Genomic DNA, 138,109 nt, shown 5'->3' with positions numbered 1-138,109 from the left:
GCGAGTTTTATGGCACTGAAAAATATGTTGTTCTATCTTTTGTTCAGCTCAATGATATGTCCAATTTTTGGACTTTTATTTTTCGTTAACCATGAATAATATTGTAGGATTTCTGTCACCATTACTACTACTACTACTACTACTACTACTACTACTACTACTACTACTACTACTACTACTACTTCCAATATACAATCCAACCCGGAGTTTGAGATAGAACTTTTGACTCTGAAGCGATACACAAACAATGATTATACCCAGAGCTGTAGTCCTAAAATTTTCAGAGGGTATACGCTGTTTGTGATCATTAGACTTCGGATCGATATGCACTAAAAAACGGCAAAATATGCATGCAAATATGCGCTAAAATCACGAAAATATGCACTGAAAATATGCAGATATGCACTAAAAATTGTAAATATGCACCAATCAAAAGCTAAAGTTAAATGAGGAATTTTATTATTTTTAGAGAAAAAGTTGTATTACTTGAAATACATATACTTGGTGTACAACTATGATGCATTCATGCTACAATACACAACTGTGTAGTTTCCGGTGTTTTCTTTCAAAAACCTGCATTTGTCGGTTAAAACATAACTGTACATCGAAAAGTTCCTTCCGTGTCACGGGTCGTTAAGGGACAGTATTTCAAAAAAGCAATCTTACTTGCCGGTAATATGGAATTCGTGTGATGTTGTTCCCAGGAACACTTTATTTGCATTAAACAAGAATTTTATGCCTAGATTTTTCGTCTATTGAATGTGAGTTTCGAAGAACTGCTTGTCCGATTGGTCTTGGTGGCGTCTGTTTCATTATTGAATCAAACATCTATCCTAATTATCGCTCTTCTAATCTCGTTATGATCTTTGAAATTAAACTGAAATGAGTATTGATAAACGCAAGGTCGCTTTTAATGCTTTGAGCTCTGTGTATAAAAGTAATATACTCAGAGAAATAAATAAACATTTCTGGCTTAAAAGCATACAATAAAATCTGCCTACCAAAATTGAACAGGACTCGCAAAAATTTCCGTTAAATGTTCTAGAGTTAACAAAGATAGATCTATGCTTAGGAAATAAACAACGCACATGCATACAGTACAATGGACATATTGAGATAAAATGTTGCACATAGGCCTACCGTATTCAATTACAGCGTTTATTTCTGCTACGAATTAATACACATAAAACTTACAGTAAAAAAAAAAAAAAAAAAAAAAAAAAAAAAAAAAAAAAAAAAAAAAAAACCTGCATACGGTTTCAAAGGCCAAGACAAAAAGTAGATGCTATTTGCCCTTTTCAGCGCTCATCTCTCTACTATTGGTTCCCTTTTTATCTATTGTGTATATTACGCTAATTGTTCCATGTCTCTAGACCAGCTAGAGAACGAGTTATTGGTATTTGGAAATAACTATGTAAATTGCACTTCGTTCAAAAACTCGTACTGATGTAGGGTCTTACATGGCGGTGGACTAAGGTTAAATGTGTAGGGTAACAAGTAAACGAAGACATTTACAGACAACGTAGTTCTTACACCTAACCTATCACAGAATGTCTAAAATTTTTCTAAATGCTGCGTTCCGGAACTTGAAAATTTCCGTTAAAAAGTATATTTTAACATTCATTGTTCGCAACACAGGTTCCGCCTAATCAAGAGAATTTAACACTTTTTTTAGCTTTAAATTGATGGGACTGTGAAATATCTCAATTTAAAATAAATTTCCGTTTAATAACGGGTCTGTTGAAGGCAGCTTTAAATTGATGGGACTGTGAAATATCTCCATTTAAAATAAATTTCCGTTTAATAAGGGGTCTGTTGAAGGCAGTTGTTATTGTATTAAAAGCCTGTATTCAGAAACCTTATGTGCTTGTTTAAAAGAAAATAAATTGACCTGAAATTACTTTCTGTATCCAATTATATGTAAATTCTAGAATATTTTATTCTAGCATAACATTGTCCGTTTCAAACAGCAATAATTTACGGTGTATAATATTGATAGCTTAAATGGAATAAATTGATTTAAACGAGACACGGAGCATGAATGTAAAGAAGGTAAAGTCATCGAAAATATAACAGAATACTTACAAGTAACACTTCCGAAGTGTAACACTCCGATTTTGATAAAATTTGGCAGGTAGATACTACACATGAAACAAACGAATACATAATTTTTTTTTAATTTTCTGCGGAAAAAAACTGATTTAGGGGGCAAAAGCACCCACCCGAAATTTTGAGATTTGACGCCCGAAAGGCAAAAAAGAAGGGAACCGAAGTCAACGAAATTGTACACACATATTGCAGACATAAAATAAGGGAATACGGGTTTCGTATTTTCCCGGAAGAAACGGTTAGGTGGTGCACCAACCCCTCCAAAATTTTCATCACGAAATATCAAAAGTGCTAGTAACAGTGTGTCAGATGCGTGTAAAGGACATGAAGAATTGCAATGAAACTTCGTGTATGAACAATAGGCAAAAAATGAACGAATACAGATTTTTATTTTCTGCAGTAAAACAGTTTTAGGGGGAAAAAGTCCCCATCAAAAATTTTGAAATTTGAGGCCCAAAGGCCAGAGGAAGTCAACCGAAGTGAATGAAATTTTGCACAGATATTGTAGACATAAAATGAGGGAATATGTGTTTCTCATTTTCCTGAAAAAAAAAAAAAAAGGAGAGAGAACCGTTTAGGTGGGACACAGACACCTCCAAAATTTGATCATGAAATATCAAAAGTGCTAATAACAGCATGTCAGAAGTGTAACATGAAGAATTTTAACGACACATGGGACAATACGCAAAAAATAAACGAATACGGATTCTTTTATTATCTGCAGAAAACGGTTTTAGGGGGCAAAAGCCCCCACCCAAAATTTTGAAAGTTGACGTCCGAAAGGCAAAAAACAAGTGAACGAAAGTCAACGAAATTCTACATACATATTGTAGACATAAAATGAGGGAATACGTATTTCGTATTTTCCTGAAAATAAAAAGATGGGTGGAGCACGGACTCCTACGAAGCTTTGATCACGAAATATCAAAAGTGCTTGTAACGGTATGTCAGATGTGTGTAAAATGCATAAAGAATTGCAACAAAATTTTGTGTATGAACAATACGCAAAAAATAAACAAATGCGGGTTTTTATTTGCTTCGAAAAAACGGTTTTAGGAGGCAAAGTGAATGAAGTTGTGCACAGATATAGTAGACTTAAAATGAAATAATTGGTTTTCGTAGTTTCCTGGAAAAAAGCGGCTGAGTGAAGCACAGACCTTCTAAACCGTTGATTACGAAATATCAAAAGTGCAAATAAGCGTACGTCAGCAGTTCCTAGAGAATATGGAGAATTGCAACAACACTTCGTATAGGGACAATTTGCAAAACAATAAATGAAACGTGTTTTAATTTGTGCAGAAAAACTGTTGGGGCCTAGGCCCCATCCGAGAAAAGTAAATATTATCGTAATAGCGCAGGAAGGAATGGACCGAAGTAAATGAGATTTACGTAGATATTATACAGACCCTATGTAAAATAAGACCTTTCGTGTTTCTCAAGTGCCCCTATCCCTTTTGCTTCAAATTTGGCACATCAGCAGAAAACTGGAAATAAACCGACATCTGTTTTTGTTTATGCGGAAAAAAACATTGTAAGGCTTAAAGGTGCCTCCTGAAATACTATAAAATACGCTATTGTTTGTGCTTATAGTTGATCTGCCAAATTTTAAAAAATCGGATTAGGGATGCGCACGAGACAAGATTTGTGGCTGTCTCCTTTAGAAAATGTACTGTAAAAGTGATGTCTCGATTCGAAAAATGTATATTTCACTATTGGATGAGCCGTCTCGACTCAAATTTTGTCAGGAAACTCCCGTCTCGACTCGTCTCGTGCGCATCCCTAAATCGGAGTAAGGCAGTTGTGAAACACGAAAGGTCACATTTTACATATCCAATATCTACATACAATTTAATTCGCTTCGTTCCACTCCTTCCGCCACTCAACGCCTCAGTCCACTCAACAGTTTTTTTTTTTTTTTTTTTTTTTTCAGGAAAATGCAAAACTCGTATTCTCACCTTTTATGGCTACAATATATATGTGTACAATTTCGTTGACTTCGGGTTCACTTGTTTTTGACTTTCGGACGTAAACTTTCAAAATTTGGGGTAGGTGCTTTTTCCCCCTAAAACCGTTTTTCTGCAGAAAATTAAAGAAAAACGTATTCGTTTATTTTTTGCCTATTGTTCATACACAAAGTTTCCTTGCAATTCTTCATGTCCTTTACACATATCTGACATACTCCTACTAGCACTTTTGATAATTCGTGATCAAAGGTTTGGAGGGGTCCATGTCCCACCCAACCGTTTTCTCCGTTAAAATACGAAACCCGTATTCCCTCATTTTACGTCTGCAACATCTGTGCACAATTTCATTCACTTTGGTTAATTTCTTGTTTTTCTAGAATTGAATTTCAAAATTTCGGGTGGGGGCTCTTGCCCCCTAAAACCGTTTTTCCGCAGAAAGTAAAAAACACGTATTCGATTATTTTATGTGCAGTATCTTCCTGCCAAATTTTCTCTAATCGGAGTGTTACACTTCGGAAGTGTTACTTGTTAATAGGAAAGTTACCTTTCGAGTAATCGACGTACGTATCAAAGCAACACAAGCTTATACTTAAATACTCTCATAAACTCCTTAAAGAAAAAACTTAAGAACTTATCTCAGAAAGTAACTGCTGTGACAAGTTTTAGATTGTGTAAAGGAAATATTTTAATCTATTTAGAGCTAATTTTAAAAAAAAGGGTTCTTCATTTCTTCCCGAAATAAATTTTTCAACGGATTCTTTTGAATGAACTCTGTCGAACATAAAAACACACACACATCTGGTTTGTTTCATAGTTGTATAAACTCTTTACCAGACTTGACACTGCTGCGAAAACATAAGAAGGCAAAAAAAAAAAAAAAAAAAAAAGTGTGTTGCTGAAGTTTGAGATTTCGCTGTCGAACAAAATAGAAATGTTCTCTTCTGAAAACGAACTTACTTACTTTGAAAATATTATTTGTTTAGCATACACTTTGCAAAATATATTTTCTTCTTGAAAGTTAACGTCTCTCAACTTCAATCGATTGTTTCAAAAGATAACTTCTAGAATATTTTTCTGGCTCATTTAGTTGTAATGCGACATCTTTGCCCAATTTTTGTTCATTCTTGTCCACATAACAAAAAAATGTGCTATTGAAGTTAACAAAAGGTAGCCAGATTCAAAATTTTGGCCACTTCGATCACCAGCAGTGTGACTCTTTAAATCTGAATTCTAACTATATTAGAATTTTCCCTATTTTTGTAGATTTTTGTACCACCAACATTATTGAAATTCAAATTTGAAAATGCGTCAGTACAGATGATCCAAGTGGCCAAATTTTTAAATGACCGTCCCTGGTTTATTTCAATGATACAGCATTTATTCTTCGTGGTACAAAAATGTTCAAAACTTCGACATAATTCTGAACTAATTAAAATTTGAATTGAAAGATCTCGCACTACAGGTGATCGAAGTGGCCGAAATTTTGAAATGGCCATCCCTCGTTTATTAGAATGGTAGAATTTTTTTCTTGGGTGGACACAAATTCGAGAGTGTCGCACTACAAGTGATCGATGTCATCGAAATTTTGAAATGGTCCTCCCTCGTTTATTTCAATGGTTTCAATGGTGGCAAGGATGCATCATTACTGGGAGGATGAATCACTCACCCCTTTTTATTCTCCTTTCACATGACGTTTGAAGATATTCTAAACCAACAACTACGAACCATTTCAAGGTCTTGAGTCTATATTAGAAACTTGAAATTCCATTTATGAGGAAAGTTGTTGGACGTTAAAAATTTTCAATTTGGTTGTTTCTTTAAATATGCATTTATATGCATTAATGACATAAACATGCGCTAACCTCCAAAATATGCACATATATGCACTATAAAACTCTGCTATTTTGCCCCAAAACATCTGAAACGAATTTCTGTTTAAAGAGCATATCAATATCACATCAGGAATAAAACATGCAAATATGCCAAAATCCGAAGTCTAGTGATCATCTATGATTATCATAAAAGACATGGAAGGTATTTTTTAATCAACAATGTAAAACGCATGTATTAATTAATTCAATTAAAATATAAAGGGTACATTAACGTTTTATAGTCTAAAAGCATTTTATCATTTTTTCCTTCATGATATTCCTTACTTAAATCACACCACTAATAACATAAATGGATATAGGTATAGAGAAGGAACCAACTCACTCCAAGAAGGAAAATTAAAAATTGCACTCGATGTGCCAGAAGAAAAAAATGTGCTTTTTAACTCTATAAAATCATTAGGATATATATATATTTTTTTTTTCAATTTATAGGTTCTGTATTGCTCAAAGTTACGTATCAGCATTGACGTGATATTGAAAATATTCATATCTTAGTTTTAAAATATTGAACAAGTTTTTTTTTCTCTCTCTCTCTCTCTCTCTCTTCAGCAAAGAACAAAGTTTTAAGCAATTGAACTATGACAGCCATCGATCGTCAAGACACTTGGATATCCTCTCAGAACATAATGCACTATGTTTCATCGATCTATCTTCTCATTCTAAAATTAACAATTTTGTTTTTTGGTACCTTCTTGTATAATAGCATTCAAATAATAGTATCTAGTTACAACAGTAACAATGAAAACTTTCGGTATAATTTAAGACGTAACATCAACCTTGATAAAGTCTTCTCTGAAAGTTACTTGCGTCCGTTTATTCAATCAAACTTTTAATTGACCTCACACTTGTCACTAGAACACCTTAAATATAAGCCTGCCACGCGTCTCGTAAAAAACGAGACAGTACCAATTTTGGGCCCGAGTGTCCCGCGTCCCGGTAAATTTAGTTGGTAGAGGCAAATGTCCCGTCCCATTACTTCTATCAATATCAGCTTATTCGAAGAGTGAAAAATCAATAATTCTGACATTATCTTGGAATCCTGTAAGTAGTGAACGAACAACAAGTTGTAACATGTAGCTGCTTCGAACAAGTTGTTACACCACCCTCTCCAATTTGATAGCGAACAACCCAATAGTATCGCAGCGCAGTTGCAGTTGTCCTTTCGCAGTCAAGGGGATCTGTAATCTTTGATAAAGTGCACGAGCTGAGATGCCGTTGGTATTACATTACAAGTGAAGTGTTCAAATTTTGTACCAACAAGAATGCCTAAAGTAAAGTACACGTTTTCTTCCAATTTGGAAGAGAAGTACCCGTTTTTGAAGACAACGAAGACATCATATATCCCGCAGAATATAGAGTCTCCACTAGGGTGCAGCGTTTTACCACTTTTTTCTCGGAACGAAATGTAATACCTGGCAAAAGTGGCCCACCCACATGGACATTACAGGTATAGATTTTTTTTCAAATCGGATAATATCTTCTGTGAGAACTATTGCCTCAAAGTTTCAAAATTTTACTGAAAATTAGAAAAAATACCAAAGTTCTTCATGAATTTTAGTTATGTTAAAGTAAACATTTTTTGGTTAAATACATGTCAGTTGCTTAGAAAACTGACATTCAAGTATAAAAATGCCAGTTATGTGCCCTTGGGGGGGATAGGGATGCCTTCTCTGGGGCCAGAAAAGGGGGCAAGTTCAGTACATTTAAGCGGTTGTGCAGGTCCTCGCTCACCTGGTCATATAGCCTGTCCAAGCGTCCCAGAGTCTACCACGTGGAGGTGGCTGCACCTAGGGCTCCTGCGCCAGTCCTATTCAACCAACTAACCATACATAGGGACGAATGAACTAATGCAATTCGTCACTGTCAGGAAAAAGTGTCACAAATTGGGACTTTGATTGAAATTTAGACACAGCTTGCCTAGAAAGTAAGGTTGACCTGATGATCCCGTCCCTAGCATCACTACCACATACTCGAGAGGCTGCTTCAGTGACTAATTTAACTATCCGTTCTACTGCCACCGTGTGCCATGGATAGAAGGTGGAGGACTATTCTGGCACAGTGTTGTCAGAAAGTGAAAGTTTGTCCATGAGCTATTTGTTTCATACCGTCCTTAGAACTGGTGGTACAGTTATTGAAACATCAGTGCTTTTCCAAAAGATCATTTCCGTGTAATCTTTCGCCTCAAAATTCAGTCTGGGAATGATGTTATATCTAATAGTGTTATGAAGATTCTCTGCCTCGTGTTTTCGAGCACTAAGAATCTCATGTAAATCATCTTGTCGGACAGCAAATAAACCATCAGTCATCATGGCGAAAAGAACATTCTCTGGGAGTGCCAGAAATATATTGGTCTGAATGGATGAACGGATTACAGCCTGGTATTTATTTGGTAAGTATCTAGACCTAAGAATGGTCTCAAAGACGTCACGAGGACCATTAGCAATGGAAAACTTGAGATAAGTATCTCAGGTCTCTACTGAGTTTTCTGAGCTCTTCTGACTATGATGAGGTAAGTCACATTGTATTGGTTTGAATGATACCACTGGAAGCTTTTCACAGTCAGATAGTTTTGAACCTATGGGACCTGTGTAAGAAGCTTCCAGTGGTTGGCTGGAAAAGCTGGAAAGGCAGTTCATTAAAATGCAAGAGACAAATAGCCTGTTAGTTCGTTTAATTTTCGACGTATACCTCCCTTCCAACCAGTGTTAGTGTTTGTTCCATCACACTCAAGAACCTCTACTTCATCAAATTCACCTTCGATTTGGTTCATGATGTACTCGAAAATAGCCGTGGTCTTGTCATGGCCAGAGCCAGAGGATGGTGTCACGTCAGCAACGTATTGAGAGTTAGGTTCAGCCACAAGTGATAAGTGCTCTTCCCTAACGATACCTGCGTGTGTTTTAGTGTCTTCCCTTTAACCATCAAAGTATAGGATTTTAATGGGATCATCATTTCTAGAAGTTTCTTTTAAAATCCGAGCAATTTTAATTTTCGCACGCCTTATTTTGCTCCTGCCCACAATTATTGCAGAGTTATGTTGCTAGATTGTTGAGATATTATAATTCCAGCCTTTAAAGGTGCCTGAAGCACAGTTGATGTTATATGTGCCGCAGCACTTTCGCTTACATTGTATCTCTGAGCAATCATAGCAGTTTCAGTCAAATCTAGCTTCGGTTTAGATGTTCTGTCTCTGGGTTTGGTCTCTTCCTTAGAAGAGCTTTCCTCTGCTTTCTCTTCAAGGTCTGCTTCAATTGTCACTGAAGTCATTTTTGTGATACAATAAATAATATTGACTTTTTTAAAAAATAAATACAGAATTTTCTATGAAAATAGTGTTTAGCAAACTATTATTTGTAACGGCCAATTCATATAAGCTGAAGGCAACAGTAACCAGATATAGCGCTTGAGAAATGGCTACCAATTTGAAGCGTATCCGACTCGTTCCTGATACTGACGCTGAGTTACGCAGATCGGGACAGGAGAAGGGCGTTGTAGTATTGTGAGGTGGAGGGGTGGGAGTGTCATGGTGAAAAATAATGCTCTGCTACCACTATGAACCACCAGTAGAAGGAAAAGGCAAGGACGAAAATAGCTGAAAAACGTTTAATTGTACTGAATTTGCCCCCTTTGCCGGCCCCAGAGGAGGCACCCCTATCCCACCGCAGGGGCATATAACTGGCATTTTGAGACTTGAATGTCAGTTTTCATTGCATCTGGCATGTATAAATCCAAAAATATGTTTACTTTAACATAACTAAAAATAATGAACAATTTTGGTATTTTTTGTAATTTTCAGTGAAATTTTAACTTTGAGGCAATAGTTCTCACAGAAGATATTATTTGATTTGAAAAAAAATCTATACCTGTAATGCCCGTGTGGGTGGGCCACTTTTGCCAGGTATTACATTTCGTTCCGAAAAAAAAGTGGCAAAACGACCCACCCTAGTCTCCACCCCCCAAAAAAGATGCCTTATAACAACTTCTGGTAGAGGAACTATGAAGTTAACTGCAAAATTTGCAATGGTACTTTTTCCATTGTACCTGGTGGAAGGATCGGTGAAATTGCAGATGAGAGCCTTAGTTTTTGCAAATTGTATCTACGAAACAAAGTTATTTGAAATGTGTTTTTATAAGAGATAAATGTCTCTGTAATGGGATAAAGTAGGTAAAATTCTTGTTAAATGGTATCTTCCATTTTGATTGCAGGCAATGTTTTGATGCAAAAATGAATAAACTGAAATGCGAAACAAATTTGTCGAACAATGCAATTTAAGAACAATGTTTACAAACGTTGGTTTTGTTCAACAGTCGTCTGCATGATATTGGTTCGCTTCTTTTCCTTCTATGTCTTCTTGCATGTGATAGAATATGAGTTTCACTGAGATGTCCACAGTTACATTCCGAATAACTTTCAACGGTAATTTCAGTTGTGATCATTTGTAACGAAATGGTACATACTGATGCAGATATGTCCCAAAAATCGTTGCACGCATTGTGTTAAATTATCAGGGGTGGACAAAATGTTGTTAAACTTGAATTTTATCTTAATTTTATTCACCTTATTTCACTTTATTTTTATTCATTATAGTACCAGTCATTTGTACACATAAGTGTTTCAGACAAACCATATCTATTGCAAATAAAAGTGAGGTTCTCATTTGAGATTTTACCATTCATTCCCGCTTCACCTACTTACGGACAGAGATCGGAAAGATAATTTTCTATCATTTCCTCCTTTTCATCATGTCAATTACACTTTAATAATCTCTTTCTCCGTTGCATTATACTCCAGCCGTGAAATGATAAATACCCTCTGTGCTTTTCCTATACGAGTTTTATTCTGTTCATTTATCTCCAACTATTTTCATATTAGGAGTCTAGTGGTACTGGACGTTATATCTGATACAGGCACCATGTCTTGGCGGTCATTTTGAATACGGTGACCGATATGAAAAATCTTTTGCCACAACGCTTTTTACTTTTTAAAAATCTATGGAACGAAGTATTACTCGTCCCATGTTTCCATTTAAAATTTTAAAGTTTGGCCCTGGGACCCCATGAAGGGCGGCCCGGAGAAGCGCCGCGACAACACCATTCGGTGTGCCCCATGGCATTTATGTTCAACCGTTTACGAGATATCTCCGTGGAAAGATTAAAATGGGCCATCCTGTATATATATATTAGAAATGCTGAAATTTTGTACCAAGTTGGGAAATTCTTCTAAATACTCTGCAATATTAGATAAACATACAATGTTGCTAAAGCAAAATAAAGTTGTATTTTCTCAAATTGCGCTACGTAAAGTATTACATATTTCTAATTTAGTTACTTAACAAAACCACAATAGCCCATACATTATTTAGTGTAACAAAGGACAACACAGTATCACTAACATCAACATTTTGGAGATCTCTAATAACTCAAATGGTATGGCCGGTGCAATGCGCATCAACTGTATCTTAGCGTTAAATACTATGATCATGGAATAATACATTTCGAATGAATGAAGAAACAAAATTTCAAGAAACGGAAAATTTAAATGTTTCTAAAGACTTCACTTCCGAAAACGCACTGACATATCACGTCTCATCATGTAGATGCTTCCAAAAGACTTAAATGCTTATAACGCCATTTACAACAATTATTTCAAATCGTTTCAGAGATACCAAACACATTGGTAGTGATTGTTATACTGCTTAAAATGACGTACAGTAGAGCGTCGATTATCCAAACGTCGGTCAACCGAATGACCGCTTAACCGAACTGTGTACTCGCTCGCACCTGTTATGGGGCGTTTACACTTAGTCGATTTGCCTTTGATTCAGTTGAATTGACGTCACTTTCAACTTAATCGACCGTGTAAACGGGACTTCAACTTAATCGCTTGTTGATCGAAGGCGACTAATCGACTGGCAACTGAATTAAAAGACGTTCTATTTTCTGTGGTTGAAATAATTGAACACATCCATCAATCTGATTCAGCCTAGTTGCTTCGATTTAGTGGCAAATGCAGCGAGTCCATTTAGTCGTGCGACTAAATCGACTAAGTGTAAACGCCCCATTATGGGGAGTTTACACTTAGTCGATTTGCGTTCGATTCAGTTGAATTGACGTCACTTTCAACTTAATCGACCGTGTAAACAGGACTTCAACTTAATCGTTTGTTGATCGAAAGCGACTAATCGACTAGCAACTGAATTGAAAGACGTTCTATTTTCTGTGGTCGATTCTATTTTCTTCTGCTATAACACCGCAAATTGTACCAATTACTTTTTGCTTGGACATCTTTAAAATTGCCAGTCGATTTCGAATCGACCAGAGGAGAGCGAGTCGACAAGCAGCATTCAATTTCGGTTGAAACAATTGAACACATCCATCGATCTCATTCGGCCTAGTTGCTTCGAGTTAGTCGCAAATGCAGCGAGTCGATTTAGCCGTGCGACTAAATCGACCAAGTGTAAACGCCCCATTACTCTCCCACCCTACCGTCCATCATTCCCCTCACTCCCAAACCAAGTTTCCCACAGTAGTCGCCGCACTGAGCCACCGCTGGCGGAACATTGCTTCTAATGGGGCCTTCATAAGGCGCTGCTGACCGGCCAAGCCGCCAGCAAAATGCGTATGTAATATGTACATATTTTTGTTTAATAAACTGTACCACATACTATATATTCCTACTAAAGTTGCCTTTGTACGTTACTTTGTAATACTTAAAGAGATGCCTGTTTTTATGGATAAATTACTGTACAGTACTTCTTTTTGGCAAATAAACATGTACAGTTCGATTATCCGAACAAACCAGTTTTCCGAACACCCATGTCCCCCAATTACTTCGGATAATCGACGCTCTATTGTATTTGTATTAAATTTTTATAATGATTATTGCTTTCCTTAGCTTCTATAACATTACAACAATAGTTTTTGGTGGTTTTAATTACAACAAGTTGCAGTTACATTATTTTAAGCAGTGTTGCCCACTTGAATAAATTGCTAAATATTATTCTAAATATGTGCAAATAACGTAGATAAACTGCAAAATATTTTAGAATTACTCGTAATTTGTTTTATGATGCAAGAATACTTTCAAGAGACGACGTTTTTCATAGTGTTTGGGCTACTTATAATGTTAATGTTTAAGTCTTCGTTCCAGCAATACATGTAAATGCAAATTGTAACTGAAATTAAATGTAACTGATACATTTTCAGTAACACTAGTTGTTCCCCCTAAGCCTTAGGCCTGGTGTACATTTTATATTAAGACCGTGCTTAATTAAAGATTCTAATTACACCCTAATTATATTTCACTTGTTTTAGTTTGACCACCGACCTCAAACTCGATCCATACCATATAGCTATATGCAATTATCCAAAGACTTACAGTTAGTAATACACAGTGTTCATTCTTGTTTTGTTTTGTTTTAGTTTAACGTCCCAAAGTTATGCTAGGGCGGCTAAAGGAGACGTGGAGCGAATGATTATAGTGGAATCCGAACCACTTCGGTCGTTCAACTTTACCCCTACCGCAAATCGAACTTGGGACCACGCGAACCGAAATCAAGCGTGCTAGCCGCTAGACCAAATGGGGGTCCTCACATTGTGTTGATTTAAATCATTCAGTCAGTGTTGCCAGATCCGAAGATTAAAAAGTAGCGTGTCTGTACTCCGAAAGTAGCGAATTCGAACTATTTGTAGCCCAAATATATAGAAATGAATACTGATAGTGCTAATGAAATAATTTAATATGAGCTGGAAGATGTGCTGGACGTATTGCAAGAATAAATTATGATCGTCGGACGAAAACAATTCTAGACTGGATACCACGAGACAAAAAGTCTAGGAAACCTCCGCATACAAGAAGGTGTGACGAAATCAAGCACCACTGAGGAGTAACCTGAAAAAGAATTGCCCAAGTTAGATAGTTGTTGGAGAAGACTTGGAAAGACCTTCATCCAGCAATGGATTAATAATGGTTTATTATGATGATGGTGATGATTTTATTATATCTGGACCTCGGAGGTAACCTAAACCAAGTCATAATTTCGTAATTTTAGAGAGGCGAAAAACCGGTTTCTCAACTGAGACCTATAGTACTGTTTTTGAAACTTACTAAGTAGTTACAAAGTAGTAAGATGCTTTCGAACTTATATTATTACACCATTAGAAAGAACAGTCTATTAAAAAAGTATTGTTAACTCAATTTCAACCAAAAAGTGACAGCATAGTCTACCTCGAAATCTCATATATATATATATAAGTTTTACTAGGTAAGGTAGGGTAAAAATGGATCCAAAATTTAATGAAAGTCGTAGAGCGAAAAAAATATATTTGACTATTCAATCCATCATGTTGCAGCAAAACTACGAAAATTAATATAAAAGAAAACTAGAAAGTTAAGAATCACTTGTTCTGGCGAGTGAGAAAAAGTAGATACAGATAACTCTAATTACCTATATACTTATATAATATGTATGTTCAAGTTTCGCAAGTAATTTTCAATCAATATAAAATTTCAACGTAATGAACGCACGATTAGTTTTCTCGAATAAAGATTACATGCACCGTTGAGAGCTCAGGAATAAGCTTAATCTATGTTACGGCACTGGATATGTGCTTACGTAATGCATTACGATCTTATGAACTTGTATAAGAAACAGAATGCACTTAAAATGAGACGCGAACTATGTGAAACATCGGACTTTGAATCTAACTTGTTTTGTGATCCAACTCGAGACCTCACATAGCAAAGATGAGTGTAGTAGCTCCCAGCACAAAGTTCAGGACGTTCGTGTTATAAAGTGTCAATTAAACACGGAGATGTGAAATGGTAATAAAACTTTCATCAATTTGAAACAAAATACGTATTTTGTAGTAATAATTTACCCTACTTGTTAAGATAATGAACGTTATATTCTGTTTTTAAAATGACAGTCAAAGCAGAATGTGTTAAATAATAAATGAGAAATTGTAATTTTTCAATTTTGGTACGATATTCGTGCTGCTATGTGTTGTGTTATCCGTTAGGAAGTATTGAACAATTCTGATTCAAAGGAAGGAAATAAACTACTGTATAGTACTGGAGTTAATTTAATAGAGTTTAATTGTATAGGCAGTTCTGAGGCTATATAAGACAAAGTCTATTGCTGAAAGTGAAATATGGGTTACTATTAGGGTTTTAGGGTGATATACCAACTGATCATTGAACCTGGAATACACACATGGAAAGCATTAGCACTAGCAAATTAGCTATGAAGAGGTACACCATACCATAATTCTAAGTCAAAATGAAAGGAAAAATGAGCGGAAACGACAGACTATACGAGAATAATACTTTCACTATTTTAATGTCACACTATTTATTTCGAGACTTTCGAGACGAGACCGAGATCGAGACAAGCATCTGTCGATCGAGACAAGACCGAGACGGTGATTTTTTACTCGAGACGAGACCGAGACCGAGACCGTTATTTATCAACCGAGACGAGACCGAGACTGTACAAAGTCTCGTCTCGTCTCGTCTCGGTGCCATCCCTAATTTTTTGGTATTGACCCAGTATCATGAAGAATTGTAGGACTGCCTGAATTAAAAGGTAGCAAACTCCAATCAGAAAACCAGATAGTGTCTAAGAAGCAATGCACTGGCCAAGCATTAAATTAGTTTTTGATGAAAATTGTATCGGATGCACTATATAAGTAGGATATTAAAAATGAATCAATCTAGTTGAGTTCATTGTAAGCAGTGGGTGCGATAGCGGTCCGGCAGACTCCACAGTGCAGGGTGCCTCCGACTTTAAGGGGCCTCCTCAAATTATTGGTTTCATACTATGTTTATAATAGGAATTAATTCAAACGTATGACAATTTCTGCTGATGCTTTAATTTTAAATGTAGAAAATATTCTGCATATTGCTTTTCTGAATGCAAATAAAAAAGAAAGAAAATGAAATAAGGTCAGATATGCAATCAGGTTTAAAATTAGGAATATACTTCCTATCAGACATGTAAACAATCAGCATATGTCAAACGATCCTCGGAACATTTCATTTTATTTCAAGGTTTTGCTGCCAGATTTTATGAAACTTAGCTATTGACATTTCACACATTATTCGGAGTAACAAGAAATGAATCCAAATCATTGTTTATGAATTTATTGCCTACGTCATCATCATTTGCAGATATATTTTTCTCTTTCTTCGAAGAAGGAAATTGTTTGAAATCTGCTATGTGTGCTATTAAAGAAAGAAAAGAGAAGAATGTACTACATAAGTTTAAATCTTGAAAATGAAAGATAAGTAATACTTATGCTTCACACCAGAATTTAAAGAATGTCTCTAAAAGTTTTTTAAAAAATACAGGATGCCCCAAAGTCAGAAGGAGGGAGGGTATATTCTGCTGGAGGGCCCAAAGCCGGTTTCTCCGCCATTAATTTGCAAATACAGTATTCTCCGTGGTCATAGTAAGAGTTCTTCTAATGTGAATGGGACAGACAGATCCCGAAGATAATAAAAGAGGAAAAATTAAAATGTAATTTATAGTTTAACGTCCGACCGACGCTATGCCCTTTAGGCTAATGGAGACAAATGATTAATGAAAGTGAATGATTGTCAAATAATTTGTGAAATGAAAATGTGGAAGGAAACGGGAAAACCTTGGGAAAACCCATGGATACGATGTTCACGAACGGTGTTGTCACCTCTCCAAACCCAAATCCCAAATGTAAGGACACTTAATGCAGTTATTGAGGGGAGAAGAAATTTGCGAGACTTGAACATTACGGAAGTTAGAGAAGAAATATTTAGAGAGCTTCGAAATGTAGTGTTGGAGGAAGACGGAGAAGATAAAATGGATAGTGAGAATAACAAACGAAGATATTTTGAAACGGATAGGAGGGAAGATGACACTTTTAGCCATCATCTTTCGTAGGAAGGCCAATTGGATGGGACACATCTTGTTAAGAAATTGTCTTTTTCATACCGCCATGGAAGGAAAGATGGAAGGAAAACCGAGGAATAGTTAGAAGAAGAACGCAACTGATCGATGATTTGAAAAATAGAAGAAAATATTGGGTGTTGAAAGAGGAAACTGATCGAGAAACGGGGAAGAAACATTTCCAATGCCAAGCTTAAAATAAATAAATAAATAAAAATATAAAACCTCATTAGTCCCTGGAGGTGTCAAAAGGCAGAATATTTAATAATAATAATAATAATAATAATAATAATAATAATAATAATAATAATAATAATAATAATAATAATAATAATAATAATTATTATTATTATTATTATTATTATTATTATTATTATTATTATTATTATTATTATTATTATTATTATTATTATTATAATCTAGATAGAAGAAAAGTGAGACTACTAAAATCATATAATTAAAAAATATGGCCAATTTAAATATTCGTAGTATGTAGCGTACATACAAACTCTCGGGCACGTTGCCATCTCCCTGCCGCTGTTATGTGCTCACTCTTATCTTGAAGGTTCTGTGTAATAATGTGCAAAATAAAATCCATTGTAATAATAATAGTAAGGAATTTAATAAATTAACATGAAAAGATTTCTTTTCCGAAATCGTGATTGTTCCGACAAAAGCGGAATGGATGGTAATTTTAGTTGTCACTTGATCTGAGATTGAACCAGAGAGCCCTCGCACTACATGTAAATGTTCTATCACTGAGTCACTATGGCGCCAGAAATGAAATAGATTTGTATGTATTGGTTATCAACGAATGGATGTAGTGATACATAGTTACAGTATTTTACTTGTGTACTTAACTGTTAAAGCTGATATTATTATCTTCTAGTATCAGGCGATTTTAAAACACATAATCACATGAAGCTTATCAGGAACTCACAAGAAGATCGTGGAAATGGTCTTAAATCTTTTACAAATTATCCTTTCATAGTCAAGGACGACGCTAGAAGGAGACAGTCGCCCCCTTGGCAGCATTTTCGTTCCTTCCGGGACTGCTCGCCGATATGTATTGTAATGTAGTTCAAACAATATAAAAATGTGATTTTCGATATATTAAAAATGTCTGATTCCACAAAAATGTCTTTACCCCTTCACTTGCTCACTAAGAAATAACGCTGGCGTCGTCACTGATCCAGTAGACCAGCGGTTCCCAACCGGTGTGCCGCGAGGAAATCTATAGCAACCAAATTGCAAGACATAGGAATATATATATATATATATATATTTGTATTTCTCATTACTATGACTCTCTACCATGGAAAAAAATTACTGGAATTGTAATATATTATTCTACATCTATTACTGAGTAGCAGACAGTATTTCGGTTCTTACACATTTCCATGGTTAGCTGCTATGTTACGCTTCAATTGAGAGTCATACTAACACCGAGAAATGGAAGCACTTGTACGGTACGCGTCAAGTGAACGTTTGTAGAACACTCATTCGCAAGTCAATGACAGAACAACACTTTGTTCAACAGGTGTGTTTTGACTTCGACGCATCGCAAGCTGTGTGATTGCAATAATATGCACCGGTTTTCGTTAAAACAGCAAAGTTAAAAGTACAAGACATTTGTTTGTTCGTTCGTTATTTAGTGATCTTCGTTCTCAGTGAAAGTTTGGATGCAGTTTTCGAAAAAGAAAGCGTACTTTATAAATCTGAGTCCTAAATTTCATTCCAATTGTTTTCTATTTTAAAACTAGAATAGAAAATAAGCCCAATGAATTAACATAGAGGAAAACCAGTGATCGAGCTTTCATCTCTGTGAGAAGAAGATCAGTAATCACAGAAAATAAAATACCATGGTATTTTATATTTGCAAATAATAATAATAATAATAATACCTATGAGTGTGCCGCAAGTTGAAAAAGGTTGAGAAACGCTGCTGTAGACGACAACTTTACCAGCATTATTGGACAAGATTTAATTTTTGAGCGACTAAACTACGCATAAAGTTGCCTAGAATGTGTCAAGGACAATTATACACACAAGGCGTAACTAGTTGCTTACAAATTCACAGTAATACCTGCCAAAGACAGTAGATAGTCTTGTAGAGTAGCCAGATCAGTTACCAAAATAGTTACGAAGTCAATGTGACAATACTCATAAAATTAGGTCTGAGCAGTTTTTCCAGTTTGAAAGTGCTCGACGTGGATGGATGAACGGCAAAGAAACAGGAAAATCGGGTCAGTGTCAGAATAATAAGAAGGAAAAAAAATATACGGTGAAGAAAATAAATTTAAGAAAAAAATAAATGTGAGGAATTGCGAGAAGTGAGGTTTTTCAACCCTTTCTTCTCCTCTTCTTTTTCTTCTTTTTAACTTTTGCTTCTATCACTTTCACCAATGAGGAGAAAGGAACGTCATCTGCAGATGTTGCATTTATCACAATAAATATATATGGTGTATTGTATTGTTTTATCTTTCTATCTTCAATTAACTAGAATTTTCCATGGAAATTTCGAATGCACGTTTCTGTACAAAATGACAAGCTTTTCTTACAATACTGCTAGATTTATCGTTATCGGAACTTGAGAAAAGTTAGACAGTTACAACGTTTAATTTTTTTTCTTTCATTGCTCTTTCATTTCTGTTCATCTTAAGCCTATATTCGGCTAGAAGTAACTACAATAGAGCAGGCACGTATCCAGGATTTCGTAATAGGGGGGGGGGGTCCATGACGAAATTCTGTGGTTCTCACACCAGGGGCTCAGTATTTCGTAATGGGGAGGGAGTACGTGACACGAAATACTGTGGTTACATACCAGACACTCTATCAATCTAAACTATTTTACTGGCAACATACCCATATTGGTTTGTTAGGACAGTAAAATGAGTATATGTTAATAAGTATTTTAATAACAAACTATGAAGAAATCTCGACTAAAGAATATTTAAAAAAAAAAAAGTATAGTCTTCCGAGGTCATTCGAACTCGATTCTTTTGTCTTCTGTTTCTTATCTTCGTGTAATGCCGTCAAGGATAGCAACGAGATCTCTTTTGGCAGTAGAGACATCCTATAAAATGTATTAGTGTTGCCGCGAAATTGAAAATTTCTTTAACAAATGTAACTGGAATCTATGTTGCCAGGCTCATATTATTGGTGATTATGGACATTTCTTAAGTTCTACCTGAGAGTCTATCCTGATCGAACCGGTTTATCGATCGTCATTTGTAGTCCATAGAATTAGCATGTTTTAAATGACATTCAGAATGATAGAAAAACGAAAAGAAATACAAAGAGGGGAAATTTCTTTCTCTTCTTGCTACACGTTTTTGCCACCAGGAGTCAAACGCATGTCCGCATACACCAAACACGCATGCTAACCTCTAGTCCAGTGATGTGCGATTTTGATGAATTTTTTAAGTAATGCAAGTGCTTTTACGCATACTATGTGTAAAAATTATTCAATCTGTTCGCGCAAGTCGGATTTTAATTTTGTGTCACGATATCAATATACCTGTAAATATATACTTACACTCAAGAATTTATTTGAAGGGGAAGTCCAAAGATATTAGGAAGAACCAAATTCAGTAAGAGCATAAATTATATTAAAATTTGAAAAATAAGCCCGAAAAGCAGTCTATCATGAAAAAATGCTTATGAATGACAGTGAATTACTGATAACGTGTAATAATTGTAATATCATTACGAAATCTTGGCAAGAATGTTGGAATTATAATATCACGAATCATTGACAAAAATGTTGACATAATATTTAATAGGGCATATCTTGAACGCTGGAACAGCACAAAACTTTCGCGTACACAAAACTATCAATTTGTAAAGGGAGGGGGGCTGGGGGGATGGACTCCACCGTATCTTCAAAACGAGTGCAGCACAAGATTTAGGATTTGCGGCACAATACGGCACAAAACTTTGGCATGGAAAATACTTTCAGTTTCTAAAGTCGGGGGTTGGGGACATGGGCTCTATCACATTTGAATATAATGCTATTATATTCTGAAAGAAGGCTTTTGGTTTGCTGTTCTTTATAGTATACTAAAGCCTTGCTACCTATAGAAGTCATGCCTCCCTTCCTTCCCCGAGAACAACTTGCTGGCTACACTGCTGATAAGCTTGGATAATGAAGTAATAGTTATATTTTAAGGATAATTTTGTTAACTGAATATTTTTTTTAGACGTCCCGACTTTTTTTCGGATATTGAATCACTATTCCTTAATTATAATAAACAAAGACCTACAAAGTGTTTTGTGTTTATACCGTAAAGAAAGAAAAGGAGTCTATATCTACATTTGGTCTGAAGGTCCATAACCGTATTTATCCTGACACTGGCAATGGCAAAATATCTTGTTCGGTTGAGCTGAGATTTACTAACGTGTGAAGTTGTGCTGCCATCTGGTGGCATAAGTAAGTACTACGTTAACAAGACAATACACAAGTCAAGAATATTTTGATCCTAAAATGAGTATTCATGAGGGAAAAAAAAATAGAATTTATGACCTAACGTACTAAACATTTTCGTCCCCATTCCTTAAATCGAGTCAGGTCCGTATCCACAGGGGGGCACGGGGGACCGGCCCCCTTGATTTTTTACTGTCCTCCCTAAAATTTTCACGGTAGGCTTGCAAATGAACTATAATGTGGTTGGATCGGCCCCCCTAACTTCTACCGGGCTCCCCTACATTTTTGAGCTGGCTACGGGCCTGAATTGAATCATGTCGTGTTGCAGCTATTATCGAAACATTTAACTTGGAAATATGATGAAAATGTACGGGTTTTCTGTAAGCTTTTTCTGAATAAAACTTACCCCGAAGAGCAAACTATCCATTGAGGATTTTTTTTTTTTTCATGAGAAATGACTAATGCTATAGGCCTACATTGTAGGATTGCTGGAAAAATATTTATGAAATATGAACAAAAGCCACTAAATAGTTTTTGAATAACTGCTCGAAATAACTTACACCTATAAAGTAAATTACTCCCTGTGAACTTCGCCTCGAAAAATTACGGTATTTATTTCACATGAGAGTCCACCGGGTCCGGACATTCAAAAAACCTCCTACCTCAACATATATTTGTAGATTTTCTCAACAAAAGAGAGAAATGATTGATGTAGTAATAATGTAGTAAGAATATTTGATCTTACACTTTATCTGTACTATTTCTCTTATATATCTGTATCTATATCTATATCTATATCTATATCTATTTATCTATCTATCTATCTATCTATCTATCTATATATATATATATATATATATATATATATATATATATATATATATATATATATATATATATATATATATATATATACAAGGGCGGATCTAAGGGGGGGCTACGGGGCTATAGCCCCCCCGTTGACGCTCAGGTTTACACTGGATAAAATGGGCTTCAATTCTGCTTTACACTGGATAAAACGGCAAATTATGGTTTAGCCCCTCCCTTGATCATATCCTGGATCCGCCACTGTATATATATATATATATAAAGAACAATCTAGTTCTATCATTTTTTTCTGAAAATATAGGTGGAAGTATTTTACAATTACTTGTGGTCTTTTTAGGTGCAGAATAATACCCGTTGAATAGTGGAAGTTCGGGTATTATGGAATACAATTTTTGTTTCGCTTGTTACTCAGTTAATAATTGCACATTGAGACAAAGAGGTAAACAAGTATATGTCTTACATATTTGGTTTTATTTATGCACACCTTGATGAAGAAATATCGTTACAGAGGTGGGAAAAAATGTTAATTTTTAAAGATAATCACTTTGAAGGGTAATATGGAATACAAATGTTATACAAAGAAAAAAGAAAAAGAAAAGAAAAAAGAAAAAGAAAAGAAAAAAGAAAAAGAAAAGAAAAAAGAAATGAGTTTTCTGTTAAAAATACAATGAATACAGCGACAATATACGAAACTTGTGAATGCCAAGCCATAACTGAACTTGATTACTTGCAAAAGTCACAAATATAATATTCTGCTTCAGAACCTGCACAGTCATTGTGTGCCCACATTAAACATGATGAACACTGGATCCAAAGCTCATCCCTTGTACCATCAGAAAATTTGCTGTAACAAAAAATACACTTAGCATCGTTGTCATCAATCACTGTGCCAGGTAGATAGTCAGGTTCTGACGAAGTGTCAGATTTGAAAGATACATCATCACTGCTTTACTCTTCTCCGAAAACTGTAACTTTCAGCACTTTTCTTCGACTTCTTCTGATATGGCACATGAGCACTACGTTGAGAAATCCTCTTTTTCAAACATTCATCACTTCTTTGTTTGTCTTTTGCTTAACATCTAATAAGTTTCGTTTCTAGTTATGTTTTGTAAGGAGATCCGGTAGTACTCGAGGCTGTTCCTCGTTTTGGTCCTACTATTCATCTTCAAAGGCAGTTATATAAATGTGTGTTTAATTGCTCAATCTTCGTAGATATTTTTGTCGGCCAACACTCAATACCATACTTTTCTTGCGGGTATGAAATATTACTATTCCATATTACTTTCCACGCCATCTTGAAAACGAAAGCGTTGTTAAACGAATTGGAGGGCGTATAGAATAATGGCGCTTATCAAAACTATGCAACCTCGTAGTAAACAATTTTGCTTTATTACATTTCAATAGGAAAATACAGATTTAAAACACTTACCTTCAAAAGTTTCCACGAATACGAAATCAGATTTTCACGTCTACCAACAGAATGAAATTCGCAATCACAGGGAGATTGACTGTAGAACATCATGAGAACGTGAGGTAGTAGTTGCACTCCGCTTGGAAGCAGCACATCACAGGCGAGATAATGAGGTATTCCATATTGTCCGACTATTCCATAATACCCGAACTTCCTCTACTACATAGACGTAGTGGCTTGTAGTATTGGATACCCCAAAGCTTGGAGACCCCCTACAAAAATTTCTGGGTACTCCCCTGTGTCACATTGTAAGGGTGTTAATAAAACATTTATTTATGAAATATCAAGGTAATCAAATTAGCTGCTTTCAAGCAAATCCTCTGACAAGAACTCATCCCTAAGAGTAAACTGTCCTTTAGCACTCTTTTTCTAAATAAGAAATGGCTTACCTTATCTTAGGGTTGCTTATGAAATATTTATTCATGAAATTGAGGAAAATTGAATGAATCGCTGTAAGGATAATCTTACCTTTTATGTATTTTCTTTTTTTTTTTTATGGGAATTAACTTATATTCAGGTTGTGTAAAACGTATTGAGCCTTTGTAGGTCAAAAATTGATAAAGACCTTTATTTTTATTTGAAAACTAGCAGCGTTCACCCCGCTTCGCTGCGGTCACCCCGGAACGCAATAAACTTTGTTACTTAGATAATTTTTACTTTTTCGCTTTCAAGTGATATGATAAAAACCATAGAAGATTGCAGTAAATCTTAACATTATATCGCCTGTCATTTATGTTAACCCGCCCCGCTTCGCTGCGGTCATCCCGGTGCTGGCATATTGTAAAAGTGTCTGTAAAAATAAGCAAATCAATTAAAAAATTTTAAACAGAAGATTCAAGCTATTTTCCGCTGTATATCGCCTGTCATTTATGTTAACCCGCCGAGTGACACGGTCATGCGGGTTGCATATAAATACGTTTATTTTTACCTATGATGAACTAATAACAAAGGATTTGTACGTTATGGACACTTGAATGGTCAATTATCTCAAGACACTGGTAATTAAAAATTAAAGTGATATGATAAAAACCATCTAGGGTCCAAATCCTAATAACCCCCCAAAAATGAAAGAAATTGGTTCAGCCGTATTAGCGTGATGAGCGGACAAAGGATTTTGTACGTTCTCTTTTATATATATAGATAACATTCTGATACTAACTACATATACTACACCGTTTTATTCGATGACTTTCTGACACTGTACTCCCGTCGTTATAGAACTTAGGTAGTCTCTGGTCAAATAAAATGTGACACATGTAGTGCGGAGGATAACGGAAAAATCATGCATTTTGGTATACCAACATGAAATTTGGTACAAACGTTCTTTGTGGTCACTTGGTTATTTTAAGATATGGAGGCATTTTCAAAATTACATTTATTCAAAATGGCGGTCAATTTTCAAAATGGCTGAACGTAATTACCATGAAAGAACACGAAAGTCATGGTTTTTAAATACTAATACAGTGAAATTTATTATATGTGTTCTTTGTGTTCCACTTGTAATTTCAAAGCTCCGTATAAAAATGGAGTTCGATTTTCAAAACGGTGGATAGTAATTACTGGAAATAGAGGAGAAAATTGAAAACTTCAAATTTAGATTAAGTATTCTGTGAATGCTGGTGGTCAGTTTTAAAAATAAACTATTTTCAAACACAGCTATCTAAAATGGCGGCCAATTTTCAAAATGGTGGATTATAATTTGAAGAAAGTAACGAAAATATTGCTCTTTTTGTTTCGAAACATGTTCTACACTTTTCATTTGCAATTTCCTAATATGAAGATATTTGGAAACAACTCCTATGTCATCTCAATATCACCATTAGTACTTTCAAGATATTTTTCTATAATAATTTAATCTGCTAATCTTGTATACGTATTAATGTCAAGCTTTCTGTTAATATAACTCATAGACTAACTCTATTTTTCTTATCGTTGCAGAAAATGTGTTACTTCTTGAAAATAGTTTTCTAGAGAAGTCATTGTTGTGCTTGTATGTGTGAACTTACGTTGTGCGTGACTGAAATAAATATCTATGTATTGGTAGTGTGTGAATCTTTTACAATGAAAAGAACATTCCAGTTAATAGATACATCATACAGTGAACCAAGTACCGTAAGATTTCTTTGCACTTCAGGAGTAACTTTGTACAAAATATGAAAAGAGTTGTAGAGTCCTCTGTCGGTAAAACCATAAACTCTAAAGAGAAAGTTTCAACTGCCACCGTAAGATAGAACATGTAACTTATTTTGACTGTAATAAAACTTGGAGAAGGCGGTTTGAGCCTCTAATCGGGGTTAGTTTGCACCGGTCCAAAGTGACCCCTTAGATAGGAAATTACTACTGCTAGTACCTCCTGCTTTCTAATTTCAAGTAAATTTCCTATTTAGGTACATGCCGGAATGAATTTATTGTTGGAAAATAAACTACGAACAGTTCCAGATCCAGGAAGCTTCATTCAGAAAAGCGTACATAGTGTAGACCTATATATTACTATATATTATATATATAAATCTTTAGACTTTTTAGGGTGAGGCTTGAGGCTTATACGCATAGGAATGATTAACCTTAAAATTTTTAAAAAAGAAATCATGCAATGTGGGTGGGTTTCAGCTTGAAAGTCCCAAACCCGGTAAATATTGCACTGATTACGTTTGGGATGATATTCTTGGACATAAAGAGCAACCAAGGAAAATCAGTTCAGGAGGATTTTTTTTTTCTGTTCCTGAGTTGACATTCTTGTGGGCTGTATGCTAAACCATCAGAATGTGGTTCCTGTGCTGGTACCAGAAAATACCGTACATAATTTTCTTTACAAATAACGATAATTTATACCAAGTAAAGGTGCTGGTACCGTTATTCTAACATCAATATTTGTAGACTGTATGCAGTTTTGTGTAGGGAATGAAGTGTATAAACACTTAGGGGAAAACATTGCACAGAAACATTATGTTCATATGTTGAACATACTTTTTTGTATATTGCGCAAAGTATCCCCACCTATGGGGTAACTTTCCACCAAAGTTTATATTTCAATAACTATGGTCATATTGAATGTTTACTAATGCACTTGCACGAATGTTTTCCCTATATATATGTAGCTAGTATATGTTTAAAATACAGTGTTCTAAATCATTACGTTTGTATGTTACATGTGATTTTCTTTAAAATTAATTTAATCTTGTGTAAAGTAAGCCCGTCTTACGGTAGTGATACTGATTGGGGCAAGTGCTTATTTTGCCAGAAGGAGTCCATCAAACATTTAGTATGTCCTAGTAATTCCTTAATACGGGAAAACTTTGCGTAACTGCTTACGATATGCGTAACTGCTTACGATACTATTATTGCAAATCTAAAATTTCACAAAATTAAGTGCCTGCCAGATAACGTAAAATTAACTCGTCTCGTTGATGGTGACGGAATTAGAATGATTTTTCAGCGAAGAAGTGCGAAATATCATAAAAGTTGTAGCCTACAGTACAACAAAACTGAACTTCTACATGCTACTAAACGAGTACTGAACGAACAACAATCCACTAGTAAGGAACATTCCTCCTCTTCACAAGACGCAATGCATTTACAAAAGACAAATCAAAATATTTCTTCGGTATCCACTTACCAAGCTTGGAGGTAGATCCTCAAATGCGTTTGTGCAAAGGGATGTGGGGCCCTTCGCAAATATGTAAAACCTGATTTAGCCTGCACAGCACTCTGCTACTGCGGAGGTTGTTCTACAGGTGACTAAAATGAAAACGGATCACCATGAACTTTTATTATAAATTTTAAGTAGTAACTGTGATGGACATATTTTCAACAGATGCATTTTCTCAAACTGCACTGTTTAAATGAAATATAGAATCCACGTGAATTTCTCTTTCCTAAACGTTTATGTACTTTTAGTTTTATTTATGTTAGAAATTTGTATTGCTTTGGAAGTTGAAATCTTCAGAATATTCAAACATGTTTAATTAATTATGTGCTAACCATTTTATGAAATAAACAAATGAATAGATAAAGAAAATGTATATATTTTATTTCTGTGATAGTTTGTTTACGTTTTATGTTTATTAAAATATTTAAGAGGCATTTACTTTCTAACAACCAAATTCCAGATAATCCTTATATGAAAATGAAAACTTTCTTGAAATAGATGTCCGCCATTTTGAAAATTAGCAGTCATTTTCGATGTAGGGTATTCCTAGAAGGTCCTATATACACATATAAATGACAAGAAGTATACAAAACTATTCTGTATCAAATTCCAGGCAGTTACCTCGAATATTACAATTTCCACTTAGTTCCCCTGAATTTACTTTGGACCATTTTGAAATTTGGTCCGCGTCTTGAATATAGCGATTTTTGAAATGCCTCGATATCTTAAAATGAACATATTGACACACATAATTTGTGTGCCAAGTTTCATGTTGGTATACCAAAGTGCACAATTATCTTGAAATCATGCATTTACGCTCCGGAATAATGGTTTTCACAAACCTTTCTTGAAACTATTTATAGCTGAACACTATTCAGAGAGTTCTGCAGAAACAGAAACAAATAATAGCTTTCACGATATCAAGTCCAGGCTATACGGTGCATATATTAAAACTTTGCAGTCAAGTTCTCCCAATTTCTGACGGGACGTTAAAGAGGTATTCGGTCTGGCGTTTTCTGTGTGATATACGACACTTTTTCTGTCGAGCAATTCCCATCCTTTCCTTTAAATTGCTATAGTGCGTCCAGTAAGAGAACGTCTCTGACAGCTCGCAATGACATTGCCACTACTCGCGTGTCATGCTTTTTTTCGGTGCAACTGTAGTGGCAATTTAATTAATGGTATAAGACAGAGTGATCGTGGTTGGTAACACTGGTATCAAAGTAGGGGCTGCAATGTCCCACCGCATCTGGTAAGAAACGTCAGAGACCATCTCTTGTTGGCCGTGCTATAGTTGCTCTTCCGCAATTTTCGACAGTAGAGGTCTGAATGTATTGTTCTGCTCAGTGCCAGCAGCTCATGATGCATGTTACCCTTCCAATCTCATCAACCTTTCTACGCGTCAGTGTGTACTTTGCCACAGACCTGGTAGTTTCTCCTCGCTTCGACAACGACCTTCTTTGCATATTGTTGTCTTACATCGCCCACTTTTCCCCACTCGGATCAAACTATTTCAGAAATGGCAGCAGTTCGTTACGTTAGTAAATAGTAATTTAAACGAGTAATATTTATGAGTGAGATAATGTGGCACCATAACGTCGTGTTTAAAAAAATTGTGATCGATTATTAAATCATTGAAGATGTCATGAGTGATCGCATACAGGTGTTCCGACTTTTTGCAGAAAATCATCCACTTTTTCTGTGACTGATTGCTCACTATGTAAAGCATCTTGAGCGTCGAAATTTCCAGAAAAAAGATAAACGAGTAAACCATCTTTTGAATGTTCCTTGCCCATAAACAACAAAAGTTTCTTCACGGGCCTGTACAGAATTTGCTCCATTATCGACATAAAATTGTAAAATGATGTTCAGTTTTGCGGAACGTTCACTTATATTTACGAGGCAATACCTTAATGTCTAATTAAAAGAATTTAAACGCTTTTCGCAGGTCTATTAAGTCGTACTGTCAAAGGACGTTAGACCCAACCCGCTGCGATATATATATATATATATATATATATATATATATATATATATATATATATATATATATATATATATATATATATATATATATATATATATATATATATATATCCTGATTTGGAATACTGATGCCATCTTCTACGCATAACGCTCAATGTTCTTAACGAGACGACCAGAAATTTTATAGTTGTTATTGAAATTATTATTTTGAAGTGTGCAGGGCACCGCCGGGCCGATCGTATCGATTGCTTCGAATCGTGCCCCTCGCCTAAGTATGCGGCGCACTATAGCGGTGTAATTTATTCTCAATTGCCAATAATTTTGTGATGGTGGACAAACACCGTGTGCATGGGTTTCCTTGGGGTTCTCCTGTTTCCTCCTACTTTCTTCATTCCACCATTTCACGCATTTCTCATCATCACTGTCTCCTTTAGCCTCGCCGGCATACTCGTGAGACATAAAACTCAAAGATTTCGTTTCAATTGCCAATACACACAAGAACACATTGTTATATAGTCTTATATTGACAATCCCAGTGACTGTGGCTTCTGGAGGAAAGATTTTTCCTAGTTAAAATGGTCAGAACTTGGTTGAGATCACCAACCAGCAAATAACAGTTTGGTAATTTTGTCCATTCAATTTGAATTTATCATGAGCTTGAACTTAGTCAAAATTCTAACAGACTGTGCAGAGAAAAAGGCAACAAAAATAACTTTAATAAAAAGAATAATAATATTAATCATTTATACCTTATGAGTGTTAATTAATGTTTACAAGTTCAAAAAATATAATTTGTTCTCAATAGTGCACTTAAAGTCTACTTATATATATATATATATACCCTCCATTCCAAAAGAAACCGAACTTTTGAAAACAAATAGTACCACTAGTGCTATCTGTTGTAATATTTTACCGGTAGATGGCGTAGTCCCCCATTGGCAACTGGTATAAATGTCATGATATTTGGATGCACGGCAACAAAGTTATTGCGTTTCAACTGTCAGTATGTTGTGTACATCGGTCGGAAAATGAGTTTCAAACAACGAGCTGCAATTGAGTTTTGTGTTAAACTGGGTAAAACTTTTAGTGAAACGCACCAAATGCTACAAAATGCATATGGTGATGAGTGTCTATCCCGTACGCAAGTTTACGAGTGGTTCAGGCGATTCAAATCGGGTAGAGAGACGCTGGATGATGACGAAAGATCAGGCCGTCCCAGAACCGGATTATCGGAAGAAAACATCGAAAAACTGCGTGAATTCATCAAACGTAACAAAAAATCGTCGGTGAAAGTTATTGAAATGGAATTAGGCATTCCTCAAACAACCGCATACCGCATTTTGACCGAAGTTTTGGGCCTTAAGAAGGTTAATTCGCGGTTTGTACCACACAAACTCACCGAAGACCAAAAAGTTGATCGAATTGCGCATTGCAAAGACATCGTTAAAAGTGCTCGGCAGGATCGAAACTTCTTGAAATCGATTGTAACTGGTGACAAGACGTGGTGTTTTGAATATGAGCCCGAAACAAAGCGGCAAAGTGCTGAATGGAGAGCGCCGGATGAAGGAACACCCAAAAAAAGTCGCTTGGTGAAGTCAAAAGTTAAGGTGATGCTGATTTGTTTTTACGGTTCAAAAGGAATTATCCACAAAGAATTTGTTCAGCCCGGCCAGACAGTCACTGGAGAGTTTTACTTGGGCGTCATGAAGCGTTTGCTGGCAAGAATTCGTCGTATTCGGCCCGAATATCGCGAAATCGGCAGTTGGACTCTTTTGGACGATAATGCACCATCACATCGATCGCGACTTGTAACTGAATTTTTGGTCAAAAATCACATTATTCGGTTGCATTATCCGCCCTATTCACCAGATCTTGCTCCGTGTGATTTCTATCTGTTCCCGAAACTGCATTTGGCGATGAAAGGAAAGTGGCACGCATCGATTGATGCCATTGAGAAGGCGACGACCGCCGTCCTAAAAACCATTCTAATAAAGGACATGTTGAAGTCGTTTGACAACTTGTTGGAGCGTGCAAATATGTGTATCGATGCAGAAGGGGAATACATTGATTAATAAAAATGATTTGTTCCAAAATGTACATTGCTTTTTTGTTTTTTTTTAAACGTTCGGTTTCTTTTGGAATGGAGGGTATATATATATATATATTGGCACACTGTATCAATTAAACATTTCACAGTCACAGTGATATTGTGACTATATTCTTCTCAGAGATAATATAAGGCGTTCAGTGCACAACAAAATCAAGTCACTTTTGATCATATTTTGGACATATTTTGTATTTAACGTATCTATTTGAAGCTTCATTCAGTGCTTAAAAGATTCATGTCCACGTATTGTAAATAAATTTGTAATGTGAAAAACAGCGTTCAATTTTCCTTGCATTTAAAAGGAGCGTACAAACTTTATGTCTTTTTCTCTCTCAACCCTGGTAATTAGACTTGAATCCCTTGTGCTCCGAACGCTATATGTGCGAATACTAGCGTTCGGGTAGCTCGGGATTTCACCTCTACATTTGCTTGGAACTAAGACACTCGTATTTCTCATATCCCTAAGCTATCTCTAATCTTAAGGGATTTCGAGATATGGCCAAGTTATTTTAACAATTACAACCTCTACCCTTTTTTCTTGCCGCCTTTTACTTCCCTTCTGAGGAAAATACCAAAAAAAAAAAAAAAAAAAAAAAAACACTGAAAAACGTAGGTCCTATTTAATTATTTTAAATAAAATATCTAAATACCAAATTTCATGTTTCTAACCTTACCGAATTTCGAGATATGGGTATCCGATTATAACAATTGTAACCTCACTCGCTTTTCTTCCCGCCTTTTTTCTTTCCTTCTAGGACAAATTTAAAAGAAAAAACTGTGAAACACATGTTTAATTATTTTAAATGAGAAGTCCAAATACCGAATTTCATGTCTAACTTTAAGAGATTCGAGATAAGGGCAACTTATTATAATAATTGTAATTCGCATTTCTTTTTATTTTCCAATTTAATTTCTTCCCTTCTACGTCAAATCGCAACAAGCCTTAAAATCTATCTAATTGCTTTAAATAAGAAGTTCATATACCCATTCTAGGATTCTGAGATTTTGAGATATGAATAGTTTAAAATAATAATTACCACCAACCACTCTTTCACCTTTTCCGTCAAATTTCCAAAAACTCCTTCCTTAGTGGGACTTCACATCACAAATCCTATACATTGCCCAAATTTCAAGTTTCTAGATTAAGCAGTTTGGACTGAGAATTGATCAGTCACTCAGTCAGATAGGACTACCCACTGGCGGATCTAGAAGTTAAGAACTGGGGGGCCAGCCAGACCCCAGACTGATAGGTACATCATGAGTTTACCATAAACTTTCAAAACTGTATAAGTAAAACTTAAATTATTTTTGTCATTTAAAAAACTGCGAGGTCAAGGCTAGATCTACCACTGGGACTTCCTCCATTATGTTTAGAGGTTGTTAGTTATTTGTAGATGTATATGTATGCAATTTTATATTAGAATGTAGCTTAATCTGTTTGATCTCTTAATGCTCATGCATTTTTCACATTTTTAAAGCGTATATTTTGATTCATTTCTCTTCTACCACAAAGCAATAGTTTGCAATACAGACAATCCACCAATCTCTCTCTCTCTCTCTCTCTCTCTCTCTCTCTACTTTCAGTTATGTAGCGCGAATGAATGTTTCAAATGTTTCCGCTCCCCTTTCGTATTCATTTTTTACTTTTGAGCGGCGATTGAATTCGAGATTTTAACGGATTTACATGTTTCATGGCCTGTACATATCCCATACACCCATACCCTATACATACCTACATACCCCACAGAGAGAGATAGTTGTTTAACGGACTGACAGATATTAATAATCATGTATGGGGTATTGGCCATGAAACATGTAAATTCGTTAAAATCCCGAATCTAATCGCCCATCCAAAGCTCATGTGGGCCCCCTATTGTATTTACGAATATACAATTTTTGGCATAATTTGAATGCAATTTGTCTTAAAATCCTCATATATATACCTTCTGCATCTGAATGCCCCCCCCCCCCAATTTACAGAGAAATCGCCGCCCTTGGCGTGTAGCACCAAATACCCACTTCTTCCACCTTTCCCGCCGTAGATTGTCGATTATTCAAAGGTCCTTCTTTCACAAAGCACAAATTTATGTAATCAGGTAACAACTAACGTGGACATTTTTTAAGCTATTCAGCTTTTGACAGAATAATTACATAAATTCAAAATAACTAAAAATGAATTAAGAAACTTGATCTTTCCTTCGTCTTTTTTTATTATTTTTATTTTTTCTATTGTTAATACATGTTTGTTATGTTTCCCTGTATAAATAAATGGTATTCGTTATGCCAGGGGTGCAAATAACAACTCGCCCACTCGCCCGGGACGAGTGGTTCATCGGTGCGGGCGAGTATTTAATATCATACCGAAGGTAAGTAAATGATTTCTATTGTGGGATGTGGTCTAGTAGCTTTTTTTCTTGGGCTAACAGACCAAAGTAGATCATTGATTCTAAACAATATTTCTGGTCAACTTTCACCGAGTGGACCATAACAATTCCCTTATAATATTCCGAGTATTTAAAATCATACCGAAGGTAAGTAAATGATTTCTATTGTGGGATGTGGTCTAGTAGCTTTTTTTCTTGGGCTAACAGACCAAAGTAGATCATTGATTCTAAACAATATTTCTGGTCAACTTTCACCGAGTGGACCATAACAATTCCCTCATAATATTTCGAGTATTTAAAATCATACCGAAGGTAATTAAATGATTTTTATTGTGAGATGTGGGCTAGTAGCTTTTCTCTGGGGCGATTAAATTTTTGTTGCTTATTTGCATCCCTGCATTATGCGATATCTGAGTATCTATTGAATTAAATAAATGAAATAAAAAAAAATAGACCCGACGATCCTAGTGAAAGAGTTTGCAAGTATGAAAAAGCAAGGAAAGTACCGTTAAGGTTATAAAAGCTGTTGCTCAATTTATCTCAAAAAGTGAGTGAGAGACATGGGAATATGTAAATGTACTATCCCAACATCACGAACTACTATTTTTTACACTGGTGCAAACAGAACTGATTTTTCTGTGATATTTGTTGAATGTAGATAAAGCTACTCCAATCAAAAATTATATGTAAGTATAAACTTTCTATTACTAGTTTAGACTAATTATTAACGTGTAAATTGTCCAAAACCCAAAGCTGTTTATAGTATACCTCTTAACTTTTAATTTCCTTCAACAGGCAAGTTAAAAATTTGGACACATTTTAGTCACTAATCACGTTTTCTATGGAATCTTTTTAGAAAGAACTACAACCATCTTTTGTTTTATATTTTCAATGGATATCAACATGGTTTAGATTACAATAAAGCTTTAAATTTCTGTTGCCCTGTGGTTATATTAGTAAAATTTCAATCCAAATGCCACAAAAATAAAAAAAAAAATATTCTTAAAAATAACTGGCTTATAGATTACTTATTAATACCATAGAGAGAGGTATTGGGAGTAAATTTTATTTTACTTAATGCTTAAACAAATGGTAACAATGTGATATGAAAATGTCACGGGTGACAAGGCTTTTGGGGGGAGAAGGAGATTATAGTGGCGCAGACTTGCTTTTCGCCTAGAATATAAAATATCTTAGAGCCGCCCCTAATTATGTTAATCTTCAGAATACCAGATATTCGTCGCAGAATAAGCTACCTACTTCTGTTGTGTATCAAGAGTTAAAGAACCTGAGTTCGACTCCAATGCACTCCGTCATGGTTATTATATTTTTATAAAGGAAACTTTTTTTTTTTTTAATTTATCAAATGTAGTCTAAAGCTTCTTTGGAAGCATAATGTGTTATTTATCGATCCATTAAACTTGTGTATGTAGCTGAAAACTCATACATTAACCTTTCTCCCTTTCCTTAATTTTTAATTTTGTTTACCAGTTTCCTTATGGACTGAGCCAATTTCACAATTACTTTAGTGTCAGTTCTACTTTTCTCAAACAATCAAGCACAGCGTAATCATATTTGTTCCTTCCGTAATGTAAGAACTAGCTGGTGAATTTTAGAAAAGTCTGCAGCTCCGTAACTTAATTCTTTTTCTGGGGACAAACAATTAATATGCGTATTTGGGCCCCCTAGAAAAAGTTGTTTTTCTAATTCTTGGGCTCCCTCTTTCCATCTTTCGCTTACTCTTTATGGGCCCTCCGGCACGTTCCTGCCCCTCCCCACAAGTTTCGGCCCTGAAAGTCTGTTAAAATTTTCTTGCGACTCCACATCTTCCGTGTCTTACCTGAAAATTACTTACCATGCTGATTTTGTATGACTTGTCAAATATACTCGGAAGTAATTCAGAATGAGTCACTGAGGGATTTGTTCCCACCTCAACACGTATGGAGAAGTGGGTAAATTTGATCACCACTCTGGTTTTCCTTTTATGGTAAATTAGCATTTCGTAGGAGTTGTCTGATAACACTCTCAGCGGCCATCTTCGAGGAGATCGAGAGATTTCAACGGCACCTCTACGAGAGAAAACATCGAAATACTGGAACTGAGATAGACGATCTCAAATGTTAGAATTATAAACTACTGCTTCTGTCTTAAGGTATTATGTTTTGAGCTGACACACAATAAGAACTTACACTCGATCTAGACATCCTTGACATTACCAAATTTCCTTTACCTTTCTGCTACACTTTCTTCTGAAGATTGCATGATGTTTTATTTATTCTAAAAGGTACTATTTGGAAACAGTACAGGTTGCGGAGCTCTTAGAACGAGAGAATATTCAGCGAATGGACTGCCCTGCCCGTTCCCCCGATTTGAATCCTATCGATGTGGTATGCTATGGGGAGACGTCTTGCAGCACGTCCAAATGCACCAAGGATCATACAGCAATTGTCAACAACGCTGTTGGAGAAATGAAACTCCTTACCACGGCAACTAATTACCAATCTTGTGAGTAGTACGGGAGCACGTAGCAGAACATGCATCTCTGTCTATGGTGATCTGTTCACACACCCTTTCCAGGACCATTTAACTCCTTCTAAAATATAATCCCAGGGGGCCATCATGAATCACGGTACCTTCAATGCAAGTTATTGTCTCTGTATAAAAGTGGCATATTTTACATTCTAATCATGTTTTTCTGTCCTTTTTTGTATCATACTGTAGCACTATTTTCTATGTATGGTTCAAATTTCACTTGGGAGTGACTGAGTGTGCGAAAGTTACTTTCGTCTTTAAGTCTTGCACACCAGTGTATAAATCAAATATCTTGTGACATGAGTTATTTTTTCATACGTAGTAAAATAAATTATTATAAGTGAAAATATAATGGAAATAAAGTGTTTGTTTGGGGAAGGAATTTTTGGATTTGATAGACAGAGTGCAATTTAGTGGATAGTATGATATTTCAAATTTTGACTTTCAAAAATGATATATTAACTTTAATTTATTGTTTCAAGAAATCCTCTCTCCCAAATAAACAGTTCCAATGGAGCACTAAAAATCCCAGCCGTAGTTCTAACATCATTATATTAACAAGGAACCAAGTAACCATGATTTAAGGTACTTTTGAACTAAATAAAATACAACTACACAACATTATCATCTACTGAAATTTTATTTTGCATCAGACTTACATAATTCTAAAAATATATATATATATATATTTATTCACATTTTATTTGTAAAAGTATTAAAATATTTCTTGTGTATTTTTCTAATTAAAAAATATTCTATATACAAGAACCTTTCAGAAACTTATTAGGATAATCTCTTTTGAACCTTTTTATATAGGCAGAAATTTTTGTAACAGTCTTTAACAGACTATCAAATATCTTATTTTTAACAAATAAAAATATATATATTGTAAATCAAAATAACGATATACTATACATACATAATATGAAGACAAACTTCGTGAGACGATCGTTAGTGAAATGAAATAGTTATTGGCCTACAATTCTGAACGAACATCTTTTTTATGGACTTTCACCCATTAAGAGGCCTAATCACTGCGAAATTAAAATACTGCTAATTTTACAGTAATTATGTGATATCTTCAAATAGATAAAAGATAATCGAAATGTGGAACAAGAGCGCGCTTGACAATATTGTTTTGCATAAGGTACCGTTATCACGAGCCACCTAGTAGCTTTCTGTTTGCAACCATTTAGAAACAGAAAGATAAATGCCGATTTTCTAAATGGCTAGAAATCTAAAGCAGATAAGTGAGTCGTGATAACGGTATCTCAGGTAAAATAATGTTTGTCTAGCGAGTTCTTGTTCCACTTTTCGATTAAGTTTCATCTATTTGAAGATGTCACATAATTACTTTAAAATTAGCTGTATTTTAATTTTCCCGTGATGGAACTTCAGATTTCTGTTTATTTTAAAAATGTAGTACCCATTTTTAAAAATTCGGAGAAAATTTATTCAAAAAGAAAAGAACCTAGAGTATCTCTTAGTAAGACTTGAAAATGACTTAAAGTTCTAGTTTATCAGCTATAAACTTGAGAATTTCGAAGAGGGGAGTTCAGACTTTTTTATTACCCCTAAGTGTGGCCTTCCATTTCAATCTTCTCGTAAAGTTTGTTATCATTGGAAACACATTTTATATTAAGATCTAACCAAATTAACAATCACAAACACTTTACAAACGTATCAACAATAACGCCGGATATTAATCAAATAACAAACTTTAATACACAGTAATATTTCTATACAAATTCAAACACAAACATTATCAATTCAATATTACAAGCTACTTCTACACATAATCACTATAAAATGACTAGATTTATAAACCATGTACAAAAATTGCTTTATAAAATAAAAGAAGAATATAACACAGCGACGAAATTAATTGGATAGCAACAAGACAGACTAGACCAGATAGCATTTTCAACGCCAAAGTAGACCAGACTCGTTTGTTTTACTACGGCATGTAAGAAAACAGGTAAATGAATATGGCAAACTATATTATATGTACCAGCTTCCGTATTATTCAACGTCTAACTAGTCTACGTTGCCAGGACAAACTTTAGCATATTGCACGTACTTTGGCATAGGTAACTCATTGTCGGTAAAAATAGTAGGTGGTCTAGTCTATCATGTTGCTATCCAATTATTAAAAGAACTTATTAGATTGATTTCCATTTTACAAATCAAATCATTACAGCAAATACACGTAATAACAACAGAGGTCATCACTATTATACCATTTATCTAATTGGATTGCAAATAAAATTATCTTTTAAGTCAGAAATTACCAGAAATTGTTTCTAACGAGAGCATTGCTAAAAATTTATTTTGAAAAATAAGAACAATGTTATTCAATGTTTTACATGGCACAAAATTATAATATTTCTGTAAATCAAAACTGGAACAATATATTTATGTTGCGTGCTTGAAGTAATTAAATCAACTTCATAAAATAATATTTATCAGTCAAACTGTTTCCGAAACGAAACCACAAAAGTTACAAGCCAAAATACATTTATCTTCTGCATATCGCAATTCATACTAAATATAGACTTCGTCTATTTATTTCAGGTGGATTACACTTTGTTAATTATGGAAGTTAAATTTCGTCCATGTATGTATCCGACTTTACCTTTCTTCTTTAACAATATAATATTCCTGTGAATACATGACCGATTCTTGTCAGTTATTTCGGGAATATGTACAACTTATTATCGTTGACGGCTGGGAAATACAAGGAGGGGGTAAGTCCTGGGAATTTTTCTGATTTTTCTGTAAATTTTGTCTAATTTTAGGGATGATTTTTCAAATTTTGATATATTTATCTTCATATTGAAGTTGGACCTTCCAACCGAAAGCTTTGAGCTCCTCCAAAAATAAAGTCCTGCGTGCGTACCTTTTTGATGGTACTGAACGACTTGCAAACCCAGGTTTTGATACCTTCTTTGACGAATATTACTAAAGATCTTAAATATGAGATCCAGGTATAAGTAAAAGCTTAACAATGAAGGCATACAAAAGCGTCTACTGTGTCTGATGACTTGCGACTTACACTGAATATATTATTTCACTTTTTTAAAAAATGTAAACGTTACGGAATGTTGATTCTTTCCGCAACCTATATTTCTTTTTCTTATTTATTAGAAAAATTAAAACTCTCTGAGGACTAACTTACAACGTGTTACGAGACCCTCACGCCTCAGTTCAAATGCGAGACTCTTGGTCAGCACATCAATTTCTAACATTACTTCTATCTTGCAATACCGGAGTTTCTATTTTTCAAGAGTAAATCTGAATTTTCCATTTTCGTTATTTTCGAATGAAATCTCTCTGCTTAACGTCCCACGTTATGCCCTTCAGGCTAAGGAAGACGACTTAATAACTTTTAAAATAACAAGAAACAAAGAATGGTGACAAAAACTGAGTTTTATAGCAATTTAGAACTTCGAAATAGTTACTAAATAAAGGGATAAAACTCCCTGAAATTGTGTGTTTCCCTAACAATTTAAACATCTGTAAATTATTGCCCCATACAAAGGGTAGTCAAAATACATGGAAATAAAAAAATAAATGTCTTAGAGAAACTGTTTACTTTGTTTCACTTTTTTTTTTTTTTTTTGACGTTATAATATTCATGAGGTGATGAAATTACGTGATAACAAACAATGTCCCAGAGGAACTGACCACTTAGTAACATCGTATTTTTCTAAGCACTAAATCTTAGTCCAAGTTATGTCATTTTTCTTTTCTATTATTTGTAAAACTAAAGTCAAATCTATAGAAACTTCCCCTAAATTTAAGAAACTTTCTAATTGCTTCGTAATGTTGGCTTAAAATCGAAATGTTAACAATCACACAGCAACTGTAAATAAATATTACAATTGAAAATTGCCAATACTACCTATCAATCATTAAACCAATGCGGCTAAGCAAGCAAAATTTTCCGCATGTAATAGAGTTTAAAGAAAATCTTAATACTTACTTATTTTGTAAACAACCAAAAGTATCTTACTAGTAAATAGTAAATAAATATGTTATTGCAGATCGTGTAAATAAATTTAATATTTTACAAAAACGCTTACTTGTAAACATGAAACAAAATTTTGTATTTACTTAAACGTTTTGAAATATTGAAGAACAAAAGATGATGTGGAAATGTGATATTGCACAAAATATATTGTAGTTGAACTTAATATGAAACGCATTATCTTACATACACTGTACATGTAGTTCAGTATTACATTCATATATTCTATACATATATTACATAGAGAAACATATTTAATCAAATTTATGGTTGAAATTTATATCTAAACATTACTTACAGTCATATACAGAGTAATGTTTGAAAAAAATATTGAAAACTTACTGTACATGAACTTTCTTTATTGAAAAAAAATCATACTTGTGGTATAAACATCCCTATTGGGCAACGCCATAGAACCGGGATCCTGAGGCATTGTGTATTACCAGACAATTTGAACAGTTGTAAATTATTGTGCTATACAAAGAATAGTCAAAATGCATGGAAATAAAAAAATGTCTCAGAGAAACTGACTACTTTGTTTCACAGTTGTTTTTTGATGTTATAATGCTTATGAGATGGTCAAATTATGTGACAACGAACAATGTCCCAGAGAAACTGACTACTTAGTTTCATTGTATTTTCCTAATTACTACAGAGTTTTACTGCATTTTGGCTCTAGAACCGAAACCGATTCCGGGCGCGATTTTCTGATCAAAATAGTCCGAAATCAGTTTTAAGAAAAAAAAAAATGGTTCCGAAACTTAAACCGCTTATAGTGAAGAGGAATCAAAATTACAAAGAAATGAGAAATAGATTTTATAACAAAGTCGCTGTAGATGGTTTTCTCGAGTTGTCATTTTACAGTTGAGCAACATTCTTTGCATTTCGTAATGATCTTGAGCTAATGTTGATTTGAAAAATGTAATTCGTTTCTCTTCCCGAAGCATAATGTATTACAGCTTTCGGTTCTGTGAATGGAGCTGATATGTTCGAAATATATCTTATTTTTCTTCCCTAAGCACACCGAATTACAATACCCGGTCCCGTGAACAGGTCCGTTATTTTCAAATGTATACTTAATTTTTAAAAAGTTTAATTAGGTCCCCGGACCGAAACTCAAAGCATTTTCGGTTTTGTTGCCCTTAACAACCCTAATTTTAATCAATTTCTCCAATATTGAAAACTTTACTGAAAAAAAGGAACATTTCAATCTTGTGTTGCTCTTTATTAATTTGTTCTATTTACTTTTTTGAATAAATGTAACTCAACAGAACACGAATCTATTGTTCACTAGCAGGAATTAATGAGTGACTTAGAGTCAAAGGTAAAATGGAGGTCTCTTGGCAAATCACCGAATCTTATGGTGACATGTAGGTGAACTTGCTAGTAATTCTACAAGACAGATGTGAAAGAAATAAGGATATATGTTATTGCCTTAATACTTTCGACGTGCATTAGATCTTCTGAAACAATACTTGGGAGTGTACAAGTTTCTCTGAACATGACTGTACACACAAATAGCTATAACAACTTCAACTTTGTGAGATCTATTCTCACATAGATAAGATTACCAATCAGATGAATGCAGTAAACAAATAATTTATGATCTTTTATGGGGTAAAGAACATGATTGCACATGCAAATAGATATAGCAACGTATATTTTACAAGTATATCCTTACATAGATACGATTGACTCTTTCAGGTGAATGCAGTAAACAAATAATTTATGATCTTTTATGCTGTAAAGCATTCTACTAAGCTTATGTTTTGATGTGCTCTTCATACATGGAAGTCTGATAAGATTATCTACCAGGTGAATACAGGAAACAAATAATTTATGATATTTTGCGCTGTAGAAAAAAATAACCACTTTTCGTTTTCGTGTGTTTCATATAAGATTATATGTCAGGTGAATGGAATGAACAAATAATTGACGATCTTTTATGCTGTAAAATATTTGTCTAAACTTCTTTTGTGTATACTTCATACAATAAAGTCTGATAAGAATGCAATAAATATAATTTATGCTCTTGTGCGCTAATTTATTTATACGTGTAAAGATCACACACAAACATTTAGACAAAAATAATGTCTGAATGAGAAACATAGCTTTAAATCTACTACATTGTTTAAAACTTTGTCTTAATCCATTTCATGAACAATTTTAGTTACAGAGAACATCTTATCATAAACACTGAGAAAAATTGTAGATGGCGTACTTAGAAAGATAGGTTGCATGCGTAATTCCTGTAGTTTTTGGACTGAACGCACACCATACGTATAACTGAAAACGCATGTTTTATAATACATTCTGTATAAGTGTTCCATCTATAAGTACTTTCCGTATGAAACAATGTAGGCGGTCAGGATCTCACATACAAATGGACGTATATAACATATAGCTGACGAAGGTAACATAAGTATATGCATGTGATATACGGAAAACTGTTAGATGTCAGGCATCCTGCAACGGCATGATGTAACACCTAAGGGCAGTGCCTATGTAGCATACGGATAACGTATGCTTCGCACTGATTTCTCTAGTAAGCAAGAGGATACCGTATATTTGTACAATATACCGCTTTCCGGAGAACGGATTTTTCTCTGTGTACGTTTGATTCTCGAAGTTGTGCCCAGGATATGGTTCTCTTATTACGAAATATAATGAGATGCTGTTATTGTCCATTTGTTAAACGAGCTATCTCAAGACAGATCGTTTCTCCATAATATATATATCTTGCACTTCATGCTGTAAATGATAAAGAAATTTTCATAAAAAGTCATAAATAAAAGTGAGTGAACATCATGTACGTATAATTGACTGTCTTACTGAGTTAAAATGAACTACTGATTTTTTTCTATCTGTTTAACAAGTAGTTCGTTACATTCTATTAAAACTACAGTTGAATTTGATGCCCCAGTATTTTCACAAAAATACCAAGAAATGTATAAAACTGTTGTTCATTGCTATTTATCTACCGTAAATTTACTAACTGAACTAATAGAAACAGTAAAAACTTAGTATAATTAGACCATAGACGTCTGACGTCATCAAGATACTAAATTAAACCTTATTTTTACAGTTTAAAAATTACAAACTTGTAGTTCTGTACATTCATCTAACAGAAAATTTATTTCTTTCTTACATAAAAAAAAATCAAAATTATAGTTTAGTCTTAGTAATAGTAAATACCACACACTATAATAATAGTTCACAGGAAATACAGCGCAACCTCACTTTAAGATTGTTCAGTGATTTTGTGTGTGTTGTCATACATGTGTATTTTAAGTTTAATCAAGCGTAAATTGAGAGATACAATTATTGGTATCGTATTAAAGGAGCGAAAGTATTGGTCGTCAGTTAAAAAATAATCATTCTTGTTTGCCTTGTTATGTTGAATTACAATTTAACAGCGCAATTATGGTATCATTATAAGATTCATAGTAACGTTACTGAAAAAAATAATATTGTATCCTGTCGTTTACACTGTCGTTCCTCTGCCATAAATTCTAAGCTTTTATTGTAAATTTCCAATGAATTGTTGTTGTTTTACATGGTGAAAACAGTAAAAACTTGGAGTTTACGTTAAATATCGGTAACAAAATTTGATTACAAAGACACTAACATAGTAGATACTCTTTTTTTCTAAGTAGAAGCGTGTACTAAATATTTGTAACTTAGTTCACCTAATATATGATCTTACTGAACTTCCTTGAGTGTGGCACATCAAAACGAAAACTCAGTCCAATATTTTACAGCATAAAAGATAATAAATTGTTTGTTTACTGCATTCACCTGATAATCTTGTTGGACTTTATTCTATGGACTGCATTAAAATAAAAGTTTAATCAAATATTTTACAGCAAAAAAGTCATAAATTATTTGTTCACTGAATTAATCTATTAAATAATCTTATCAAACTTTATGATATGAAGCATATGCCAGAACGAAAGTTTGGACAAATCTTTTACAGCATGAAAGATCATAAATTATTTGTTTACTGTATTCACCTGATCGATAATCTTGTCAGACTTTCTAAACCAGAACTTACTAATTACTACTTTGTTCTTCGGAAATATATTACAGGAAACCTACTTTTAAGGAACTAACAAAGTAAAGCATCTTGTTTCCTTTACAGGTAATTTCTATAAATAAGATTGACAATACATTATTAAAAAGTTCATAGCACTCCAATATTTTTACTTTAACCTCAAGCTCTCGTTGTCTACATATTACTTTAAAGGTATTATTTCATGGTGTTAATATTTGAAGCCGTTCTGCAAAGTAAGCTCTATAAACAGGTTTAAGAATCCAGATAAGAAGCATAACCTTAACGTTAACGTAGTAACGGCACATTGTTCCTTTGTTTCCATGGATTTATATGTGATTTATTTTCCATTGAAATGCATAAAAATATTGCTTTTCTTTCTTATAAAAATAGTTACTTATACATTTATGTTTACAATGTAAAAATATTAAGAAAAAATACCACAAAGAAGGAATCGTAAATACTATAAGCTTAAAATTTCCATTGTTTCAACGAGAACAAAATGTCAGAGAATACAGAAGTATACTTTTCCGCATAGAAGTTCAAAATATGGTTATTAATAGCTATCTCACAGCCTTAAGAATTGAACTTTTAACATATTAAAATGGTATTGTGTTGTGTTATAGTTGCTCAACTTAACAATCAGTATTAGGATATTAAATCACGCTGTACAGCCTTGTTAAAGAAAAAAACTGGCTAACCACCTTTCTTTGAGAAGTCTTGAACTCTTATCTACAATTAGAATTAAATCAGATAAATGTGGATTTCTGTTTGGCTAATTTAGATTCTTATTTAGAGCCAAAAATATTAGAATTTCCTATGTACGGTTGCCAGAATATGGGCTTCTGAAGCAATGTGGGTGGTTAAGATTTTTTTGGAAAAAGACTGTAAATAAACTTAAAGGTATTGGATACTTCCACCATCTTTATTTTTTTAGTTCATTGATTTATGCATAAAAGCGTTATTTTTCTGATTTCCTTTAAACGAATTGGATATTTTAGCGCTGTGATTTTACTTGGTTTCTTCTTCAAGTAATATTAATTATATCTAATTCAAATTTATTTTGAAAAGGCAAAAAAACATTTAACAAGACTTCGAGAAGAAATCAATAAAAACACATAGTTTAGATTTTAGTTCATTTCAAAGGAAACACAAAAAAAAAATCCTAATGTAAATCAATAAGACAGAAAATAAAGATGGCGTCAGTATTCGACATTGTTAAGCCTGACATACTTAAAATAATATAAAATTTACCATTTTTCTTTTGCTTGTTTTCCGTGAGTGAAAGGAGATAATGAAATGCAACTTAAGACTTTCATAGGTAATGTTATTCTACAATAGAAAATATGAACATGAAGAATTTTCAGCGTTGCCATCTATAGAAATTACAGTGTTACAGAATAACATTTTCCTAAAAATCTAAGTCAAGGCAGCGACGAGAGGAACGAACTCAACTGCATTTGCTTACGTATCGTGTTGTCTCGGAATCCTGTGAACTATTTTTTTAAAAATAATAGTTGTATTTAGTTTGTAATAAACAAAATAGTTTTGACATACAGTTATAAAAATTAAATAATAATGTTATTTAAAAAGTAGTTCACAGGATACATAAATAACATGATACGTAATCAAATGAAGTTGAGTTCGTTTCTCTAGTCCCTACCTTAACTTAGATTTTGGGGGTAATGTTATTCTGGCAACCCTATAATTTCTATGGATAGCAAGTCTGAAAATTCTTCAGGTTCATATTTTCTGTTGTAGAAGAACATTATCTATGATTATGGTAAGTTGTATTTCATTAACTCCTTTCATTTATGAAAAACAGGCAAAAGAAAAATTGTAAATTTTGTATTTTTTTTTTTTTTTTTAGTATGTCAGGCTCTTAAAAGTCTTCATCCCGGCGAAATTAAAATACCGCTAATTTTACAGTAATTATGTGATATCTTCAAATAGATAAAATATAATCGAAATGTGGAACAAGAGCGCCCTAGACAATATTATTTTACATAAGATACCGTTATCACGACTCACTTATCTGCTTTCGATTTCGAGCCATTTTGAAAATCGGCATTTATTTTCGCGTTTCTAAACAGCTGAAAACGGAAAGCCACTAGGTGACTTGTGATAACGGTACCTCACGCAAAATAATATTGTCTAGGGCGCTCTTGTTCCATAATTCAATTATATTTTATCCATTTGAAGATATCACATAATTACTGTAAAATTAGCGGTATTTTAATTTCGACGGGATGAAGACTCTTAAGCTTCTAACATACAGAAGTACTAACTTATCTGCATCTAATTACAAGTACTGCTCAAAATACTCTCTTTTTTTCCCCCTCCTGACTCTTGAAATAAACTTGAAGTCAGATGTTGATTATAGCTGTTAAGCTTAGGTCCTTTTATGTAATCATCAATGGAACTTGATTTTCTTCATAATCTTTGCCACCTGGAGTCCAGCAAATGGGCACGTCGGGTAAAAGTTATGACAGCCATTTCCATCCACTCCAGCTATCAACTGACCCATATGCGCTGCGAAATGGTATTTCGAGGTCACTTCTGCCGTTGTGCTTATGCTGGTGTCTCTGGGAATACAAAAAACACAAATTATAAAAGACAATAAAACAGTAAATGAAATAGAGTTTGAACACAAAACGAATCATTAAATAGAGTAATTTAGACAAAGTCAAAAGCATGCTTCACTAAAATGTTCCTTCTAAAGAGATTTCATATATACATTACACAATATTTGAAATAGTTTTGTTATTGTTACCCCAGTAAGATGTCAATTCGAGTGAAAAATTAAATATATACTTATCGCTCGATTTTACGGACCTCGATTTCACAGATTCCGGAAGCAACGGACAAATTCTGGGGCCACTGCAGACTTACTGTCGGAAATCACAAACAATTGCCAACATCGGACCGCTGTTACTCCTTTTAGTGACTTATATATATATATATATATATATATATATATATATATATATATATATATATATAAAGCACAATACCCGATCATAGGCTTCGAAGGGTTTTAGGGCATCTTTTTTTCGTCTCTGAATAAAAACTGATAGCTGTCTCTAAAGGAACTCCTTTAAAGACGGGCGTAGCATATAAACACACAACCGATCGTTCCGTTGAAAACAGGCATAGTATACAAACGCAAAATCTGGACAGAGAGGACATGTGTGGTTTACAAGCTTCGTTTGCGTTTTTCAAATAAGTCATTTATAAAGCACACTCGTCCTCTCCGTCCAGACGTTGTGTTTATATACCACATCATTTTACTCGGTTTGCGTTTATGTGGCACACCCGTCCTCTCCGTTCAGAAGTTATATTTATATACCACATCCTTCTTCTCGGTTTGCGTTTATGTGTCACACACGTCCTCTCCGCTATGAAGTTATATTTATATACCACATCCTTCTTCTCGGTTTGCGTTTATGTGCCACACACGTCCTCTCCGTTCTGAAGTTATATTTATATACCACATCCTTCTTCTCGGTTTGCGTTTATGTGCCACACACACCCTTTCCGTCCAGATGTTGTGTTTATATATATATATATATCACACCTCTCTTGTTGGTTGTGCGTTTATGTGCCACACTATCTTTAAAGGATTAACGAAAGTGTGAAGATTCTGAGACTCGCTCTATAAAGTGAATAGAATAATTGTTACTCTGATAATGTTCAACAATACGTTTTATTGTTGTGGCCGTTATTCACTTCTGGAGAACAGTGTATGTATGTACAGAATCAACTGGGTTACTGCAGTGCCAATAATACCTTTACTTTGGATTAGACATATTATTTATTACACACCAAAATAGCTAACATCAATATTTCAGTTATATCTTCATTTCTTTTCCATATTTGTGGATACATACTTTTTCGCTCCTAAGATTTTTTAAAACTATCTCAAAATACCTACCAGTCAAGAATGTGTCAAATTCTCAATACGATTTTCGTCTAACCATTACACTAATATTTATAACACAAACATATTTTTTCCAGTAAGCTTGATTTAAATGACTCAAAATCTTGGAAGCTTCATTGATTATCTTCTTTGGACTGATACACAAAAGCAATAAAAACTATACAATCCATCTATACAAGTGCAAAGATATAAATGTTCATTCCACATTCACAGTATAAGAGTGTACTGACTATAGAGCCAGGAGTTTTAGGTGCTACAGTTTAGTTTTTTTTTTTTTTTATTTAAATGATCAAATTACCTTGTCTTGCAAAGAAAACATTAAATAAACAATCCTGTGTTTTGGTTGCATCCTTCTGCACTTTTTTCAGTGTAAGCTTTTTTCTCAAAGTCATCCATCACCTTTTGGGGCTTTATAAAACTTTTTTTCTCTTTTTTCACATTTTGTTCTACAAAAGTCAAAAAAAGGAACATCAAGCATGTGCGACATTACATTAGTTTTGTTTCAGCATAGTCCCGTTAGGCAAAAGTTGTTGAATAAAAAATATAGGAGTTGTGGCAACATCAAACTGACCAATCATGGCTATCACTAATCGATATTTTTCAGTGTCTTTGTACATAGAAATATTAACTTCTCAGTAGAGACTTGTTCAATGTCCAATCCTGGATAATTTAACACGAACTTTCACATGATGTGCTTATTTGCCCCCGTTGGCATTTGAAACTTTTGAGTTGGACCCCGTCTGGGATCCTGCGGGTGACCCTGGGACATTTCTTTTTTACTTTGATACATTCTATTTTTTTCTTTTTGTTTTTACACCTGTCTCACTTTTCATCTTAATAGGAGTGGCCATAGATTTTTCAATGACGCTTGTGTTGACATTTTGACCCACCGCCATTTTGCACAGGCTTTTTGTAGAGAGTCGTAGACTGATTTATCTTCTTTCATTTAACACCACCTTTCATACGATGTGCAAGTTGATACCCCTTTCCATTTAAAAATTTTGAGTTGGACCCCGTCTGGGACCTTGCGGGAGACCCTGGAACTTTTTTAAAAAACTTTTTGAATCATTATACTTTTTAAATAATGACATACGTATCCGTGTTTTTGTTTTTACACCTATCCCATCGTTTCAGATTCATACGAGTGGCCGTAGACTTTACAATGAAGAGTTTGTTGATATTTTGACCCATCGCTATTTTTGCACAGGTTTATCGTAGAGAGTCGAGACTTGATTTATCTTCTTTCATTTAACACAACTTTCTACGATATGAAAGTTGACCCCCCTTTCCATTTAAAAATATTGAGTTAGACCCCGTCTGTAACCCTGCGGGGGACCCTGGGACAATTTATTTTACTTTGATACGTTGAACTTTTGAAATAATAGAAGACATGTATTTCTGTTTTGATATCTGTCTCACTGTTTCAGATTTTTCGGAGTTGCAACAGACTTTATGGACACACTTAAAGATTTTAATAACAATGAATAAAGTGCTGCCTCCAAGAGGAATGCATGAGACCTTCCCAATTTAAGGAACCGGTTTTGATCTTAGCTTGACCCAAGCTTTCAGGAAATATATACATCACCCCCATTTTATGGGTTCAGGTTCAAGTACGTCCCTAGTTAGTATGAAAGTAAGCTGCAAATAAATTTTTGTCATGAAAGAATATTATAGGTGAATCTTACTGTGAAAGAAAGATTATTTGCCCTTTCAGTAGAGAAAAGTATGATACACGCCTAGCGACAATTATTTGTTTTATCCATTATATATTATAAACAATACGTAGTGATTATAGTAGTTTCTATCCCCTATATATTACAAACAATACGTAGTGATTATAATAGTTTCCCGCTATATATTATAAGCAACACGTAGTGATTATAATAGTTTTTAAAGTAAATCTGCAACTATTACATCGTGTACACAAAGATGGTGATTTACCTTATAAGGGCTTAGATAAAATTTTGACGCTCCCACACGTATGAAGAGGTTGAGAAACATAGTATTTTCGCACATTATAATCTAATCCACAATTTTGTGTTTCAAAATGGTCCTAGGCGGGAACATAAAGCACATTCTTTGTAAATTAAAAATAATAGGAAGTCAGTGTGCGGTTGCTCTTGAAGAAGCAAGTGTGACCTTCAACACAAACACAGGGTAATTATGCCTTCAATTTAAACAAACTGCGAACATTACCAGTAGCTACTAGCGAATAAGATAGCCTTCGAGTGGCTTGCAAACATCAACCCCAATGAAGCAGGAATGATAAATGATAACACCTTGACAGCTGAATTGATAAACAAATGAATACGATTTTGTTTATATTAACACTTCACGGGTAATTTGTGAGGTTATTTAATAGTTTATAACGATCAGCAGGAATACGTCTATTACAGCACGACTAACTTAAATGGAACACAAAATACATTCGAGAACACTCTTACCAACCCCGTGGACGCACTTGTTTCACCTCACCCTATGTATTTTATAAGTGCATTTTGGGAATTAAATTATCATATCTTATTTGTACTATATTATGACCATACCAGTGAGTCAGATTTCATCTGATGTACTTTGTATTTTCCATGATCAAACACAAAACTTGAATTTTAAGAAAAATGAATAATAATATATGAAAAATAATTGATAACAATATAATGAACAGAGTGGTGACAAAGAGCGAGGAAAGTCGAAAATTAAAAAAAAAAATCAATCAATACAAACCCTCTTACATGACTTGAGATTGAATCCTCGAGCCAACAAAAGTAAGGGTTTTACTTCGCGCTTCTCAAAATACAACTAAATTGCACATTCACATGTGTATAACATGTGGCTCAGTGGTAGAGTGCTAACCTCTGGTGCGCGGGGTTCCTGGTTCAATCCCAACTTGCGCCAAGTGAGCTTTATGTCGGCAAAATCGTGCGCGTTTGTTTTCTCGGAGTTCTCCTGTTTCCTTCCACTGCTTTCATTACTCTATTTCGTTCATTATAATAATGTTCGTCTAGGCTCGATGCATAATCATGGATATTAAATAAAATACAATCAGAGCGATGAAAGACTGGCGGCTGATGTGTTAGCAGTAAAATAACGAGACTGTACGTTTAGGAGAAGCTGAGAAAATAACTTTATTTTAGTTAATTATCACGAACCATACAATACGTAAGAAGGTCGATGATATTAAGTCCCCAACTACGCTATAGATCCATATTTTGTAACCATCAGTGATAGCGTGGGTTCTACTTAAGAGACACTGTTAGTTTTAATGCTTATTCTAAATATTTAATGCTTATTCTTAAATCATTATTATATTATTTATATATACCGCGTTGTTCTGTTTACTCAGGGGATGTGGAGCCCCCATAGCTTCCATGAGCTATATGGCCCTGGTTACTATCAACTTTCAACGGGATTATTTCTGATTAATTCTTAATTCAAACAGCACCCCAATCTTTTGATCAAATTGGGTCACACACAAAATTATGTATTCCTACCAGGAATCGAATCAGAGGCTAATTACTAACTTTATGGCCTATGGAACCAAGAAGTTCAATGCAACATTAACAAAAACTCTTCATTGAGTTCAGGTCCTTAGCCAACTGGATCCAGTTTCTACTTTATATTCCTATTTCTGCAAGGTTCATGTTTAATATTGTCTTCCTATCTGCACCTAGGTCCTTCTAATGTTTTTTGTTTCTTTTTCTTTTCTTTTTTTTGTTGTATTTCCAGTTCTTTCATAGTGAGAAATTTGCAATGTTTTTCACAGAAATTAAGATTTACTTGCAATATTTTTTCATACTAAGATTTACGTGCAATATTCTCTCAGAGTAAAATTCACTTGTGGTATTCTTTCAAGTAAAATTTACTTGCAACATTCTCACATACTAAGATTTATTTGCAAAATTATTTTGTACTCAGATTCAATTACAATATTCTTCCATAGTAAGTTTTACATGCAATATTATTAGCCATAGTAAAATCTACTTACAATTATTTTGAAAGCCACACGCATTAACTATTCGGTACACTGGAGAGGATTATTACATTTAATACCATTCACACATTCAGATACATTTTATACTGACCGTATCAACGTGAGAAGTGATCTTTCAGATTCCGATAGCGTGTCCTTATTGGTTGTGGCGTGAAGTTCACAGATCAGTTTGGGCAGGCAGGCATTTTTAATTGTCATAATCAGCTTCGAGCGCATGACAGATTCTGCAAAACAAACATGAAGTTTATTAGAAGCGAAAACAAAATGATAGAAGAGTTAATAGCAAAGACCGAATAAATCCAAAAGTGACATTTTTTCTAACGTCTCTGTTTTACTGAAATGCCAACAATTTAAACACTAATTTCAATAGAACAGATTTTTTCTTTTTTTTAATTGTAAAATCTAAGGGGGAAAAGAAGGAAAAGAAAGTGGAAAGCAGTAATCTGTGAATGTGAATTTTAAAACAGGTTGACTTTTTGGTATCAGTCCTTTAACTTCATCTAACTGTTAGTTCAGAACAGTTTGGAGTATCTTTTGTTTAAAAATTCATTCGAGCATTTGCATTGCTGTAATATTTACACTTGGTTACGAAATGAGTGGTTGAGCCATAGAGTGGATAAATATACTGTCTTATTGTGATTGTATTTTGACATCAATTATCTTAAACAAAATGTAACGCATTGTTCATTAGAAACAAAAAATACCCTTAAATATAAGTAACCAGGCCAATACGTTAAATATCTAGATCTTACACTTGATCCAAATTTAATGGTCAATAATTACATCGAAAATATTACTCATGATGCTTTTTTAATTCTTAGGATTCATAATTAGAAATGGTAAGACCTTCAGAACTATTGCAACACTCATGAAAATGTATTACTTCTTTATACATTCCAAGTTGGAATATGTTGGTGTAATTTGCAAAACCTCGCAATAAAAGTATTGCCTAGAAATTGAAAAAAAGTTCAATCAAATTTTCTTATGTATTTGGTATACAAGGTAATTTTAATTAATCCATTACTTGAAAAACATTGCATTGATAGACAATTTTGATATTTACAAAATCATTAGAACAAAGGCGTAATACCGCCGATCTGGTATTCCTCCAAGAAAATTAATTCAAAATGAATTTGATTGCTGAAACTTGATAACAAAAAAAAAAAAAAAAATCACAGCAGAAAAATAAGGTAACAACACTTTTGGATGGTGTCTCCAAACTTTTTGAAAACAATATTTCTTCCATTAACCTCTTTTCATTTACGAACCAACAGTACACTATTAAATGACAACACTGACGTGAGATATGTCAGTGGAATCATTACACTGCAGGGCAAAAAATTGATATTTATTTACCTTTACAACTACCTGATTTTTTAAATCCAAGGTCATTTCGTTAATTCTACGTTTCACAGTATCGTCTGAGAGCGATATTTTGTGAGTATTTTTCTGGCTTTCTTCTCCAAGCACAATTTTGATTGCCTGAAGTATGCAAGATCTGATAAGAGTCTCACCAATAGTATTTTTCGTATTAGAAGAGAAAGTTCATATCGTCGCATGAAAACCAGAGGAAATTAACTCCATTTTCGTAGGTTTACAGACAAGAGGCCAAAAATTTTATTTTCTTACAAAGATGTGTTTTTAATAAGATGGTAATTGAGCTACATTATAACAGATGATTGACAAGGAGAACAGATGGCGTTACGTTCCATTTACACCAAGTGGGGCTTTCAAAATTATGTCCAAACATGAAGAAAACGAGAACTGCATTTTTGGAGTTACGTTTCTCTGGTTCTCATGCGACGATATGATGCTTCCTCCACCTTTCCATTTTGCTTGTGAAAGGTTCCAGAGGAGTCCAACTTCATACGTTTAAGCGAGTTTCTTCTCTCTCTCTCTCTCTCTCTCTTTCACACACACACACACACACACACACACACACACACACACACACACGCTTGTTTAGATTTGTCTTTGAGGGCTGGATGTACCGTTGACCGCTGCTGCCGTTTTGCGTCCCTTGGGATTTTGGTAGTGTACGAATTGATTCCCGTATTCGACAAGTTTGTCTAACGATACAAGTCGAGTTGATTCCCAACACTACGAACCCTCACTGTCCGTGTTGATTCCCGGGCTGCTTTCACACAGTTCCTGCAGGTGTCGCTACTCACTTGCGAGAAACCAGTTCATTGTGTGCCAGCGATGGAGTTTGAAGTGATGCCAAATGAAAAGGGCAAGCAACTTTTGGTATAGAGGGTTACAAATTTTGTTTCCATAAGTTCTCGTCGGTGGGGTTGAAAGATATAAATGTACAAGAAGAAAATGTGTTTTGTAGAAAATTTGTGTGAGCGCTCGTCGAAACTCATACGTATCGAGTTAGCTAATAGTGATATCGACACACTCAGAACATGTGATTTAGTTCGAATTAGGAAAAATATTAATGCTGCTCGCTCACGCAAGTTTCCGAAGTGACCTAATAACTTAAAAGAACTGCACGAAGCCCTAGAGAAAAGTGTTTTCAACAAAAACAAGGGCGAAAACTTCTTGTTTGTGAACGACTCAAAAAAGAATATTATTGGTTTCTCGTGTAAAAGTACATGGGACTTTCAAGAGCTGCCCTAAGCTGTTCCACTAAGTATTTATAATTCACGGTGTAAATCAGAAAAACTATTTCCTGTTGGTATTTTTTTGCTCCCAAAACAAAACCTCTGAGACATACCGCTTTGTGCTTAATTAAAAATATCACCAATCGAGACATTATGTACGTTGACTTTGAGATCGAAATCCACCAAGCAATTGCTTACGTTTGGCCCCAAACGACTATAAAGGGCTGCAGATTCCATCTCGGTCAGTCATGGTGGAGAAAAATTCAACTTTTGGGACTGTCAAATGATTTTAAATCAAAATATTCTGAACTAAAACTACTTCTCGAAACCTTGTTTGGACTCCCTCTTCTTCCACCAGATCAAATTGAAGACTGCTTCGTAGAAGATCTAATATCCCGCAAATCTACACATGAAAAACTGGATGATTTTTTGATGATTTACTTGAGACCTATATTCTCGCAAACAGCGACTTCCCACCCAAACTGTGGGCCAACTTTAATAGTAGTTCTGAACGTACTACTAACTGTTGCGAAGCATTCCACTCTAAACTGAACACTCAATTTTACTCTCCCCATCCAAAAATATTCCACCTGATAGAAACATTGAAGGGTGTTCAGATTGAAACTTATGTTAAAATGAGAAGCGAGAAGAAGACCACTCCCAAAAAATGCGGGATAAACAGAACTATATAGAAAAACAAATTATTAGACTAACAGAGTTTACCATTACCAGTTATGAATATCTTCGGAAAATCTGCTACAAGTTTCTCCCATGTACGTAATTCCATTACTTATACTTGACAGTTGCAACTTAGCACATAAATTACGAGAGTAATAATAAAAATGTGTAATGCATGTGAACTAGTACTTCTTAATAGGTGGTCCGCGACATCTTTGCTAGTAATTGTGTTTCCTGACTGTGTTTAGTGAAAAACTGAGTTCAGTGATTGAAAATATTTTACTGGTGTGAAAATATTTTAGTGATGCAAATGAAGTTGACATATTTAATCCAGCATCTTCCAAGTAGCGGAAATCGTGAGTCAAAAGTAATTTTCTTCTTTTTCTGTAGTTTGTTCACTGTATAAAATTTTTCAAATTTATATTGCAACTTGCATCTGTCAAGTGTTATTCAAAAGTTGAAAATTGGAATTATTTAGGATAGTTTGCTTAACTACAACTTCACAAGCAGCCAAGATGTGGTTGGCACACGTGAATCGGTACGGTATGCGAAATCGGAATCGCACGCTATGGGAATCAACTCGTACGCTAAGGGTAAATACGCACTCACCAGATGGGAATCAACTCGTACGCTAGGGGTAAATCCACTGTCAGCTAATGGGAATCAACTAGTCCGTTTCGGAATCAATTCGGTATCAGCCCCGTTGACAAATGTTTCGATTGGAGGAGCGGAAAGCATCATTGTTATAAAGACAGCATGATACATAACAATGCACTGTGTGATAGTTAAATACCATCTTTTTTAGTAAAACCTCTATACCATCTTCTCTTTGAACTGGAAGTTGCCATTTTACTTCACACACTGACAGAAACGAGTATCACAAGTTACAAAGTATCACAACATTCACAACACCACAAAATAAACACCACAAAAGGTATGGAGAAATCTTGTTGGAAAGAAACATAAACTCGTGAGAATAGTCTATTATTATTATTATTATTATTATTATTATTATTATTATTATTATTATTATTATTATTATTATTATTATTATTATTATTATTATTATTATAGATTTGAGAATTCAAATTTATATCAAAAGGTGCAGAAGGAATCAGCTAAAAATCACATATGATCAACAAGCAAAAGGGATGGATGGAAAGTGTTGAGTATGAAGGGGGCACCAGGTAAGCAAGGTTGGTCACTGCTCGCATGTGCTATTAGTAAAACATCCAATAGTTTTATTTCACATGATGTTAATAAAAATGACATTTTTCTCTGAAGCATTTCAAGTTGTTAACATTTCATTCAGAAACATTTTCATGTCTGGTTTCATTAACATAATATTATGGAAACTTCCGTATTGTAGTCATGATATGAATTCAACAAGCCAATGCAGTCAAATATCTTTTCTTGGAATGGTTGCTATTGACATTTGCCTTCCTATACGTCATGTAAGAGCTCTTTCACGTTTTCGCTCATTTGACTTCTTTATTAAAAAGCAATTCTCTCTATTAATTGTAGTTTAAATGGCTCTGAAATAACAATGCAACCTATAATTTTGCTCAGCCTTGCCTTTGGCTGGCTTTGACCCAATTCCATGATAAAACTCATGTCTGCTCACGTGTGAGTTTGGCTCATACGTGACTATATTTACCATTCTTACACGGGAATGTCCGAGTTCTTTGACTATATGTGTGTGCATGTGTCTTGTGTGGTGAAGGTCAGAAGTATCCAAGGGCGTTTAGTTTTTTCGTTCATTCGTAGAGTTCTCATTAAAATAAGTTTTATGTATGATCAATATATTTTGTATTAGATTTGAAAGCAGGGATATAATGGAGGGTATATGTAGAGCATAAGCTTTATATAGTTCAACGTATACTCATTTTAAATAAGATATGTAGTAGATTATAAGGGTAGGTATACGCTTATTTTTTAAGGTGGTCAAGCATATATCTAACAAATATTCTAGCAACACGTCATTGTTTGAAAGCATCTAATCTTTTTACTGTAGAGAACATTTCATTGTGCCTCATGTGACAAAGGGTGAGAGCGCTAAATATACTATAGGCTTTTTTAGGTTTGCCAAATTTTCGGTACCCGGGTTTGAATTACATGAGTCTACGTGCCAATGAACTAAATCTAGGGGCTAAAATATTAAATTACCTACAATTCATTATATACATTTTATGCCTTGTATGTTGTATTTAGTCTATGGTTAATATTAGTTACTGTATTTACAAGGATTAATTTTCAACAAGTTTTTAAGGTATTATTACAAAGTTGAGAGATAAACTTGAAATATAAAACCGTAACAATGCAAAAAACTAAAATTATACCACATGGAAAAAACTCTGCACTCTGTTACAATAAGTTTTCAAAATGCGTGAAATTAAATTAAATTTCTATTCTTTTTAAAGAACAATCAAACACCTCATTCAGTTCCTTCCCAGGTGGTAAAGTGCCAAGGACAGACGAGATGTTGCCATGTTGAGAAGAAACAGCTATACGCTCTATTAGAAAAGATGAACAAACTTCGCCGTTTACGCAAGAAATGCATCTTCCTACCTTTCTAATGAATTCAAGACTTCTTGCACCCCAATCACTACTAGTCTCAATAGCAATTGGAATGAAAAAAAAATCGAGAAGGTTGTATTTTATTTGTTTTTCAGCTTCTCTGAGATTAGCAACAGCTCCAGCGTTCATTACAGGTATCAGCGCATGTAAAGTCATGTAATAAAGTCATTTACCTCTCATCCATGGAACCAATGTCATGTCATCGGATCGCTTTCTATCCGAACGACGAAAACCAGAAAGTTCCCGTATTGAAGGAATACCAGCAGTAAGGGTTCGTAGTATTATATCATTAACGGAGGAGTGTCGTACGTATCTACCAGCTTTCTTCACTCACGAAAGGCCATGCAGGCCACGTTGGTTAACCTGATCTCTACAAGCTGGACAGCTATGAGGGTTACAAACAGCTAAAGTTAAACGTAAGACAACAGCAATTCTAAAACTATCATTTACAAGGATTACATTTCTATTGCAATGCTTTGATTGTTGTGCTTGTAGTACCACACTGCACTAACACCGTTTTCACTTAATACGATTTAAAAGTGGTCGGGATGAATCTTAAAACTAATTTGGATGGAAATAAACTGTACAATAAGTTCACTGCTTGGTCTATAAATCAATTGATAGGAAGGATGATACAATTTTTGTAAATTATAGAGTGCCCTTTTCGAACAAGGAGCACCAAACCCATGGACGCCCGCAACGGGGGAATCATTCCCTCTTGAACTTTTGAAAGGGGGTTCAGTTCTTCGAAACAAATGTCAAACCATATTAGATTTGCTTACTTACCGACTAGAGTATTTAATATATTTACTGTAGTTAATGCAACGTGCATCGCATCAACCGTATGTATATTCGCTACTTCGCTTATGTGTTGATGTCCCCCTTCCCTGAGGAAAAAATCCTCCGGTCGTTCTTGTCGCATTCAAAACAATGTACTATAGCCTCACTATCGATCCGACTCTTCAATGCTCAAGGCTATATACGCTCGTCATTACATGACGTTAGATTTTCTTTGAACTTCTGCACCCACGAAGTCGAAATTTTCACATCAATTACTTTTTCACTACACGTCTCACTAAGTTGTCGATGAATAACGGTAGGTGCTAGTAGTAGTCCCCCCGTTATGGCCGATTTGACCTTGATGACGTCATAGGTCAAAGGTCAATGACCTTGGCCAGGGGTCAATGACCGAGGGGTACCTAGGACCACCCCCTCTAAATTTTGGCAGGGGTACCTTGGCCCACCCCTTAAATTTTGGCAGGGGTACATAGGACCACCCCCCTTAAATTTTGGAAATTGCCAAATTTAAAACTTGGGTATGGTAGCCTAGGACCATAGTATGTACCTCTATTAGTATTGGGGGTCTATGTCGTTCCCTTTCATGGGTAAAAAATTGCCAAAAAGTCAAATTTCGGGGTTTTTTGACCTAATTTATCCCCTTGGATGAGGTGTTATTACCTTATATAGTTATATGGGCGTATACAGGGGTTCATTACCTTTCATAAGACATGGGTACATTAATGCACCCCTTGAAAAATTTGGGAGGGGTACCTTGGCCCACCCCTTAAATTTTGGAAATTGCCCAATTTAAACATTGGGTATTTTAGTACTGGACCCTAATATGTATTATGATAAATTTGGATGGTCCACCTCGTTCCCTTCTAGGGGTACAAAATTGCCAAAATATAAACGTAAGCAATACGTAGTACCACGTGTTTGGTTTTTGGTCGATTTTATCTCCTTGGATGAGGTCCTATTACCTTATATGGTTATATGGTCATGTATAGGGGTCCATTACCTTTCATAAGATATGGGTATATTTGTGCACTCCTTTAAAAATTTGGGAGGGGTACTTTGGCCCACCCCTTAAATTTTGGAAATTGCTCATTTTATATATTTGGTATTATAGTACTGGACCCTAACATGTATTATAATAAATTTGGGTGGTCCACTTCGTTCCCTTTTAGGGGTACAAAATTGCCAAAATATAAACGTAAGCAATACGTTGTACCACGTGTTTGGTTTCGACCCAAGTTATCCCCTTGGATGAGGTCCTATTACCTTATATGGTTATATGGTCATGTATAGGGGTCCATTCCCTTTCATAACATATGGGTATATTGGTGCACCCCTTTAAAAATTTGGGAGGGGTACATTGGCTCACCCCTTAAATTTTAGAAATTGACCATTTTACATATTTGGTATAATAGTATAGGACCCTAATATATATATATATATTACTATAAATTTGGGTGGTCCACCTCGTTCCCTTTCATGGGTACGAAATTGCCAAATTGTTAGTACAACCACGTGTTTCGTTTTTGACCTAATTTATTCCCTTGGATGAGGTCCTATTACCTTATATGGTTATATGGTCATGTATAGGGGTCTATTACCTATCATAAGACATAGGTACATTTGTGCACCCCGGGAGGGGTACTTTGGCCCACCCCTTTAATTTTGGAAATTGCCCATTTAATATATTTGGTATTATAGTATAGGACCCTAATAGAGATTACTATAAATTTGGTTGGTCCACCTCGTTCCCTTCTAGGGGTACAAAATTGCCAAAATATAAACGTAAGCAATACGTTATACCACGTGTTTGGTTTTTGGTCGATTTTATCCCCTTTGATGAGGTGTTATTATCCTATATAGTTATATGGGCGTATACAGGGGTCCATTACCTTTCATAAGACATGGGTATATTAATGCACCCCTTGAAAAATTTGGGAGGGGTACCTTGGCCCACCCCTTAAATTTTGGAAATTGCCCAATTTAAACATTTGGTATTATAGTACTGGACCCTAACATGTATTATGATAAATTTGGGTGGTCCACCTCGTTCCCTTCTAGGGGTACAAAATTGTCAAAATATAAACGTAAGCAATACGTAGTACCACGTGTTTGGTTTTTTTTTTTGTCGATTTTATTTCCTTTGATGAGGTGTTATTATCCTATATAGTTATATGGTCATGTATAGGGGTCCATTACATTTCATAAGATATGGGTATGTTTGTGCACCCCCGGGAGGGGTACTTTGGCCCACCCCTTAAATTTTGGAAATTGCCCAATTTAAACATTTGGTATTATAGTACTGGACCCTAACATGTATTATGATAAATTTGGGTGGTCCACCTCGTTCCCTTCTAGGGGTACAAAATTGCCAAAATATAAACGTAAGCATTACGTTGTACCACGTGTTTGGTTTTTGACCTAATTTATTCCTTTGGATGAGGTCCTATTACCTTATATGGTAATGTATAGGTGTTCATTCCCTATCATAAGACATAGGTACATTGATGCACCCCGGGAGGGGATTCGGTATCATAGTACAGGCCTCAACATGTATTATGATAAATTTGGGTGGTCCACATCGTTCTCTTTTAGGGGTACAAAATTGCTAAAATATAAACATAAGCAATATGTTGTACCATGTGTTTGGTTTTTGGCCCAATTTCTCCCCCTTTGATGAGGTTCTATTACCTTATATGGTTATATGGTCATGTATATAGGTTCATTTCCTATCATAAGATATGGGTACGTTGATGCATCCTTTAAAAATTTGGGAGGGGTATCTTGACACATCCACTCGGTTTTAGAAATTGTTTAATATAAGCATTTGGTATCATAGTACAGGTCTTCAATATGTACCACTATAAATTTGGATGGTCCACATCGTTCCCTTTTCATAGGTAAAGAACTACCAAAAATCAAATTTCGGAGGTTATTGACCCCTATTTAGCACGTTATATGGTTTATTACCTTTATATGTTTATGTTCCCTTTTAAATTTGGGAATTATCGAATAACAAAATTCGGTAAACGTTTTCTAGGACCCGTTGGTATTCCTCTTATGGCCAAATATTCAAAATTTAAAGGTTATTGACCGGCTTTATTATTGAATAAGTACAGGATTTATTACTTTTTTCATAAGACACAGGTGTATTTGTGTACCAATCTTAAATTTTGGGAGGGGGTACATTTCTTATTGTCATATCAATAATTGGTAAATGTTCTTTGGGTAAATCATTGTGATCACGTGATCAGTTATTGACCTATGATGGGATTAGGAGTCCAGGACATTGGTACATTGAAACTTTGTAGGATAATTTGAGAATGCGTCATTGGTATTGATTATTACAGCCAAATATAAACGTAAGCAAGACGTTGTACCACGTGATTGACCTTGATGAGGTAGTGTACAGGGATACATAGCTAACCTTATTGAAACTTATGACTCATAGTCTTAAGGGAATACATGCTACAACACTGGCAAAGTTATTGTTGATGCAATTTGATTGGCTGATCACTATCTTTCGTGCAATCTGATTGGTTGATCACTATCTTTCGTGCAATCTGATTGGTTGATGAGTTTTAAATCTTTGCTGTATTCAGTTTTTAAGTTTTGTTTTACATTTAAAAATCTTGTTTTTGTTCAACATTTTGCACTCAATGATAAATATGATCAAAACCGTTTATTTGTTAATCGAATAGTTAAAAACCGGATAAAGTTTGACGGTTAACCGTGAAACGTAAAAATTTTTTAGTTTGAAATTTTTTTTGCTTGAAACATTTTGTTTGAAAATTCTTGCTTTCAAATTTTTTTTGTTTGAATTTTTTGTTTGAGAATTTTGTTTGAAATTTTTTTTGACAACTTTTGTTTCAAAATTTTTTGTTTAAAATTTTTTTGTTTGAAATTTTTTTTCGTTTCAAAATTTTGTTTAAAATTTTTGTTTGAAATTTTTTCGTTTCCAAATTTTTTGTTTGAAAAAATTTTTGTTTGAAATTTTTTTGTTTCAAAATTTTGTTTCAAAATTTTGTTTGAATTTTTTCGTTTGAAATTTTTTGTTTAAAAATTTTTCGTTTGAAATTTTTTCGTTTCAAAATTTTGTTTAAAATTTTTTTCGTTTCAAAATTTTGTTTGGAAAATTTTGTTTGAATTTTTTTCGTTTGAATTTTTTTTCGTTTCAAAATTTTGTTTCAAAGATTTTTGTTTGAAATTTTTGTTTCAAAGTTTGAGTTGACATTTTTAAAAGTTTGTGCACCTATTAGTAAAGAACCGGAACTGTTTAGAACAAAAACCTTTGACAACATTGTGGTGCAATAGTACACGTCAGAACCTGGGGTTGTACTTGAAATGAAAAAACACAATTCATTGAAATGGATCATTTTATTACACTCCACATACATCCATACCAGATAGTGGTTCTGGATATTGTCGATACAATGTATTTTGAACTTCTTGCACTAGTTTGTCTTTAGCATATAATTTTAATTCCAGTTGAAGTCTTTTAAGGTCTAATGCAATATCAATTGGTGGAAACTCAATGTCCATTTGATCACAAATAAACTGTTTATCAATACAGTTATGCACCCACGAACGCTGTTGACAACCATCACAATATCTAGATACATGTTGTACAATATGCATAACACATTTTTCAAAATAGTACTTTTTCAGGAATATACTAGTTTTGTTGCACATTTCCACTGCATGTTTCACACACTGAAATACGCTGATGAATTTGTTCCATTCAGTTTGTGTTAGATACACCATGTTACGAGGGACATGGAATGTACTCTTTTTACGTAACAGCACCATCTTCTCTTCGAGGACTGTACGCAGCACCACTTCATGATTTGAGCCTAATGATTTGACTATGGTCACATTTAGCTCATCATGAAAATAATCGTTCATTTGGTCGATTCGTGCCATTCTTCACAGGTCAGTTGTACACCAAATTGTTCTGCTTTACCCAATCGAATCACAGGTTCAAATGTTCTAGCACTGATACCAATCATCACATGTTTTGTTTGAAATATATTTATTGGATAATAGCTTGCGAAGATGAACTCTTTATCGTTAGAAGTACACATCTTTCCTCCTGAAAAGCACTTGCTCAAATGATTTCGTGGGATGACAGTGTATTTACTGGTTTATAGTTATTGCTGACGTCATTGGTAAGGAATGTGCTGATTCATGATTTCATCACAGTTGCTGACGTCATGCCGACCAACCACATTCATACAACTACAGCTGACGTCATTGGAAAGAAATGTGCTGATTCATGATTTCATCACAATGGCTGACGAATCTGGCTGTGTACTAAATTCAAGTTGATGACTTCGACCCAAGAATCCTTTATAGCATAAAGATACAGATCCAGTATTTAAGAAACGCAGCAGTTCTTCTTGTTTTGATGCCTCCATGGGTAAATATCTTGCTGGTAAAATTATATTCTTATCATTTTCAAGCTTCACTACGATTCTTAATCCAAACTTTGTAGGGATCATTTGGCTAGCTAAGATTCTATAAGGTACATTCTGTTGTAAATCAGTAATCTTGGTAAATGATTTCATCACATCACGTGTGTTTAGAAACTGCAGACAAGTAGCCATGATGACGTTATCATGAATACTAACTCGAACGATGATGCAAAACTGATGACGTTGCATGATCATGTTCTGACGTGCACCACAATGTTGCCAGATGTTTTTGTTCTAAACAGTTCCGACTAGTGCATACCTGTATTGATAAACAGTTTATTTGTGATCAAATGGACATTGAGTTTCCACCAATTGATATTGCATTAGACCTTAAAAGACTTCAACTGGAATTAAAATTATATGCTAAAGACAAACTAGTGCAAGAAGTTCAAAATACATTGTATCGACAATATCCAGAACCACTATCTGGTATGGATGTATGTGGAGTGTAATAAAATGATCCATTTCAATGAATTGTGTTTTTTCATTTCAAGTACAACCCCAGGTTCTGACGTGTACTATTGCACCACAATGTTGTCAAATGTTTTTGTTCTAAACAGTTCCGGTTCTTTACTAATAGGTGCACAAACTTTTAAAAATGTCAACTCAAACTTTGAAACAAAAATTTCAAACAAAAATCTTTGAAACAAAATTTTGAAACGAAAAAAAATTCAAACGAAAAAAATTCAAACAAAATTTTCCAAACAAAATTTTGAAACGAAAAAAATTTTAAACAAAATTTTGAAACGAAAAAATTTCAAACGAAAAATTTTTAAACAAAAAATTTCAAACGAAAAAATTCAAACAAAATTTTGAAACAAAATTTTGAAACAAAAAAATTTCAAACAAAAATTTTTTCAAACAAAAAATTTGGAAACGAAAAAATTTCAAACAAAAATTTTAAACAAAATTTTGAAACGAAAAAAAATTTCAAACAAAAAAATTTTAAACAAAAAATTTTGAAACAAAAGTTGTCAAAAAAAATTTCAAACAAAATTCTCAAACAAAAAATTCAAACAAAAAAAATTTGAAAGCAAGAATTTTCAAACAAAATGTTTCAAGCAAAAAAAATTTCAAACTAAAAAATTTTTACGTTTCACGGTTAACCGTCAAACTTTATCCGGTTTTTAACTATTCGATTAACAAATAAACGGTTTTGATCATATTTATCATTGAGTGCAAAATGTTGAACAAAAACAAGATTTTTAAATGTAAAACAAAACTTAAAAACTGAATACAGCAAAGATTTAAAACTCATCAACCAATCAGATTGCACGAAAGATAGTGATCAACCAATCAGATTGCACGAAAGATAGTGATCAGCCAATCAAATTGCATCAACAATAACTTTGCCAGTGTTGTAGCATGTATTCCCTTAAGACTATGAGTCATAAGTTTCAATAAGGTTAGCTATGTATCCCTGTACACTACCTCATCAAGGTCAATCACGTGGTACAACGTCTTGCTTACGTTTATATTTGGCTGTAATAATCAATACCAATGACGCATTCTCAAATTATCCTACAAAGTTTCAATGTACCAATGTCCTGGACTCCTAATCCCATCATAGGTCAATAACTGATCACGTGATCACAATGATTTACCCAAAGAACATTTACCAATTATTGATATGACAATAAGAAATGTACCCCCTCCCAAAATTTAAGATTGGTACACAAATACACCTGTGTCTTATGAAAAAAGTAATAAATCCTGTACTTATTCAATAATAAAGCCGGTCAATAACCTTTAAATTTTGAATATTTGGCCATAAGAGGAATACCAACGGGTCCTAGAAAACGTTTACCGAATTTTGTTATTCGATAATTCCCAAATTTAAAAGGGAACATAAACATATAAAGGTAATAAACCATATAACGTGCTAAATAGGGGTCAATAACCTCCGAAATTTGATTTTTGGTAGTTCTTTACCTATGAAAAGGGAACGATGTGGACCATCCAAATTTATAGTGGTACATATTGAAGACCTGTACTATGATACCAAATGCTTATATTAAACAATTTCTAAAACCGAGTGGATGTGTCAAGATACCCCTCCCAAATTTTTAAAGGATGCATCAACGTACCCATATCTTATGATAGGAAATGAACCTATATACATGACCATATCTATATATATAAAAGAGAACGCACAAAATCCTTTGTCCGCTCATCACGCTAATACGGCTGAACCGATTTCTTTCATTTTTGGGGGGTTGTTAGGATTTGGACCCTAGATGGTTTTTATCATATCACTTTAATTTTCAATTACCAGTGTCTTGAGATAATTGACCAATCAGGTGTCAATACGTACAAAAAATCCTTTGTCCGCTCATCACGCTAATACGGCTGAACCGATTTCTTTCATTTTTGGGGGGTTGTTAGGATGTGGACCCTAGATGTTTTTTATCATATCACTTTAATTTTCAATTACCAGTGTCTTGAGATAATTGACCATTCAGGTGTCCATACGTACAAATCCTTTGTTATTAGTTCATCATAGGTATAAAAATAAACGTATTTATATGCAACCCGCATGACCCTGTGACTCGGCGGGTTAACATAACTGACAGGCGCTATAATGTTAACATTAGTGCAATCTTCTATGGTTTTTATCATATCACTTGAAAGCGAAAAAGTAAAAATTATCTAAGTAACAAAGTTTATTGCGTTCCGGGATGACCGCAGCGAAGCGGGGCGGGTTGGGGTGACCGCAGCGAAGCGGGGCGGGTTAACATAAATGACAGGCGATATAATGTTAACATTAGTGCAATCTTCTATGGTTTTTATCATATCACTTGAAAGCGAAAAAGTAAAAATTATCTAAGTAACAAAGTTTATTGCGTTCCGGGGTGACCGCAGCGAAGCGGGGTGAACGCTGCTAGTAACCATATAAGGTAATAGAACCTCATCAAAGGGGGAGAAATTGGGCCAAAAACCAAACACATGGTACAACATATTGCTTATGTTTATATTTTAGCAATTTTGTACCCCTAAAAGAGAACGATGTGGACCACCCAAATTTATCATAATACATGTTGAGGCCTGTACTATGATACCGAATCCCCTCCCGGGGTGCATCAATGTACCTATGTCTTATGATAGGGAATGAACACCTATACATTACCATATAAGGTAATAGGACCTCATCCAAAGGAATAAATTAGGTCAAAAACCAAACACGTGGTACAACGTAATGCTTACGTTTATATTTTGGCAATTTTGTACCCCTAGAAGGGAACGAGGTGGACCACCCAAATTTATCATAATACATGTTAGGGTCCAGTACTATAATACCAAATGTTTAAATTGGGCAATTTCCAAAATTTAAGGGGTGGGCCAAAGTACCCCTCCCGGGGGTGCACAAACATACCCATATCTTATGAAATGTAATGGACCCCTATACATGACCATATAACTATATAGGATAATAACACCTCATCAAAGGAAATAAAATCGACAAAAAAAACCAAACACGTGGTACTACGTATTGCTTACGTTTATATTTTGACAATTTTGTACCCCTAGAAGGGAACGAGGTGGACCACCCAAATTTATCATAATACATGTTAGGGTCCAGTACTATAATACCAAATGTTTAAATTGGGCAATTTCCAAAATTTAAGGGGTGGGCCAAGGTACCCCTCCCAAATTTTTCAAGGGGTGCATTAATATACCCATGTCTTATGAAAGGTAATGGACCCCTGTATACGCCCATATAACTATATAGGATAATAACACCTCATCAAAGGGGATAAAATCGACCAAAAACCAAACACGTGGTATAACGTATTGCTTACTTTTATATTTTGGCAATTTTGTACCCCTAGAAGGGAACGAGGTGGACCAACCAAATTTATAGTAATCTCTATTAGGGTCCTATACTATAATACCAAATATATTAAATGGGCAATTTCCAAAATTAAAGGGGTGGGCCAAAGTACCCCTCCCGGGGTGCACAAATGTACCTATGTCTTATGATAGGTAATAGACCCCTATACATGACCATATAACCATATAAGGTAATAGGACCTCATCCAAGGGAATAAATTAGGTCAAAAACGAAACACGTGGTTGTACTAACAATTTGGCAATTTCGTACCCATGAAAGGGAACGAGGTGGACCACCCAAATTTATAGTAATATATATATATATTAGGGTCCTATACTATTATACCAAATATGTAAAATGGTCAATTTCTAAAATTTAAGGGGTGAGCCAATGTACCCCTCCCAAATTTTTAAAGGGGTGCACCAATATACCCATATGTTATGAAAGGGAATGGACCCCTATACATGACCATATAACCATATAAGGTAATAGGACCTCATCCAAGGGGATAACTTGGGTCGAAACCAAACACGTGGTACAACGTATTGCTTACGTTTATATTTTGGCAATTTTGTACCCCTAAAAGGGAACGAAGTGGACCACCCAAATTTATTATAATACATGTTAGGGTCCAGTACTATAATACCAAATATATAAAATGAGCAATTTCCAAAATTTAAGGGGTGGGCCAAAGTACCCCTCCCAAATTTTTAAAGGAGTGCACAAATATACCCATATCTTATGAAAGGTAATGGACCCCTATACATGACCATATAACCATATAAGGTAATAGGACCTCATCCAAGGAGATAAAATCGACCAAAAACCAAACACGTGGTACTACGTATTGCTTACGTTTATATTTTGGCAATTTTGTACCCCTAGAAGGGAACGAGGTGGACCATCCAAATTTATCATAATACATATTAGGGTCCAGTACTAAAATACCCAATGTTTAAATTGGGCAATTTCCAAAATTTAAGGGGTGGGCCAAGGTACCCCTCCCAAATTTTTCAAGGGGTGCATTAATGTACCCATGTCTTATGAAAGGTAATGAACCCCTGTATACGCCCATATAACTATATAAGGTAATAACACCTCATCCAAGGGGATAAATTAGGTCAAAAAACCCCGAAATTTGACTTTTTGGCAATTTTTTACCCATGAAAGGGAACGACATAGACCCCCAATACTAATAGAGGTACATACTATGGTCCTAGGCTACCATACCCAAGTTTTAAATTTGGCAATTTCCAAAATTTAAGGGGGGTGGTCCTATGTACCCCTGCCAAAATTTAAGGGGTGGGCCAAGGTACCCCTGCCAAAATTTAGAGGGGGTGGTCCTAGGTACCCCTCGGTCATTGACCCCGGGCCAAGGTCATTGACCTTTGACCTATGACGTCATCAAGGTCAAATCGGCCATAACGGGGGGACTACTACTGTGCTACATCACGCAGATGGAGAAAACGGATGATCACAAGCTGTTCTTGAACGTCGGCATTTGCGATATCGAAAACGCTGCTCATTCCAACGGTGACTGTAGGAATACGAGCACTGCACGGTGCTGCCTTCCGTATCAGCAATTCACAAAGAGTGTCCACGTTTTCTAAGATGAAATGCATCCTTCCGGCCTCCATCTGCTCACAGTAACTGCAAAAAGTATGAGATCTTGGAACTTCAATGCATCTCGTAAGACTCTTCTTCAGCAGCGAGTAACTCCGCTTGTGCGTTAGCCACTAGACCATGCGGCGATGGATCAAGTAAAAACGAATCACTTTGTAAGTCATGTACGTTATGCGTATCAATGTAATTCAGTTTCTTGGTAAGTGAAAGTGATTGTTATAAAAAATGTACGATCTTTAGACACCGCACTGAAACAGATGCAATTTACATTGTACAGCTGTAGCTTCTCGTGTCTTGAGGCAAAATGCTGTCTTTATATACCGGTTTTGGTTTGGTGTCAAATACACTTTCTTCTTTAAGTACTTGCCTGCTTCTTTGCTTGCTTTTAGTTACTCTAAATCAAATATTCTGGTAACGCCTACACCTGAACTACTTCTCTATCAGCTAAATACAAATTACAAGAGTGGGACTTTTATTTGAAATACGTTAATTGCTCGTGCTAAAAGACCTGCAGATCATATTCAGTTGTAAGAATTCTCTTTGTGTTTACAACAACATTTCGATGTATTTTTATTCAGTGTTTCTAACAATATTTGTAGTTCACGGTCATGGGCGTCCATAGCGGGGCTCAAGAAAGAGCAATAGCTCCTCTTTGGATTTTCGAAAAGCGTTCAATTCTTTGAAATACATGTCAAAACATATTAGATCTACTTATTCACCAACCAACTAACTAACTAACTCTATGGTCTATGGAACTCGGAAGTTGAATATCGCGTTCACAAAAGCTCTCCATTGACTTAGCCAACTGGATGCAGTTTCTACTTTCTATTCCTATTTCTGCGAGATTCATCTTAATATTGTCCTCCCATCTGCGCCTGGGTCTACCTAATGGTCGTTTCCGATTAGACTTCCAGTCAAAACTTTGAAAGCATTTCTACTTTCTTCCATTCTGGCTACATGACCTGCCCACCTGAACCTCTTAGATTTGCTGACCCTAACGATGTATGGTTAATGGTATAAATTATGCAGCTCCTCATTTAACATATTTACTGTAGTTAATGAAGTTAAGTAATATGAATTATGATTGTTTTACATGAAGAATTATGTGGATCAAGGTCGCTTGTGTATCGGTTTCTTGCTTCCCCCTTGGAAAAAATCCTGAGGGCGTTTTTTTCTCGATCCCTTAATAACTATTATTTAGAAATAACTGACGCCTTCTTTGCTGTTTTAGCCCGTTGATTTATAAAAGATTTTTTAATACATTGTATTTGGCGGTATGCCGAACATTTGCTAAACAATTCAATTGCCAACGGTGGTTCTATGTTGTAATTGGCTATTTAACGAACATTTACTAATCAATACAATTGCCAACATTGGTCCTACGCTGTAATTGGCCATTTGACGAACAATTGCTAAACAATTCAACTGCCAACGTAACTCCCTACGAAAGGAGTAAAATTGTGGTTGTTGTAAAACTATTGGGCGAATTGCTGGATGCCAAACACACATATTTTAAATGATATTGGGCCAAAAATGTGTTTTATTACTTGATTTTTGCAACTGCCCACATAGCACACTACGTCCCTGGGGTGTTCCATTTTAATCCCAATCATCCCATTCGGATTATCGGGACAATGAGAAGACATCCCATGGGCGTCCTGCATGGGACGTCCTGAAGGATTTCCATGTAGGATGTCCACGGGACGTCCCAGATGGGACAGGAGGTCCGAGGGAAAACCAATAGACATCCCTTCGTGGTCCCGTTGAATATCCCGTAATCCGGGATATTAGCGGACATCTGGATCTCCCGCGGAAATCCTGTGGATGTCCCGGGAGCACATTCGGATAATCCCGGGATGTCCCGTCGTCTGTTGCGGGCTCAGTCTCGGACATCCCGTAGACGTACTTGTGCTATGTGGGTTCTAATCTCGAATTATGTCGACCATTATTTTATATATTCGCCGTATGAACTGTATCAGTGTTTCTTCCAGACATGTTTTTGGGGGGCATTGCCCCCCGGAGCCCTAAGAGTGCCACCCGGAGAAGGCCAAATAATACATCTGTGATATAGTAATAAATAGAAGGTTCCCCCCGGAATACTAAGGGTGCCCCCCGGATCATTCTTTCTGAAAGAACGACTGAACTGTATTGTTAGGATAAATTCATTTAAATAATCAGTTTGTGCTATTGTGTTGACAGATCCTGCAATGAGTTGTTCATGGATGATTGGTCTTAAAAAAAAAAAAAAATGTAAGTGAAAATTGTAATGATATTTTCTGCATCTCTTCACAACATGACTTCTCATAGTCAGTGAAGTAGCTAAAGATTTCTTAATAGTTTTCGTTTCTTAATTGTTTTTCCTTCATTTTTTCACGTGAAAGTTTTGTATTGTCATGTATTCACTCTTCTTTACTCCCCCGCCGCTTGGCACATAACCACAACAAACCACACACGTTTACAGCTTGCGGTAAGACACGAAACTTTCACTTGGTAGGTAGCGTGTAACTTTCACTTTCACTATCTGCTACTTCCAAGTCATTCAGAATTGTTCGTACTCAATCCTCTAATGAAGAATTAAAAAGATTCTTCATTATTTGTTATACGAAATAATTAGTCTCACGATTTTCTCAGCTTTGCTAATGGATTTTGCTAGATATTTAATAGCTACTTTGAAAATATTATTATAATGTATCTCGATTTAAACCAATTTTTATCTCAATAATCTCAGTCCGTCGCTAGCATAGGGTTACTACTTGTCCCGATTTTGGAGCAAATGTCCCGTGTTTCGACGTGATTCTGTTAAGACTTTAAAAATGTTCCGACTTTCACGTTTATTGATGAAATTAATGTCTATTATTATTATTATTATTACTTGGAATTTCGTTTCCACATTATTAAACAGAGCGTTCAAAATAAGATATTTCACAACAGAAGCAGGCAGACAAGTATGAAACATATAGACCTATATATAAGCTGCACACTATTTAAATTAGTTATATTCTTTTATTGTACCGTATATTATATGATGTATGGCCTGGGATATATGATTTAAATTGTCTCACTTCCCTTTTACGAATTAGATAAATATGGTAAATTCTTCACTGGAATTATGTATATTACATTGTTACGGGAAAAGAACCGTTGGTACATTTAATTTCTCTACCCATTAGAAGTTCAAATGTCCATACATTTTGCTTCGGAAAGGTGGCAACCCATTCTAGCAAATACAGATTATTGGAAGAGTTCTTCTTTAAAGATCTTTCTGACTGTATTACAGATGTTCAAAGTTTGTTACAAGGTGTTTTTTTTTTTTCTTATCTGTTCCAATTATGAAACAGAGCATTTAGTCAGTCACGTAGCGTTAGGGAATGTCAGGATTCCCGGTATCCTCTATTCATAATCAATATACAGGGTGTTTCAAAACAACACCGACAACGCTGGAATGATGGATTTCTGCACCCAGGTTGGTCTATACTTTTTGTCTTATCTTGGTGTCAGGAATCACCTCCCAAACGTTGTCAGTGTTGTTTTGAAACACCCTGTATATTATTACACCTGTGAATTATTAGCTTACAATTAATTATTGCTATTATTTTAAGAACTAAAACTGAAAGTTATATATTATTTTTCCACTCTTACTTAAATACTGATTAAACATTGTCTGAAAACTTCTACACCGGTATTTATTGATATTGAGGGGTCGGTGTTTTTTATTTATTTATTTATTTATTTATTTATTTAATGACGCAAAGTAACAAAGCTATTAAAAATTCTCGCATGACGGTCGACTAACGAGCAACGCTGTTCTCTGAAAGGAGAAGACGTACTCCAAATAATATTTCTTGTACTCTTTTATATTATTTTGTATTGAATTCAAAAATTACATCTAGCTTAATATCGTACATGTTTAAATGATTTTATGGAACCATAGACAGTATTTATGTGAAAGAAGGTATTGTGAACTAAGCATGATGCAGTTGAAATTGGAAAATGTCATCCGAATCTGGGTTTTATGAAGACACGTCAAAATCTTAATGATATTTTAATAAATTATTGGCTTTCTAATGCTGACAATGAGTTCAATGATGAAGTCATAGGCATTACCCTACAACTGGAATTAATATTGAGAAATCAAGAATTTCTTCTAGCTACTGTCACAAAGAAAATATATTTATGGATGTGATCCAGAAGAATATGATAGAAGATCTATCTTCATACCATTTCTAGATTGTGAACTTCAGAATTGAACAGTATAAACCACAAAATATAATGGCTCAATATCGACCCCAGGTTTTCCGTGTGTTCATCAGTAAATTCCTGTAAACCCTGAAGAAGTAGTTTCACAGTTTCCCAAAAGTACACAGCATGTAATTTATTCCTTTGTACATTAAGGCAAGGACGATATTGCGTAAGTTACACCATTTTTGCTCATTATAAAAGTATTGTTTGGAAAATGTAAAGAAGTATTCCTTCTAGTAATTTTTAAATGTTAACTTTTTTTATAATTAAGAATAAGATTTAATTTGTTATGCGACAAAAGTTAGCAGAATGTTTTAAGTTTTTACAAAATATGTACAAAATATGGTGTTTAATTTTGTCATACACTGTACATAATTTTGTCCGGAAAACATTATTTACGAATGATGGACGTAAAGTTGAATATTTTATTGAAAATTTACAGTCAAGTAGTACCCAACCTAAATTATATTATTCAATCTCTCACAGCCTAAATTGAATATAACTTTTCCCCAAATCCCTCCCGAATAAAATTTCACTATACGCCGCTGATGTCATAGATCATAAAACTTGGTGTCCGCGAAGTCCTTCCCTGATTACAGAAATTGATAACTCAGGGTAGAAATAAGATAGAAATATGAAACTGGTGTTGAATTGTTTACAAACTATAAAAGTTTTTGTCTGTGTTAGGTTTATTCTGTTTTACCAAGTGTCAATTTTGTTTGTTTTAGGTTTGTAGTACGTAAGTAAGAAGCCCAAGAAGCCATGTCAACCTACCAGGAGAAGGCACAGTGTGTCCTGTGGTACCATGAGACACGATCACCAACCACGGTGCAGAGACAGTTCCAGACAACATTTGGGAGGACTCCACCTGATGTCAAGAGCATTAAAGCCTGGTATGAGAAGTTCAAGAACACAGGGTCGGTTGCTGACCTTCCGAGGTCTGGTCGACCAAGAACCTCAGCAGACACGGTGGAGGCTGTGCGGCAGTCTTTTCTGAGAAGTCCTAAGAAATCGGTGCTTAGGGCCTCACGTGAATTACAGATGCCAAAAAGCTCTATCCATGACATTTTACACAAACGTTTATTGTTTCGTGAATACAAAGTGCAACTCGTTCAGGCCTTGTTGCCCGACGACGGTACACGTCGATATGACTATGCGGTCGAAGTATTGAGGACGATAATGGTTATCTCAGACGAATTGCCTTTTCCGACGAAGCGACATTCTTTGTCAGTGGAATAGTGAATCGCCATAATGTACGCATTTGGGGTTCAGAACCCCCCAGGGAGGTCAGGGAGTTCACCATAGGCAGTCCAAGGGTGAATGTTTGGTGCGCGTTATTGCACGATCGAATTATCGGGCCATTCTTCTTCGCTGAGGATACCATCACATCTGCAGTGTACCTGGATATGTTGCAGCTGTATGCTGTTCCTCAGCTGCTTCAGTATCGCCCCGATGTCGTTTTTCAGCAAGACGGTGCACCACCTCATTGGGGTTTGGACGTCCGTGCCTATCTCGATAGGACATTTCCTGGGCGATGGATTGGTCGTGATGGACCAACAGCTTGGCCTCCACGCTCTCCTGACATAACCCCATTAGACTTCTTTTTATGGGGTTATGTCAAGGATGAGGTCTACCGAACACGTGTACCAGATCTTGAAACCCTGCAGCAACGAATAACCACAGTCGTTGCATCGATCCCTCCAGTGATATTGGCTAATGTGTGGATGGAAATTGAATATCGCCTAGATGTGCTACGTGCTACCAAGGGTGCTCATGTGGAAGTGTACTGATGTGACCAAAACTTTTATAGTTTGTAAACAATTCAACACCAGTTTCATATTTCTATCTTATTTCTAGCCTGAGTTATCAATTTCTGTAATCAGGGAAGGACTTCTCGGACACCCTGTACTAAAGGAGAGAGAGAGAACAGAAATTGAATAAAAATTAAATAGAGAAATACAGGCTGTTAGTAACTTGCCAAGCACAATGCAACAGTAAATAAAGAGGCTCAGAACGTAATGTAGAAAAATTCATTTTCTTTTTTAATTAAAGATTCTTGTAATTGTCATGTAACATACTATTTTACATCAATGAAAAAGTACTATTTTAGAAATTGTGTTTTAAATTATATGAATCGTCAGGTGTTAAGCGAATAAGGGAATAAGTCCAAAAACCAAATTGTTACGAAATTGAAGAAAAAAACTGTATGAGTAATAGAGTCTTCATTCAATAACTATCAAGTTTGTATTCAAACTTGAGAACTACACAGTACACCAGCGGTTCTCAACCATTGTGTCGCGACACTAGGTGTGTCACACAGTCCCCTAGGATGTGTCGCGAAATTTTAGAATTTAAAGATCGTGAAGAATTTAATAATAATTAGTTAAAATTAACTTTGAGACAGACTGTACCAATCAACGCCTCCAGTGGCAGCAATAATGACCATTATAATGACTTTACATTATAAAAACTTATAAGGTTATACTATTATAATTTGTATTATTATTATTACTAATAAAAATATGAAACAAATGTCTCGCGATGTCCTGAACGATCCGTAGTGTGTTGTCAGTGAAAAAAGGTTGAGAACCACTGCATTATACCATTCACGTGTAGAACGTAGCTAGGAAATGACGTAGGAGATACTGTAAACAATAAAAAGTAATTCTGTCATTTTTTTATCTTTATTCCCTTCTTAAAAACTTACGATTCTTATATTTCCCATTCTGTTGGTACTAAAAGACTGAAAAGAAAACAGAATCTGTTCTACCTCAATTACAAAAAAAAAAAAAAAAAAAAAAAAAAAAAAAAAAAGTGTTACAGTTTTAGACACAGTTTACTGTTACAATTCTGAAACAACTAACTCATTTTTGTTACATATTCGTACACTTAACTATCTCATTACTCAGTTTACCGTTTCATTTCTTAATAACACAATATGGTCCACATTTAATAGCATGTTGTAATTAAAGAATTTTACATATTAATATACTTTTTTTCTTTTTTATATATATTGCAATTGGCTACCTATTTTCATATAATCTCATTTAACAGGGTTAGAGTGCAAAATGCACTCACTTAAATAAGAAAGTACATATCCTGTATAAACATTACATAACCTTATCTTACATGTTGTATCTAGATCAGCTTCAACTTTCGATTTTTTTTTTTTTTTTCAGAGAATACCTCATTTTACTTAGCTACGTGACTCTCTGTGTTACGCAGACCAAAATTCGAACAACTATCTTTTATCATTGCAGTTCTTTCTCACGTTTTGATGTCACAGAACAAATAAACAAACAAACAAAACAAAAATCCTTTTCGCAACCAGCTATGCTCTCAGGGAATTTCATAGCAACTTGAAGCACTTTGAAGTAGGTTGAAATGAGTACGTTCTCTATCTCTGTTTTGAAGTTCCCCAACTGATTTTTACGTTCTTGTTCCTAATATGTTCGTAACAACAACAGTTTCAGTATGTGGTCTAGTGGTATTTTAGCGGGAACAGTAGTGTTCCAAGGTGTCCTAGTCACCTTTGGTTCCCCTCTATGGTTCATTCCAGATAAGCTGATCGGAGATAGAAACGAGTTTTCTCCCTACCACGATAATGCACATGGCCTGATAAACCAGACGGTTACGTCGTCAACCAGTGGCGGATCTACCCCGGGGCCGGAGATCCTCAGTTTTTGGGTGACAAGAATAATTTAAGCTATTATTTTTGTTTTTGAAAATTTATAGTGAATTCATGGTATACGTATTGTAGTATGAGTTCTGGCTGCCTTCCCCCCAGTTTTTAGCTTTTAGATCCGCCACTGTCATTAATCCCACACACTGAGGTATTGAAGGTATGTAAATAGTGTATATCTACAAAATTAATTATAACTTTCATAACTAGTTTACAAATTTAAAACACTTTACATTTATCTGTATTAGTGAGGTTTGTAACACATCTTTTAGTGTAACAATATATTTTATGACCCGCTCGGAAGAGTAATACTCCCAGAAGTACGTCGCGCTACCCTAGTTATCTGTTTTACGCGTTATCCTAGCCAGCTGTTTTAAGTTGGTCACAAAATTTATATTAGGGGGGTTAAGGTGGAACAAAACGAGCTCTGCTTCTAACTCGTTACTACTACTGCTACTACCATTACTACTACTACTACTACTTATTATTATTATTATTATCTGCACAAAAGTAAGTAAATCACTTTTTTGAGTATTATTTTCATCTTATTTTAACGAAAAAGTGTTATGAAAATTTAATATAAACAAATATATACAACTTTACTTGAGCCGGGTTTGAACCCACGCCAAAACCGATTTTCACTTCTAGCACATAGCGCTAGCACGCTCGGCCACGAGAGCCGCCAACAACAAGTGTTTGATTTCTGGTATGTGAATGCTACGTGGCAAGAAACGGATAACGCGAACTAATCATAACTGTGTATTTCGTTCCTAATTCCGTGAGCATTACTTTCCCGAGCTAGTCCTTATTTTTTAATGAAAAGATCTCGCTTCCTTGGCAGTTGGGATTGTGAAATGGTGTTGGAATTGGAAACGATGACAGGGTTGGAAATTGAATGGGTACTAACTGAATGCATATAATAATGATTTCATATTAATACACAATCCAAGAGCAAATACGATCCCTATGGGAAGAGCGCTAACAAGATTAACGGCTGAACTTAAAATTAAAAAAAAAAAGCACACGTCTTGTCCAACCCTCTTATAAAGACAGTGGAAACAAAAAAGTCTGGAATTTCAACGGGACTTATTTGATCCACAACCTTCCCAGCTTTTAAATAAAATAATCATGGAAATTGACTTTATAACGAGTGAGATCTTACCTTTAGAAATTCAATTTTAAAAATTACGACTTAAGTGAAACCTTTAGTACACAAATAATAATTAGTGCTTCTTTTGAAGATAAACATTAAAAATTATAATTGTTGGTAGTGGGGTTTAATAGTAGCAAAAATGAAAAGTACACAATACTGTATCTTTAAAAGCTTTTTCTTCCTGTTGAGATTAGCGACTTGTTTTCCTCTTCTGTGATTGCAAAGAGGTAGGGAGAAGCAAGGTTACTAGAGAGAACAGGTTGCTTCTTATCCATGCTGCACTGTCATAGGCTGTTTCGGAATGACGTCACCCGAGGACCCATGAAGCGCGCAAAAAAATTGTCGTCTGCTCTTTTAACGCTTAAGAATAAGGAAGAGGGTCTTCGCGTGAGAAATCCTATACTGAATTAACGTTATATATTAAAATACTTTTTTTGTTGCTTGCATGCAGAATCAAACTTAAGTGTATGTGATTTACTACAGAGAATAATGATCGAAAAATTAATTTATAATAATTGTGTTCTACGATAATATATTTTAGAAATCTTACCTCATTGGACAAGTTTCCTGATCTTTTTCTTCCGTTTGTCCTGGGAGCTTCCGTCTCTTTTTACAAAAACCTTAACATTTTTCTGTCTTGCCAAACTATTCAAAAACTTAATTCTGGCAAATGTTCTCATTCGCACAAACGTAGTCACTATTGCAGAATCCACGTTAGCACTACTCCCACAAATAATTCCCTTCAGACATTTCATGCTATCTTTCCCCCTTACGCACTGTTCTTCCATGGTACAATAAAAACTGTTTTTCCATATCTTTTGCACACGAAAGCCATTCTTCAGTGGGCTGTGTGAGATGGCCATGAGACAAGCTTTGAATCCATGATGGTGAAGAGTGATGAACGGGAACATTTTTATTGTATTGTTGACTTAAATGAGGGTGTGTTTTTTTGTATTTTTTGCAAGCCAACCTGCTATATACTCCAGTCCATCTTCTTCCATTGCTGATTTTGTCTCAATATCGCACATTTCACTTAACTTAAGAACATCTTCGTCTTTGGTCATTGTCTTCAGCATTTCATCAGTATATACAACACCACATTTTTTAAGAAATTTGCTTGAAATAAATTCTTCATTTTCGACAGTATTTTTGCCATTTCTTCATTTGTGTTCTTGTTAGTTTCCAGTACGCCAGGATTTTTGCCTAAAATAATCATTCTAATTCTATTTAATGCATTTAAAGCTGTAGGATGATCATAGAGTCCTCCATGGGAACGAGTCTGCGAAAACATGTTTTCCAAAGAGTCCTGATTTAAACGATGTGTTAGAACATACTTCATTCCCATGCGCCGAACACATGAGAGAAGATGTTTCAGGGATATAATGGACACAAGAATGGCTCAACACAACATACTACTAATTGTATTATGCATTTTATCTAATGCAGCATTTTGTTCCTCTAGCCGGATTCCGTATCCCTTTTTAGTTGGCAGATCTGAAGCTGATGGAACATATGTGTTCATAACATCAAACCAATCATTAACGGTTCCAATAAAATTTGCAGTGTTCTCAGTCAACTGAGGATCATCTCCAGGTTTAAAGTGATGAAGAGCTGCTGCAACAGTGTGCGACATCAATTCTGCGGCTCTTCTTACATTCATCCTTTCCGTACCTTCACAATTTATGTAATTTTCAGTTAATTTATAACAAGTTTTAATTTCATGACTATCACACTGGATAAGCGCATTTACTGGGTCTTTGGTCACATAACTGCCATCAGGAAAGATGAAACCTGTATCCAGAAACCAATTCCGAATTCATTTTAATAGGTGCGGTGCATCTGCGAAAAAGTATATTTTTTCCTGTGTTCTTGTATTATAAGCTCAAGTTCGTTCAATGCTTATCCCGTATTCCTTCCATAAACCTTGATTAGCTCCACCCATATCGCACACACATGCTATGACTCTGTAGCCTATATCTCACAGCCGAAGAATTAAATTGTCGAGAATACTTTTAGACATATTTTGATCAAATTTCACATAGACTAATTGTTTCCGATTTTTGAACAAACCTCTGACCATTACAGTTTGCATTCTTGAATAAGGACCTATAATTTCATCTTTCAACTGGACTCATAAGCGCTTTTAACTTTCATCTCGTCAAACTGTAGAACTGTAAGTTTTTCGGTATCTTTATAATTTAATCCAGCTACTTTCATCATACATAGAATATGTTCCAATATACCATTCTCGCTTCTCATATCGATTTTTGAAGCCCATTTCTGTAAAGTTGACAGTCCAGGTAGTGGATAGTGTAGTTTTTGTCTAAGGTATACGTACGTTTTTTTTGCCTAGGTACCTTAGCGTAAAGGCTACATACATGTCTTCATCAGTCCACCTAACACGCTTTTGTTTATTTGTTAGCATCTTAATTTGGTTATCAGTAAAAATCCCTGTCAGTCCCGATACAAGCTTCTCGTGAACCACGCGAAGAGAATTATTTTTTCTTCTATATTGAAGGAGTTCTTTTCCCAAATCTGAGAGTGCTGTTCTTTTAAGAGTTAATTTCCTTTCTATTGTTTCAAGTTTATTTTTTAATATTTTGTTATTCATTTTCTCCTGTAAAAGTTGATGTTTTAATTCATCTATTTGTTTTTGAAGAAAAATAGAGGAATCATCTACTGTAGTTTCTTCTGTATTAACCATAGAAGCATCTAGAGAGTCTATTTCTTCCCTGGACTGCAGTAAAGTTGCTACAACTTTTCTATTGTCTCTTATTGCTTTTCTTTTCGCGCGGTCTTCAAATTGTTTTTCTTTATATACGTTTTTAACTAACCCCAAATTAACTGAAGGTACGGCGTCTTTTTTTAGTTTCATGACGAGAGGCAGCCCTAATAATTCGTTTTTTAGATCTCTTTCGAAGTCACTGGAAACAAAATGCTCCGAACACACTCTACACGAATCTGGATTCCACTTGCCATCACGCCTACAACGTTGAACCCACTGTCTTCGTAGTTCTGCATCTACGGGGAATCTAAAATATTTGACATGTTTTTTAAGATCATCTTTTTTCGTTTTCACTAAACTATTGTTGCATACTGCGACAGTACACCTTGTGCCCGGCATATTAAAAACTTTTGCAAGTACTATAGAATGCAACTAATTAAAAACTAAATTTTCACATCACCACAGAAGTATAAATTTAAAAATCACTTTACATTCGATGCACTAAATTCCAAATATGAATATAACAGTTTCATTCCAGGAAAAACTATAATAATAATAAATAAATATAACACAACTAAAAACACTACACTGTAAAAATGAAATAACCAAGAAAATGGTCCAAGTTTTCACTAACACGAACAGCAGAAAAAAATCTGTTAGCTTACGATATAGAATCAAATAAAATTTCCTTTCGAACACACACACACACACTCACACACACATACACACACATACACAAAAGATTTGCAAAACACTTGTCACACAAGCTTGTCAAACAATTAACATTCTTTCGCACCCCTCATGTGTCTTCAAAGCGTTGGGTCTCCATGTGACGTATTTACGATCTTCACCGACTCCCTCCGAACGAAAACCGAAGTGTTTCGAGGCAACCTGTTCTCTAGTAATCTTGAGGGAGAAGGGCATTTGTTTTTATTGCTTATCACTTATCAGTTTATCTGGAATGAACAGCAGTTACGTCGCTTATGCTGTCCGGTCTGCTGGCAGGACCGTTACATCTGTTCTGATTTCCCGTTTAAAGTAGAGTATATTTTACTACAGTAGAATATTTGTTATTTTCAGGTATTGGATTTGGCTGGTATTTGTGGTGTGATTTCGTATTGGTGATCATTAGTTCCACGGTATGAGCTGGTAACTGATGCAGGTTTTTAAAATTGTTATTGTATCTTTTCAGATACGTAATTCGTATAAACCATTTTGTAGCAAGCTTATGATATTATTATTATTATTATTATTATTATTATTATTATTATTATTAATAATAATAATAATAATAATAATAATAATAATAATAATTTTTAAAGTACACTTCCATTTCTATCAAAGATGGCGGGTTTGTTAAACGTTATATATTTTCTATGGCCAGAGACTTAATATTCGTGGACTAAGCAGAGAAATTGGTTACAACACATAACTTTTTTTTTTTTGGATATGTGGATTCTATTTGGATGTTATATGGCATAATTGTACTAAGAATTAATGATGCTGAGGTGCTGCTTCTCAGGAATGTCACAATATATTAAGACATGGTGTGTTAATCGTTTTACCTAAGGCTACTAAGGGCAGCTTGAACCAAGAGAACCGTGTTATAGTGATCTGAGAAATGCACAGATATGAAATTGTGAATTATGTGCGAATGCGAAGATGCAAGATGCTATAGTTCTCAGAGTTCAGTTTGTGAGTACTTCAAATTACATGCCCATAGTCAAACAACCTCTACAAAAATTATTGCGTGAGTACCTTAGGATTCTGAAACATGTATTTTTGGATAGGGCACAAACTAGTTCCTAAGTGAAGTCTTGACGCGACTACGGTAGGTCCCATAGTTTTAGAGCTATGGACCTTCAAACTTCATTTTTTCATGTTTTCGGCAGCCTATAATTCCGAAAGGAAGTATTTGTGCACCCAGGTTGGTCTATACTTTTTGTCTTATCTTGGTGTCAGGAATCACCTCCCGAACGTTGTCGGTGTTGTCTTGAAACACCCTGTATATCACACAATTTCTTACAGAATATGATTATGAGGGATTTTATGTTTATTTGTGTATTTTGTTTCAACGTTTCTACTATTACACTAGCTTAATAACCAGCTTCTTCAGGGAAATACTCAAATTAAAAAAAAAAAAAACAAAAAAAACGTCAAATGTAGGAGTGCCTAGTGGTCAGTGTTCGAAGTGTAAAAAAAGCAGAGGCGGTATGTTTTATTACAATTTTGACTCGACATACCGGGTATATAAATGTTGAAATGCAGTATGAGTATGTTGCCTAAAACATTGAATTTCTATTTACATAATGACTGAAAACCATTGAAGAGCTTCTCTGTAATAACGGGAAGGGGAAATATGCAGGGACTTTGATCGCCCGCCAACAACATTCTGAAAAAATAAATCCCCTTATGTTGTATTATAGAGAATTATACACGAAAATACTCAAAAACCGAATGAGAATATAAACAATTTCGTGTGGGGAAAGCTCCAGGTTCCTCATTCGACTGTGGGGTATTCCAAACCCCCGGAAGGTCCGTTCCTATAGTAAACAACCCATAAATCTGCCTATGCTGAAACCATGGCATTTATATGTATTAAGACAAGAATATACATTTGTAAGAAAGAAACAATTCAATATGGCACATCAAAATATAAACTAAGTGAACTTTGAAGACACTTCATTTTAAAAACAAGAGGTAGGAAAAAGATATCAAAAATGTTGGTGTTGTCAACTTAGAAATTATTTCTACATAAGAAATAAAAAAAAATCTTTTTACGTGCAAAGCTATTAGTCAACTACTATGTACAAAAATGGATTTATTAAAGGTATTTAGCATGTACTCTCCAGTGACGGTATATCTTGATCACTAAAAAAACAGAGACGGTATGCCTTCATCACTGAAAACCCAGAGGCGGTATGGCATACCATCGCATACCGTCTCCTCACTTCCACCACTGCTAGTGGTACAATATTGTAACTAGATATGTTTCAATTTTAAAATAACGAAAACAAATTTGAAGGATCTATATTATTTTCTAAGTTTTTTGTTTTCTCTTTCTTCGTTTTCTTTTTCCATTTTTTTTTATTGCAAAGTGCTTGATCTTCAATTCTTCTTTTACATAGTACATACGTACTTTTTTCTCTTTAGATCTTTCATTACATTCATATTTGACCCTGGAATAATCAGTCACTTTTCCTTGTTGAAATTGCTATTAGGTATATTAACTTTAATTGTTTATTATTCTTCCTTTTTTTTAGTAATTAACGTTTATACATATATATATATATATATATATATATATATATATATATATATATATATATATATATATATATATATATATATATATATATATATATATATATATATATATATATATATATATATAGATAGATAGATAGATAGATAGATAGATAGATATAGATATAGATATAGATATAGATATAGATATAGATATATAGATATATAGATATAAAATTCTTTTAAACTGTATTATACCTTCTTCCAGATTACGTGTTCTGTTATCGTTGGGGCGTAACAGCATATGCATATTTCTGTGCTGCTATTATATGCTCCTTAGTCTTTTACTTACACTTCATCCTATTTTGCTTGGGCGCAAACACGCATCATTTACATCCTCACACACCTTCGAAAAAAAAAAAAAAGACGTAGAGCAGACTAGAGTGCCCATAAGCGGATTTTAATGCGCAAGTTTCATCTATGAAAATACTAGGGGATACAATTTTTGAACGAAAATGGTAATGGTACAATGAAACTAGAGAATGGTAAATTTGGGGAGAAGAAATGTGATTGGAGGGAAAGAATGGTAAAGTTAGATGGGGAAGAATGGTAATTCTGCGAACATAATGGTTAATTTGGGGGCACAGTTCTTAACTTCGTGGCAGAATGATATATTTTTTTTAAAAGGAAAAACGGTTTATTTGTAGAACAACGGTAAATTTGGGGAGTATAGTGGTAAGTTTGGGGAAATAATGGTAAATTTGGAGTGAAAATGGTAAATTTGGGGAACAATGGTAAATTTGGGGAAATAGTGGTAAATTTGCGGGAAGAATGGTAAATTTGGGGAACATAATGGTAAATTTTGGATTTTTGTTACATTTCCTTGAGTAGTCTCACTTTGCATTCTATCATGATTAGATTTGTGTTATTTGCACATTTTATGCATGTGTTGAGATCATTTATAAACCTTAACAAAATGGACCTAATACAGTTCCTTATTGCACTTCACGTTTCATAAATTGAAAATTAGATTACGAAGTGATGGTAGTAGCTGAGTTTAGCTGATTATTGTTACCTCTTGAATTTTGTCATCTACCGTTAGATGATTTTTATAGCAGTTTACATCTCATACCGCAATGTTATTTTATCTATCGAGGAAATTCATCTAGCGTACAAGGCCAAATGCTTTTGTTAGCTCTAAAATATATATCTATATGTTTATCTCTATTGATTATCACGGAAATATTCAATATATATTGCTGTTTCCGGTGAGTTTATTTTTTAAAGCCAATTGCGTAATACATATTACATTGTATTTTTCTACTGTTGGGTACTACCTCAACCTCAGAGAACTGAAGTCTAGGAAGCCACCAGATATAGCTGTGGTAGGAATTTATATCCTGAGCTCAAATGACTCAATGTACGTATAACATAGATCTAGTTGGTTAGAACTCTTCAAGGATTCCAGTACTGTCAGGCCCGTATTTAGGTAAGTGCTATTCTGTGCTCGAGCACAGGGCGGCAGAATTTAGGGGGCGCCTAAATTTTGGATTTTTAAAAAAAAAATCACACTAAGTAATATTTAAAACTAGCAACCCACAGAGTCCCGTGCAAGCGCGAGAAAATAGGTAAATGTGTTTAATTTGCTCTAATTACAGTAAAGTCATCTTCTCCCACCCCCACTGCAAGGGGTGAGGGTGAACTTGAACGTCATGAAAACTGATACCGTTAAGCTCAGCGACCTCGAAAACCACGAATTCAACACTAATATCTGTCGTTTTCGATTACTTTTAAAATCTCGTCCTCTTCCTGGGGAATGGGGTATGACCTTGAATTGTATTTAAACGGTCAGTATTCATCTCATCGACCCTAGTAACTGTGAATTCAACTTTAATATAGGTCGCTTTAGGTGGGGGAACGGCAACTTTTGTTCGGGGCTACAAATTATTTAGAGCACAGGGGCGCACAATATATAAATAAGGGCCTGAGTACTGTCATGAGAATATAGCAAAATACCTCCCAGATTTTAAGGCCTGCTAAGTTTTTAAAATATAATAATGATATATCGATGTTTCTTTTTCTTTTTTCTTTTTTTTTTCTTTCTTTCAGAAGCAAGCTGCTGAATGGGGTTGTCCACGAGACGAAACGAGACAACTTTTGCGGATAGATTCGATGTGAGACAGTTTTCCATTAAGAACGGATACACTTTTCCGAGACGAGACAGCCTTACACTTGTCTCGCAGGCAATCCTACTGTACCGGTACACTACAGCTAAATCACAGTGAAATTGAGAGAACCTCCTTTTGAATTATTCAATCAAAGTTTTTACTAATATGATCTGTACTGTATTTGAATAAATTGTAGCAGTTATATACCCTAAGCACAACTAGTATATAGGCTTGATCAATATTATGTTGTGCATACGGTCGTTTTCAATAGAGATAGATACCGGTAATTCAAATTTCGAGAGAAAAGCTTTTAGTTAAAAAGAAAAAGAAAAAACTAGGAAAACTCAAAGGACATCATTGAAATTTTAAGAGGAATTCAGAGAGAAACATTTAAAGTGATTAGCAACCCAAAAATATACTAAAAGAAACCAACTTATACAAGAACCTCACACTTTAAACAAAAGTCTACCAAGTATGTGTATATGGCGGGAGGGGGAGAAGTATTGAAGATCAAAGCCATTGAACACGTTCAAAAGTAGCATTGATTTTGAGGGGAGAACATGTCAGGAGAAGTTAGAAAAAATACGTCCTAGACCATGGAGGAAGAGAAGGGAGACCTTACTATAGGGTCTAAATACTCATCCAACGAGAGTGCAAATGATCAGAGCTATTAAGAGGCCTCATCGCGGTGAAATTAAAATCCTGCTAATTTTACAATAATTATGTGATATCTTCAAATTTCTTCGTGAATATGATTTTGATCTCATTAGGATCAAATTGAATTAATAAATCAGGAGATCCTAGAAGTGGTTATTTTTTGACGCAAAGGATAAGCCTAGCCGTACAAAGAGGCAATGCCATTAGCATATTAAACTCCTTCCAATCTTCACCCAAGCCGGATGACATTTTTTATCTAAAATAAATATTACTTGAAAGACATATACAGTATAAAATGATATTTTTGTTTATTATTGTGTGATTGGGATTATGGCAAAATCTAAGTATAGAGAACTGAAAACACTTATTAATCATTATGTGTTACCCTTCGTTTTTACTATTGTCGGTGTATGTAGTAGCACAATTATGTTTAATTTTTACTGTTTGCTTTTTTAAAGATATTAATTTTGATGTCAGAGCAAGTTGTATAGCATTTTGTAACATAGATCTAGAGTAGGAATATATTATCTTCAAATAGATAAAAGATAATCGAAAAGTGGATCAAGAGCTCCCTAGACAATATTATTTTTACATGAGATACCGTTATCACGACTCACTTATCTGCTTTCGATTTCCAGCCATTTAGAAAATCTGCGTTTATTTTCGCTTTTCTAGGGATGGGCACGAGTCGAGTCAAAGGTAATTTTCTCGAGTCGAGTTCCGAGTCGAGTCACTGTTTTGAGATCGAGTTTCGAGTCGTGCAGAGTTTGATAAATGGCTCGCTCGTTCAGCTCGATTTAACTCGTTTCGAAGCCATGGCCTGATTATACTGGAAAGCGAAAACCATGAGAAATGTAAGCAGTAATGTGGAATACTTTTAGTGTTGCTCACGACAGGGGTGCATCTCGTCTCGTACTTTTAGTACACCTTGTGGGCTACTTTTAGTGTGTCTCGTCTCTTCTCGATAACGAGACAACAATAGATTTTTATAACGAGACAGCTTCAAATATCGTGAGCACCAATATAATTATATACTGTAGTTCTTACCATCAACGCTGAGACCTGCAAGGTCGAATTTTTGAGACCAAGCAAAAGCCCAGCTCAGTTAGTGATGTCAACCGGCTCGGCTCGGTTCAACTGAGCGAACTGCTCGAGCCAATTCGATTGGGATGAGACATCGGCTCTGTTGGGACAAGCTATCGACTCGGTTCAATTGTGCACATGTCTCGAGCCGGCTCGGTTGGGATGAGCCACCGACTCGGCTCGAGCCAGCTCCCTTGAAACGAGTCCATCGACTCAGCTCAACTGAGCCGATGACCCGAACTGGCTCCGTTGGGGTGAGCAATCAGCTCGGTTCAGTTTGTTTCCGGTGAGCCATCGGTTCGAGCCAGCTCGGTTGGTAAGCTGTCGGCTCGGCTCATTTCTCGGTTCGGTTTGATAACGAATGAGCTGTGAGTCGAGCAGTTAACAATGCTAAACCCGAGCCGAGCAGTTTTGAACATGTTTCGCCGGCAGCCTATAACTTTTAACAATTTTTGGCTTGAGCCCGAATACTTGTTCCTCCGGAACTCAAACTCAGAACCTCGTGACCGATGTCCTTGAATCCTGACAACTTCTCGACGACCGTGATCGACAGTCACCTCGCTTTTAGTATTCAGATAGAAATCATCTACCGTTCATGACTATACTCGGTGTTGTTATACTACTACTACTACTACTACTACTACTACTACTACTACTACTATTACTACTACTACTACTACTACTACTACTACTACTACTACTATTACTACTACTACTACTACTACTACAACTACTACTACTACTACTACTACTACTAATAATAATAATAATAATAATAATAATAATAATAATACTTATGTTGGAAAGTGCCTATATATGAAGAACTCTGTCTCGTCTCGTATCTCGTGTGTCTCAGAAAGTATGTCTCATTTTATAGTAAGGGTTACCTCTCTAGATTTTCAAAAGCTTCTTCTGGAGAACATGTCTAAATTCACCAATACTGTGCAGAGCTGTTCTAGATAAATAGGTTAGAACCTTCCTTTGGGCAAAATATTCAGACGAGACAAGTCATACTACTGACACACAAGTGATTTATAGACGCGTTTATTTCCAGGAATTCCTTCGTACTGTATATCTCAAACAAGAGAACAATCACACATTCTCTTTACTGTGTGCACGCCACTTTCTCTTTTAATATTCTAACCATAACTTACGTCGTTTCCTTTTGAAGCGCAACTTTCAATTAAGAATAAAAATACCTTTGCAAGAGAGAGTAAATAGTGTTCCAGTTGCGTTAACACATATGTGACAGTAGAAGGCATATAGCGTACAATAACATATTTGCTATGAAGTCGTGTGGATTTCTTGGAATTTTAGTTGAGTTTTCAGCGCCTATAAACATAAATAGAACATAAAGTATATCAAGTGGAAATCATTCAAGTTTAATTAAGCATCATATGATGTAATTGTGTACAGTCAGTAGCAAAAGTGAATAACTTTCCAATAAATTCTTTAATAATTAACTTGTTTGTAACGAATGGACCACAATTTGTGACGTTATCTTTGACGTAGAACGGACATAGTACTCTGTAAAGCCACTATAAACTGTACCAAAATTTGTCCCTCAGTTCTAAAGTTATAAATAAAAAGAACGTCTAGGAGAAGCCGTAACGTTTAAAACACTAACACTTATTTATGAAGACGGATGGATTAAGTGTTAACTGGCACGGTGGCGGCAAGGCTCTTTGTCTTAACCATGAAAAGGCCAATGGCTGGCACATGCTGTTCATAAAAGAACAGGAGCAACATTATCAAATACCTGATTTTCAAAAAATAGAAAATCAAATAAGTGTTGGACGAAATAATAATAATAATAATAATAATAATAATAATAATAATAATAATAATAATAATAATAATAATAATATAAAAATCAAATGAAATCTTTGAGTTTAACGTCCCACGTTTTTGCAGGTTAGGCTAAAGGAGACGGTGATGATGAATAACGAATGAAATGGTGAAATGAAGAAAGTGAGAAGAAACAGGAGAACCCCGAGGAAACCTACGCACACAGTATTTGTCCACCACAAAGTTCACTTGGCAATACAATACAAATGAAAACAGAAACTTTCGTCATAAAGGTAACAAATAAATAACAAAATAGAAAAAAAGATAAGTAAAATAACGAAAAGAAAAGCAATAACAGCAAAAGGAACCGATAAGGATTAAAAGGAAAACCTCAGAGAACGTTAAATATTTCAATCTACAGCATACTGAAGGAAAGCCTCAGAGAACGTTAAATATTTCAAGCTACAGCATACTGAAGGAAAGCCTCAGAGAACGTTAAATATTTCAACATACAGCATACTGAAGGAAAGCCTCAGTGAACGTTAAATATTTCAACCTACAGCATACTGAAGGAAAGCCTCAGTGAACGTTAAATATTTCAACCTACAGCATACTGAAGGAAAGCCTCAGAGAACGTTAAATATTTCAACCTACAGCATACTGAAGGAAAGCCTCAGAGAACGTTAAATATTTCAACATACAGCATACTGAAGGAAAGCCTCAGAGAACGTTAAATATTTCAACATACAGCATACTGAAGGAAAGCCTCAGAGAACGTTAAATATTTCAACCTATAGCATACTGAAGGAAAGCCTCAGAGAACGTTAAATATTTCAACCTATAGCATACTGAAGGAAAGCCTCAGAGAACGTTAAATATTTCAACCTATAGCATACTGAAGGAAAGCCTCAGAGAACGTTAAATATTTCAACCTACAGCATACTGAAGGAAAGCCTCAGAGAACGTTAAATATTTCAACCTACAGCATACTGAAGGAAAGCCTCAGAGAACGTTAAATATTTCAACCTACAGCATACTGAAGGAAAGCCTCAGAGAACGTTAAATATTTCAACCTATAGCATACTGAAGGAAAGCCTCAGAGAACGTAAATATTTCAACCTATAGCATACTGAAGGAAAGCCTCAAAGAACGTTAAATATTTCAACCTACAGCATACTGAAGGAAAGCCTCAGAGAACGTTAAATATTTCAACATACAGCATACTGAAGGAAAGCCTCAGAGAACGTTAAATATTTCAACATACAGCATACTGAAGGAAAGCCTCAGAGAACGTTAAATATTTCAAGCTACAGAATACTGAAGGAAAGCCTCAGAGAACATTAAATATTTCAACCTACAGTATACTGTAGGAAAGCCTCAGAGAACGTTAAATATTTCAACCTACAGCATACTGAAGGTATGCACGAACATACCCACAACATACACATACATACATACATACATACATACATACATACATACATACATACATGAGAATTTATTTGAGAACCTTCTCCTATTTTTAAAGTCGGTTGAAAATGAAAGCGTTAACTGTAATAGCTTAATATGAAATATTCCTAGTTACCATATAAACGGCGTATTTCTTTACGTATACGTATATTCTGGTAATCATTATTAATATTTTCATTGCAGTAATTTACAAAGTATATGCGTATACAACGAGACATTATAAAATAAAGAAAAACAAACGTTGTAAAAGAAAATATGAATGTAGGTTTGAAGTATGTCAGAGACTTTGCAAATGCTCGTTGGTATGTACCTAAATAAATTTCTTCCCCCTCTTCTTTCTTGTCATTTCCTTTTCAACTAGGTCAATGTTTGTCAACTTCCTGTAGAAACAAATGCATTGCTCAAGGATTCTTCAATATTTTAAAAAAAATGTTCCTTTGCGCAAGAAAAAAACATTTTTTCTTTATTCAGGTAACATATTAATTACCTTTTACATTCTTTTGAATATAGACACGTACTTTAATGAAATTCCACAAAATAGGAATGCAATAGTTAAGTGGCCCAAAATAATTTTCTAAATGGAAAATTCTTATTATACAATCAAGACGTCTCAGTATGTTAGTCACGTTCCCAATATCAAAAAAGTAACGAGCCTTTTGCAGACGATATGGCGTTAGTGTATCAAATCTCAGGATGTGAGTCGCAGCGGGTCAGACCTAACGTCATTCAGCAGTTTGGAATCAGGCTTGCCAACCATACGATAATTTGTTGTGATATACGATAGTTTAAGCCTTAATGCTATATATGATAATGTCCTTGCGATAAAAGCGATAATAGGTGAATATACGATTTTTTTTCAGTTTTTGAATGTGCAAATAAATTGTAGATGTGCATGAAATAATTATAAAACACACACACAAACACGGAGGTTCTTGACAGTCACTTCCGCTAAAATACATCAATAACGATTGGAGAGTTTGCATTTGGCAACCCTCCATCTATTCATTAAATTCAATTACGTTTACGTGGGAATATTGTTGTTGTTCATAGTAGCGCTAATAAGGATTTTTTTTTTAAATGGTGAGGACAGTGACGCCAATTTGGAGTTCGAAACCGAAAATTACTAGATAAATAAATCTTACATTATTGCTATGATTAGTAGTATTATACTTGTTTTTACAATTATTACGTGCAATTTTTGTAATATAAGATGATTTTTTGTAATATACGAGAATTTTCAAGACGAAAACCGATAATTTAGTTCTCTGAGGTTAGCAACCCTGGTTCGAATTCTTATAAACAGACGTAAGGTATTGCGCCGTGAAGATAAGTAAACTTTCCACAAAACTGCGCTACATTTTACAATTTTATTTCGGTAAAGGCGTAAATGCTGCGAAGAAATTTGTTATTTATGGGCAAAATACATTATCGAAAGCAACATCCAGAAGATGGTTCAGTCGCTTTCTTTCTAGAAATTTCGACGTCAAAGGTATTTCTCGTAATGAGCAACTAATCACAGCAAAAGTGGATGGTATTCTGGCAAAAGTGCAACAAGACCGGCATGTAAGCAGTCATGACATCACAAAAGACCTAAACGTTCATCACCAAACAGCGTTAAACTATTTGGAGGAAGTTGGCTACAAAAAGAAGCTCGACATAGTGCCACATCGTCTGATTCAATAACATTTTCTCGATCGAATTTCTATCTTCGAATCTCCACTAAAACGTAACGAACTTGAACCATTTCTGACTCGATTAATCACGAGTGATGAAGAATGCATACCCTGCAAGAATGTGCTAAAAATGGTTGTAGTCGAACAGAGAAGAAACTCCACAGTCTATGACAAAGCCCACACGACGCTCAAGAAAGGTATGTTATGCGTTTGGTAAGATTGAAACGGCATCGTGCATCACGAGCTGCTGCCACCGGGAAGAATGATAGTCTAAGACCTGTATTGTTGACAATTAGTGCGAGTGCGCCGAACAATTTAAAAGAAATGGCCGGAACTGGTAAAATAGAAAGGGTATGCTGACATCGCAAGATCACATATATCTTTAACAAGTCATCAGAAATTGAGAGAACTTGATTCGGAGATTTTAATTCATCCACCGTGTAACACGCACCTGGTACCATCAGATTGTCATTTGTTTGTTTCTGCAGAACTTTCTTAATGGTGTTACGTGAGGTTCAAAAGATGCGTGTGAAAACCACGTGTCATAAATTAAAAAAAAACAACTGAAACCACAGAAGTTCCATAATGATAATTACCTTATTGCCGGGAAAATGGCAGAAGGTCATCAAACAATCTGTATATGTAGTTGCATAATATTATTTTGAATTCAAAATAACTGTATTCTCAATTCAAAATAACTGTATTCTCAATTCAAAACAACGCATTCTCAATTCAAAATAACTGTATTCGCAATTCAAAATAACTATTTTCTCAATTCGAAATAACTGTATTTTCAATTCAAAATAACTAGCCTATTTTCTCAATTCAAAATAACTGTATTCTCAATTCAAATTAACTATTCTCAATCCAAAATAACTGTATTCTCAATTCAAAATAACTGTATTCTCAATTCAAAATAACTGTATTCACAATTCAAAATAACTGTATTCTCAATTCAAAATAACTGTATTCTCAATTCAAAATAACTGTATTCTTAATTCAAAATAACTGTATTCTCAATCCAAAATACCCATTCTCAATTCAAAATAACTGTATTCTCAATTCAAAACAACGCATTCTCAATTCAAAATAACTGTATTCGCAATTCAAAATAACTATTTTCTCAATTCAAAATAACTGTATTTTCAATTCAAAATAACTAGCCTATTTTCTCAATTCAAAATAACTGTATTCTCAATCCAAAATAACTGTATTCTCAATTCAAAATAACTGCATTCACAATTCAAAATAACTGTATTCTCAATTTTGACATCGAAAGGCTTAATACCTTTTTGACAATCTGATCGTTCAGTCAGGCTAATAGTTGTCATTAGCTGCGCTTCCTCCTACCTGACGACAAGAGATGTCGAAGGCTAACTTGTGAAGGTCGAAGGCTTGAAGGAAACAAGTAGTATTAGTAAATGTAAAAAATTATGATATTTACGAAATGTAAAAAGCCAGTACTATACAGTTTCAGTGTATAATAGACGGAGCTGATCTTCTCATTTGAAATTACTGTAAATTATTTGAATGTATCGTAATCTAATTATAATTAGGCCTATAATTCGAAGTTTACGAAGTAAGAATATTTAAGTGAATAAAATTTGATGAATACATGCCATGTATGCTAACATACTTTTCACAATCTTAGTTACATGAATTGTCAGTGTTAAAACACAAAGAATACTTTTCACGAAGTAAGCATTCTAGCAATACCTTTTCATGAGCTTTCTTTTTCTTACGTGACAGCCATCACTTGAATAATTATAAGTCAGCGACAGGAGTGTAATGACAGGATATTTTAATTCAAAGAATGATGCTGAAGATATAAGTGCTATTGCACTATGCTTTTCACTTATTTTCTTTTTGTGAAGTATTTTTGGATAGAAATAAAACATTCCATCGTATGCAGTTTGCAACCACAAATTTACAGAATGCTCAGTATCGAATACATTCAATTTTGGTTTGACGCAATTTATGATCAAAAATGTGATTGTCTAATAAACTTACAACGATTGGCAAGATCTGAAAATCATTTCTCATTTCTCGACAATTCTTTTCATTTTGTATTGAGAAAATTTTAAGCTACAGCATTTTTTTTTTTTTTTTTTTTTTTTTTTTTTTTTGCATATGCAACATGAAAGCAACATTTTCCTTTAACTCTTTACGGCACAGAGAAACACTTAATTTCTATCCCTATGTTATCCCTATGTTTCTATTATTTTTTGTTAAAATTAACTAGATGAATTTCTGGGCAGAAGCCAAACACGTGATTGTACGACAAATGACTAAAAATATTTTGGCTTGACATCTAGGAACTAACACCTAAACTACATTGATTAAGTGATTCAAAAAATGAATCGCTATGAAAGAACCAGCAAAATGTCTACCAGAAGACTGACGCAAGATTTGCATCACCATGCAGAATCATCCTATAAAATTGTTATGCAAGAAACGCATTACATTGCAAAGAGTTAATGAACATGTGAGAGGCGAAATCAAAGCAAAGATGATTGAAAATGAAATAAAAAAATAAAATGAAATCTTTGAGTTTTACGTCCCGTGGTTATCCCGGCTAGGCTAAAGGAGACGGTGATGATGAAATAATGAATGAAATGATGGAATGAAGAAAGTGGGAGGAATCGGGAGAACCCTCAGAAAACCCACACACACGGTATTTGTCCACCATAAAGTTCACTTGGCCCTAGCTGGGATCGAACCAGGGACCCCAAGAACTAGAGGTGAACACTCTACCACATTTTTAAAAAAAAGTTAACTGATTCACCGAACGTGCCTAATTAACTTGCTTATCTACTTATTACTATAAATAGTTTCTACTTAATTTTACTCGCTTTTTATTTGTTTAGTTCGCTTTACCAGTAACCTAGAACGACAGGGAGACAAACACAGAAACATCGAGGAGTTAAAATTCCAAAGGCTCTCCCACCAGGAATCGAACCCGGGACCCCGTACACCAAAGGCGCACGTGCTAGCCACCAAATAGCGAGGGGGGCTCTACTGAACTACCGTGGCCCTAAAGATGATTGATATGTAGGAAAATAAACATAACGTTGCTCAGAGGTGTCTCGCACCGATATTTCCTGGAAATAAAAAAGGAAAAGTATTCTAAAGTTAAATTCTTTCCACTTGATTTAATGTTTTATAATTGAAGTGAAAGAAAAATATATGAGTTCCAATTATATTAAACTGTCAATTTTTACCCTTATATGATCCACTTAAGTATAAACTCTTTTACGATATTATATCCTGCATGCAAAGTTAAATTATTCCATAAATGAATGCAAAATTGCGTGAAAAAACTAACAATGTTCTGGCCTTGATGTGTAAATATAGTTAATAACATGGAGGAAATATTTGTCAGACTTAATTGCTTAACAAAAGAGAACATGGGATAAGCTGCAAAATACATAATTTTAATTATCACTTGGATGCACTTCATGCTCATTGGTCTTTAAAAGTTATTTGAGTGCACACGAATACATAAAAATTACATTAAACGAATTAATTGATTTGGCAACATTTAGGCTCTTGGTCTGGCAATTAGTTTAATCCTATGGATTTCTTTTATGTTAGGGTAATTAGAGAAAGCTTTCTTGAAATACAAAATTAAGGTAGTACAGGACAGTAGCTCCCAACTTTTTTTTTACTAACAACACATTTTAATGAGTGCCTATGACATCACGACACATTGTTCGATTTTTTTTACTAGTCATATAAATTATAATAATGTAAAATTATAACTTTTTATAAAGTAGCGAGTATATATTAGTGAACAGTCGCTGCAGTAGTTGACTGTTCCAGTCCGTCTCAAAATGTATTTTAACTAATTATTAAATTATTACTGATCTTTAAATTTTTAAATTACACTAATAAAATGGATTTAGAAGTACATGCAGAGAAAACTGAGTACATGGAAGTTGGTCGGGATCGTAATACTGCAAATTATGGATGTGTCAAAATATCAAATAATTCTTTCGACAAAGTGAATACTTTCAAATATCTGGGATCAGTATTAACAGAGTATTCACGAAGAAATTAAATGTCAACTGAAAGCCAAAGGCCGATCTGGAAGGAAAAAAACGGCGGGTAGGACAGCCAAACCCCATACTATGATAGGTATCTCATGAGTTTACCATAAACTTCAAAAGAAAATATATAAATAAAAGTTTAAATTATTTTGGCCACTCAAAAAACTGGGGAGTCTAGGTCGCCCGGCTCTGCCTTAGATCCGCCACTGCTGAAAGTAGGGAATTCGTGTTATTGTTCAGTTCAAAAATTTTTGTCGTCGCGAATTCTGTCGAGGAATTTGAAGCTTAAAAATATATAAAACGATAATCATGACTGTTGTGTTGTCTTCTTATGCCTCAAATTAACGAGTAATAACAGCGTGTTTCCAAGTATTCGTATTTTAAATAACAATTAGAGGTGAAAGGGGAAACAGAGACGGGGTAAAAGAGGCTACAATTCATATACGGTAATAGAGAAGAAACCAGTTAAGTCGAGGTGCAGAGGTTAGCTGAGTTCTGTGATGGATAGAAGCTTTGTCAGTTTGCAGCAAGTGGCCTGGCAGTTATCACAAAAGGCGTATGATAGTTACCTAACCTCCAGAACAGTGGCGTATTTAGGGGGGAGGGCTTCCGGGCTTAAGCCCCCCTGAAATCTTACTTACTATAGTAAAGTATATGAAATATCTTGCAGAATTTTCACATTTTCAGTGAAAGTTTCCCCCGAAAGTTAGCAAAGCCCCCCGAAACACAATTGTAAATACGCCACTGCTCCAGAATGTTTTTTTTTTTTTTCAGGAGTTTAGTTTACCAAAACTTCTTCACATATATTTACCCAGTCTATCTTTGTTCGTTCGTTTGTCCGGAGACAGAAAAAAACGTGTGTCCGTCCGTCCGAAAGTTAAACCGGAAGTGGTGGAAATCATCCATTTCCGGTTTACGTTGGTCACTGTAGAGCAAAGAGGGTAATAGCGGGAAACTGTTTTTCCCACACAACTAACTGTCCGAAGAATATGTTCCATCTACACTCAAATTTTTCTACTAAAACTGGAAGTGGTGAAAACAATCTACTACCACTTCCGGTTTCAATGTTAATTGAAAAAAATATCTCGCCATAAAAACCAAATTTCTTCACGTGGTGTACATGTAGCATTCCTACTTATTTTTAATATATCTTTTTCTGAATCGAGAGATTGGGTGTTATTTCGTACTAGTCTTCGCAGAATTTGGAAAAATACAAAACATCATTATAACTACTACTATCATGAATATCGCAAACTAATTGCAAAATTTTGTGTTGCGTTGACGCAAACCGTTGCAGAATGTACCCTATTGACTTGAGTTTTACATAATTTGTTTAATATTGTATGATACATGTGTTCGCGGCAGAAACGTGATCTTAGGAAACGAAATATGGGTATGGAGAGCAATTATACCAATAAGGAAGTGTTGTGGACAGTTGAAGTCAGAGTAGCAGTATTTATGAGACGATAGCTAGAATGAGGAAATGAAATCAGAACATGAGAGGAAAATGTTTCATTAGAAATAAGACAAAAGAAAGGGAAGAAAACCGGTTGGTTTGGAGTTTCAAGTTTCTTTTGAGCTCAAGGTAATGTAAGACATGGATCTGCAGCTAAACATTGATCGGAAACACATGAGAATCGAACCTTGGTCTCCCACTTCAAAGATGTATATAGTCACAATTTTGCTCAAAGCAACAAAATCATTTCACATTTTGCTTCAGGAAGTGGCAAGGTTTCATAATTTTTATTATTTTACAATTGATTAAATTAGTCTATATGCATTACTCAAACTCAGGAGGTCAATTGTTTCTCCCTGCATTCTCCAAATGACTGTAATTGTATCTTAGTTGGTAACACTGTTACTTAGACATCATCAGATTTATTTAATTATCTTCGAACGTCAACCCTCTGGTGCTTGGAGTCCTTGGTTCCATCCTAGCTCGCGCCAGCTGAACTTTGTGGTGGACAAACACCGTATACGTGAGTTTTCTCGGGGTTCTCCACTTTCTTCATTCCACCATTTCCTTTATTTCTCATCACTGTCTCCTTCAGCCCAGCCGGCATAACCAAAACCATGGGGCATAAACAAAGATTTTATTTCATTTCATTTTCGAACTTCAACAGGGATAGATCCCTAATTATATGTCTTAGATAAATTAAAGTACACTATCCATGTTATACAGCGAACTAATAATAATAATAATAATAATAATAATAATAATAATAATAATAATAATAATAATAATAATAATAATAATAATAATAATAATAAGAAGAAGAAGAAGAAGAAGAAGAAGAATAAGAAGAAGGAGGAGGAGGAGGAGGAGGAGGAAACAAACACATTCATAAAAAGAAAAAATCACAGAATATCACAGAAAAGTGTGATCAGGTAATCATTACACTACAATAGTTTCAACTTATTCATTATACAACATCAATAATTACGAGAACGATGTTTTCATTTTGTGTATACAGTATATATTCTTTGAAATTTTGTACAAACTTTGCTAAATTAATACTGAAATCCAATTATCCATGCTTACTAACTAATTTATTATACGTCTTGCATAGTCTATATAACAAAGAGTTTTGTAAACAAACAGTTCTAGGTATATTATTTGTTATCTCTTGACCTCAAATTGCATTGTTTACCATTAAAACTATTTTCTTTGTAGAAAATCAATGTTGTCCATTATTCTATTTATTGACATATATAAAAATATCTAATCCAAAATGCCTCGTCCATCAGTCAATGATACACAATTAAAATTAAACTCTTTTAATAATTCTACATATGGAATTCTTTTAGTTAAAGCCGATTCATGATATGTCTTGTAATAGAGATATCGTAAGATTCTCCTTCCAGCAATTGTGTGGTCTACACTATAAACAATTACAGTCACATTTACTGACCGATTACCGTCAATTCTGGCTGCCAACTGATTACTCTAAAATTTATGGTTATAGGCCTTATTTATGCCCTATTGCCATAACTTTAACACTAATACCGTAAATTTTAGGTAATAGCTTGGGAGCCAAAATTGACGTTAAACAAACAGTAAATGTGACCGTAATTGTTTACAGTGTAGACGGACTTCCAACTTTCTTCGGAGCTAGAAAGCAAGTGGCGATTACGTCACAGAGCCCTTGGACACTAGTTTATATTAAAAGAGACCATTCTATGTTAAAACAAAAAGGTTACAGGAGAACTACAGGTCATGGGAAATTCAAATTTAGACGAAGTTATTTGCCAGTGTTGGCAGAAAACTTCTGATATGAAAGATCCCTATATACTCAATATTATAACAGTATGTCCCATACAACGAGCGAGTATTCAGCAGGACGAATAAAAAGACAGACAGACATTTCGGAAATGATAAATTAAGTTCATTTCATAATATGCTGACAAAATTTCATGTGTTCTACGAAACTGTTGCAAAATTCTGCAAACGAAAGCTTAAGTTATGATCGTGTGCAAAGTTAGGAAAGAAAAAAGAAAGAAGAAAAAGGGAAAAAAAGAATTTTTGTTAAAACACGAAAATATTTTGACTAGAAAGTAAAAAAAAACATATTTCTCTCCATCATTAGCTCGATGTGTTACATCAGATAACCGAAAAGATTGCTTTTAATGAACCTAGGGTGAATGTAAAAGTGAAAAACAGTGTTTCACGATATTCTGATTGCGGAGATATCTGGCATAATGGTCTCCTTTCGTTAATTACTTCCTTTTCTCATAAACGCAAGAAAAATATTGTTGTAGAGAAATATATGTACAGTATGTGCCGCACATGTATATATAATACTAAGGAATCACAAAGTCATGTCTTAGCGCTTTGCTGCAACATGATACGCCATTAAACTTCTCTTTTTACGCTCTCTTAGTAAATGTCAATCAGCAACGTAACTTCTTATCTCTACAATCCACAACGGCTGTGGCCGGCGAGATGGCTGATAGTCAATACTTTGGTTCCCAAGCTTTTTAGACTGGATTTTGCAACTTCTTAATTCCAGCTAGCCTCCCATCAAATTGAATGTAGAACTTGTTTTCTTTGTGATAACTGAATTAGTCAATGAAAGACCATGTGCCATATACACACCCCTGCATTGATCAAGTATAACATTCTAGCTTATAGGTCTATTTGCTTCGGGTGTTTGGAGCTTAAGATGTAAGTAAAAAGACATTAAGAACAAATAATAAAGAAACTAAGTCTACCTGATGAATAACAATAAGAAATTATATAAAAAGCAATGAGTTGACCACTACGGGACTGTATACCTACTTTTGGGCCACTATATATATATATATATATATATATATATATATATATATATATATATTGAACTAAACATCTCACTTTTGATACTGTTATACTTTAATGTTAAGTTCCCTTATTACATTACATCCCGATAAAGGTTTAATTTTTTTGGTTCTATGTAGGTGGCGTGACTGAAGCAACATGGCTGCAAGGCTGACATTTGATGTAAGGAAGGCGGTCTTAGCTGGTATATGTGCACTAAGAAAAAAAATGTAGGTGGCGTACTTAAAAAGATAGGTTACATGCGTAATTCTTGTAGTTTTTGGACTTAACGTACAGCAGACGTATAACTGAAAACGCATGTTTTATAATACTTTCTGTATAAGTGTTCCATCTATACTTACTTTCCGTACGAAACAATATAGGCGGTCAGGATCTCACATATAAATGGACGTATATAACATATAGCTGACGAAGGTAACATAAGTATATGCATGTGATATACGGAAAACTGTTAGACGTCAGACTTCCTGCAACGGCATGATGTAACATCTAAGGGCAGTGCCTATGTAACATATGGATAACATATGTTCCGTACTGATTTCTATAGTAAGCAAGAGGATACCGTATATTTTTACAATATACCGCTGTCCGGAGAATGGATTTTTCTCTGTGTGCAGGAATCTTTTTCATTTTTCCTACAGTGTTTATTTTTAAAAATAATATTATCATATTTCGTTGTCAATTTCGTATATTAATAATAATTATTTAATTTTTTCTAGTTTTCTTTTACGTCAATTAGTAAGTCATGATATTTAACTAGCTCGGAAGTAGTGATACTAATGATCAAGTTTGTTATCCATCGAAATGCATATAATTGGGACAATTCTTCTAAATTAAATGAATTTATATTACTCTAGTATTGTCGTATTAAAAATATTCGATTCTTTAATTGTGATAAATATTTTCAAAATTATTCAATCAGAAACTTCGATGATTATTAACAAATTGGCGGATTATATTCATAGTCTTCTATATACGTATCTGTCCATTTGTTTTAATGTACCGTTGCCATGGGAACAAGCGTGTGAACTCCGATTAACTGAATATCTGGGGTTGAGACTAGGTACTTGATAGTGTTCTTTAAAGAGGAAGTGAGTCGTATGGGATTTCTGCTCCAGTATATATTTCGCAATTTTGCTGCTGTTAGCAGAAATATGGTACGTTATATACCTAAAATGCAATTAATAAAGTACAGAAACAAGCCTTGAACTGAAATTGTAGAAGAAAATTCACTGAGTAAAAGAATTGGAAAGTGAACAAATATTCTATTCATCAGTGACATAATTTGATTATATACTTGCTTATCAGTAAATCTTGGGCAGTCCCATGAATTGAAACATTATTTTAGTTAAAAGATTCTTAAAAATTAAGATAGAACTAGATATCACGTTTCTGGGATTTTAATAGTTCAGTTCAAATTACTTTTACTATTGAATTTTGAGAGCAAGGAAAAGGCAACGAACATGATTCGTAGTTGGTTTTATTCTAGCCCCTCCTTCCACACAGTGAAATGGCTATATTTCAAGCATTGCACAATATTTTACTACATATCTACATTGTTAATACCTTGGCAGAATGAGTGTGTTGGTGAACAAAAATGTATATTTTATTTTTTTTTCAATTCAATAACATTAAATTTACAGTATTGACAAAATCCTTCAAAGCAGTTTTGTTCCGTAGAATAATACTGATTTATTGCACATATACAGTAGTTCATACCAGACAGATATCAATGGAACAAATACAGTTTAGTGGATTCATTTATTTTATTTAAAATTGTTCTTTGCTGGTATTTTCAAAACTAATTCCAACAAATATTTCGACTTCGGGTTATGTCGGACAGAGGTGGCCAAGGTAAGTATACAGACATAATTTACATTGAAATAACAAAGCTAACCTGATCTAACCTAACCTAAACTAACCCTACGCAACAAAAATTAGGCAATATTTGAAAAAAGAGTAACAAGTTTTTTTTTTTTTTTTTTTTTTTTTGTAAAAATTGCTAGCCCCTTCAGGCCAACATGTACCTCTACTGCATTTCTTTTCTCTTTTATTTTTTGGTACAAATTCATGCTTAGTGGCACAGAAAAGATGTATGTTTTTAAATTTTTATAAAAACCATGACAATTATTGTAACTAGTGGAATCTGTCTCTCTGTCCTGAAGGAAATATTTGGAACTTCAAATGTCTCAATTTTCCTCTATATTCGGCCTTTTTTTCTTTTTTCTTTTTTGAGCTGAATTTCCACAGTAAGAAGTACGAATGAAAGGAAAGGGGCCTTCCAAAAAAGTGGCTTTTTTAAAACATGTCCGTACATTCTTCAAAGATCACCGAAAGTGACATTAATGTGACTTAGTTACCATAAGCGTTTTATAATATGTTATGCAATATTTTACTACCAACAGAAATTACAGAATCTGTAAGAATTGTGAGCTGTTTAACAATATAGTCAACAAAAATCGAAATTTACAAATTGCATTAACAAAAGTAAAGTGAAAGTTAATTAAATAGAACAAGTTGCAGAACTTCTTGTAAAGAAAGAAGAAACGCGAAAGAAAAGTAAATCTGGAGGTCATGGAGATTTTGTATAAATTAACAATAAAGTAAATAATTAATTATAGATGGTGAGATAATTTTAGATAATGACTTTTTTCTCCTTCTCGTTTCCTGATCTGCTTAAAGTTTCCTAGAATGTCAGTACAAACTCAGCTTTCATAATACGCTCGCATAATGTGCGCCCTCACGTAATGTCCACACCCGAACTTTAGAGCTAAAATATTTGAAGAAAGAAAAAGTGATCCAAATAATCTCCGCACCCTCAAAGTTACAATTTCCTCTACTTGAAAAATTCCTCTGATGCATGGGGTCGCTGATTTGATGCCATGGGGTCGCTGGTTTTGTGGTGGACAAACATCGTGTTCGTGGGTTTTCTTGGGGTTCTCCCGTTTCCTCCCACTTCATTCATTCCACTATTGCATTCATTTCTCATCATCACCATCTCCTTTAGCCTAGCCGGAAAAACGTGGGACGTAAAACTGAAAAATTTCGTTTTCTACTTGAAAAATACAAGATACGAATATTTGCTCTTTTATTCTCGTTACGTCACATCACTTCTAGCCCTATTCTTCTTTAGTCATGATGAAGTATGATTTTCACTCCATTCATTACATAGAAGGTTCGAATTGCAATTTATATGAAAAGTCAATGACGGTAAAATTAGTTTTTTTAAACAACTCGCGTGCAGGGCCGGATTTAGCATTTTGGCGCCCCTAGGCCCAATAATTTTTTCCGCTCCCCAGTCTGGTTAAATTTACTTTCTTAAAAATCTTCATTAAAAAATTATATCAGGCCTATATGTTAATTCCTTAAACACCACTCCACGATGCAATTTTATCTTTAACTTTACCAACAATTATTTGTTCCAATGAACTTCAAAATCATAATGCTTTATTAGCCTGATTTTTAAAAATCAATTCAAAAATATGTTAAGTTATGGCTATTTATTTTTATTTCTAGATATTTTTTTAAATTTTTTTCTCTCGGCCGCGCGCCCCCTGGGAGCTTGCGCCCATAGGCTCGGGCCTACCGGGCCTATTGGGAAATCCGGCCCTGCTCGCGTGAGGTTTGCATCCGTATCTTGACATCATCACAACTTAAGTAAAAAATAGTGTTGACATTAGAGAGCATGTACGGCGTCTTCTGTAGTGAGAAGAATTGTTGTGTTAGTTTCTGTCTGATTCCATATATATACACTATCAGTTCTTACAGGTTGGGGCAGATTAAATATTCACTTGCGTGATCGCAACACATCTTTGCAATCAATTTCCGACCATATATATATATATATATATATACAGGGTGGGCCATTTTAATTAATCCACGGAAATATCTGAAAAATGATAAAACATAGAAGAAATGTTTCAAGTACACGTTATATATTGCTAAGGGGGAAACCCAATTCCGCCAAAAGTACCCCTCCCCGCCCCCCCTAAATAGGGGTAACGGGGGGTAACTTTGAAATGTCAAATGGGAACATGGGTCGAGTAATACCTCGTTCGAAAGGTCTTGGAAAACTAAGTAACGCTGTACCAAAAGATGTTTCATATTGTGCACCAGTTTCAAAATGGCCGCCATGATGGTTCGGAAACTCCAGTACCCGTAGTGTGAAAACCATGGAAGGTAAATGAATGGAACAAAGTTGAAATACGTAAATAACATAGGGCATATCAAACGGTGTGGTCCCTGTGATCCCAGTGGCCTCCCTAAAGGGGTCTTGGGGGCTAACTTCAAAATTTCAAATAGTAACATGAGTCGAGTGGTACCTCGTTCGATAAATCTTGCAAAATCTAACATATTGCAGGAAAAAACGATTGATGTGAAATGGCAGTGTTCTCAAAAGGCCGCCGAAACATAGTATCCGTGTCAGAGAAAAGGTTTAGTACCCGTAGTATGAAAGCGATTGGAGATAAATTAACAAAAGAAAAACTGGAGTAGCTAACTGACGTAAGGCACATCGGGAGGTGTTGTCGGGGTGACTCCAAGGGCCAACTGAAAGGTATCCGGGACCAACTTGAAAATTTCAAATAGCAGGTTGAAGCGAGTAACATCACGTTACATAGACAAATTAATATCAAACAGCTTCTGTAAGAAAATTTTCGACATGAGACACCGTTTTCAAAATGATCGCAAAGACATGGTGACTGTGTCTAAGAAAACGTCTAGTGCCCATAGTATGAATACGGTTAGACGTAAATGAAAATAACGAAAATTAAATAGGAAAACCACGGAGGCGTTCCAAGGCTCGAGAATAATACAACAGAGATAAAAATGTTATAGTAAAATTGCCATAATGTATAGAGAGAAATCCAAGTCCTGCAAAATAATCTCTCCCTGCGCTCTGTATGTGAGTGGGGTGGAAAGTAAAGTGAAAGTTCAAACGAGAACTCTACTTTAGTTCGTAAATTAAGGCTAACCTTACAAATAGGTATGCTGTGGTTGAAACATTTGTTTGTAAGGATGACGCTGTAGTGACTAAAGAAAGAGAAACTTTTATGCAATGCGTGCTGGTTATTCAGAAAGCATTTCGGGGATATACGTACACACCGTTTCGTCCCTCAAGCTCACAATATGATATGAATGCTAATAGTTAATCAAAATGTAACTGTGGCCATCCGCGTTAACTTAGTGCACAAATTCTCTATGCATGAAGTCTGCCTTCCAAACAACATTGGGTAGGTCAAGCGTACGCACGAACCGTTGTCCGGTCGGACATTGAAATTTTGAAGTTAGCCCACAAGACCCCTTCAGGGAGGCCACTGGGATTACAGGGATTACATCATTCGATATGCCCGATGATATTTACGTATTTCAATTTTGTTCCATTCATTTACCTTCCATGGTTTTCATAATACGGGTACTGGAGTTTCCAAACCATATCATGGCGGCCATTTTGAAACTGGTGCACAATATGAAACAACTTTTGGTACAGCGTTACTTAGTTTTCCAAGACCTTTCGAACGAGGTATTACTCGACCCATGTTCCCATTTGACATTTCAAAGTTACCCCCCGTTACCCCCATTTAGGGGGGCGGGGAGGGGTACTTTGGCGGAATTGGTTTTCCCCCTTAGCAATATATAACGTGTACTTCAAAAATTTCTTTTATGTTTTATCATTTTTCAGATATTTCCGTGGATTAATTAAAATGGCCCACCCTGTATATATATATATATATATATATATATATATATATATATATATATATATATATATATATATATATATATATATATATATATATATATATATATAAATTGATAGCAAAGATGCGTTGCGATCACGGAAGTCAATATTTAATCGGCCCTATTGATAAATTAATGTATCTTTGTCGTTACAAAACATTAGTATCATAAATACTGTCACAAGTTTGAATGTGAATAACACAGATAGTATTAACACCAAGGCAATTTATTTTGGTCATGTTTTACATTGATATGTTGTACACCTGACGCACGAATCATTTTTCGAAATGTCCCCCCTTGGCCGTTTATGGCAGACCTTTGCCTGAAGGACTGCCCAAAGTTTGTAGTCCAACGGGTTAAGGTCCGGACTGCTAGAAGGCCAATCAGCGGTAGAAATGAAATCCGGGACGTTCCGTGCCAGCCACTCCTGGGTTGTTTTCGCTTTGTGGCCTGAAGCAGAATCCTGCTGGAAGGTCCATCTTTCTCCAGGGAACATGGTAGCAGACAGTGGTTTTACTACTGTATAGGTGTTAGCACTGTGTCCTGGTACACCTTGGCAAATGTTTTAACACCTTGTTCGCAAAAATACAGCTGTGTTGTGCCTGAGTAGCTCACTCCCCACCAAACCATCACTGAGGCAGGATGATATGCCCTCTGAACCCTTGGAGCTGCCTCAGCAGCTGGAGTAGATGACGTGGCATACACACGGTCATTTTGGACGTTGTAGACCTGCTCAATTGTGAACATCTTTTCGTCAGTGAACAGAATCTTTCTGTCCAGATTGTTGGCGTAACGCCGCAACAGTCTCTTTGATTTAAGGACCCTCTTCGACATTAATGTTTGGGTCAGAAAGTGACCAGTCCGCCCGTAGATGAAGGTTACTCCTGAGCACACGAGACATGGAATTTCTACTGATGTTCATCTCAGCAGCCATCACATTTTGTGTTCGAACAGGATTTCTTCGAATTCTTGCTGCGACTGCTGGTACTGCGGGGCTCGTACCGTTCGTGGTCTGCCACTCCTTGCGCGGTCAGCTGCCGTTCCAGTCTCGGTGTATCGCTGTATGGCGCGATACACGAATCTCTTGCTGATTTCTAGGGGTTTCAGGAGGTTGAAAATCTCACCTGCTGTCTTCCCGATTTGTGTAGTGCAATTACTGCTACACGATTTTCGTAATAGCCCCACTCCATTAGAACTCAGTACATGAACGTATGCCATGAACAGTCAAACACACACTACATGCATCTTCCGCTTTATACACATGGCAGCACTGTGCCACTCCGGATGCCTACAGCGCCACTCCAAACTTTGTGACAGTATTTATGATATAACTAGGTAGTATCTTTTTCTAAACAGGAAAACCAACTTTTGTTGATTATGTTTCTACTGAAAATAACAAAAAAAAAAAAAAAAAAAAAAACTCATTACAAACTTTTGCACACATAGATTAGATTAGGTTATGTAGTAGGTTAGAATTCTTAACTACAATAATATGACTTTTTTCTGATAACATAAACTGAAATAATCCGAATCCCCTCTTCCTTTATTTAGATCGATATTCAGTGGTGTATTTACGAGTTTGTTTTTTTTTTGGGGGGGGTGCTAACTTTATTCCTGGAAATGTGAAAATTCTGCAATATACTTCATTTACTTTAAAATAGTAAATAAAATTCCGGAGGGTTTAAGCCTGGAAGCCCCCTTAAATACGCCACTTTCGATATTAAAATCACCTTTCTCCAATGACCTACACTGGACATAAAGCGTGCATTTGGATCGTATATCTGTGGCAGGACCAGACAGAACACTTAAATATAGAATAGCGCCTTAAATTACTAGGCTGTCAACGAATGTTCAGATTCAAAACCCTCCATGGAAAACCTCTTCTCGAGAATTTACGTAAAGAAAATAACAATAATAAACATTTCACGTCCCTATTAACAAGATGCTACAGATCATGAAAAATTTTCTACTACACTACCCAAGGGACGTAAATAGACGTCCGGTAGGTCTTGGGTTCCGGACCCTTTTCCCTGAAATCCTGACTTTTCTGTTAATTCGATCTGATTTTAGGGGTGATTTTATAAATTTTAATATAATTTATCCTCATATGGAATTTGGATCCCTCCCGAAATAAATTCCTCTGTACGTACTACCCTAACGTAAGTAAATAGATACCAGAAAACTGAATCTATGGCCCTTGCTAAGTACATACCAGTGCACGTAGTAGACCATTCCTGATGCTCCAGTTGTTATTCTTAGAATCTCCTTTAGCAGCAGCACAGAATGGTACCTAGTAAATCATTTATTTATTTAAGAAGAATACAACAGGTAATTCTACCCAATTACAGTGTTCATATCAGAGCTACATAGAATAGCTGTAATATATTTGCGAAATCTATTCTGACTCATACCGTGTATATCCAGAGCTTTTTTACATTTACTCAGTTTGATGTACACTGCACCCATCCTCCACGTTGGTGACTGTTTTGTTGCATTTGTTCGAAATTTCTTACAATAAAAGAAATTACCCACACGTATGAAAACATTTACCCACACGTATGTTTCCATTGGGTACCCTGAGATGAAAGGCAGAGACCAAATCCTTAGTATTTAATTTGTTATTTAATGTTTTGTACAAGAATATCATGTCATTTAACATCGATGACATCCTGTGATGGGTGGTACCATTTTTCACAGAATGTCTCAGGTCGATCTAATTGTTATTTGTTTGCGAGTCGGTGTGGCATTTGTGCAATTCTAAGTGTAAATGTTTTCAATTACGGTAGAGCTTTATTTTTCTTAGTCTCGCAGTTATTTTTGTTTATAACAGCTAAACGAACTTTTCGAATTTAATGAAGTGTATAATTATTAGACTTTCAAACTATGCCATGCCTAAGGAAGGGTCGGAAATCTTAAAGAACGGTTTAGTCTGTCCGTTCGTCGACAGGTACCAGAGCAAAAACGGTCAGAAATATCGAAAACCGGTTCAATTCAGCGGATCCCAAGAATATCTTCCATTTCCTACGTTAACCTTCTGCTCAAACCGGAAGTGGTTCAAATAGCCATATCCGGTTTCAACTTTTATCGCTATAGAACAAAAATGGTACCAGATAGCGAGAACCAGTTTCTTCCAAACGACTTAGAGCATCAAGACAACATAACATGACTACTTACGATACTCTACCACAACCAGAAATGGTTCAAATTTTCTATTGCTTCCGGTTTCAATACGGATTTTCACAGAGCGAAAACGGAAAGAGATATCGAGAAGCAGCTTTTTCCAATCAATTCAATGCAGTGGCGTAGGGAAGGGGGGGCCCAGAGAGCACCCCCCAAAGAGGTCCGGCAATGTACTTTGGTACTTTGATGTTTGTAATTTTTTTTATATTTTTTTATGTTTGTAATTTTTCTATGTGTGCCTATAACAGCACTTGCCCCCTCCCAAACACACATCCTGGCTACGCTACTGATTCAATGTATCTAGAATAGGTTCTATTTTTTTGGTAACCCTTTATTCGAACTGAAGTGGTTCAAATTAACTATTTCTAGTTTTAACATTTATAGCTGTGAAACAAAACTGATAATAGATGGCGACAAACGATTTTCTGTAATAGAGGACACGATATTGTCCACCACAGACTTACTTGTCCGGTGATCGAACTAGGGACCTCACGCCCTAGAGGTAAGGCCTCTATCACTTTTTTTTAAAAAAAATGTTAACTGATTCACCGAACGTGTCTCATTAACTTGCTTAACAACTTATTACTAGATTTTATTTGTTTTACTCACTTAACTCGTTTTACTATTAACCTCGAACGACAGGGACACGAACGCAGAAGCATCGAGAACAGTTGAAATTTCAAAAACTCTCCCACCGGAAATCGAATCCGGGACCTCGTACACCAAAGGCGCACGTGCTAGCCACTAGACCAGAGGGGAATGCATCATTCAGCCATTGTGCCCCTTAAAACTTCCGTATACTTTTCGACATTATCACTTTGAAATGCTGTTTCAATTCATATTTTATAACTAGAGACCGGATGTTTAGACATTAAAAACCTGGAAAATAGCAAGCAAACAGTCATTTAAAATTTAAAAAATAGGCAGTAAAATGTAACTGGAAATAATGAAGATAAATACTCAATACAATTAAAATAATAAATTAAAATTATAATGTTCAAAGAATATACAAACATACTTCTTTGTTAATAACTTCTTGTACTGTATATATAAAAACGAAGCTTGACATGTATTCTAAGTATATTTGGTAAAAACATTCTATACAGCACTTACCATTACACATAACTGTTCAAATTGTATTCACTTTATCGGTACACATAGCAATCCAAAGTTTTATGGCATTTTATCACTACAAACAGCAGTTCGTAACTTCAGTCTACTATGCTGAAATGTGGGCTTAAATAACGTTAATTCTTTTGTGCATATGTGGAATGCAATGCTGTTGCAAACGAGAGGAAAATGGAGAGGGAAATGTGGATTATACTGTGTCATTGGTTTCGGTAACATTTATTATTATTATTATTATTATTATTATTATTATTATTATTATTATTATTATTATTATTATTATTATTATTATTATTATTATTATTATTATAGCGGAATGAAGCTTGAACTTGACCTGCCTATAAGTTAGTGTATTTCTCGGAAGTGGCAGAATCCTTTCTTGGAATACGAAATTATATATATGTATGCCAATGGAGTCTTATTTTTAAGAAAATGCATAGAATAGGCAACATTAGTCACTAAAGCAATTATTTAGACAGTATGGAGAGAAATAGGCAAAATGGGCCAAATAAAATTGGCTTAAATTTAAACTATAACGCTCCATTTAAACTTAATTTTTGATCATATCTTTAATATTAAATAATAGGCATTTTGCCGGTTTCTATTTATAAACCATGTTTATCACAATAACTGGAAATGTTAATTAAAACTTCACAGGATATTTGTTTCGTTTGCTATTCCTAAATGCCATACTTAAAAACATGCAGTGTTAAATTTCGATAATTCTATAAAATACTTCCAAGCCTGCATATATCACTGTCTCCACAGTAGTTCTTTACCTAATTATCAGTGTTGATAGTTAACTGACATTCAAACGATTTTTATATTCGCATTCCACTTCTAGAAAGAACGAGAAAAAACTCTGTTGTTTATAAATTGTTTTCTTTGCCAGTGCATTCTGAGACTGAATGACTCCTCCCTTTGTCAACAGCGCAACACGTGAGTTTGCATATTATTTTTTTATTATTACTCATAGAATGTGTAACAAGGCAATGACGTAATACAAAAACATTTTTCGTGCAATGGTATTGTCTCGGTATAGCAATGAACGGATTCCTGGCCATAAAATAGTGCAAGAAAACTATGCAATGCAGTTCTTTTTCTTTCTTTCTTTCTCGCTTTGTTCACAATACAAATGGTTTTAGAATAAAATAGCAAAGCAGTAACTGTTTGAAAGAAAGTTCTGTACGTCCATAACTTTCTCTCTTATCCTTGTTAAAGAAAACCATAGCCGGGTAACCTGCATCGCATAATCAGCTGATACAGCCATCCACTTAGAATGGAGAAATTTACGTCGAAAGAAAAGGAACAGTGAGAAGTGAAAGCAGTCATCTTCAACCTTAATTCTCCTACTAAACGTTTAACTTTCAGCTCTTGGCTCTGGCAATTAACAACAGAAGAAACAAATACCTCCATCTAGTATAGACAGCTGTATACAGACCGGTAGCCAGCCCAAAAATGTAGGGGGAGCCCGGCTGAAGTTAAGGGGAGCCGACGTAACCATATTATAGTTCATTTGCAAGCCTGCCGTGAAAATTTTATGGAGCCGGCAAAAATTTAGGGGGGACGGACCCCGTAGACCCCCTTGGATACGGGCCTGGCTGTATACGTAGTTCGTTCGAAACAAAATATACAAGGTATGTTCAAAAGGTATCGAACCTTCTTTTTTCCCGCGTAAATCAATGAAGCACGGGAGACTTTCTTCATTGTAGATATAGAGAGGCCAATCATGCACAGTCGTGATTTTTTTCCCGCCCGCACAAAACGTCAGCCGCTGGCAGTCGGCCAAGGAGTGAAAACGTGTAGTGAGTGGTCATTGGATTTCAGTCTTGTAAAATGACAGAAAAAAACTTGAGCAGCGATATTGCACCAAATTTTGCTAAATTTTGAACGAGAATTTGGACATGAGAAAAGAATCCGCGAAATTTGATGCAGGATTTGATCGCCCAACACAACAGTCCTATGTTTCGTCAGGATTCCTACTTACACGACATAGTTTCATGTGACTTTTGGATATTTCCCAAGCCGAAAACACCACTAAAAGGGACCCGATTTAAGTAAAGAGAAGACATCATGTGGACGGCGACGGTACGGTTGCTCACCATTCCAAAAACTGCGTTCCAGAAGTGTTTCCAACAATGTTGCAAGCGCTGGGAGAAGTGTGTGCATTACCAAGGAGACTAGTTTGAAGGGGATTAATATTTCGGATTTCTTTGTGTCTTTAATAGCAGGAAACATTTACTCCACATTCCACCCAACTAGACGAACAAAAAAGCTGACCCTTTGTTGTGGATTTGGCAACATTGTAAAATAATCGTTCTAATGACAGGTGGTCTTCAGAAGTATGGCTGCCAGATCTGGAGGTGCCTTCCGGATTGCCCGAGTTTGAAATACCGGTATATTCTGTGTATCTACGGGCCAACGAATAAATCTACGGCTTTAAGTATTAAATTGTCCATAGTTAATTCCCCATACCATTTTATCCCTACAATTTCCGTTGTATTTAGTTGCTAGCTATTTACACGGATTATGTTTTTATTATATAACAAAAGACTAGATTTATATTCTACTTATTGTTGTGCGACACCAACACTATTTTAATAAGATTAAACTTGGTCTCGATGGAAATGAATTGCATAATAAATTCTCCATTTTGAAGTCTATAAAAGCAACATGTCATAGGAAGATAATAATAATTGTAGTAAATCACAGGGTGTGGTTTTCGAGAATCCACCAAACATTGTTCAAAATAATGCACTATATTCTCGTTATATCAGGTAGTAATGCATGTACTGTATTGGAAGGAGTGTTTAGTGTAACGAAAGTTTATGAGCAGCTGATACGAATAATGTCAACAGAACGTGTGATGGAAATTTGTGTTCGGATAAACTTTAGAATGACTTCTTAAAATTTCTACAAAATTGTTCTGGAAAATATGACTTTTCTTTAGCAGCAAGGAGTTCCTAAAAATGTAACTAAAAAGGTAGGATCTTAATAATCTTTTTTTCTTTTTAAGTTTTCATATATTTTGAAAGTAGTAATACCTGACCAGGATATTAGTGCGGTTTTTCGTGGAGGGCGCTAGTGTTGTGTTTACATCAGTTTCTAGGTAAACGCGGTGGGACAGGGGAACAAAGAGCGTCACTCTGCAGTGTATCCAACGATTTTCAAAAGTTTCAGTTTACATGTTATAAGTAGCCTAATCTGTTTCGCTTAATAAAGAACTCCATAAATTATATAGTTGTTGTTGAATGTAGTAATGGTTATTCCTGCAGTAATGCAGACGTATTGTGGATAATGGCATATGCATGGAAATTAACAATTTAAGAATAAGATAGCACACAAGTGAATTTCTACCGTGTATTAAGCAGATTATATTTAAAAAAATGGATTACGTTTTATTTGATTTCATTATAAAACAGTAGAAACCTGTAAAACTCAGTAATAAGATGTTAATGACTAAAAGATTAATTATGGGTTGGTAGCTTAGATACATGCGCAATATCTTGTAACTGTAAGTTTAAATCAAGTTAAGGCTCGCGATGCTTGTATTTGTTTTAATGTAAGTCCATCGATTGGCAACTAAATTATTTTCTTGAGTTGTAGCCAAGAAAGAATTCCGATACGTTTCCACTCGAGAACTGTGGAAGTTCTCTTCGTTGGTCTATTGGCTAGCGCATGTGTCTTTGTTGAACGTGGCTCTATGAGAGCCCAACAATTAATTTTACAATCTTTCATTAATCATCTGTCTCCTCTAGCATAAAGAGCATAATCATGGGACGTTATTCATTTCACTTTTTCGGTGAATGGGAGCCCTTTGGGGGAAAAGGAAGTGAAGAAGAAATTTTCCTTAATTTTTTAAAGGGCTACGGGATTGAATAGCTTGTCTTTCTGGATTGCCTTGTAAAACCTGATTACAATGCATCTTTCTTTTAAGATTATTATCGTAATCCAGCCTTTTGGTAAATGTGAAATAAAAGTATCGATAAAACATCAGCGTATGGGTAATGTAAGCATAAATATCATTGGTTCAATACACAATAAATTCACAACTTTTATTTATGAGTATAGAAATTCCCTTTGAACTCCCTCTGAATTTCTTTCAGACCCTAGGTCTCTTGTGACAAAGAATTAATTCTACTATATATTTTCATACACAATATAATTTTGAAACTTGGGAGCCTTGTGTTGTCTTTGTGTCTGTAATACATAATCATTTGTCGATTGACTTCAGAAGACTGAGTTTAGCCCGTCTTATAAGTTGCATATAATTCAAACATATCAGATGTACTGTCTTGTTTTACAAATCCTGTGCGCACATATGAAATTCAAAGACAAAGGCAATCAATCGTCTTTAAACAGCTGTATTTTTATTTCAAGTGTAAGTACTAAAATGTGCTACGTATAGTTCAAAAAGGGGATCTTAAAAAAAAAAAAAAAAAAAAAAAAAAACTGAACTTACGTACCTAACATTGGCACTCATCTTCTTCATGATTTGATGTAAGAAGCGGCCGCATGATTTCCAGCCAATTGTTTCATCGTCGGTATCTTTGAGCAATCAGATGGCAATGGAAGACAAACTTCGTTCTTCTAACTGATATTTTGAAAAACTTACGCAAGTGGTTTTGTTACTTAAATACATATCTATTCACTCTAATCAATTTCAAAAGTACCATTAACTTCATAATAACATAATGAATGTAAGAGTAACCATGAAAATGTATTTTGCATTTCTGTTTTAATATGAAATTCATTTTTTTCTGAATTTCACTGGAGCTATAAGAAATCAATTGTCAGGCTCTCCACTTTAAATTTTAATCTCTCCCTTACCGCTCCCAATGTAACATTCGGTTTATTTCTTTTAAATAAATTTTTCAAAATATGGTAGAAATGCTGGATTTTTAAATTACCAAACCATGCTAAATAATGACAGCTTAGATATAAGAGAAAGTTATCTTTATCTACCATCTTAATTAGGGGCGGATCCAAATCTCCTTCGGAGGCGGTTAGATTATCAGTTTCTCTCTCACCAGTCTTTTGCAGCACATCCGAAAATGATCTCAATGCAAATTTGTTACTGAAGGTACTGTCAATTGATCGATCACATAGTCCAAATTGGTAGCAATTTCAAAGACGTCTTATCTCAAAACTACACAATAAAACTTGCTTTAAACAATGAAAGCACAGTTGCCAAAGTATAACTTTGATTCACAAAGATGAACTTCGAGGTTTTGTTAACAGATGAAGTAGGAATTCCTTACACTCTAATGCTACGAAGTTCTCAGTGTTCCTTTGTACAACATTGAGGTTAGTTTATTCGCAAGTTATTGCCAAATTAATATGGAGGATGTATGTACTTTTTTTTTTTTTTTTTTTTTGCAGTCCCTTAAACTGTTCTGAAAATAACTTACATAACTTTTGAAATTGTGTTTGTCTTAACACGAACATCTGCGTGAAGTGGTTTATTATGAACAGGACAAAAACAACTGTGATAGATTAATTACAAGTAATCCGGTTAGAAACACTGTTGTTTGTATTTTAGTTCCAAAACCGGCCGCCCGCACTCGTTCGCTGGTCAGGATATAATTCATGGAAGCACGTATGTGTACATTCCTTATCCACTTCCTTCCATCCAAGTACTAGACTATTGATTCCACTGAAGCTGGTTTAATTGTAGATGCTATGATTCCCTAGTTCGATCCTTGAACTACACCTTGTGCGTGTGTTTTCTCTGGTACTCCCATTTCCTTCTACACTATCATTCCATTGTTTTTTTCTTATTAATCAACCATCTCAACTATTTAATTTGTTATTATTTCCATTGAAATGTTAAAACCCGGGTAGGAAATAACGGTACATTTTACTGCAGAAAGGCAAGAACGAATATCCTCGTTAAGACTCCTATATGGAGGATGTGTGTTTCCTACAATGCAATTGAGAGGTTGTCTGATATAGATGTTTTTGGAGACAGTATATAAGAATATATTTTAAAATATATGTGATGACGAAAATGTATAAATGTATAATCTTGTTGAAAGATATAACTGTGGATAAATGTATTTGTAAAGGAACAACACTCTAACTGGACCTAGAGCCTGTTGTGTTGAATAAATAAATAGAATTTACTAAATTAATAGAACTTACACTGATATAATTTTATTTCAAACAGAAAATATTGAAGCTAGCGTAGCGAAGCTTCTACTATTCGACTCGATCAGTATTTGCAAAGCGCCCTGGTATTTGTATGTCTATCCGTTCATCCGACTATTCCAGAATAACTCTCATGCAATGTATCCCTTTCTAATGAAACTTGGTATGCGTCTTCTTTCAACTTGCAGAAATGATCAAATCCTTTGGGGTTCCCTCAAGAATATCGCTAAAAGTGAGTAAAACCTACAGTATTTCAAGTATAAATTTGAACATATCCATACAAGATAATTTTCTAATAAACCCCACGTAAAAATTATTTGATTATCACAAAACATAGTGTATAGCTTCTTCATAGGATATTAATCATCTTTACAGCTTGGGGTTAAAATCCCTACTTACATTTTCTTTGAGGCTTACTAATTATACAATCTGCACCGAGTTAAAAGCAGTAAAATTATTTATTTTATTTATTAAACAAATTCCCAGATACAGCATAACTTTGCCATTTTACACAGGGAAAGTTAACAAAAGAAAGAAAAAACAAGACAACAATAATAACAACAACATAGAACAGTGTCAAAAAAGAGTGTAAAAGTAATATTATTCCGTCAAAACTCGTTCAATTGCTCTATCAAACACTGGGTAGCTAGAAAAAAAATGTCCACATCAGTTATTACTTGATTATAACAGTTTGGTATTCTGTAAAAAAGAGACCTCTGTATAATTGCCAACCTAGGACGGGTAAGATGGACTAGGTGAATATTTCGGTTGATGCGGGAAGGGACACGTAAGGATAGTTTCTGAAGTAATATTTCCGATCTTAAGTCTCCATTCACTATTTTATGAAGATATTTCAGGTCAGAGAGAATTCTGCGTACTTCCGGAGTCTGGATATTCAGATGTCGCAAGAGTTCCTTCTTAGATAATATTCGAAGTGCAGGAACACGGAAACGGACTATAGCGATATAGAAATTAAGAATAGAATCAAGTCTGGAGAGATGTGTAGGTGCTGCAATGGCCCATATGGGAGAGCAGTATTCGATCTTGGGCGTCATTAAAGTTTTATAAAAAAAAAAAAAAGTTGCTAATGACGGAATAGTGCGTAGTTCAGTGAATAGATAAAGAAATCCCAACATACGCATTGAATTCTTAAGTATTGAGGAGATGTGGTCAGAGAATGTGAATTTTGAATCAAAGATGACACCAAGATCATTATGACTAGCAGAATGTATGATACGGGAATCATTGACATGGTATATGGAGGGAACAAGAAACTTTTTCAAAGTAATAGTAATACTGTCACATTTCTTGTTGAGTTTCAAGTGTCACATCTCACACTAACCTATAAGGTAATTTATGTCGTCCTGTAGAGCAATTGTGTCATGGAGACACGATATTTCTCTGTATAACTTACAATCGTCAGCAAAAAGCAAAAGGCCACTAGATTGAGCTGATCAGTGCGTGTAGAGATCGTCCATAAATAATAGAATAGTAGATTTATTCTTCCTTCCAATTCTTTTAGAGTAACACGATGTTTTTTTTTTTTTTTTTTTTTTTTGGTACAGTATTGCATATTTTGTTCTTTTGACTCTTTTCGTAATTACCAGTGATTGGGATCAGTCAAGAACGAACGCTGAATATATCTCCCCTAATGTGGGAGGTATTACCTCGCCTCCAATTAAAATATATGATCGATGATATTTTTCGTAAAAATATTTAATTTCCATGCAATAAGACACATGTGTTCTTTTTTGGGTTTCACAATCATTCACACCACTTCGATTTAAAATCAGTCAAAATCGAAAGGGAACTTTTTTTCCTCCTTTCCCCGGGCTTAAAGAATGTTTCATGATAACGTTAGCTATCGTAAAAATTATTCGATTTTTGACACAATAAGGTGTATATGTTTAGAAACGTTTTCACATAATCCCTCCCGCTGAGAGTTGATGCTAATCTAATATGACGACTCACTTAACCCCTTCCCCTCTCTTAGATTAAAAAATGTCCTATGAAACTTTCGACTTTGGTCAAACTATGGCGTAATTATTTCTGAGAAATTTCAGTTGCTTGGACTTGAAATGGGTCAATAATGAGGAAGGGCATATCAAAAGCATCCAGATTTTTTCTAGAACATATTGGTTTTTTGTATTGTGTATTTTTTGTTGGATACTAGAAACTCACTTCTATAAATTGAGTTTGAAATTAGTAAGAAGACGGAAGATCACGCGCTCCAACAATGCACAGCATCACTCATACAGTTTATTCACTATTGACATATTGGATATTTGTCAGAAGGTACTTCTGGCTGTATATTTTTCCAACCCCAAGATAGGTCACTTGATTTTTCTTAGCTCCTAAATTTTCGAGGCTAGTGTAAAATCTTAAATCCTAAAATATTCTCTCTCTAGTTTCCTCCCAGCTTCTCGTTCCCATATTTTCTAGTTGGTTACTAGTTTATAGTTTTGTTTTTACCAGTAATATTTGATCTAATAGGAGTGTAATACATTAGCATAGAGGAATCTGTAATACAACTAACTAACTGTATGGCCTATGGAACCCGAAAATTTAATTCCTGAATGCCATCCACATTCACAAAAGCTTTCGATTGACTTCTGCCCTAAGCCAACTGGATCCACTTTCTACTTTGTATTCCTACTTCTGCGAGATCCATCTTAATATTGTCCTCCCATCTGCGCCTAGGTCTTTCTAATCGTCTTTTTCCGATTGGATTTCCAGTTAAAACTTTAAAATCGTTCCGATTTTCTTTCATTCTGGCTACATGACCCGCCCACCTAAGCCAAATAAACTTGAGGTCCTTAACAATATTTGGTAAACGGTATAAACTATGTAGTTTCTCGTTATGAAGTTTCCGCTATTCACCAGTCCCGTTCCTCTTGCGTCCGACTATTCGTCTCAAGATTTTATTCTCAAATACTTTCAGTCTGCGTTCTACCCTCAGAGTGTGATCATGTTTTGCAACCATACAGCACAATAGGGATATTTACCGTCTTATGTATTTTAATCTTTAAATTCCTCGACAGAATTCGCGACGACAAAATATTTTGAACTGAATAATGACACAAATTCCATGCTTTTAGTCGACGTTTAATTTCTTCGTGGATACCGTTTTCGTCTGTTATTATTCACCCTAGATATTTGAAAGTATTCACTTTGTCGAAAGTGTTATTTGATATTTTGAGTATTACGATTTAGGCAAACTTCCATGTATTATTTAGTTTTCTCTGCATTTACTTCTAAATCCATGTCTCTGCAAGCGTTTAATAACACCTATGCATTTCTTTTAATTGCTCTCCTATCATCCTCTATCATATTTAATCATCAGCATATACCGTAACCTGGTGAATATCCTTCAGCTCTAGGCCCTGCCCTGGTATTATCTTTGGTTTTCCTTAAAGTGTACTCCAGAACAAAGTTGAATAATAATGGCGACAAGGCATCTGCTTGTTTCAGACCATTCTCGACGTTAAAGTTCGTGGACAAAAATTTTCCTACTCAAACTTTACTTTGGGATTCATTTAAACTTATCCTAATTAATCTAACTAGCTATTTTAGTATTCCAAATTTGTAAGAATTTTGTACAATGTTTCCCTCCTAACCGAGTCGTAGGCCGTAACTGTAAAATCAATAAAATAATTGACGTACCGGTACCATGGTATTGTATTTCCATTTCTTTGAGAGTATTTGTCGAGTAGTAAATATCTGGTTGATAGTTGGTCGGTTTCGCCTAAATCTGCACTAATGATCTCCAATAATTTCATCTATATATGGGGTCAATTTTGCTAATACAATGTTTGAGAAGACTTTATAAGATTGACAGAATAGAGATGCCTCGATAATTATTACAATCAGTTGTGTCGTCTTTTTGTGAATTGGAACAATGATTGATTCTTTCCACTCTTGTGACAATTGCTCCTTGTGATTCTTTCCATTCTTGAGACAATTGCTCCTTGTTCCAGATAAGAAGATTTAGTTTGTGTATCGCGTTCCACATTTTCTCCCTCCAGCTAAAATTAACTCACATTAGCTTAAATTTCGCCTACACTCAGAGATCAAAAATTGAATTTCATTGTTCTAAAAGTGTTGGATATTTCCCGCCTGATGTAAACGAAATATTGTATAGTTATATCGTTCGAATTTTTAGCCAACAGTTTTTCTTTGCTAATTTCTCTGTTAGTTTAGTGCATTCCTGGTCGAATCGTGGTTTGTTTCTTATGTATCTCGACATACTCCAAATTTACTTTTGCTGAAAGTTAGTCCTATCCTTAATTTCAACCCAAGTATCCTCAACACTAGTGCACTCCGAATCTTACAAAACCGAGAATCTGTTCCAAACACTATAATCTGGTATTCCCCTCTCGCCTGCTCTCCTCCAATTTCTTTAAATTAAACCTCTCCGTTTTCAGATTTGAATATTTCCTTTATTAAATGATAATCTCTCTTTTATTATCGCTGCTACCAGGTAGTGATCAGTGTTACAGAATAGAGATGCCTCGATTCCTCGATGCCTCTTCTGAATGACCGAACATCAATTATGCTACACTGTCTTCTTCTATCTACTAAAATCAATTTGATTGTGTTTTTCCATCTAATGACGTCCAAGTATATTTATGAACGTCGTGATGTGGGAGTTTTGAATTCTTCACGGTAAGGTTTTTGGATGGTGCAAAGTTCACGAGTCTAACGGCGTTGTCATTACTTTTCTTACGGAGACTGTCATTCCCTTCTAATTGGTTTGAAAATATCCTCTCGTCCTACCTTTGTTGTGAAATCCCCTAACAGAATTTTCATATGGTATCACGGGAGTTTGTCAAATACCCGTTCTACTTCTTCGTAAAAACTCACTTTTACATCGTCATCCGTATCTTCTCTTGGGACGTGTAAGTCAGAACAATAATGTCACACTACCGAGCACCGACCCCTAAGAGTAATAAAAGAAAATCTGCCATTAACAAATTCAACTTGTTTAATTGATGATATTATTCCTTTGTGAAAAAAAAACACTGTTTCTAATTGGTGATTTTTAATTTATTCCCCATGAATAACGTAAAGTTTATGGACATCACAGTTCCATTTCCTTCCAACCTACGAGATCGGGGTGAAAAGTTCTCGGCCTGATACAGAGATGGCACTCCAATCAGCAAAATTTTATTGTTCTTGCCTGGGAGCGCTTTTCAGTTGTTCGTATAACAAGTGTCAACTTGTTCTCTCAAGTAGTTTGTGTGCAAGCATTGTTGCAGTTAGACGTCTTGCGTGTTAGTTGTGAAGATGGATAAACTTGAATATCGTGCGATAATCAAATTTTTCGTTTTGGATAGATTAATCTTTACGGAAATTCATCTGAAGTTGACAAAAGTTTACGGGGACTCGGCTCCTTCCATGTCAACCGTTAAAAAGTGGACAGCTGAATTTAAACGTGATCGCACATCCCTCGAAGATGACCCACGTGAAGGAAGGCCGAAAACCGCAACCACACCGGAAACAATCAAGAAAGTGCGTGATATCGTGTTGGACAACAGGCAAGTGAAGGTGAGTGAGATAGCTGAGAGTGTGGGGATATGGGAGGAACGGGTGCGAAACATCTTGCACAAAAAACTAGCTATGCGAAAGCTCTGCGCAAGATGGGTGGGGCATTTGCTGACTGCCGACCAAAAGCAAATGCGAAAACGATTTTCGCAGCAATCTTTGGACCGATTCAAAAGGGATCCGACCGATTTTGTGCGGCGATTTTGTGACAATGGATAAGACATGGGTTCACCACTACATACCAGAAATGAAACAACAGTCCAAGCAGTGGGTGGAAACAGGTGGTGCAGCGCGGAAGAAAGCGAAGACGATTGTATCGGCCAGAAGGGTCATGGCCAGTGTGTTTTGGGATGCGAAAGGGATCCTATTAATTGATTACCTTGCAAAAGGGAGAACAATTACAGACGATTTTACTCCAACCTTCTTGACCAACTGGATGCCAAAATTCGCGAGAAGAGGTCTGGCTTGAAGAAGAACAAAATCATCTTTGACCAGGACGACGCACCTGTGGCAATGGGACAATGGTGCGTTGGCAATGGGGAAACTGCGGGATTTGGGGTACGATTTGCTCGGCCATCCCCATATTCTCCTGATTTGGCACCATCAGACTTCTATCTGTTCCTAAACTTGAAGAAATTTGTTTATAGGAAGCGCTTCACATCGAATGAAGAAGTTGAGAGGGTCGTGGATGACTATTTTCACAACCTTCCAGACTCTCACTTCCGGGAAGGAATACTGATGTTGGAGAAAAGCTGGATCAAGTGTATTGAAATTAAGGGAGTTTGCGTCGAAAAATAAAATCATTTTTGAACTGAAATTCGCAGTCTTTCATTGTCAGGCAGAGAACTTTTCACCCCGCCCTCGTAACTTCCTGAACTCCTACTAGGTCCATCTTATATTTCTCTCATTCATTACGGATTTTAACGCGCCTGTCCTATAAAGACTTGTTATATTCCATGTTCCAAATCTCATTTTGAACAAGTGTCTTTTTTTTTTTTTTTTTTACAGGATGAAGATGTTAGCCTCATCCGTTCCCAAACCCAAGCTACAGGACCACCCCTTGTCGTCTGTCCGTGACTGCTTATTCAATATACTCCCGGCTAACCTCTATATGTAGAGGCCTTCTCCTCGATCCGCAGTCTGAGGACGCGCCATGTCGTGGTGACAGGAACCCATAGTAATTAATATACTTAGATCATTTACTCAGACATTTTGCAGTATGACTTCTCTGGATTTTTTTCTAAATATACTACTACAAAATTATTGTAGTAGAGTTATACCGTAACGAATATCTAGGAAATGTCTTCCATGAATTGTTAAATTACAATCTAATTACATAAATTTACAATTGATATTAAACCAACTTCGTTCAACATTAGTAGGCCTATATCGCTACGCTAATATATGAATTACATTCATTGTGTTAGCTGAATTGTAAATTAAGATGTCATGGTAGCGTACATCCAATTCTTTATTGAGAAAAATACACAATGTGAGGATTTGTTTAAGTTCGAGGTGTTATATTTGATATTTAAACTTGTATTTAAGCATAATGCAATACCTATTCCACCTTTTTCAAAATTCTGCTCCTAACGGAGGGACAGAAGGCAATTTTTATAATATTCAAATTTCTGATTCTTAAATTGGAAGTGTGATGGAAATCTTCACTACACAGATAATTTTCAAATTCATCTGAACACAAATTTCTGCCATCACAAGTTCTGTTGACGTTCTGATTGTTGTTACCTGATCATAAAGATCTCTCATATTACACTAAATACTCGTTCAACATGTGTATTACTGACTGGTATAACGGGAATATTTTGCATTATTTTGATCCAGTGTGATGTACTTACTTCACTGAGAAACGAACTCCATAATTTACAGCAATTATCATTATTATCCCTATCGCATCTTATGACATTTTAGGTCTACACATTGTAAAGTTTTTCGGTTAAAGTTACACCAAACCACTGGCAAATGTATTTACGCGGCAACGTTGTTAAATTATAATCAAGCACAAAACAAGAAACACTGTTAATATTAAACTATTATTATTATTATTATTATTATTATTATTATTATTATTATTATTATTATTATTATTATTATTATTATTATTATTATTATTATTATTATTATTATTAAATTGTTTTAACATCAATCATTGTACGACTCGTATTTTAATATCGGCCGTGGTCCTCTTTCTTAGCCAGACTGTGAATGTTGTCAAAACCTCAAGATATTACATCCTTCTTGGAGTCTAATATTCCTTCTCAGTATGAGGCTCATTGTCGTAACTAGGACATTTTGCTGAGAGGGAGTTATGAGGATTAAAAACACCATACTTGTGATTCAATGGTATTCTAGGGAGCGCAACAATGTTATAAGAGGGTCAAACTCTTTCTAGTTAAGCCTATGACGTGGCTATATGAGTTTTGGATTTACCGGTTGATGTGAGATTTGAATCGCATGTATTTTAGCTGGAAGTGTCCTACGGATCACAGAAAGAACGTTAATTGTTTAGCGACAAGTAACGTCTAGGCTAGGGTGACCAAATTGTCAACTAGAAAAAACGGGACACCTTTTATTTCTGGATAGATTGCTCCCCTAAATATATTTTTTAGCCTCTCCGTTCTCTCTTTTTCCCTTTTTGTATCTCTCACAAAAAAGGGAAAATTTACACTTTTTCGCTTTAAAACCTATTGAAAAGGTTGTGGAATTAATTAGATAACAAGTAACTATCAGCAGCTAACAAAATATGAAATATTTGAAATCATTACTAAAATATATATGAGCGCTCAAATCTATCCCCGACAGGATTTATAATTATTCTCACCCTGGATCGGATTCCAGCATCGGATTCCGACTCCTTTTATTTTCATTTTCTTACTCTTTAACATTATTTCATTTACGACTAGTTTTCTTTTTACTTTTATAGTTCTATACTTCTATTCACCTTTCGTAAATGGAAGTATGTTGCATCATAGTCAAATCACAGAAACACTGTACTGTACTGATGACAGCGCATCAATCTTCCACCGCCCGAAACAGAGTGTAAAAACAGGTTACACTTGTTTTCCATAAGACTTTCGGACCCTTGTACTGTCGTCTGCGGCCAGGGGAGGCCTAGGAGGAAAAAAAGTGCAGTCACCACATCCAATATTGCAAACGTCGTAATGACGTTGCTCAGTAATTAAACATATTCCAATATAATCACATAACTTAGAAAATAATAACATAAATTAAGAAATTTTAGCGATTGGAAAGGTTTTTTGTACCCAATGTACGTAAATACGGGGCATTTCGGCGTCCCGGGAGAAGTTTTCGGGACACCGGGAATAGTAGTGAAAAAACGGGACAATCCCGTTTTTACGGAACGGTTGGTCACCCTAGTCTAGGCGGATGTGGCGAAACCGGATTTAGAAACTCCCCAGCCGAGTTATAAACAAGCCCTACTTGTTGAGTTTCTAAACTTTTGTGGATCTCTAAAGTACGGAAGTCATCTACATTACTGTGTCTGCGAGGCCGTTATCGTCGTCACTGGCTGTAGGGCGAGGTCAGGTATTGAGACAATATTCATCCATCTTTTCGTTGTCAACTCAATCATTATTCAAAACAAATGACAGGTGATTAAAGTTTGGGATTGGATTTCAGTTGTAATTATATTTAAAATTATTATATAATGTGTTCATACGTACTGCTTCTTGCATCATGTTCCTTGCTGCAAACTAAGAGACGTAAGTTCCCTTGTAACCAATGGTGTTCGAGTTGGTGATTTCAGGTATCATTCAAAGAGGACTTTCAATATACAGGGTGTGAAAAGTAATACTGCAAAAATACTGGTAATTCACATTAAGCACGATCGCAGACAATGTTGATTCCGGTTATCGCGCTCCGCGAAAGGTGGCGCGGGGGAGAATTCCCCCCCAGAGCCACGAAATTCCGCCAGAACTAGGGAAGGATCAAGGATCTTCTGACGGGGGATGCACCAATAACTACCACTCCATTTGAAATACATTTAATTTTTTAATGCCTTTAGGCATCTGTGGTGTGAATGAGAGATATTGTTTTGCTTCGTGAATCCTTTTCCTTTAACTTTCAGAAAATCGACTTAAACTATTGCTTTTTCAAAACTCCGCTTTCTTTTGAGCCCCAAACGGAAACATGACGGCAGAAAGTTTCGGAAAGTGTTGCTATTTACACTTCTAACTTTCCATTTTAGATAGTATATATTTACAACGAAGGGGGATGCACGTGTACTGGTGCATCCCTTCTAAATCCTGTCCTGCCCAGGATCATATGTTCTGTCGTGCTTAATGTATATTCTAAGTATTTTCGTAATACAGTACTACTTTAAATCCCAGTGTATTGAAATTACTCAACGGAGAATATCTTCTGAAATCATCAGTGATCGGAGATACGGCCTCCAGGTCATCTCTAAAAATCATCATTACTCTTGACGTTATGACAATACAATGTTGACTATATATTACACAGGAGGTGAAGGAAGGGGGCAGTGGTAAAGCGGTCACTTCAAGTGCAAGAGACACCAGGTTTGATCCCAGGATATGTGAGTTTGTAGAACATAACATTCGTGTCTGTGGTTTTCTCGAGGTCCCACACTCTTATTCCATCAATTCTGTCATGATCATTCACTTTCATTACTTACCCATCATCTCCTTTAGCCTACATTGCATAATCGTGACCAGTGTTTCTTTCAGAAACAATGTTCCGGGGGGGCACTGCTGGTACTATTCTATTTATTATTATATTAAAGACGTATTATTTTGGTCCCCTCCGGGGGGACAATCTCAGAGCTCGGGGGGGGGGAGCAGTGCCTCCAAAAAAACAATGTGGAAGAAACACTGATCGTGACACGTAAAACTAGAAATTTCGTTTCTGTACCCTTCGAAAGCATGACTATTTTCTTATCAGCTCCTGAGTAATTATTTCATGTTGTGTCAGTTTATACTTCTTTCCCTCGCATTTTATTTTTTCTTGAATCACTCTATGTTGGACGGTTTTAGCTAAATTTTGGTTGGTATTCTGTTTAATAGGGTTGCCCATGAGACAAAAATTGAGACCGTCTCGTTAAAAAAAGAAAAAAAAGTAATGTGAAAGTGATGTCTCGCAAAGTGTATGTTTTCTATTGGAAGCAAGTATATGTTTCGTCTCGTATCTCGTCACGCTTCGTGGGTATCTCTAGTGTTTCACACTAAACAGCCACATTTTGTCTATAAAATATCTTTCTCATCAGGCTAAGACACGCTGGAGTGGAGATAAAAAAAAATAATTTAGGATTAATCTATTGTCTCAGACAAGGTCTTGACAACAGCTCAATTTGACTGTCAAAATCTAATCTTAAAATATTGTTCACGAGGACATTTTAACTTATTATCACCAAACTTAACTGCTAGTGATGTGAAGATGTCTTAAACAAGCTTTTTTTCAGAAAATGTCCAGGAGGAAAGGGCACAAAATCAAACTGTGAGGAACTACATTGGGACATTTATCAAAACACTTAGCGTGGTCTCCTATTTATAGAAAGCTATTGTTTCTTTAAAACACATTATATTTAATGCATTTTTCGTAAAACATTATTCTGTTACACGTATGTATATAATGGATATAAGAGAATGCTGACTTAACAATATAAAGAATTCCGGACTACTGAGTTTAACATGGTTAACCGAAGAAAAGACATAGATGATCGCTCTTTTGATATTCTATGCTAAGTGACGTTCGCTACACAAGAGCAGGGGTTCCCACCGACGGTTTTAGGACTCAAGTTGCGCCCATAGGATTGTTTGGTGGGACAATATTTAATTGGAAATGGTAAATCAAACTAAAGAGTGGAAAATTGAGGGAAGAAAAGGGTATATTTGAGTGCCATATGGTAAATTTCGGGGAAAGCGTGGCAAGTGAGAATATAATGGTAAATTTGGGGATTATAGTACAGTAACAAAGTCCTTGAGAAGATAGGCATCCCTACACACAACAATGGCGATTTACCTTAGCTCCGGAACGGCTGCTGATCAACTCATGGCGAGAAAAGAATCTCCTAAAGTGTGTCTTCAGGCGAATGAGAATATTATTACCCCAACGAATAAGCAAGTGTGTCAAGTGGTGGAAGACAGGGATGAAAATCCCCCTCCTCAATTTTGAAACATATATTTTAAACCAACGGCAATAAGTGGATGAAAAACGTGAAATTTTACTTTTATCGGTATATAATATCCCCCCCTTAAACAAAATTTGAAAATAACGCTCTTGGGCTTAAGTCCCTGCTAAAAACTCATGACAATGTCACTTCATTTCTTATTTGGATAATGACAACTCTTAAGAAATGAAGCACGAAAATATAACTTCCTTAAGAACGAAGCCTGCAAAGCCTGAAAACTTAGTGTTCAAAATTTGGTAACAGGCTTTAAAATAAATAAATAGAGTTGTTTTTCCCAGCTTATTGGTGTAATGTTACAATATAATGGATAAAAACTTAAACTTACGGAAAACGTCTGATTGTTGCTCATCTTCTCGATGAAAATTTTCACTCTCTGCAGGCGCCAACTGTGGAACTTGATTTGTTTGTGATTGAAATCCACTAAGGGTTTGGAACAGCTGTGCCAACATAGAGTAATAATCACCCGTAAGCACCAATAGCAAACTTAACACCACTACAAGCCGAAACAACCCCGTTTCCATGACGTTTGTTTCAAGACTGGGTTTCTAGTACCAAGGCTGTTGTTTCGTTCTTCTCTCCACCTTCTTGCCTTCCCCTTAAAACCAAGTGAGTTGCTCTCCTTCCATAACGGCTGCTGGCCCAGTTCTTGTAGTTGGCTGGGCAGAAACGATTGCGAGTGAAAGCGAAGAAATAGAAAGGAAAAATGCGTATGGCTGATGACCTCCATTTTTAACAAATGAAGCTTCATGGACAGTAATACAAGAAACGTCTTCTGAATGCATTACTTAAATAAATTGCATTTCAATTCACTCTTTGATATAAATTACCACTACGCGCTTTCGGTAATCAAACAGAGCGATTAGTTGGGCTTTAAGGATACATAACGCTATATTCAATACAGATTTGGACACAAGTTCTCACTAAATTTACTGGATTCCATTGAATCTTAGAAACATGATAGGGTCTCTGAACGAGAGAGAGAAGACTTCCTAGGCAGCGTTTACTCGAAGAAAAAGATCAATTTAACGGGAAGCGCATCAAGAAAAAATTAACATTATGCGTCATAATGATCTTCTTTGCTGTGTAAAGAAGGTCTCTTATCCCTTATTTGTTATTTTGTTTTGTCAGCATTAAAATTATATGAAATATAAACTTACCTTGTTTAAACAGTGTGATCCAAGCCACAGGTAAAAAGCAGCGTTTTTTCCAGGCATACTCCGAGAAGGAGGGAACAATTAACCAAACTTCCTAAGCTAAGATAACTGAAATTGAGATTACACGTTACTCATGTCAGGATATATTCTTTAGCAAATAATATTCCAGTGCAGCCCCAGTGACGTAACTAAGGTGGGGCAAACAGGGCTTGTGCCCCGAGCGCCGGCGTGGGATGCGCAAAACTGGGCAAATACTTATTTTTACTATAAGGTAAGAAAAGGAGTTTTAGCAAACTAAAAATCATTTTTAAAATATACCTTAAAAACTTAACAGAACAACAACGAATCACTAACCTTAGGATCATAATCCATAGAGCATACGTTAGCTTCAAAACTATCTTTTGAGGACTTATAACAACCTTTGCAGTCAAAAGAGTCCAAAGTTAAATTTTAGTTCCACCTTTTTGTTTTTATTTAACTTACATCGATTTAAGAGATTTGTAAAATGTCCGAGTATAATAGTGGTCGAAGTGAGACGGTATGCGGTGGTATGGCATACCGTCTCTGGTTTATCAGTGATCAAGGCATACCGCCTCTGGATTTTAAGTGATCAAGATATACTGTAACGGGAGAGTAGATTTCTTATGTAGAAATAATTACTAAGCTGACAATATCGACACTTTTGTTATCTTTTTCAAACCTTTTATTCTTAAAATGAAGTGTCTTCAAAGAAGTTCATCTAGTTTATATTTTGATATGCCATATTGAATTGTTTCTTTGGTATGTATGTGTGTGTGTCTTTTTCTCTTAATTCATATAAATGTCATATTTTGGTCATGAGCGGATTTAGGGGGTGTCGGCTGTGAAAGCGATTCTTCCGGGGGGTCTGGAATACCCCTCAATCGAATGGGAAATCCGGGAGCTTTCCCGCAGGAAATTATTAAGAGGCCTCATCCCGGCAAAATTAAAATACCGCTAATTTTTACAGTAATTATGTGATATCTTCAAATAGATCAAAGATAATTGAAATGTGGAACAAGAGCGTCCTAGACAATATTATTTTGCGTGAGGTACCGTTATCACAAGTTATCTAGTGGCATTCTGTTATCAGCCGTTTAGAAACGCGAAAATAAATGCCGATTTTCAAAATGGCTCGAAATCGAAAGCAGGTAAGTGAGTCGTGATAACGGTATATTTTTGAGCATTTTCGTATATAATTCTCTATAATTCAACATAAGAGGATATTTTTACTTATTTTTAGAAAGTTGTTGGCGAGGGATCAAAGTCCCTTCATGGCCCCCATGAAACTAAACAGAAGCTCTCCAGTGTAATAGTTTTCAGTCATTATGTAAATAGAAATGCAATCTTTTAGGCAACATACCCTCACTATTTCAAAACATACCGCCTCTGCTTTTTTTCCACTTCGAACACTGATAATACTCGAGATAACAGCTCGATTGTTTGTCATAATGAAATATTATATTCTAGAGAACAGAATTGTCATAATGAAATATTATATTCTAGAGAAATATTCTAGAGAGAGATTCATTCTACACATATGCACATCCCGATATAATTAAAAAAAAAAAACATTGTGATTTGCAGTTACTATGATAAGACTATAAGAATATATCAAACACGCCACTCTCAGATTATTTGACAATCAAATACTAACAAGTTTGATGGTTTATCTTAGACTAAAAATTAAGTTATGTACCGCAATTTTGAAACGAAGCTTTACCACTTGAAGAAAAAAAATGGAATAGGAGAATTTCTGTGTTATGCCAATATCAGGTGTAATCGGGGAGCGTTTTGGTGTGTTTAGTCAGGGGGAGGGGGCGCTAAGGCGAGTTCTTGTACGGGCGACAACTAGCCTAGTCGCGTCGCTTTGCAGCCCCCACACATTTTGACCCATCACCACTACTTGAAAAAAAAATCTGGAAGGAAGCTTGTACGCAAATTCCGAAGCTTGTTTCACGAAACATATTAGGTCCTAATTCATGAAAATTAGTATGAATCAATGAAAAGTTGAAGTTATAAAATCTTATCTATCATAAAATTACAATCATAGATGACAAAGTAGGTAACAGCACTAATATCTCGTAATATCTCGTGTCAGAGCCGGCTTTAGGCAATTTGCTTCCGATATAATTCCAAAAACGGTATCATTTGCCACCCCCTGTCTCCAGAAAGAACAAATCTTAAAAGCCACGATTTTAAGCAGAGTTGTTTTATTTAAAACAAAATGTTTAAAATAAATGATTAAAACTTGTTTTAAACAATTGATTTTGTTTAAAACAAATTTTATATATGTTTTAAGCATTTTGTTTTAAACACGTATATTTTTTAAGACTTGTTTTAAACGTGTTTATTTTTACTTTATTTTATTTTTGTAAAAAGAAAATTGCCAAAGAAAGAAAATTGTTAAAAAATGCTTCCCATTCAGAAGATTATTTTCTTCCTGTGCAAATGTTTTGACTCCTCGTGGCTTCAGCAGCTCAATATGGTGCTCTATAACTTACTTTGTCTCTTTTTCCCTCTTGTTTTTAACGTTTATTGTATTGTTTAAATGCTTATCAGTTAACTTGCGAGAAAATGTCATAGTCGAAGGTTAGACTACTTGTAGATTTGATATTAAAAAATAAAGGAATTATCATGGAAACAAGTTTTTGTGTTGTATTCAGAAAACAAACAGAGGATTCTTTGCTAAATTGTGGTTCTGAAATTAAAATATCGCAGGCATTCATTGGCACAGTACACGTTGGTTCTCAGTCTCCGTACGACTTGGAATCGTTGAACATGAGTTTTACGGGGAGAAGAAAGGACATCATTTGGACCAAATTTATTAAAATAACTCAAACTCCATCAGATAAGAAAACGACCATACAAGCTCGTTGCAAGACGTGTAAGAAAGAAATGGTTGGTTTAGTTAAAAAAAACGGAGGATCATTATGAAAAATGCAATGCTGTGCAAACAAAAAACAAAAAAAAAAAAAAAAAAACTGGAAACCTAAATAGATGGTAGAAGTGTCGATCCGAAAATTACTTCTGATGATCCTAACGTCAGTGATGTGGTTGAGATGCAACTGGGAACTTCAGGTAAGAATTAATTTTGTATCTCCAATGCCTTTTTCATTATATTATGAAAATTTTATTTTGTCCTTCTCTCCCACCTCTGTTCTTAATTTTCCTAAAAACTTTACACCGTGGCATTGCCTGTACGAAGGGAGTAGGCGAGAAAGCGCAAGATATGGCAGTCACCTGCGTAACTAAACCATTAAAACGTGATACTTATTATCACACCATTGCCGAACTTCAGTGAGGCTCCTGGAGTGACTTGATCTACATTTGTTCGTCTGTCTGTATGTATGTACCACGCTACAAGGCACAATTTCCGGTCTCTTAACTTTAAATTTTGAGGATAGAGGCACGAGATGCCCGGAATTTGCTGTACAGATTTTGACTGAGATTCGACGTAAAATTTCAAAATTAGTGGTTCGAATCCCACTTTAAACAATAAGACCTGTCTCAAAAAGCCTTGCTACTGGTGAAAAACTGTAATCAATCAAACTAAACAAACTAATTTTATGCGTTTCGAACGAACTTGGGTTTCAGGATAAATTTAGCTCCAACTTATTAAAAAAAAAAAATTGATATGGGGCCTTCAGAGCATAAGGGATCCAAGTCCATTTTCAGGTAGGTTCACATTTGCTCAGCAAACGTAATATCTTCGTAGCCAAGAGTCCGAAATAAATGAAACAAAAAACACGTGAAAAGATGTGTTCCAGAGTTTCATAAGACAACTGCTAGACAAGGGCGTTGATGGAACGGAGGAACACGAGGGCTAATTTCCCCCTCCTTGCTCATAAATTTAAGATATTAACATTATATTGTGTACGCTGCAGCGTGGGAATGATTAACAAGTCAAGCTCCGAATAAAACTTTCCTTCTAAATTCTCTTTTTACCCTGTAAAAAATTGTCAATGCCATAGTCAATGGTGGATAATTACGTTAAATAATTGCAGCGTGTGTCAAAAAGAATACACCGACGGAAAACATCGTATCTTCGCAACCACGAATCCGAAATGAAAAAAAGGAAAACTACGTAACAATCTAGAGTTTTATATGGTTGTAGGGTTACCACCTTTCAACTGGAGAAATCCCGGACATATCGACAATTGAAGTCAAATTAAAGGATAGGCATGCAAAACATTATATAAATCGTAAACAAAATGTACTAATAGGGCTATTGTTGTTCACTGAAAGAAGTATACTTAATTAGAAAGCAAATTTCAACAGTAATTTCACTGAAGCAATTTTACTGTCAGGACACACATTTAAAACAAACAGTTAAAAGCTAGTCTCCCAACCTTTGTTTAACACCTTCCATCGTACTTTACACAAACTCAGGAACTCCCGAACAAACTATCCATCTCAGTCGATCACCCTCACTATTATGCAAGTTACTTCAAACGTAACATAAGTAACTATATTTTCTTACAATTACAGATTTATTTTATTAGCTTAATACTGACGTCATTCGTTTCAAAGGAATTCAATGTTCAGAATAATAATAATAATAAAAATGCCACTTCGTTACTTGTCAATTACAATTAATAATGAAAATTAGGTTTCGTTGTGGCACAAAATGGAAAGAAAAATAACCTATTTTGAATTTGTTAGTGATGCCAACCACATACTAAACCTCCAAATAAAGTACAAAACAATAAGAAAAAGCTAGCGGTATTTAAAATTTCTGAAGCAGGAAATTGATAGACAAGAATTTTGAAAATATTCGATAGTGCTTGTTTGAACCACTACGGCTTACGTAATATGATACAGATATGAAACGTAGATTTAGGCTATGAATTTTCATATTCCCGGGCATTTGGCGTCCGGAGTAGATGTTGTTCTGGACTCCGGACAAATTGTTTAATTCCCAGAATGTCCGGGTAAAACCCGGATGGGTGGTAACCCTATATGATTGCCGCTAGAGAGTGGCGTCCGTTTATAGGTCATCCGCCCCCCTAACCTGAATTTCAGATTTTGGATGCAGTAATGCAGATTTAGAAACCTTTTGCTGAGCAAAGTCCAACAGAAACAAATTGAAGTCTTTACACCGAATAAATACGGACTTTGATCAGTTATAATCCATATCCATTAGCCGTAAGGAGCTATGGGCCTATATTGCTCTTTTGTATATTTTTTGGCCCAAGGACTCCAAAGGTGGCTATACTTTCACGAAACTATTCTACGCCCTTTCATGTGGTTTTAGTCACATTATTTCGGACTCTTAATTGCGAACATATTACGTTTTGAAATAGAATTAATTTGCTGAGCAAAACTGAACTTTACAGAAAATGGACTCGGATCCACTGTGCTCTGAACGCCCCAAATATTACTTTTCTTCAGTAAATTATTGTCTTAATAAACAACCAATTACATATGCTTGCAGAAAATATTCTAAAGTTAGCGCAACATGAAGTGTGCTTCAAACATTACTTTTCGAAAATTTATTATTTTAAAATATTTTTATTAGCATCAGTGTTTGAAATAATAATCAAATTTTATAACTAATGCGAGCTTATTCCCTAAGGACATAATTAGGAAACTTTCAGTAGCAGCAACTCCGAAATGACTTGTCTCAGGGAACCGCACAAACGTATTTCTGGTAAAATTCTAGCCTTAAAACATGTAACATGACTCCCTTTGCATTTGAAATTTCGAATACCAATCACACTGTACGCGAGACGAGACGAGACGAGAAATGGGAAAGTCTCGTCTCGTCTCGCAGCCTCAAATGTTGGTCTCACCTCGCGTCTCGTCTCGTCTCGTGTCTCGCATAAAATTTTGAGTCTCATCTCGCGTCTCGCGCGAGACTTTCCCGCATGATCTCGCAGTCTCGCATATATTCTGGGTCAAAATTTTGCAATGTGTTGTTCTATGGCTGTTAATGAATGATGATGTGATATTCTGTCCGAAGGCAGGTATTTGACCTAAAAGTCCCTTGGCAAGGTGAATCCATGGTGGTTTGCCATTGCTTTTCATGGGAAGAATGTTCATAACATCCTAAGGAGACGGAACCTAGAGTTCAACATGGTATCCGAACTTGTGTCCCCTCCGCTCCAAGTTAAAAGAAAAGTTGTGCTGGAATTTGATTGCTGGACCATTAATTTTCGTCAAATTAATAGCATAATTTACAGCAAAACCAGCATAAATTGTTGCTGGATCCAACATTGTTTCCCAGTTTAGATGTCTTCTGCAATATTTGGCTCTTCTAAAATATCGTCGCCTCTATCAACATTTACACGTTTTGGTCGTTTCCTTGAAGGGTGATTTTCCATTATAAAGATGTTTTTATACCACCAAAAGCACTTGTAGACAAAAAAAAAAAAAAAAAAAAAAGAAGAAGAAGAAGAATAACTCCTCACAACACAATACGACCAAATTCTTTCGGTTCGTTCGCGCTTGTAGCAATGTTGCATTATCGCATTTTATCAACTTTCGCTTTTAACTTATATAGTGTTGCCAGATCTAGAAAATAAAATTACTGACAGATATAGGGCCATTCCTACCACCTCCCACCAAACCTATAGGGCCATCCTACCAAACCAGTGTTTGAATTAAACTTCCGAACTAGAGGGGGATGTTTTTGATAAATATATAGAAAGAAAATACTTATTCCATGAAAGAATATCATGTTATTTCTGCGAGCCGGGCCGGGCATAAACTTTGACGAGAGGGGATTTCCCCGCCATCCTCCAACATTAATCGCTAGTAGTACTGTGAAAAAGACAGAAACAACAGAAATATCACATTTCGCAGCAATAGGGAGTCTTATTCGCTTTTCAGACCAAAAAACAGAAGTTCATGTATTCGTGTGTGCCCGCGTGTATGTGTTTGTGTCGC

General features: G+C 35.1%; 1 protein-coding gene across 1 annotated transcript; it reads right to left on the bottom strand.

Annotated features, from left to right (window-relative positions):
- Positions 1-37,143: 37,143 nt before the first annotated feature.
- geko (olfaction protein geko) lies at positions 37,144-130,694 on the bottom strand. Its single transcript, XM_081758661.1, has 3 exons — positions 130,372-130,694; positions 52,377-52,509; positions 37,144-46,939 (listed from the first exon to the last, which is right to left on the bottom strand). Exons 1-3 carry the CDS (start codon positions 130,565-130,567, stop codon positions 46,768-46,770), a joined length of 501 nt encoding a protein of 166 aa, XP_081614787.1. The 5' UTR covers positions 130,568-130,694; the 3' UTR covers positions 37,144-46,767.
- Positions 130,695-138,109: the final 7,415 nt, after the last annotated feature.

Source organism: Thermobia domestica, chromosome 5, assembly GCF_964235325.1.
Source record: "Thermobia domestica chromosome 5, izTheDome1.hap1.1, whole genome shotgun sequence".
In the NCBI taxonomy this organism is placed as follows: domain Eukaryota; kingdom Metazoa; phylum Arthropoda; class Insecta; order Zygentoma; family Lepismatidae; genus Thermobia; species Thermobia domestica.
The sequence above is the reverse complement of the archived record's forward strand: the minus strand, read 5'-3'. Positions and strand labels throughout refer to the sequence as shown.

What these genes read in the sequence shown, in the direction of transcription:
- geko (XM_081758661.1), bottom strand. Translation starts at nt 130,567, where the DNA reads ATGGAAACGGGGTTGTTTCGGCTTGTAGTGGTGTTAAGTTTGCTATTG. An exon ending in GCAACAATCAGACGTTTTCC is followed by an intron (nt 52,510 to 130,371) that starts GTAAGTTTAAGT and finishes TTTGTTTTGCAG; the next exon opens with AATCTGTCATGCGCTCGAAG. An exon ending in TCACTTCTCACGTTGATACG is followed by an intron (nt 46,940 to 52,376) that starts GTCAGTATAAAA and finishes TTGTATTCCCAG; the next exon opens with AGACACCAGCATAAGCACAA.